Source organism: Chanos chanos, chromosome 1 (genome assembly GCF_902362185.1).
Source record: "Chanos chanos chromosome 1, fChaCha1.1, whole genome shotgun sequence".
NCBI lineage: Eukaryota > Metazoa > Chordata > Actinopteri > Gonorynchiformes > Chanidae > Chanos > Chanos chanos.
The window spans coordinates 18,852,675-18,996,853 of NC_044495.1; the positions used below are offsets into that span (position 1 = coordinate 18,852,675).

The 144,179-nt window shown below is 39.9% G+C and overlaps 5 protein-coding genes across 8 annotated transcripts; 2 read left to right on the top strand and 3 right to left on the bottom strand.

Moving 5' to 3' along the window:
* Positions 1–2,340: 2,340 nt before the first annotated feature.
* Positions 2,341–6,414, bottom strand: slc35e3 (solute carrier family 35 member E3). Of its 2 annotated transcripts, XM_030776818.1 has the most exons (5): positions 5,513–6,414; positions 5,173–5,283; positions 4,469–4,627; positions 3,873–3,955; positions 2,341–2,980 (listed from the first exon to the last, which is right to left on the bottom strand). In XM_030776818.1, the coding sequence occupies exons 1-5, from the start codon at positions 5,912–5,914 to the stop codon at positions 2,794–2,796; spliced, it is 942 nt and encodes a 313-aa protein (XP_030632678.1). In that variant the 5' UTR covers positions 5,915–6,414; the 3' UTR covers positions 2,341–2,793. The 2 variants fall into 2 exon arrangements, with proteins under 2 accessions (XP_030632678.1, XP_030632686.1); XM_030776826.1 differs by lacking the exon at positions 5,173–5,283.
* Positions 6,415–6,733: 319 nt separating this feature from the next.
* On the bottom strand, positions 6,734–16,464 carry nup107 (nucleoporin 107). Of its 2 annotated transcripts, none has more exons than XM_030773695.1 (26): positions 16,390–16,464; positions 16,035–16,105; positions 15,791–15,874; positions 15,302–15,414; positions 15,058–15,187; positions 14,767–14,870; positions 14,381–14,508; positions 13,984–14,032; positions 13,815–13,886; positions 13,510–13,598; positions 13,185–13,377; positions 11,544–11,631; positions 11,288–11,367; positions 10,764–10,823; positions 10,495–10,640; positions 10,173–10,221; positions 10,010–10,079; positions 9,801–9,916; positions 9,458–9,647; positions 8,940–9,052; positions 8,644–8,746; positions 8,274–8,434; positions 8,008–8,133; positions 7,625–7,738; positions 7,264–7,431; positions 6,734–6,913 (listed from the first exon to the last, which is right to left on the bottom strand). In XM_030773695.1, the coding sequence occupies exons 1-26, from the start codon at positions 16,395–16,397 to the stop codon at positions 6,806–6,808; spliced, it is 2,733 nt and encodes a 910-aa protein (XP_030629555.1). In that variant the 5' UTR covers positions 16,398–16,464; the 3' UTR covers positions 6,734–6,805. The 2 variants fall into 2 exon arrangements, with proteins under 2 accessions (XP_030629555.1, XP_030629547.1); XM_030773687.1 differs by having other exon boundaries at positions 11,541–11,631.
* A 2,950-nt stretch (positions 16,465–19,414) lies between these two features.
* rap1b (RAP1B, member of RAS oncogene family) lies at positions 19,415–57,184 on the bottom strand. Of its 2 annotated transcripts, none has more exons than XM_030790628.1 (8): positions 57,136–57,184; positions 34,080–34,159; positions 26,921–26,989; positions 25,870–25,926; positions 24,291–24,431; positions 22,609–22,752; positions 19,931–20,046; positions 19,415–19,593 (listed from the first exon to the last, which is right to left on the bottom strand). In XM_030790628.1, exons 2-7 carry the CDS (start codon positions 34,137–34,139, stop codon positions 19,960–19,962), a joined length of 558 nt encoding a protein of 185 aa, XP_030646488.1. In that variant the 5' UTR covers positions 34,140–34,159; positions 57,136–57,184; the 3' UTR covers positions 19,415–19,593; positions 19,931–19,959. The 2 variants fall into 2 exon arrangements, with proteins under 2 accessions (XP_030646488.1, XP_030646496.1); XM_030790636.1 differs by having other exon boundaries at positions 57,143–57,165.
* Positions 57,185–63,888: 6,704 nt separating this feature from the next.
* mdm1 (Mdm1 nuclear protein) lies at positions 63,889–75,191 on the top strand. The gene is made up of 15 exons (XM_030778626.1): positions 63,889–63,906; positions 64,615–64,720; positions 64,955–65,265; positions 66,097–66,231; positions 66,867–67,043; positions 67,338–67,483; positions 67,860–67,956; positions 69,409–69,447; positions 70,667–70,866; positions 71,224–71,511; positions 72,118–72,260; positions 72,493–72,626; positions 72,733–72,964; positions 74,507–74,575; positions 74,944–75,191. Exons 1-15 carry the CDS (start codon positions 63,889–63,891, stop codon positions 75,051–75,053), a joined length of 2,205 nt encoding a protein of 734 aa, XP_030634486.1. The 3' UTR covers positions 75,054–75,191.
* A 22,160-nt stretch (positions 75,192–97,351) lies between these two features.
* Positions 97,352–99,096, top strand: ifng1 (interferon gamma 1). Its single transcript, XM_030768339.1, has 3 exons — positions 97,352–97,471; positions 98,575–98,772; positions 98,950–99,096. Exons 1-3 carry the CDS (start codon positions 97,352–97,354, stop codon positions 99,094–99,096), a joined length of 465 nt encoding a protein of 154 aa, XP_030624199.1.
* Positions 99,097–144,179: the final 45,083 nt, after the last annotated feature.

Sequence of the window (144,179 nt, forward strand, 5' to 3'; positions counted from 1 at the left end):
TTGTTTACTTACCCTCCTGTTTGCAAAAAAAACACAAAATACATATACCCTAAATATGGAGATACACTATATTTTAAGCATATCCCAAAATCATGAGTTGAAAATACATGGTAGCTTAACTGTTGACAGTTTGGGTTTGGCCCTAAACTGGATTGAAAGAGGGGACAAAGAGTGGCCTGTGTGGATGGAACATGAGAGTGTGCGTAACACTAGACTTCTTGTACACACAGGCACAACAGGTACCTGTTAGTGTCCCACGCTTACCCCCATCTCAGTACCCAAAAACTGCTCTCAAAGTAGACAGCCAAAGTAGGCAGCCTGTGGCCTAATGGTTGGAGAAGCAGACTTATGGCAGAAAGGTCACTGGTTTGATTCCCAGGAGCAGCAGGAAAGTATCCTTTGGACCAGGCACTTAACTCCCCACTGTTTCTGTGCCTAGTGGTTGTGTGTGCTCACTACTGGTGTGTATGGATGGGTTAAATGCAGAGGTCAAATTCACTGTTCACAGTGTGTGTGTGCAATGACGGAGATTTAATTTTAATCTTAATCTTTAGATGTCTGAACAGTGAAGGAGAGAATGAACTGTAGAGCTGACTGAGCAGAATTTTGTGTCATTTCTCTGTCTGCACTTAATTAACAGACAGATGGACCACTGAAGACTCGCGTGTACATTGTAACAAGGAATGCTCAATCATTGCGTTTTTATGTTGTCTGTGTTTAGAGCTCTGTCTATCTATGTGTTAGTGTGAGTGAGTACTGAATAGGAAGAACTTTCTGGAACTACAGAAGACCATCCCCCCCTGCTGAGCCAAACAAATACATGGCTGACAACCTGAATGTCTTCTACTGTAGGTTTGAGAGGGACAACATTCAAAGCACTCACCCACTCCAGCCCAGTGACCACCCACCCCCCCCCCCACCTTGCAGTGAAGATATGTGAAAAGGATGAGAGACGGCTCTTCCACAGACAGGAAACCAGGAAAGCACCGAGTCCAGAAGGTGTCTCCCCTCCCTGTCTTAAAGCCTGAGCTGACCAACTGGCTCCAATCTTCATGCAGATCTTAAACAGATCCCTGGAGCTGTGTGAAGTCCCCTCTTGCTTCAAATGCTCCACCAGCATCACAGGCTCCAATAAACCCTCCATCACAGGACTGAATGACTACAGTCCTGTCGCTCTGATGTCTGTGGTCATAAAGTCCTTTGAACGACTGGTGTAAGCCCACCTGAAGAACGTCACAGGACACCTGCTGAACCCCTTACAGTTTGCCTACCAGGCAAACAGGTCAGCGGATGACACACTCAACATGGGATTGCACTACATCCTGCAACACCTTGACTGCCCAGGGACATATGCAAGGATCCTGTTTGTGGATTTCAGCTCAGCGTCCAACACCATTATTCCAGAAATCCTCTCCTCCTAACTCTCCTGGCTCACTGTATCCCACTCACTGATGCCATCTGTCAGTGGATCATCAGCTTCCTGACGGGCAGGAAACAGGTGAGGCTGGGGGAGGTCACTTCTGGTATGCGGACAGTCAGGACTGGTGCTCCCCAGGGATGTGTCCTCTCCCCACTGTTCTTCTCCCTCTCCCCCTCACAATATCCAACAGCCCTGTGTCAACTTTGTACACCAAAACTACCAGACACAGGAGCAGTTTCTTTCCTCATGCCGTCACCCTCATAAACAGCTGACCAGTATCATCTGCTATGCCATAGCTACTCTTTTTCTTCAGATAGTTATTACACCCTGCCTCACATCTACAAATACTGTGTTTTACAAATACTCAAACATCAGTTTCATTCCCATATGTGATGCAAACTATGGTTATTTGCACTACAACACACACTTGCACTTTATGTATATTGCTTGTACACTCGGTACTGTCTGTAAATAATATGTACATTGTCTGTATTGCTTGAGAGACACTTACAGCCAGAAACAAATTCCTTGTGTGTGTTAACATACTTGGCCAATAAATCTCATTCTGATTCTGAATGCTAAGGGTAAACTGAAACTGTCAAAATAGAGACAAAAATACATTGAGTAATTGTTACTCAACAAATCACTGATCAATTTCTTCAGACAACATAGGATAGAAGGTGACCTTTCACACACTTACATGTGATAATGAGACACCTGATAATATTCAGTAGAAAACATCCCCTTACTCCTGGACACAGCTCTCCCACAGAATTGATTTGCATTATTTTTCCCATAAACAAAAGAGCTGCAATCTATTTGGTATCTAATCTAGGAACATTCCATTCCTTTCCACTGTGGCAAGAACTTCATTCTCTCAGTAAAATACAATTTATTGTTGAGCACAGCATATGAAAAAGTACAACACTGCATAATGAATTCAAAGTAGTTAAAAAAAAAAAAAGAAAGAAACTACATGGACATTTGTACAGCATCAAAAGCGAAAGTTCACAACTTACAGTATATTTCGTTGATCATTTTGGCCCAAATACTGACAGTAATTCATCGGTATCTCCTGTTGATTTCAATCATATAAAAAAATAAAATACTTGGTGTAGGAATCCTTTAATATACATACAACCTAAACATTCAACTGAAATGTATATAGAAGTCCTCTTCCTCCAAAATCTAAACTAACTGTTTTAGGCCACAGAACCTTCTCTATCCCAGTGTTTGGTCAGTTTATTGGATTCCTTCCAGGAACCATCAAATGGTTGTCTTAAATGGCATTTCCACTGTCAGTATTAAGAAATGACAGATTTAGTGACTGACCACTGAGAGTGGCTGGCTCAGTGATTGGCACATCAAGGAGCTCATGGTCTTTGAGCAAGCCGGCTCTTGCCCTCCTCCTGTTCAGCCAGCTTAAAGTGAGTGTATGCCAAAATGCCTGAGAGGGTGCAGAGGATACCAAGGCCCTGGTTCAGTGACAGAGGGTCCTGGAAAAGCACATAACCGCCCAGGAGTGTGACACAGAATTTAAAATGTCCAAACATGTTGTAGCTGAGAGAGGTGGACGGTTAAGGTTCAATAATAGCGCCAAAATTCATTAAGTCAACTGACAACAGTTAATGGTTCCATTAAACTGATTGTTCCAAATGGCTTTGAAATGACTGTGGGATTAGAAGCCTGGATATTAGGAATCTTATCATTCTCCAAATGACCTCCATGAAATTAAGAGATTTGCATCAGTCCTTTTTCCAGGTCTCCCTGAAAACTACAATTATGCAAGACAAATCATTTCAGAAACTGTTCACTATTATTGTTTAAACTAACACATGGTTTCTGTTAAGGTGCCTATTACCTTGTGATAAACACCGCATAACAATAAAATCAAACTGGCAGTTAAGAAGGCATGAGTTGGGATGTAACAACAGCTCCTACTGCTGGTGACACTGTGAATTTTGTTTTCAGTCTGTGGCTATCTCGAACAGCATAAAAAGTTCTTAAGAGTTCTGATGAAGTCTGAGGATGTGTTCGAGAATTACTTTACACAAGTCGACAGGACCCGTATATTAGTTCATGACAAAAAACTGCATCATATGCAGTTCAATTTAAAGGTGATCTTTGACAACCATTATCCAAACATGTGGTTTTCAGCTCCCACTGTGCATAATGTGTACTGTAGTATGTACTGTCAATAAAATGCTGTTTAACACGGTCAGCTGGTATCTCAGACTGATTCCACTGAATAAATGATGAATAAGAAAGAAGCTCCTCCGCTGCACTAAGGTGTGTTCATAAGCCCTGAATGACTCCCCCAACAGTGAGCCCATTCACTTCCTGCTACACGGATCATGAGAGGAAGGTATTAAATTACCTGATACTCAGAAATGTGTGTGTGGGACAAAGGAGCTTTACCTTTGGCTCCAACTTAAAGAAAACTAAAGGATACGTGACTGGGGAAGTGTTTCCAATTATCCAGTATATGGACAAGTTCACCAAGAATGCAATGACCCCGGACAGCAGCACCATGACCTAGAAGGAAAACATCAATTATCAACAGTGGTACCAGTCAACAATGAGCAGTGTGTGTGGTAAATTCACAGCTTTACTTATGTATTGTGCACTGGTGTTACCTTAAACCTAGGCCCCAATGTAGTGTCATGCTATCTGTCCCCAAATAGAATCAGCAGGGCACTGCCCCATATTAAGTGACATTGACAACACTGGTCAATAGGTGTAGGGCTTGTGTCATATGAGGACAGTATAGATTTTTACCCCTTGAAAAAGACATCAAAAATCCTCTCCAAAAATATTAGTTGTTAAAACATGTTAATTTACAGTTGTATAAGAATAAATTTCAGCACATCACAACTCAAAATAGACCATGAAAGTGAAAAGATTATTGCTTCAAGCTAAGGAGCTATTTGAAGTCCACTCTCAAATATGAGTTTCTCTGTGTGAATGTGTGCATGATGTGTGTGTGTCTGTGAGTTTATTTTCCAGGTGGGGAAGGAGGTGTGTGTGATACAGAGGGAAGGCTCTTACCAAAGCCTTGATTGACCAGGGGCCAAAAATTCCCCCCTCCCCAGTAAGGGGCTCAAAGAAGGGCACCAGTGTGAGCAGGAAGGCAGAGGACATGGGGGCCTGGTAATAAAGCAGCTGCATGGAGTTCACTTGTAACTCATGCTGCTTTGCACCCACCCACTGCAACACAAATAATACAACAGCTTAATAATTCATGAAAATAACATTTTTTGATAAACAGGAATAACCCTAATGCTCATTAACTTCACATTATTCAAACTTGCGTAAGAGTGGAGACCAAAGAAACTGCATATTCATCTCTACGAAAGCCATTTAAGAACCTCTGTTAGAGAAACTTTTATGACATAGGCATAACAGTGTGTTCCAGTGTATGACTGAAATGACAAATAAATGAAGTTAAAACACATATAATATTTTGGTCCACTTCATTATAGCAGATGAATATACATATTAAAGATTAATGTTCATTAATCTGGCTTTTGCCATTTTGCTTCAAGTTTGTAATACACTGATGTGCACATTTCAACATTCATGATTTTTGGGAATTCATCCAGCGGGACAGAGGGCATTTAATTCCCTTTCAGTTTATTTCTGAACTCACTTTCTCATAGAATGATAGAATGTCTTGATTTTCAACACATCGATATTTAACAAAGGTAATAAGCATGTCTTTCCACCATCTCAATTCAGTAAAAGTCACCTACCACCTGGTATAGTGATGTGACAAGAACTCCCAGCGTGGCAAAAACCATACCTAGCAGATTAAACCGTACATCATAGTAAGAGTTTAATATGACACCAAGGGTGATGGGTACCTGTCAAAACAAAACACATTGTTTTGAGACCGGAAAAGACATGCGCTGTTTAACCAGTCCCACATTATTAGTTTCACCCGTATCCCCATTTTAGCAACTAAGAGTGACTTGCATTATTCATGTATGTGCAGCAAGAGTTCAACAAGGTGTTCAAGTCTGTCTTTAACCACCTAAGACCTGCAATCATTCTTTCTTAAGTTTCTTTTCTTGGCTTAATGTACGTACTTACCAAAGTCAGTTTAATCTTCGTGGAAAAGGTTTTGTTGTAGTAGAACGTTTGAATAACAATGATAACCGGTGTTGTCATTGCCTTAGCAAGTTGGTAAGTGCCTATAGTATTATTTTGGAGGGAAAGGTTGGTGAAAGCAACAAAACCGCAGAAGCTTAGTGCCAAGAGAATGATTTTGGTGGGTCGAATACTCTTTGGGGAAAAAATATCCATTTTCTGACACACGAAGAGTCCAAGCCCCGTAACCAGAAAATGAATGAGTGTCAAAGTCATGTTTGGAAACCCATAGTGGACATATATCCATTTGTTGATGAAAACGATGCATATTGACGAAAATAAATTGATCAACAATCCAGCCACAATTCGGCTATTATCAAAGAGGCCGCCAAGTCGAGTAGCCATTGCTCACAAACTTGCTATCCAGTGAGGGTGCTAATACTGGCGCTCCTGGCTTCCAGCTAATTCAGTCTGGTGACTGAAATGTTCAGCGTTAGCTACCTTTTACCATTACGTCGGTAGCATCACTGGGCGTTCCACTGACTTCTAAACATTCACCTGACTCACCATGTGTTCCCTAAAAAAGATTACGTTGGAGACTACAAAGTTATTGACTGATACGATGGTGACAAGTTAAGGCTTTTCAACTGGACATAACGGCGTGACATCATAAAAGCGACGCTGAGTCTGCGCCACGTCAGTGATCCTGAGCGCCCTCTTCTGGACAACGACACACTGGGCGTTTCTTGATACGGAGTACGTCAAGCACGGACTCCAATTCTTGGAGGTTCGGACTTGGCAAGTTCAGCTCGGGGTTCCAAACTGCAGGATACAGTACTTGACTACCCAAGTCCGCACAAGTCACCGCCTGTTCCTTCGTTGATAAAACCCACGAATCGATAACACTTCCGGGTATTTCATCTGTACTTGGCCAAAGCGAACTTTGAATTGGAACAATTCTTGGGCTGTGACTGATGACGTTTCACAAGTCCATGGAAACGCAAGTACAGAGAAAAACACATATTGAGAAACGCCCACTACCAGCCTTGTTACCAGCCTCATAAAAATGTTCGAACGTGTCATGTGTTACTATATTACTCCTTTTGGGTGTTGGTTGCAGACAGATTTACAACTTCAGAAATAAGCAGCAGTTTCTCCACCCCCGTAAAAAAAATGTACATAGAAACAATACTTCAAAAAAGTCACAAATCTTTATTTATCACAAAATGATAACAACACAGTTAGATTATTTTCAAACACACAACACAAAAGACAGAGAGAGAGAGAGAGAGATACTCAGGGCTGAATTTCATATCCCAAGGGATCCAGGTCTTTATCAAGTAAGAGCAGGGAGGACTCTCTCATCTTCTGAAGGAATTTCTGTAACTCTTCCTTTGAAAAGACCTGAGATGGATTTAAAAAATAAAAAAAATAAAATGAGACGTGTACAATCTGCATCTGTATTTTGTTAGGTTCAAACATTCTCGAATTTTAACAAATTACTTTAATAAAAAGTGGGGTTTTTTTGTGCAGTTTGAAGAAATCATTATGCTTCAACACCCACACCTTTTGTTTGTATTTCAGAGTCCACATGATTGAGCCAATAAATAAGTTTGTTCAGTAACCATGGAAAACATATTACATAATTATAGCTATAGGATCCTATAATATATAAACTGACTGATGCTTTGCAGTCTAACAGCGATGTGGCCATAAAGGATTTGATGACACAGGGTTGGAACGCAAATACATACATCATAAAGACGATGCTGGTCAGAGGCAATGATGTCGGCTAAGCGCAGACTCTCCTGGTGGCGTTCTGTGCGTTGGAGCACGGTGAGTAGGAGGAAGGCCATCATAGGCAGACACAGACGCCGCAGTAAACTCATCTGATGAGAACGTTCAGGGTTGTCCTCCGCATCCTGTATGGGAGACAGGGTTTTCATGTGTTCCGTCACACTGACACAAGAATAACCTTTGTCATCAAACAAATCAAAATGATTTGAACTACTGGTATAACTGGGTTTTCACTGGCACACTTCTACATTCACACGAAAGTGCATTAGCATCAAGTCAATCGGTGGTGTTCTGTAGAGTGGTAGGGCTTCCTCTCACCTCTCTGACATCGACCATCCAGCCCCCATCCACAAATAACAGGACGTTATAGATCCTCTCCTTCACATCCTCAGTCAGAGCCTCTAAACGCCCTTTCCAGTTATCATGCTCCATCTAAAAGACAGATGGACAGACACAAGTGGCTGAAGATATTGCAAATGTTTCTCTATGTATCGGAAAGTCGTGTCCTTGACCACGGTTTGTGGTCAACCATGCAGGTTGTGCTAAGTTTGTGCTAAGGATATGCTTAAGTCCATTCATAAGTTTTACATTAAGAAAGTTGAACACCCAGTGTTGTAGGCTGAGCACAGCAGACTGGTATTCAGTTATAGCTCTTGAGTGAGTGACAGTAAAAGATGGCAGTGTTGGAGAGTAGCTCGGACCTTGTACTCTTTCTCCTTCATCTCATGGGCAACCTTCTCTGTGAACTTGGCCTGAGCAGGCAAGGTGGGCTTCACTGGAGGAGAGTTCATATGCCTGAACCAATCATTAAAGGCTTCATGTGCCTCCTACAAAACACACACACATGCCGTAAAGATTAAGAGGATGCAACACTGCGTGGGACACAAGAGTTACGAAATCCTATCAAATGCAACTATCCGTCAAACCAGTAAATCAATGTATTCGACACAAGGGTAGAGCTCCTCACCAGGTAAGCTCGGATACACAGGTGCTCACGAATAGCATTCTCATCCTCAGCAGGAAGGGGCAGGTCCATGCCCTGCTCTTCCCATTGGCGGCAGACTTCAGGCATGGAGTCCTCCGGCACCTTGGCAAATACCAGCTTAGCGGCATCGTGTTTTTTGGAAGCTGGGACGGATAAAAACAAACAGATCAATAGCTTCAGTGTGATATTATGGCTGGTTTGGTTTAATAAGAGATTGGCCATTGTCTAATGTCAGACAAGTACCAATCTTTTAGGAAGCAAGCCCACAGTTTATCAGAAGTATTGCAGCTGCTTTCTTATGCCTGATCCCAATATGTATCACGATCATGAAGTGGATTAATCCAGTACCCACCAAGGAACTTTCTCATGATGGCATTGCTCTGTTTCAGTGCCTCAGCTCGCTGGGCGGGGTCAAACAATAACCAATCAATCACATCAATCTTCTGTTGATCCTCCTATCAGAGTAGAGAGGAATGCAGAGGTGTGTGTGAGCACATCGCTAATATGCTTAATATTGTAGCAATAGTAACATATTTCTTCAGTTCTTAGGTTCTTCATCAATTCTGAAAAAATACAATACTTAAGAATAATGTTATAGTATAAACCTAGACTGTGACATGGATCTGTGTGTGTGTTTGTGTGTAGTACCGCTGTGGTCCCTGAATCCAATGCAGGGGTGAGGTCATGGTGGGCAAACTCGTCAGTATCTCTCTCCCTGATGGTCTCCACCACTGTCTTAGTGACAGCAGCCACATCGAGGCCTGAGGAGCAGCAGCACACCATTAAACAACAGCACCATTCACAAGACACCACTCTCCTCTCTTTTATTATCGGAATCCACTGAAGGATGTTTCACTGAAGGATCTCAAAGCAAGACTGAGGCACACATATGCAAAGCAATAACGAAGACAACTTTAAGACACCGTCAATGTTAGGACAGTAGCTATAAGTAAGGAGTTTCTGTTCAAACCTCCATCAAAAATCTAAAAATAATAACCCATCCCTATTTTTTCACTTCATATCTGGTTAGAGTCAAGCCTGGTACGGCAAGCACTCCTGTCCTGTTCAGCACTCTTTATGACAGCGTACTGGGTTTTTACTGAGCGTCCTATTAGAGATGGAGATTGACACCATCCTCTTACAGGCCTCGCTCCACCTGTTCGTACCTGCTTGGCGGGCCAGCTCCAAACAGTGCTTTCGTTGCTCGGTCTCCGTCACCTCCTCCAGGAACTGGGCATACTGGGTAACGGCCGTGTCGGGAGGTAAGTGACTGACATAGAAGGCGATCAGATCAATCTGCTTATCTCTGATCAGCAACCCAATGTAGGCTTTCAACACATCAACCGACACCTCCTCCTGAGAGGTGCAAGCCAGAGAGATAACAGAAGGAGAAAGAGAGAAAGCGTAGAATGGGTATTGAAAACTATTACAGTCTCTACATAGCTGAAAACAACCCACGTAACTGTTTAAGGAATACAACGCGCTGGTGACTCGGAGCTTTCGAAATACCTTGAGCTGCATGCCCAAACTTCTGTAAAACAGCACCAGGTGAGTCATGAAGCGAAGAAGATGGGAAGGTAACGCTGGACTCCTTCTTAGCCAATCACTGAACTCCTCAAGCAGACCTGTGGCACATACATAACATCATACTGAGCTTAAGCCAACTGGCACTACCCATTATACAGATATAAAATGAAATTATGAAAAAACAAGCATACCATCCAGATCTCCAAGAATGACAAATTTCTGAATAATGTGGTAATGTTCTTTGGTTGCCTCCAAAACTCTCTAAAACATATGTGAGAAAGAAAAGTTTAAAAGGCAGATTCATTTACAGACTGAATGCCACTGGTGCCAACACTCCCAGTCACCCATACTCACCTTGGACTCAGTTGCTTGCAGTTCTTCAAACACTTTTTCCAATGTCCAGCTGTAAAAAGGTAGTAAGCTCTGAATTATTTTCTACAGAAACAGAACATTTTACAAAAATGACCTGTAACAAATATTGTAAGAGAACAGCACAAACATCACAGAAAGGGATTTTGTAAGTGATCCTTTAAAAGAGTTTCATGAACTGTTCTTCTACATGAGTGAAGTAACTGCCACTTTGTGTTCTACAACCAAACCTCATTGCAGTCAAAACTATCCACTACCACCTAACATTTCTCTGGATTTGGAGGTTTCTTCAGGCTGTTGGACTCACTTGGCCTCCAGGTACTCTCTGGGCAGTTCCTCTAGTTCCTCACTGGCCATGCCAGAGGACCGAATCTCCTGCTCCACCAGAGAGTCCACCAGCACTCGGAAATACGCCCAGACCGTGTCCTCCCATGACTCACACACTGGCAAAAGCTACAGAAAGAGAGAAAGAGAGACACAGAGAGGGAGAGTGGGTGAATGAGAGTAGGTGAGAGAGCAAGCAAGGGAGAGCTCAGATGACAGTCAGTAATGTGTAAACCATATCCAGCAGCATACCTGCTTGAGGTTTCCACTCAGGACAGCATAGATGGCTCTTTCGTATCTGTTGAACTGCTCCTGAAAGTAGAGAAATAAACACGAAAGAGTCACGCATCACGTTTAGATGACTAGTCGCAGAGTCTGGTCTTGGAAGAATCAGTACAATAACTAAATATATAGGTTGCATTTCTTAGCAAAATTACCATTTTCATCATAAACCACTTTAGGTCCAGAATGAGTCCCTGTTCTCTGTGTTAGAATGAGTCCCTGTTCTCTGTGTTAGAATGACTCCCTATACCCTGTGTTAGAATGACTCCCTGTACCCTGTGTTAGAATGACTCCCTATACCCTGTGTTAGAATGACTCCCTGTACCCTGTGTTAGAATGAGTCCCTGTTCTCCTTGTTAGAATGAGTCCCTGTTCTCCATGTTAGAATGAGTCCCTGTTCTCCATGTTAGAATGAGTCCCTGTTCTCCATGTTAGAATGAGTCCCTGTTCTGTGTTAGACACTGTGAATATATTAAGAGGCTGACTCAGCTGACCTCATCTGCCATCCTCCAGCAGCACACCTTCCACACTGCCCTGTGAGGGTTTCCTTCCACATGCTGTAGTACTGCACCATCTACACAGACATAGGCACAATATCAAACAAGGTCTTTCCACAAAAAATGTTGGATAGCCATTTGGATAAAATCTATTCAGTTTGAACAAAAGGTTTCACGTGATACCATAAGAGAAAACACAGCACTGAGAGAGGGAGACAGAGAGAGAAAAAAAAACAGTAAGAGAACTCACCACCGTTAATGTTAGGGTCATGATAAAGTTTCCAGCCTTCCAGTGTAGCTGCACGCCATGCCTGTCCACAGCGTTTACACAGTCTTTGAGCCTAAACACACACACACACACACACACACACACACAACACGCATCGGGATTTTAATATTTGTTAAAGATGAAAGTGGACACTACTGTGATCATTAAGATACCTTTTCCCTGTTATCAGGTCAAGAAGTGCAAAAGACATTGAAAACACAGAGGCAGTATGCACAGCACTGGAAATGGTTTTCAGTACAGTCAAATTAAGGTTTGGGATTGTCATCACATAACAACATCACAGCCTTTTCTGTTTGGTTAACTTTGCTCTGCCTTCAAGCATACGATGTGGAACTGATTTTGATTTACTTCTTCCAATGCGTTCATAAGTATACATTGTCATATGTATGTGTTGCATCCTAGGGCTGGGCGAGAAAACGATAACAATAATTATCGTGATATAATTTTCCTTGATAGAGATAAAACAAATGTTTGATAAATGTTCGATGTGATTCATTTCCATGCTTAGATAGCGTGCACAGAAATGAATCAGGTCTGCATGTGGTGTTTACCGACAGGCTTGTAGTTGGAGCTGAATAAGCACAATAAGTGAAATGTGCGACACCAAGGAAAAAGCAGTGCCCATCACCCACTCAAAGGAAGAAGATATCGTCAACAAAAAAACGTCACTCAACTTCAGCAGTTTAGAGATATACTGGCTATTGACAATCTGACAAAAAACAGGCCGGCATGCACTGCAAACTGTGCCGAAGACATGTGCCATCAAAGACAGGCAACACCAGAACCTGTTTCATCATTTGAAACAATATCACCCGTTAGAACACGCAAAGAGTAAGAAATTACAGTCCCAAACAAGTGCTTTTAGTGGACCCTCGACAAGCACCAGGCCAGTACCCAGTGCAAGTACCCAGCAGCAAACGATCGTATCAGCATTTTCCAGCACCGTGCCTTACGACAAAAAAACGAGAAGACACGAAGACATCAGACATCCAATTGCATTGCTTCCCATTAGCAGTGTCAAACCACAAAATGTTTTAAACCGTCTGTACGAAGGATTTGGCATGCTGACCAGAATGAAGATTTCTTTGTCTATTTATTGTTTTATTTATTGACATTATCCTTTAAAACACTTTTAAACTTTGCAGTCTGAGCTATCTTACATGTGTGCTGTATCACACTGCAGCACTTAATTTTTCTATTAAGATATTTATTTTGTTGAGAAAAAAGGACTGAAAAAGGATTTTACTTCATTTTACTCATGCATATTTTGATGTTGAAAAAAGATTTTCATCATTATAATTGTTTTGAATATTCTACCTCAGATTTGTGAAATGTTCCGCTATTTGGCAAGTGTTTGTCATGTTCTGACCACAAAGAATAGCTTAAAACCACAATTAACGGTCTGGTTTCTTCAAATGTCACTCAAGAGCAAACATCAGCCTTTAAACTTGAAAGAAATAACGATTTGACATTTATTGTGATGATTATCGGTATCAACTGACAGAAAATTTTTTATCGTGATAACATCTTTGGCCATATTGACCAGCCCTACTGCATCCCTCAAATTTTCACTTTAGACACACACATAAAACGACACATGCCCACCTCATCGGTCATGCCAGCTCTTATAAGAGTGAAGAGGTATTTGAGCAGTCTGGCATCGTCCTCTCTGTCCAGGTCTGCCAGGGGTCTCTTCTGTCTGATTGGTGCATCTGGGTCCAGTTCAGTGACTAGAGGTCTGCTGAAGCCTGAGTTTGTCTGGCCTCTCCTCAGCTTCAGAGTGTGTAAAGTGTTCTCCCTTCAAGAGACAAACACAAATAGGTGCTTCACTGGTATCCAGAAAGAGGCTGCAAGTTCTCCATAAACTTCAAATTTGTAGTAAACAACACATGATTAAGAACTCACTTCGATGTGACACAGACCCACTTACCAGCACACAGATTTGGCATAATACTCAATGTTATCTGAGAAGTCTCCAATTTCGTCTTTTGCGATGCTCTCCAGCCAATCCACAACCAGCTACAGGAAAAAAACCCCAACAGATATCCAATTACACATGTTAGGTGTGGATACTTTAATATACCTTCAACTTAAAATAAAGAGTGGGAAAAGTGTACACATAAAATCATTTCACATCGATAAGAGACCTTATCAGCACAGATGAAGCCTGGGACAGTAGGTCAATAGCAGTATTGTGTCGGTTTGACTGTATCAAGTTAATAAATATGTTTTTACCTGACTCTGTCTCACCACACTGTCTCTCTGAAACAGCTGCTCCATCACAACCTTCTCACTCTCACTGGGAGCCTGACAGAGAGATGCCACATTCAGTTATACACACACACACACACACACATATGTGCACCCCCACCTGCATACATGCATATACATGTTGTATACTTACAGCCACATCCATCATGATATCATCTTCCAGTGCTGACTGTACTCTGTCTCTGAAAGTAGAGAAAGAGGTCTGGTTCAGTCAAATGACTGTACAATCAACCTCAGTGCCTCCAATTTATTTACACACAGACAAATGGAAGAAGATATGGAAAAAGAAACCCACAATGATTGAGAATGTAGCAACAAATTAGCTCTTCAAACTTCTTCAAACCCAGTCTAAGAATCTCAGGTCCTGCTGGTTTTTGGCCTCGCCTCATTAATATAGTCCTCCCCCCCCACAACATGTGTTGACAACAGTTGTGTAGATTCTTCAACCAATGAGATATGACAATGCTTGGCTGACATAAAAAGAAGCAGGGCCAGCTACGAAGAACCTTATGTGAGAAACGCGTACATACTTATACAAAGACGTGATGAGGCGCCAAGTGACCATCTCTTGCTGCAGGAGCCAAGTGATGCTGGCCGTCTTTGAGGACTTCTGCTGTCCTGGAGCAGACCTAAGGACTAGCTTCTGCAGCATACTGACCTATTAATAAAATACACACACACACACATATACATATATACAGACAAACACACACACAAATATAAGGACAAACACACCCCAAATTACATTATATCTACAAAAATCTCAGTTCCTCAGCTTTTATCAATGCATAACTATGTGTTGCTGCTACTCTAGCAGCAGATTAAGGGACGCATGTGTTAACACCTTAAGTGTGACAAATGTAAGAATACTGATCCAGGGCAGCAGAAATGCAGGGAAACACACAGAACTCTCTACCTTGTCCTGGCAGACGGCCTCATACTCCTCCAGCAGGTCAAAGACAGCACTGGATGAGTGGCGCAAGAATGACTGCAGGAACTCTGGGAACAGGCTGAGACAAGCTGCACAACAATAAGAGAAAAAGAGAGTAAGTAAGATCAAAATTAAATATTAGGCTATTCAAAATGCAGAAAAAAACCTTCTCTCCCTGAAGACTCCTTCACATCTTGACATCCTTGAGCCACAATATAAATAATATTAAGTAATGAAAAAAAATAAAAAACGTCATGAGTGTGTAAGTCTGCATACCAGCTTCTCCAGGATCTTCTTCCTTCAACATAACAGCACTCGTGTTGACGTCATTAGTAAAACTAGTATCTCCAAGGCCAGACAGTGGAGATGGGTAAAGGCTGTTAGTCCAGTCACTGTCATCCAAATTCTGTTATTTCAGAGGAGAAAGTGAGAGCTTGTCACATTACAATGACAATACAGCCCTACAGACCATTCAATAGGGAGAAACTTTATCAATAACAGCATCAAAAGGAACACTCACCGTCATGCTCAGGCTGCCCGTAGGCCGAGGTGTGTTGACATATCGAGAAAATCTGCTTCCAGTACCCAAGATAGCAGAAACATCTGGGTTTCTAAGAGCACTCTTAGGGGTGACTGTGTAAACAAAACACACACACAGATATGGATTGTCTGTACGCTTGGGAAAGTGGTTAAGATGCTAGATGATTAACAATATTCTCCATTTAGTCAGTGGAACACAATGTTTGGTTGTGTACTTTTTTTTTTTATTCCCAACGGTAATGGATTCATATGCATAAGTAATGAAAGCAATCATTAGAGTTTTTATTCTTTGGTTATGTCATGCACACAAGCACACATTAAATCAGGTTGTAATAGTATATAATTTGACTGCCGTGGGAAAAAAAAAAAACAATTTTGGGCTTAATTGATGTTCTGCACCATTTTGTTGTCAACAGCCAGAGCAAAGCAAAAAGCAACGAGCCATGACGTTCTGTGGTTGAGAACTTACATGACTGTTTGAAATGGGAGCCAGGTGTCCGGGCTGTTCGTGCAGGTGTTGTGGTACCTGGAGTACCATCTTGGGCCACGGGGACTGATAAGAAAGATTTAAGGAACATACAACCTACCGGCAAACACATCACAAGTACCATACGTGTACTAAAAGAAATTATGGACATGTTTTGGAAGATATGACATTCATTATGAATGACAAAAGTGTAGACCACAAGTCAAGCAAGTGCTGTTTCGGATACATGCCACCCTACGTGCGGCTTGCGTTACTTCGGAGTCCCGAACAACTGGTGATCTCAACCAACTTTGCCCCCTGCAAGAGGAGTATAAGTTTGTTAACAACAACTGAAAAATAGTCAGTACGCACCAAAAGTACATTATGTTGTTCAGCGACAATTACTAAAGACAACAAGTTCCATCAACAACAGTATATCGTATGCTAAGTATTCAGAGGACCTTTCAGTTTGACATGTGAAGTCAACTGAATCGTTAGGTTAAAGCGTAAGCGGACGCCCAAGCCTCTAAACAAATCAGATAGTTAAGTTACGATGTACAACGTTGTGGCTGATTTTTAAACAAATCCAAAGTGAAAATTACCATTCCATGGTGGCCAGGCAAAGTCGGAAAGCTAGTCAATGTTGCTAACTATGAAGCATGTATCCTGTCTCTCTTCCCGCTCGACCAGGAATTTCAATCACACTCAGAATAAGTCGCTCTTACTCGCTTATTGTTGAGGTACGGATATTCTTTCCTTAACCTTTGGTCATGAACACTGCACTTAATGAAAAGCTTGACTAAATTTACTACATCGAGTAAACAGCCAAATGATATCAAGATAAAACTACAGAACCCTCTCCTTATATGTTATTGAAATTTCATCGACTCTATCGATGTGCTACAGTAATGCCTTAAATCTCTGAAAGGACCATACGTCACACCAACATGTTGATGCTACCAATTTCCTCACAGCGCCACCCCCAAGAAGCTAAGAAAGTGAATCCCTCTAAATTTCTGATAACACTTGAACTGTCATTATTTAAGGCCTCAAATGTCATTTGAAACGTATTTCTACTTGTAATGGTAAAATTAGCATGGTCCTGTACACTGCCACTCTACCAAGCCACCTGGGAGGAAAAAAATAGTCCTATATCGTTGTTGTCTGCTTTTCTGGAGGACGGGAAATCCAAGTCCAGCTCAGCATTTCCTGGTGGTCCAAAATAACGTCAGACTGGTGTAATGCAGACTTTTCCAGGATGTTGTAAATGAATGAAAAATTCCACCCTGAGAGAAAGAGGACCTCTGCATCTAAGCAATAATATAAATAAAACACACAGATTTACTTTTCTTTCTGAATACAATGGTATACCAATGAATCTCACATCTGAATGGGCAGTCTGAGGACCTAAATGAAGAGTGCAAATGACTCCCATACACTTTCACTTGTCTTTGGAACTCGTGCTGCAAAAACCTAAATATTGTTCTGCCTGTATCTACGAAAGTTCCACTTCAGTTCATTATCTGAGTGACATCAGTTATTAGTCATGACAGTGAATATTAAGTTTACCAAATATATTTGTTTTGATTTTCTGTCCATGTGCCATGCAACTGCCTGTCTGCCAAGTGATGGAAATTCTATGTTCATCAGTAAACCTTACCTGTGGGCAAAAGCTTTCCTCTTCTCTACATTTATGTAAAGTACATGTGTCATAGTAGACAACATTAAACCAACATTTTTATTGGGCTGGCAAAAACAATAAACAAAACATTCAAGTGGCAAACTGGCTTCACTGCAAGCCTTTGCATGGCAATCCAATTTATTGAACTATAGATGCTCAGTTATACAAAATTGCACCACTTTTAATTAAGGCTTTTTAGTTTACATTTGGCCATCCCTCCCTCCCCCAGCCCTCCATCCAAAGCAGATGATGTTGCATTTCAAATACTGTGGCTCTGGATCAGGACATGGTCTTACACACGAGGAATCAACGTTACGTTGTTTGTTTTGATACACACAAAAGCAACAAGGCATTTTTCTTACAAGATTCAGTCTATGTCAACTTGCAAAGCTGGTCCACACCCAACCAGTGATTATTCTCATATCATGGGTTTCACATTTTACAGTGAATGCAGCTACAAAAGAATTAATAAGGTATGTGTATTTTAAACATTCTGGCTGTAGAAATGTGTCGATCAGAAGGTCTGATGATGCATCATATTATTTTCAATGCTGGAAAAGACACTGTGGAAAAGACATTGTGTTAACAATACATCAAAACACCCCCTGAAGCCATCTTAATGATGAACAAGCTCTTAATTCCCATTTAGTACAATTCTCTTATTAATGCTTTATGTAGTTGCACTGGCTGTAGAACTACCAATTTCTTCATCCTTTACCAACCTGCTTAGAGATACGGGTTCCCCACCCCCACATTCACTACAGATAACCCCAAACTAACAAACAGGAAACAGGTCAAACCAAATATTAAACAGGTGAAACGGTCACAAACAGGCATGGTTGTTTTCTTTACTGACAGGATCCAATATTTGGTTTTCATATCCTCAGTTTACATCAGATGAATGAGCAAGCAAAATGAAGGAAGGGGGGAGGGGCTGCGTACAGTGAGAATCTACAGCAGACAGAAGTGTAGCGAATGACATCACTGATGGCATTTTGTTCAATTCTTTTTTTTTTTTTCTTTCATATTAAAAACCCTCATTTTAAAATATATACTTCCCGGTAGAGTTAGGAGATTTTGTGATAATGGGCTGCATTGTTCAGTGTGAAACAAACCAACAAGAGGCAACAGTGGAAGAATGTGGAGCTACTTTCTTCAGTGCTCTCAATAGTGATGCCTCACACTGAAATGTAGAGTCCATTTCAACAACGTCCCCCCTGGAAAACCCCCACTGTACAAACATCTTTGTAAACAAGAAAAAAGAAACCCAAGTATGGCAGAAGAGATGGATTTTTTTTCTATTTTTCCTTTTTTGATTTTTCTGAAAGAAAAAAAAAATATAATCTAGACACACATTTGAAGGCAACATCTTAGGCTAAAGACATGATAGAGACAGAAAATTCATTATATTTTTTTAAACTTTTTACACGTACATCACTGGTATCCACAGGTTTTTCTAAGATAAAACTTATATCAATAGTTGTCGCAATATAACGTCTCAGCAGAGCAAAATCTAGACACTTTAAAAAAAAAAAAAATAATTTGCAAGAAATAAAGAAAAGAAAGTTTAGGAAAATAAAAAGGAGCCAAAAAGTTACAAAAAAAGAAAAAGAAATCAAAGGATCAAAGTTAGCAGTAGGAAATGGACTATATAGGCGCTCTTTGGACTTCCTCTCATCTCTGGCTAAAATAGTGGTGCTTATAAATATCGCATCATTGTAATTGCCATGGCAACGTGCACAGTCTGGTTAGACATCCATTCCTTACATTTACAACGGTGGGTGTCTCCGTTAACAATAACACTGTGTGTAGGCTCTGGATTTTTTAAATTCTTTTATGTACTTTTCTCATTTATCCATTTACTTCTTTATTTCATTTGCATACAGTTAGAATATATATATTTATATATTTATATATTTATAAGTAAAAATCTCTTTCTTGCGACACTGGAAAGTGATGATGGTTATCTATGTGCAAAAAACTGGCGTGGTACTGTAGTTTTGATTCCGTTGGTTGGTTTGATTTTTGTTAAAGGGGCATCACCACACAGGAAAGTCCATTCGATGTTAGATTTAAGTAACGTCGGAATGCTGGCACTGCTGAGAGACACAGCAGCAAATCAGACCTGTGAGAGCAAAGAGAAAGTGAGAGAGATCAAACGTGTTTCATCTACTGAATTACCTACTCCAAACACCACATACATTTACATCAAGAGTTGATGTCAAATGTATTCTGGGATATTGAGTTTCCTGAGAAAACCCATAAATACCCATTTAGGATTTTAGAAAAAGTATACTGGATTTAACATAAGATTTAAGTGATTTCTCTCTTCTTGTTGCTGTATTCAACTGTATGACCTGTTTTTCTCCCTTTCAGTAACATGCGAGGCATACATGTTTGTTGAGGCAGAGAAGAAATGATGGATTAATGTGGTGCAAACACTCTGGGTCTTATTCTCTCACCTGGCTCAGAGCAACTGAACAGCTGTGTATTAAAGCAGCTGGCAGGTAGACTTTTTGCGCTGCTTCCCTTGTACTGGGGTTTTCCTGTTGATTTGCCGCACCAAGTCATAGAAGATCTGAGGAAACATGGAAACATCATTTTCTCTGAAATGTGTTTTTTCAGTCACTCAGTGGGTGCTTACCAGGTTCTATACAAACAGCCAGCATCAACTGCATTTTACATGACACTATCAGATCAAATCGCTTTAAAAATAAGTCAACATTTCTCCAGACAGTTTGTCACACTTCATCACTCGTGATGACAAAATGATTCTCTGGGCCAGAATGGACATGACACAGACGGATCATCCTGTCACTGCAACGGATGATAAAAATCACAGACATTTCCCTCCTCCAGGAGCTTATTGAATTGTGTCACCACCATCAATCAACATGGTCAAATATTGTCAAATGTTCATAGAACATTTAGCAATGTTTTCAAACTTATAATTTTATAAATCACATCACATAATGGCAGCTAAGATTAGGAGGACATACCACAAATGCGTCTGACAAAGTTTTTTTTTTTTTTTTTCCTATGATAAAAAGCTACAGATGATTAACTGAGGTGAACAGTTTAGGGGAAAAAAAGTAAAATCAAAGCATCAAGATGTGAAGTATCCCACAGAAGAGCGGAAAGTGAAAGGCAGGAAAAACACATTTGAAAAACGATGGGTTCCAAAGCATTTTTTAGCATGCAAATTAAGTGTTGCCTACTTTCTCGCCTAATGAAATTTCCTGGGGTAAAACACAGCTAGGACAGCAGTGATGAATAAACAAGTTGATTTTGACTGAGAGAACTGAGAATCTGTATCTGAAAGATGATCACAGTTCAGCAATGGCTGGCATGCAAATGAAGAAATTCAGAAATAAACAAAAATGATCAAAACAAATCACTAGTATAAAGCATATCATTCACTAAACAAGTCTCCCTACTCCAAAACTTGTCATTTGCTTTTTCAAGCTTGGAAGACCTGTCCTAAGGTACAGTAAATGGTTTCTGTCTTACTATAAGAGGGCCATTACGCTGACTGAATCAGTGTGGGAAGGCTGGAAAGCCACCAAAATGTGCCACCTGTGTCTACTTAGAATGACCTCCCTACTCATCCAAAAGCCCTACTCTCCTGTCGCTTGATGAATGTACCAACCTAGGTATTCTTAAATCGTGTAAAAATCAATAACAGAACAAAAAATGAAAAATTCTCTGATGAAAATGCATTTCATTCACATGCATATGGCCAAGAGTCAGCAGATGAACCTTGGCAATTATTTCCTGTCCACAGAAATTCATTTTCACCAGTTTAAAATGAATACTTTGGTTCCATCTGGCATCATTTGTAATACGTCTAGCAGAACGATGTGTGTGGATCGCAGGAAGCCTAATCTGTGTTTATGGATTCCAATTTGGGGTTGCAATTTACCAAAAGCCACTTTCTCTTATTATAAAAGGTAATTGGTTTGAAAGAATTAATAGAGAGTACACTTGGATGATTGACAGAAGTGTAGCAAGAAGCTTCCTCAAAAAGTAGACGCTTAAGGTACAGACCGAAGTTAAGCCACTTAGCCACAGTCAGCTTTTCATTGCCTGATTGCAAAAGTTGTGCTCCTACAGTGGCTTTATTGAATAGATGTCTAGATTTTGCTTACAGAGAAGAGGAGATTTACTGATGATGCTTTTTTGTTTCCAAAGGCTGCTAGGATGACGAGAGCCACAGCAAGGAGGAGGCCTTTACTGATGATCTAACATCAGCCTCCTCCGCTTCTCTCCTAACCTGAATCATCATAAATTGAATTCCTGGATGGGGAGAAGTCCAAGACTAAACCTCATACTGAATTAAAACTGCAATTTGATTCCTGACTAGGCCTGATTCTTTTCTGAGAAATCAGGCCATTCCATTTAAGAGCACAGATGATCATGGGCCAGCAGTGTAGTCTCCGTTCCAACTGATATCATAAAGCACTGGAGGACACCAAAGCCAGCAAACTGCTCTAACAGAAGAATTCCTGCTAACTGAAATGGCCACTAAATTATTCTCTCAGTCAATCCTGTTAAACACAGCACCTAACTGTATTAGCCTGCAGATGATTTGCTGGTTACTAACATGTGACCCTCATCATATAAAGTCAAGTCACTGATTGACAATGGCCAGCTCCTGTTGCCATGGAACCCTACACACACGGCATTCCACGGGGATGTCAGTCCTATCACGTCTGACATCAGCTTATTGAAGGTTAGCTTGAGACAACTGATGAGCTGAGCCCTTGAGATCATCTCTAAGCTGGTCTAGAACTAGGCAAACAATACTGCTGCATGAATATGGACACTACCGCAACTACTTCAGTTCCTTTTGGTCTGCTATGCTAGACTTAGATGAGATCAGTCTCACGTTAAAAAAAAAAAAAAACGATTTGAAAGAAGAATCCTTTGTGTAAAAAGCACACAAAGGCAACACAATGTAATATCTTGAAGTCTGCAAAGCAAACGCCATCTTAAACTGATAGGCAATGTTCAGGAAAAACTTGTAATTTAATGTACAAAGTTAAACATAACACATTTGGAATAAAAGTCACACAGATTTATTCTAAAAAAAAATGAAAGGAATCCAAAAAACTGACCACTAATGCCTTAATAGGCTCACCTCATTGACGTTAATCTTAGACTTTGCGGAGGACTCCAGGAAGGCGCAGCTGTTCCACTGGCGAGCCAGGTTCTGACCTTGTTCCTTGCCCACCACGCGCTCATCCTCTAGATCACATTTATTCCCCACCAGGATCATGGGCACCTGACACAACATAAGGGAGCACAGGAAGTCTCAAAGGCAGGGACTTTGGTGAGAACAGAAAGGAAAAAATGTGATCCAATCAAATCATGGTGAATCCAAAAAAAAAAGAAAAAGAAAAGAATGCATGTACAGTTACAGAACTACTTTAATCAATAGTGAAAATATGACTTGTCAGTAAAAGAGAGATGAATAAGAGTGACTGAATAGATAATTGAACTAAAGGTTGTGTAGTAACAATCCGAATAAAAGTGATCTTAAAAGCATTGGCAGTTACATCATAACTTCCTGAATATCCTGAAAGTGGCACCTCTACATTTATTAATGGCTCAACTGATAATACTTCTTAGTAAACTGAATTCAAACGTGTGCGGTTTTATGAAAAGGACAAAGAATGAAAAGAAGTAAATGGAGGAAAACAAAAAAGAAGGTGTGAAAAAGGTGTGCTATAAGCATGTTTTGGCCGACTACCTCAAAGAGGTGAAAAGACATGAGGTAGACATACAGCAGACCATTGCACACAAGCTAAGAAAACTTCAGTAGGGACTAACACAAGAATATGACAGTCCGAGCATTGACATTTCAAGCACATCTAACAGACATTACATTTTGGCACACACCACCTTCCACTGAGCTCTCATATTGTTGAGTTACTCACTGCCTTCCTGAGCAAGGAACAATAAAAAAAGATACTCCGCTTTAAGGATTTTTGGGCACTTCAAGAGCCAAACTGTAAAGGAAGTTGTAGAACAAAAAGGAAGCCCTCCCCCTTACAGTGTTCCATTTCCCTCCCTCGCTACGACTGACAGGCTGGAGATCAAATCAAGCACAAAGGTCACTGACAGTTGTTTCTCAGACCACTACACAGAAATGTAACAATGAGACTGGATCTGTGGTAATGACACTGAGCTCTGTTTTACTGCAGACAAAATGAGGAAGATGACAGGTCAGAGAATGCACCACCCTTTTTCTTCTAATCTATTAAAAATTGGTCTATAATGGGCATGACAACAAACAGAAGCACACCCACTAACACTTCCCTTGCACTTGGATTCATTTCCTCGCGAGCCCTTGTGTACACACCACAAATCTGTACTTTGACCTGTTGCGAACTGAATAAAATAGGAATTCAAAGATGATGTTCAGGAACCACACAGAACCATGAATTAAGTTTTATAAAACTTTATCCCTACGAACAACAGCCACACCCAAAACTTCCTCTCTTTTTCACAATCACCTTGGCGACAAAAGAACATACTGAACACAAGCTGAGAGAGGACACAAAGGGAAACCTGTACAGAAAATCCAAAGACAGTACTCTGTGTTTGAGAGCAGTCCACTGTGTCTGCCTGAGAGAGGGGGTCTGCTCTGTTATTGGCCTTTCAGAAAGACAAGGCATTTCAGACATCAAAGCGTTATCCTGGCAGAGGACGACTGGTCAACTGAAGGAAGTGAATAACAGATGGATAGATGAACTGATGAGAGGATGGATGTGGTAGAAATACGTGTAAAAAGGTTTGGGCGCAGGGGGTGCCGCTTACATCATCAGTGTCTTTGACTCGCAGAATCTGTTCTCTCAAGTCCTGCAGGTCATTGAACGTGGACTGTGCCGTTATGGAGTATACAAGTGCAAAGCCCTGGCCATTCTTCATATACAGATCTCTCATGGCTGTGAATTGCTCCTGAATGAGAGGAAGAGAGAAATGCAAAACTTCAGAAAATTAAGACCAATTATTATTCACCCCAGGCAAATTTTGGTCACAACACTCAATACTGTTTTAACACATTTGAACAAGTTTATTTGGAATTAAACATTTACATCATTTATATTCAGAATTTTTAAAAAACCTGGATGTCTCCTGATTACATTCTGACACAGTATTAAACTGTCTCCCGTTTGAACAGTGACTTTGTACTGTGACCGCATACGCATGTGAGATGCCAGTAATGAGGGAACAATGCCACCATTAGTTTACTTGCCCCAAAAGACTGAACCTCTAAACTACTAACAAGCAAAGTCTGGGCTTATATTTCCCAGGCTGAGTAGGAAGCTGCCACACATCAGGTCAACATCATGACAGAAGGAGAGAGATAATTACTTGAATATCCAGATGTCTCCATTCTCATTAGGAGCATTGCTGGACAATGAGAATACAGGGATATATGGTACGTTGTGTAAAAAAAACATATACATGAGCATATAGACTTAGACTCTGATCAAACAGTTTGGTTCATAGGGTCTCTGACTGAAATAGCTATTAAAGATAATGACTGTGCTAACAATCTCAGATATGGATGGTATGGTACTGCTGTTCTCTCTGCATTTCACTTCATTTTGATTGGTTTTGAAAAAAAAAAAAAAAAAGAGGCAGGCAGAACTAGTCAGGGGGGCCTACAGAGATGTTGTAAAAGGGACTGACTGCCATCTTGACTCTTCTATCTGAGCCAATGGTGTCATTCTGGGAATGGGAGCTCAAGGACAGCATTCACCATCTGTCATAACAACTCTGGTGCCGTAAAACAAAAAAAGTGTGAAATTGGAGAAATGCCCCATCTCCTCAGGGAATGGGCTCACTCTCTCCTGCTCCTGGCACCTATGTAAGGAGGGGTGGGGTTTTCCGCTATCCTCTGTCATTCACGGTCATATTCACACACAGACATGCACCAACACCCCTGTACACCTTTGGAAAAGAAGTGCCCTTGTTTGGCTTCAATCAGTAAGGGACTTGCACTCCCCTGCAATATTCAGGAGGACTCACATCAATATGGCTTAAATTTGTGATTATATAATCCTTTAACCACTGCCCCACAAACCTAACTTTCTTTCCTTCTTTCTTTTTTTCTGTCCAGTTGTAATTTAATATCTAAAAACATGAAGCATGCCTGTTTTTAAGGAGACAAAGCTTTTGAAACTCAGCTTAACACCTAACACTTTCAGGAACATACATATGGGGTTATTTAGGCCGGTATAATTGTGTCAAAGACATAAATGTAATTAAGCCTTAATGCGATGCTCCTTATGTTGCTTGGCAACCGTGTGGATTGACACCATGAAGTTACAGCCAAAATTAATCTGAATATTTATGTAAACTCTATGTGCACTTTCATTTTCGTTCTTACCGTCCCTGCAGTGTCCAAGATTTCCAACATGCACTGTTGTCCATCTACCTCCACTTGCTGCAAAAGAGAGAGAAAACCAAAACATAATAATAAAAATCAGTCCTTCCCTTGTGAGATTTTACACACAACAGGCTAGCAGCTATCTTCTTACATCTGTAACCCCTGCTTCTGTTCAATTCCCCCACTCCACACCCCCCCTGGGCTGTCCCTATGGAGTCTTCCAGAACAGCTCCTTTCCTGCTGTCTCCTAATTGGGGTGGCAGTGAGGTTCCTCTGTTAATTGCTTGCATGGAGGATACATGCTGGGGTACCATTAGCACGTGATGGACAGAATCCAACTAGAGAAAGGCTTTCCATGGTTCTAACCTCATCAGGGGTGTGGAGGCCCCATGAGATAGAACTGTAGTCAGAAAACCCCAGGTAACTGTGAACTTCAACCCTTTTTCATTTTGAAGTGAACAGTCACTGGTAGATGATACATCTTTGCTTTACCAGGTCTATTTCTATTCCAGTATGAAGCAATTTACTCACTTCAGTCTTGACACTGGGTGACACAGGACACCTTACATTAGATTAGAAAAATCGAATGGGATGGCAGACCTCAGAGGACTTACTGTTAATGTTTGAGTGAAGGCTCATTTTTCTGCCACTGCCCTCACTTCCTCATCTTATTTACTGGTCATTAATAAAGCAAAATGTCAGTGGACAAACCAAACGGAACAGCAATTTACCCTGCCACCATCTCACTTTCTGCCTCGCCAGCAAAATCATAGGCTAATCTACAAAAAAATGGTGTTCAGAAAAAGTCACAGCCAAACACAAAACTCTACAAAAAAGGACCATCTTAGAGACGCTGAGACAGGCTGAAGGAGTAAGTAAAGGGATGACTCATCGACAAGGTGCTGCAATTTGCTAGCAGTTTGGTATTCAGTCCTGCTAACTGATGGTCTAGGCCTACATCCTCTGTTCTCAGATGACTGTCCAGTTCTGGACTTTATACAGGAGAAAGGATCTCTGTTCATCATCAACTGAAGACAGCAGTTTTACTTGCCTTTCTGTAAGAGTCTTCTATTGTGGGGTCATACTTCTCCACAAATATTCCTTGGACAAACTGAACAGTCTGGGGAGAAGAGGGAGAGAAGAGAGATTAGAGAAAATAATTTTTAAAAAGTACAATTACACATCACAGTTAAACGTTCTATCAGACTGTACAACCATCGAACCACAAGTGTGACAGAAACGTGAAATTGAAACTTCCACAAATGAAATATTAGAATTCTCAAAAAGGGTACTTAAACCGTGTTGGCCTTTGATTTTATTATTTCACGGGGTGAGAAAACCAGTTAGGGAAACACTCATCTGAAGAAAACGTCATTTAGAAGAGAGACTGACTGTTAAAACAGTATGCCTATGGCAGAGAGAGTGGTTCTAGACTATGTAAGTACGAGCAAAAATCTGGAGCTATAATGCAAAGACAGTTCCAAAGTGATAAACACTGATGTTGTCCCTGGTCCTGTTTCTGCTCAATGACAACTCTCTATTTAATTTGACAGTTCCAAATTTCAGCTTGTTGCTCTCACTTCAGCAAAAAAAAGAAGAAAAAAAAAATCTTCCCATTAGGTCGTCCATGCCTCTGACCACCTCGTGCTAATGTTACTCAAGACAGAACCACTGTTACGTTCCATGGCGTCAAAAACAGGATCTCTGACAGTGGAGTAGTTAAAGGAAACACTACGAACAGTTTAAATACCTGTGTTATTTGGGCTTCATTATAAAGAGAAAATATTGTAAATGATGCTGCCATCATGGTAAACAGAGGTGGTACATTCCATTCATATTTTGCCTGACACTGTCCTGAGTATTATACATTACTGTATCATACCACTATACTTAAAGCAACACAAATGCGTTTTCAACCTTGCTCTGATGGGGGTCTATTAATGAAAACAGCTCATTATTTATGGTCTTTTGCAATTTGTTAACTGCTAAGGTCAAGCTGTGTTAATTAAGCTGTGTACCAGTTTTGCACCAAAAGAAAAAAACACAGTTTCATAGCCCTTGGTTTGGTTCACAGTATGTGTGTAGTGAACTAGGAATTCCTTTTTTTCCCCCCTCACTTTAGCTCTTCTAAGTGAATTGACTTATTTTTAACATGATACATACTGTCAGTATTCAAGAACATTCCACACAGTTTGTGTTTCTGATGTTGGATAATAAAGTTCATCATAATTTGAAGCCGCTCTGCCTCTTTTTCTATTCAGTTATCACTGTGAGAAAGTATATGGACTGCGCTTATGTGGTGCACATATCCTTTCACTGAGCGGATGATTAGCACAGCTTTACTGAAAATGTTGACCGAGCAACCATTTTAAATAACAAAACATATGGTGTCTTTACACGGACCATTAATAATGTGTTATATTGGAATTAATGAATTCACATAAATGAACAAAGTACATCTAACTTCTAGACTTCTAGAAGCAAGAACCTGTTTTTCTTTTAACAAAGTAGCTGCATAATGATCTGAAAAGCGTGAGCAGCCAGTCATCCTTCTGCAGTCGGCATGCTTCTTGTGTGAAATTTGTATTTGTTTACATTTAAAAAAAAAAGTCAGTTCTGAGTTGGTCCAGTTTTCTCTTATGCCAAACCATAACACAAACCAAACCGTGACCCAAATACCCTGGAACACCCTAAACTGTAAATGACAAACAGTTACACTTCTATATAAAATGTGAACCAAACTGATGCTTTTTAGGTGAGGAAAGCAAACATGGGTTCTAAGGTGAACCCTAAAATATAAAAGAAGGACTGATCCACTTTAGAGAGGTGCAGAGAAGTTTTGCTGAGATTTCAAGCTTTATCCTTGGATAAAAGAAGATTAAGTTCTCTCCCAATTTAATGGGGGTTGTGACTGGCAAGTGTATTTTTGTAAACAGACCATGTCTGATGCCTGGATGGGCTTAGTCAGCCCTACTTCATAAAAAAAAAGGCAAACCTGTGTCAAATACGACAGTCAAACTCATAATGGCAGTTGTTTGAATCACTCACACATCATAAACACCAAATACAAGGTAATTACTCTTTAAGGAATGTGAGCACATATCAAAATGCAATCATTACAGAATGTTCAACTTCAGTGAACTCAGTCAAATAAACAACTGATTCCCAAGGCAACACAGACCGGATCTGGCTTGACTAAATAAGAGTGGGTGGACAGAACAGGCATAAGCCCAAAAGAAAAAAAAAAAGAAACTTTTGATAATTAACAGATACTGATGTTGTAACACACTGTCAGGGGGCTTTAGGCGTTTCCATAGTAACTCAAAGGTTGGAGGAGCAGAAGCTCAGTATTGATGGGACCCTTTTGATCATCCTCCTTATTCCTCATGTCAGCCCAAAAGACCTCAGCAGAACTTAACAAATGCACAGTGCTGACATAGCAACAGAGCACATGCACACAGACACAGATACAAACACAGAAACAGACAGACAGATTGACAGACAGACAGAGACAGAGGGATAGAGACATAAGTTATTAAGATTCTGATTATTATTATAGAATTATTATTGCTATCATTCAGAGCACTTGAGATGGGGGGGCATCATGACAGCAGAGTGATGACCAGGGACACAGAGAGCATCACTATACTAAAAACACATAGTTGACTGGCACAAAAAAGACGCAAAAAAAAAAAAAAGTTTTTTTTGTTTTTTTTTTTTACATTGGATGACGAGAGTAAGAATAAGTCAAAACTGTAATGTAGCAAAATGGGAACAAAACTATTCCAGACAAAGCTTTATTTGCATATAGTGCTAGTAGCAGATTTGAATTGACTAAAGCATCACAGTAGTCATTGAATAGCCTAAGTGACTTCTCTCTCATTCTCTGAGTGTCGTTCTTTTTACAACGCAGTGTCACACAGGCTGAGAGCCAAGGCTGAACAGGGCTCATTACCCTACTGAAGTCTGTCTGAAGTGACGGCCTGTCGGCGTGAGGCATGGGCTCTGTAGGCTCTTCCCATTCAACTTCATCCATTCTCACAATACAGCAGCCAGAGCTACTATTTCTCAATCTACTCCTCAGTCTTTATCACGCCACCTCTGCCTGTAACATGAGACTATTTCTCTCTCACACGCCCTTCCTCTCTCTCTCTCTCTCTCCCTCTCTCTCTCTCTCTCAACCCCTTCCCTCTCCTTCCATCTCAGCTTGAATGACGACATATGGCAAAATTCCAGCAATCCGAATCCAAATTCATCCTTTTACTGTGATATCCATCTCGCATGATCATATTTTCATGTCAGTGTCATTTTGGTTTGATTTGCTATGCAACAGGAAGTCCTGTTTGGCTACCCAGTGTGCTCCACTCTGTAAATAACATCTCATCTAGACACAGGGTTCCAACCAGCTCTGACAAAAGCCCAGTCTGAGACTGACCGGAGATGGCAGAGTATCTGTGAATCTTCTGCCCATCTAAACAAGAGAATTGGTCTCTCTCTCTCTCTCTCTCTCTCATTTCCTTCCTACCTTAATCACAAACACAAACAGTACAAAGTGGGGTGGAGAGGGTAGAGGCTAACAAAACAGTCCCTGCAGTGTCATCTAACAGGGTGATGTGTTTATTATTTTCCTGTCTGGCACTTTCAGCTAGAAGAGCTGGTCCGGCGTACACCTGGAGGTAAGAGTGCAGGCAGCACACAGAGGTGGCTGACTGGCAGGTCGATGGTAGTGTGCTGCCGCAGGGAGGCAATGTCTGCTGATGCAGCACAGTCTAGCTGACGGTTGCCTCAGAGGGGTGAGAAAGAAAAAAGACCACAGTAGGTCTGCGAGTGTGTGTGTGTGTGTGTGTGTGCTGCTCTTAACACAGTTACCCACCTGCCAACAATCCAGAAAAGGGAAGACCAGCTAGAAGATGGGGGAAAAACTTAGGTGCTATACCTGTGTGAAAATGTTCTGCACCACAACCCTGCCCACAAAAAAAAACAAGCCCCGTTTTATCACCCACACACATATGTGGGCATGTCTGTGTGTGTGAATGTGAATGTGTGTGAGAGCAAGAGAAACAGAGATCAAGAGATCTCGATGATTAGATTAACATCCACTCAGCAAAGAGGCAAGCAATGTTCTACTCCAAGCAAGTCCTAACAGTACAAACAACAAACCAACATTCAATGATTTGCACTGGAATTTATGATGCAATTAAGGTCCTGATATTCTAAAACAATGGGTATCATATACACATATTTCATTAGAATGTAAGACTGATTTTTAAATAAAAGCTTGGGGAGGCAAAATGCCCAAAAGGAGCAAATTTAAATTAGATTCTAACACAGAGTTTTTATGCAATGTCAACAGAGTTCTCCTATTCTCACTCTTGTACACACCACACAATCAGGAAGAGGAAGAGAGAGAGAGAGAGAGAGAGAGAACAGGAATTAAAACCAGCAGTTCAATCTTAAAGAGTGCATTGTGCTATTGAGACAATCTGTACCTGCAGTAAATAGCTTCTTTGGACAGCTCCTTTTTAATTTCTGCCTACTGTACTTAAAATGGTCAATTGGCAACAAGAACATTTTAAAAAAAAGAAAAGGCAGTTTCTCAAATGAGTAGAGAGGGTTGAGAAAGAAAAAAGGGAGTATTTAATGACTGGCAGAGTGGGCGTTGAAAAGTGTGAGCAGAACACTGCAGCATATTGTGAGTAATTCAACAGCAAATATCTGATAGCACTTCAATCACAAACTAACAAGTGGTGCCACAAAGCCTCCACACTTCAATAGAAATGAGCTTATCAGGCAACTTTCTCTGTTACAGAAAGGATAAGGGTGAGAAGACAAGGGGTAAACAGTTATGGACAAGTATGTAAGAGGCTTGCAGCTGTATCCTAATTGAAAAAAAAAAACAAAAAAAAACATACAGGTCTACTCAACCATGCTGACCCTAATGTTAATCAGGGGATAATGGATTCTCATGATCCAGACACATATCGTCCAGACTATACAGAAATGTGTCAATGCAGCAGAAGAGTAAAGCAAACATAGTGAGAGGACAATGCTGTGTTGAGGAAATGCTCCAACAATACGCTCTCAGTTATACCAGCTAACCTTCTGCTGGCCCTACGTAATGGTTGGAAGAGAGTGTTACCTAGCAAGAAAAAAACTCTCAATGCATGGATGCATGCAAATTTCAGTGTTTGCTTAGCTGTGTAGTGTAGTGCTGTCATTTAAGGGTATGTGATACACAGCTGTCAGTGGACTCCACTAACTGTCACTGGCCTCGATGTAGAACCCTAGCCTTCACTGACTGGGACTACAGCATTGCTCTGACTAGGTTTCAGATGTGTTTGAGCTAGACAGTGGAGTGCAAAGACCACAAAAATCAAACCTGTTAAACACTCTTCAGCCACAAATGTCCGCTGGAGAACTAGGGAACCTCACTCGCTGATCAAAGTCTTTCTCCAGCTCATCCAGAGACTGTACAGACATTCCAATGTATTATAGTACAGGTACTGTTCTTTAGACAGGGTTAAATGTTAGACTACCACAGAAGACAAATATGAACAAATGGTGCAGTGATCTGATTTTGCACTGTTCACTCACTCATCCTAACTCTCCCCATCAGTAACTTCTTAATGCAGTTGCATTTAGACCTTCACTAACTCAGCATGGCCTTTCACACTGACCTATCCATAGCGCTCCAATTACACCTAATGGACAATAAATGTCTATGCACTGAACTGGATGGGTGGGTGAGGGGTTCTCAAATGCATAGTTGATGCAGGCTGTGCCACATATCAAACCAAGGGGCTCTTTGTTAGACTCCTCAGTGGACTAGGTCAGTCCTCTGTGGCTCCACTCCAACAGACAGGCCATTTGAGTTCAGTGTGATGGAACTAACTAGAAAAGGGGTCATGCAATAAACAGTGACCAGCAGTGCCAACATACTAATTCCAGAAAAGGTAAAGAGTGTTTATAGAAAAACACTGCCATAACCATCACGCATACAAGTTCCTGGAAACGTTATATGTCCTATATCACCTAAACAATAGAAAGCCGAAAGCAAAATACATTTTGATAAGTACAATTCTTAAAATATAACCCTTCTACAGTCAACAACATTACAATGTTTTTACTTTAAACAGAGATAAGACAAAGTTTAGGTCTACACTGGAGTCCTCTGTGGACCTTAAAAGGAAAACGTCAAAGAAGAGCGAGGTTCCTCCTTCTCAAGGCTTTTTCAGTTTGCCGTTTTAACAGGACAATCTAATCCCTTAGGAGTGCCTCAGTACTCTATCAAAATGAATCCAGAGAGCCTCTGGCTCACCATGCTGGGGACAGAGGGAAGTAAGAGACATCAGAGAAGCTCTTTCCTGTCTCCCTAATGTTAATGCTGTTCTTGCTGCTGTTAAGCTGGATCATAATGTTCTACAGGTCTCTTCTCTGTAGGCCTCTGCTGTCTCTTCAGCAAGCTGGCTTTGCAATAGAATGCTGCCATGTAGGCTATGCATTCAGAGAGACGTTGATTGATTTCTGAGAAAAGATGCAATCATGACATTTCAGTTGGCCAGACAGAAGATGTCTGTTGGAGCTGTTTCAGCGGGTGAGATAACTAAACTGAGCTGCACTTCAGGAATGATCAGTAGATTGTTGGTCAAACTATGTTCCCTGTGATACAAGCAGATTAGAACAGACAGTAAAGCAATCTAGACTGTGGGCCTGTCCTCACAACCCCATCGTGATCCATGTGAGGACACATATCCACTAGGGACAAGCAGACTCCCAGATGAAGGGGGGGGGCGAGGGCTAGAAAATGGAGCAGACCATGCTGAATTCTTTGGAAAGAAAGGAAGTTACACACTGCTGATTGTGTCCCCACAGGTTTAACACCAGATTTGCAGTATATGCCTCTTGAAGCACAGGGCAAACTGCAGTGCAGAGCAGTGGGAGTACATTCCAAATCAAATGCAACATTCATAAGACAACAGTTCTACAGATTCTTTCAGTCTGAGAGTATGTCAGATTGGGGGAATATCTTCATCAGATCTGGATACTGAAATACACAACGCAGAGCTTCTAAACTCTGCAATCTAAAAAACGATTAAACGTCTGCATCCATATGGTCAGTGGAAAAGAGCTTTGATAAGTTTTTCGTGTTGTTACTGTTAACTTTAAACAGTCTGTAGTGATACAATGAGAGTGGATGTGAAGTCCCTTACCAAAGCAGACTTGCCGACACCTCCAGAGCCGAGGACTACTAACTTGTATTCACGCATCATGCAGTGTGTCTGTAAGCCACCTGGAGACAAACAGGAGAGGGTCAGTCTGAGAGGGAAGAGTTGACACAATCATCAAACACATTTGCAAGTGCAGTAGAGGAGATTTCCACACTTGACATATGGGGTAATTTCTGAACAGCCTACTACCAGAATCCTGAAGCTCTAACCCTTCTGATACCAGCACCACCCTCAGTCAAGCCCTTAGTTATGATTAGTCATGCGAAAAACTAACTATCTGTTTAGTCTAATTTAGTTTGGTTTTAGAATTATGACTAGTAATGCTAAAAAGCTAATTATTTACAACTAGTAAGGCCTTCACTGTTACTTCACGATAGTTAACAATCTGTAACCCAACTGTATGCAACTCTCATTTCTCGACTGTTGTGTGAAGCTTCCTGTGACACTCAGCAAGGTGTCGATTTCCTTCCTAAGACTAGCTACAAAGTAGTGGATGACCCTATTAGCAAAGGTTACAAAAGTCTTTCACAGCATCTCCAAAAGGTCACTAAGGGGCTGAAACACAGCAGAGTACTGTTCATGAGAATATTCTCTGTGATAAAGGGACAGAGTTAGAAATCTGGACATCTGCATTACACTTATACTCCTCCTCAAAAGACGAAGAAAAAAAAACAAGTCCTGATGTTGACATTGTCAAGGATCATATTTAGAGCAATACAAACAAACACAATTTTAACTGCTCCCCACCCAAACTCTCCTGCCACTCCAAGCCTTGTTTCAGTTCTCTTGTATTTAGCATACTCAGGCTGTACTCTGACTAATTCAATAACATTCAGCGAAAACTGTCACGTATATAGTGGTTTAGAAGGTCATAAATATGTTAAATAACGCAGCGTCTTTTCCTCTTTCTCCACATACTCCTACCAGCCCACAGTTCTGACAGTCCCAGCAGAAGAAAATATTAAGTGCAGGAGAATAAAGTTGGAGCGGTGGTGACAGGAGCTGTACTTTGGAGACAGCAGTAAATGGGTATAAGCACAAAATCTGGAGCCAGTTATATGGACACAGAAAACTCTAAAAGGGGGGAATAATGTGTAGTTACTCAAACCTAATGCAATAGAATACAAGGCCATTTGAGTCATAAAAGCCATAGGCCTCTCCCTCGCTCAATGAGAATAACTTCCCACCAGAGAGCAAATCTTCAGCCGTCAGCTAATGCTTAGCTTTCCGTTTATGTTGGCAAAGGAATGGAGCAATGTCGAAAAGCAAGAGGGAAAAGGAAACAGGGCTCCGAGAACAAAAATGGCAGATAAATGGGAAAGACAATGAGAAAGAGGTTTGACTTACAAAATCTCCCAAGGAAGCAAGCTCATGACGACAGTTTGAAATGGTTCCATTTCCGAAAAGGCACATTGAAATGATTATCAGATTGATTAGCTGAGATTAACCAAACACACTTGCGAGTATTTTGGAGAGCTGTGCGCTACATTCATTTCATGCCTCAACACCAACAATAAGACTGAGGTAAACAGCCATAGATGGCCCACATCTGCTCAATCTGACATCAGCTTGGAAGAATCTTAAAAACGAAAGTGCTCAGAATGGTTCGGCTTTTTTTCAACAAGCAGGAAGAAGACTGCAGTTTTATCAAAGCAGAACAGTGTGTGTTGTCTGCTGGGGTAACAATACCACACAAAACTACAAGGTTTTTAAAAGGTGAGAAAAACTGAGGGGGCGCAGAACATTCACTGAACTGCCTAAAATTGATCCGACTTAATGCAGCAGACTTCCATGTGCTGCAATGCTTTATTAACTTTCTAATGAAATAAATACTTCTTAATGAATACTTTGAGGAGGAGTTACAAGTGTAAGTGAACTTTGTTTTCTTTTACTATTTGAAACATGACCACATGTACTGTGTGCAACTGCTGTTTGTACAATATACCAGCTGATTGGGTGTAAGCTTGTGTATGTGGGGGGAAACTTTACAGTTACTGAAATAATACTTGCATGGTGTGACAGGGCGGATTTTAACAGGAAGTAATACTTCATCATCGCCACTTCCCTCCCCCTCATACACAAACACCACACCCCTTGAGGGGTATAAAGTGAAGCAACATACAGCTCGGCTTAAAATAATCACTCGCTCTAGCATGAATCCAAAACAAAACACAATGTCTTCCTATGAACAGCGCGGCTGAAGTATTGCCATTTTGTCTCAGGGCAAGGCAGCACATATGGGAGGATTTACACTTTCACACTGACAATCTAACCCAGTCTAAACAAAAGAGCTGGTGTATCTAGAACTGCCATTTTACTTCTGTCCAAAAAAACCACCATGGAAACAGACAGTCAAGACAGACTTGAATAGGTTTGATTCAAACTAATCTACCATCGCAAATGTGTGAACAACTTGCTGAAAAATGCATGATTATAATCCATTCAGTATATGGTAAGAGAGATCTGTGAAATGGTATTCCATTGTATTTATGGTGTGTGTGTGTGTTAGTTTATGACTAAGAAAACAGGGGACAGTTTGGCCCTTTATTGGACATAGGTTTGTATGTAAGGGAAAGTCTGTAATATATGTGGTTGGTGAAAATCTCAGATATGTACAGTTATAAACAGGGCTCTGTCTGCTCCCTCAACAGCTGGTTCTCCTAAATAAAACTCTGCTTCGACTTAAACTCACTGAATAAAAACAACAAGAGCATAGAGCATGGTTTCATCATTCTGTCTGGTGTTCTTACCAATATGTCAGGGGTGCCTTTGTCAAACAAAACAAGATTCTGCTAGCACAAATTTGAGAAGTTCAAAGTGATATAAAATGAGAAGTAACACAGCCTGTCAAAAAGCGCACACACGCGCGCGCGCACACACACACACACGCTCTGAGGTCTTAGAATATGATTTCTGGGCTGTCTAACTATGCTAGGAGCAGAGAGGAACAGGACTCAAAAAGCCAAGGTCAAAAGTTGAGCTGTCAAAAAGGCAAGCAGAGGAGGGACCAAAAAGATGATGTCCTTGCCAAAGGAGCCAAACTCCTTTGGGTGGCGCAGTTCCTTAACCGGGTATGCTAGGAAGGACTAGATGCAGTATTAAGAAAGAATGATTTGCAGAACTTAAAGGATAAAGTTATCTGTAAAGTTTTATATTACAGCCAGTCTGTATACCCAGTCATATTTTGCCTTCGGGTGCCCTCACATACGGTCGAGAAGTCTCCATGAAGCAGAAGGAAATTCATTTCACCACTGACAAAAAGATCTGACCCAATGATCTGGCAGTTATCTAACTTACTGCCTCACTATCCAATCTTTTAAAATGAGGATAAGGAAGAAGTGGCTTAAAGGGAAGTACTGGATTAATAGAAGCCTGGGAGGTAAAATGTGACCTAGACAGGCTGCTTGTTGTCTTCTCAAACAGGCACCCACCAGTATAAGAACAAAAGGCCCAAGAGTGAAGACATCCTACATGTTTCAAAGCACCATTTCAATGGAAGATATAGGTCAGTTAACATACGGGTCAATGGAAACATCTGAAGATATAGTGGAACCACTGGGCCCAGTTGACATGTTCGGAAATCCGTTAAGAGAATTCTGTCAATTCTGTTCTCCTTCGTATGTTACACAGGTGTTTCCTCACTGACAGACAGCACAACCTTACAAATAGAATGGTGTTGATACAAAACAGCACCACCTGTAAATGTCCTACAAGGGAGTATGACAACACAGCAACAGGAAAATAATAACTCTAAATATGGAAAGGATTAATGTGTGACATATTAACCACCGAGTATAAAGTAAACAACCAATGTAAGCAAAGTTTCCATTTGCACACATGGTAAAAGCATGAGTGTGTTGATTTTTCTCCACATTCCTGTCAAAGGGGGGGACATTGTCACAATTTTATCTGAGTGCTGAAGGACACAGCCGCACTCACACATTACACAAACCAAAGTGTGTGATAAAATAACCTCATGAGCTACACTGCAGTTTGGCAATGTACCACAAGGCCAACCATACTGCAGAATTCAGTACAGTGCTACCTTCAGACTGCTCTTTGCATCCCCAGAATGGTTGGGATACACTGGGCATATCTCTGAAGGGAGGGGGACAGTGATGCTTTGGCCTTGGGGTGGGCTCTATCTGCTGGACAGCATGCTGTTTGGGCCACTTAAAGGCACTGAACTGATAAACGGCTCAGCGGCAATACAGGCAGCAACTATCTAACACAGAGCTAACAAGTGCAGAATAAAATTAAGCCTCGTCAAAGCACAAAGCAAGCACCAGCACCAAAGTCGAGAGAGGGAGAGAGAGACAGAAAGGAGAACAGGAGCTGAAGGAGTGTCAGTTACAGGACAATAAAAAGTTGCAGATAACTCGCTCAGAACCAGTGCTCTTGACTCATGATTCACACTAGGTACTTTGGAAATGAAATCTTTCCTTGCAAAACTGCATCACTGTCAGATGACAGTGTCTCAGGAAAGAAGTTCTTCTTAAGTCACAAGATGTATATTACGCAACGTAAAGCAGATGCCCGTTCGTGCACATGGCACTAACAAAGCACAATATACAGGTCAGATCACAACGTTACATTCACAGATAGAATCAGTAGGAATGAGAACGAGGTCATCTCCCTGCACGAAAAGAATGTGTAAATGTACTAATTCTGCCTTTAGGCCCATTTTCTATACAAGCTCAATTTAATATGACAGAGTATAGACTGAAGTACTCCACACAAACAAGAGGGAGTATTCCATCTAAGCAGTAAAGCTCTGATGAACAGGCAGCATGAATCATCTCAGATGCAGCTGAAGTGAGAGGATGTGATACAGAGGGGAGAAAAATTCTGCTGTGACAGTAAAGGGTGTGGGCTCATACTTCAGTACAGAGATATTTAACCTCAAAAGCATACTCCCTCTCAGTCCAACCCATTTGAGCAGATAGGTAGAACACTATAAAAATTTAGCACTTGCCAGTTACTGTATGTTTGGTGCTTACTAGGTCAGGGGGGCATTTCTCCCTAAAAGCTAAATTACTACGGATGAGAGTATTCCTATAGCACTTACCATCTTGACACGATTAAGGTTAAAGACCACGCCAAAGACACAGAGGGCATTCTGTTGTTATTATAAGAGAAACTGATTTAAAGCAGGAAAAGCAACCAATGTCTAACAACAACATGGAAATGATGTGCAAACGTAATGGGTAAAGAACTAAGTTTCTCAAGATGCCAAAAAAGATAAAAATAAAAAAAAGAGAACTGAACACTGAGTTGTCTAGTCATGGCACAATGAACACCACACACACACACACACACACACACACACACACCCCTGCACTTGTATACACACAAATAAAAACCGACTCTGTCTCTTGGCTCACTGTCAGCCTAAAGCCCCTGAGAGAACTGTGGTCACAGGTGCAACTGGACGTACTGGTAGACTTTTCCCCGTATTACAATGGGAAACACAAAATGAAAAGGGAACAGCAACAAGCAATGGCAACACTGCCTCACTCACAGCCTGAGTACACTCTAGACACGCCATCACCTCTGATCTCTGATCAATGACGTCCTGGCACTCTCCCTGGCCATACCCACTCAGGTCTTTCCATTTATATCATTCCTGATGCAGCAGTACTTCATTTAAACATGCAGCATGGCTCCCAGATGCTTCTCTTCATCTGAGGTAGCAATTAGGCTAGTGCTTACCCAGGGGGAGTACAGCTTTATGCAAATGGTGATGAGAGCCATCCTACTGCTAGGAAGTCAGTGATGGCACACGCGTATTTGGCATAATAGACCCCCCCCCCCCCCTCCCTTGTATGTGTTCCGGAGTCATTAACCCTCTCTCTCACTCCAATTTCCAGTGAAGGGTTACAGAACAACCCCTTTAATGATAGCTGGGTGTATCCATCTGTTGAGTTGCTACACAGCTGCCTAAGTCCAGGTGTAACTGTGATGAAAGCATCCATAGTGGATACTGTCACCAGGCAAGATTATATGTGCTGTTTAGAACAATGCGGGGAGGGGCGGGCTATGCCACTAGGCAGGCCTACTAAAGAAGAGTGGGCTTGGAGTGTGGGAGTGTGGGAGTGTAGTCTTCTCTAACCCAGCAGCCCACTTCCTCTGACAATACAACCACTTCCTGGCTGAAGTCTGGGACAGTAAAATGACAGCAAGAGAAAAAGAGCGCAGCGTCATTTTAGGTATATATCTAAGGCATGCAGCTCTCCTAATCAGTCCAAACAAACAGCTGCTGGCAGATCCTATTTGTCACTGCCATCCGTTACTATTTCTTATTCCTCAACTTCAGTTCTAGTCAGACCCCCCTGCTCTCATTTCAGTCATGTTGGGTTTTGGACTTTTTTTTGACGAAAGCTACTTCTGCTAATTAGTGACTGGCTGTTTATCTGATCGTCACTAAATTAGCAGGACAGAATCTCCAGAGTCACAACTTCAATGATAAATCCATTAAAAACATGTCTTCTTTGGCTACTGACCACTGACCATTATGAGAGACCAATGACTACGCATGCATAAATCTTGTTTTTCAGCTGAAAGGACATCCAGAGTTCAGCCATTTTTACTGACACCTATGACAACATATACCATGTATGTAAAGGTAACACAACAAAGGTTAATCTAGATTTAGATCTGTGTCATCTGACATTTTAATTGGCAGACTGATTATGCATGTGCATATGCATACGTATATGCACGTGTATGCGTGCACGTTATTGTGTATTTATATGTGAATTTCACAATTTTTATAGTGTCCATACATTTATGGACAATAGGCAGCCCTGATGGTCTTTCAAAAGGGAATTTGTTAAAAAATGTCATTAACGTATGGGTTAATCATCTGATAATTATAATACTTGGCACACTTTACCTTTTATGGATGGTTCCACCCATTCATTCAATAAGTGGCCCTATAAGCAAAAAAAAGAAAAAAAAAAAAAAACTATAATTGTCACATTCTGCTGGGACCAGTTAATCACTAGTTGCAGCTGTAGTTAACAGCTTATCTCTGCTTCACAATGCAAAAAGACAAAAAAAAAAAAAAAAAAGCTCACCAGTTAAAATGCTCACAGCATGCCCTATCTCCTGTGCACATGCAGCTGTGCATACTAACAGGATGTTTAAAGTATGATTTCTATGACGAGCCCTAGGAAAGGCCACCTCCCAGGGCAGTTTCGGCCCAAGATCATATGGGTCTAACTGAAGCATGGCAACACAATCATCCATCACACTGCTGACCTCTTCCCCCCAGCATTACTTCTTCTCCTCAGTCATGTTTTATCTCCCATCCCGTCACAATTGCTCAGTTTTTTAATCTGACTTCTTCCATATACAGCCTTGTCGCAGCTCATCATCTCTCACACAGACAGCAAAAATGGCCAGCTGTAAATGTCATGCCCACAAATTCTGTCTCTGTTTTGGACATGTGGTGGACAAACATTCAGTAGTGTGTGCATCCATCGACTCACACACTTCTGTTTGTGACTCTACAAAAGGGGTCAAAACGTAGCCTAGCAAAGATAATATCTCCTGCTCACACGCTACGAGTAATAAATGTGTGAAAACAAATCACTTATGCACTGTGTTATATGATCACAGCTTCACACTTCTTTTCAGCACATACCTAGCAATATGAATTCAATGGAAATGGTACGGTGAAAAAGTGGCAGCAAGAATTTTTACATTTCTCAGTCTGCTGGATGATCTTTTTTTTCCATTTACCACAGAGACAAAACATCATTTCAGAGTGATCTGGATTTTCCATGTACTAGACCATTCCATCACGACGAGCACCATAAAAGGGTGACAATTCAAACATTGTGATTTTGACCACTTTCAGCCTTGCCAGATGATTTGAGAGGCTGGTTCAGGTTGATCACAAACAACTATAGTTTAGCAATAGACCAACACAGCAGAGTGGCAAGCCACAAAGAGCCTTGCACAGCATGGCTGAGGAAGATGGTAATCTGACGTCACAGTTCATCACACCTCCATTAGTCTCACTGTGAATGCCAACAGTGGAAAATGTCAACAGATACAGCTCTAATGGGGCATTATCTATTAGAATGAATAACATGACACAGTTCACCCTGATGTCTATGCACCACTACAATGAATCTCATCCAGCAAGATGTGCTGGGATACTGGGACATCACACAGTGACTGTGTCTGAACCACATAAAGAATGTACCTCTGCTGGTAGAACTGCCTCTGACATATGAGCTAATGATGTCAGTATTAAAGTGGTACATCTCTTTTCAGGTTACATTTCAGAATTCTAACTGAATAAAACAGTAGTAGTTTCTGTCGTCTGTCCCTTTATTGCTTCTAAACTAGTCTTTCCTTTTCGGAGTTCATCACATTTGACCCTGAGGAGAGCGGTTCTCTAGCCCCATCCAACTGGTCCCTCAAACATTCTGCAGCCTGACTAAAGTCACCTCCACAAACCAGGCTGACCTCTTGACTCAATGCTGCAGTCAAATGTCCAGACAGGTACAGTGCATGATGACATGGCAAATCAGTGTCAGTCGCGAAGGACAGTGAGCTGTTTATGGCTATGACTGCACATAGACCTAAAAGTCCAATTCTACAAGGCCATTCTGTCAATCTGAATCTCACTCCCCATTTACTTCAATACACAAATATGTTTGCCAATCATGACTGAAATAATTTGAAATTTTGATCACTACTACAACAGTTCCAATCAAAACAGCAAAAGGTGTTCTAATTAGTTTTACAGTTATAAAGATATAATTTCAACAGAAATGACTGAAATGGGCACAAGGGCTATTTTAAGTCTTTAGTAGAGCGCGCCACACTTTCTACAGTACCTTTAGACAGACCTGTTCCCTTCCTCTACAACTCTCTTCTATGCACTTAATCGCCCACACAAAGAATAGTGCCATGCCATTTAGAAATTACAGTTTAACAAGATAATGATGCACGCAGAAACCCACACATAACTCTAACTTCATTTATAAACTATGCAACTAAACAACATTGGTCAGTAATATTCTAACTCTTCATTCAGCCCTTCCAGCATGATGCAACGGGAGAGTTTTCTCTACATCACTGAATGGTGATGTGCATTCAGATCAAAAAAGGTGAGAGGAACAATAACTGCATTTTTCCTTCTTCTCCACTGTATTGAGAAACTGCTTACAGATGTAAACTGTTTGCCGTCTTCCACTGAATGGGCCCTCAGGCCTAGGAGGGGAATGGAATTCTGATCCATAGGAATTCCACTCTGGAATGTAGAGCAGTGGCCTGCCTCTTTTGTTCTTAACTGAACACATCATGGTGGAATGAACAGAGGGATCCCGGGATATCCCAAGGGGTCTCCAAAAGTGAACTGGGCGTTGGTTGCTTTGGCTGAAGGAGGCACTGATGACATACTCCACAGATTTTCAGGGCGTTTCCTTATTGAATAGTGCAGGAGTGGAACAATACACATTTCTTGCCATTGCCTTTTCCATTAAAAGAACTGAGAACAGTTTCAAAACCCTGTTTAAGAATGTCTCATGTATTCTAAACAGAGGGGCACGCACTGTATCAGGCTATAATTTCTCCTTTTGGCTCAGGGCACAAAGATATATCTTTATTTGAAGGAACGCAAGTAAACTAGATAAACACAAATTGCCTTCTCAGTGTTTTTGTTCATAGATTTCAAGCTACAGTCGCCGTTAATAATCCATCACTGGGTTATGTTGTGTGTTTATGCACGAATGTGCACTCGGTAGGACTGACAGTGATTGGACCAGCGAACGGATAAGTCAAGTCTGTTTAATGAGGTCACTCCCTGGGTTGGATGAACTCTTTGCCTCTGTAAAGCAGACTCAAAAGACCACCAGTAGGCTTGTCTCTGAGGACCAAACTGGCTCTGCCCTGATTATCTGATAAAAACCCACACAACTGTGCAAATCTGTTACAAGCTACACAGCTCAGTGGAAGTCTTGTACTTCTATGTGATGGAAATGAAGTTATCTAATGCATTTGGAAATAACGTAAATCCTTCTGAGATACTTAGAGGTTTCGTGATGGACAAAATGCAAGAGTCACTGCATCTTTAAAGATAAGGAAACCTTTCAGTGTGGCTCCTCACTGGCATACAATATGAAGAGAAACAGTAATGACAAACAAAGTTTACAGATACGATCGATTCCACTTCCACATGCATCTCAGGAGCCATTTCCTTTCAAGAGACTAATCCTTGCCAAGGGATCCTTTCCCCTGGTGTCAAACTCAGGTGACAGCATTGATCTGGTGAGGTGCAGAGAAAAGCTAGGCAGCCCCACCCTCTATCCTTCCTCTTTGCTGTGCAGCTGTAGAAATCAGACCTTCAGGGTGATAAGATCAGTACACGTTCACAGGCTTTGGCACAGTTCCACTCTGACTCTGACAAACTCATCTTAGCAGACACAAAAAAGACACAAAGAACTATTCAAGCAATCAGTGCAAGGTCTGGAAGAGCTAAGGCCATACATACATTGTTCAAGTTGTGAGACATTTTGCTATGGAGCTGAGGGACTGGGGCTAAGAATGAACAGATCTACCAAATTTGAGATGAGTGGACTGAATCTCATGACAAAGCATCATGACCTTCCATAGTTTGTAGGGAGCTCTGGGTAAATATTAGAATTTGTCATAGTGGAGGAGGAAGCTGGGGGGTGTGACATAAGGTAGCAATGACTGTACCATGAGATTAGTATATCACGTAAAAGAATACAAACTGTAGGCAATTGCTTTAGTAAACACCAAAAACCTTAACTAACAAGATTAACTGAAAAAAAACATCTCCTCACAAACCCTCACAATCATATGAGGCCATCACCTTTGTGTGAGAGGCAAAGGCAGCACAGACTTGGTAAAGTGAAAGTATTTTGATGAAGAAATGCTCTGATGCATCTCAGTATCTCTCTCTCTCTCAACATGCACCGTGCCTGTGATTCTACACTGGGTTGACCGTCACTGGGGGGCTGACAAGAGATTGATGTGACAGCTGCCCTGGCTTTCAATCCATTCCCTGGGGACCCATGTGGTAAGGAAGTCTCCAGCGCATGTAGAGAAGGCCATACTCCAGTATTTACTAGCACACATAGCCAGCACATTTTACCAGCTCTCAGCAGTTCAGCATTTAGCAACTGAAGCATCAGGTTTCAGGCAGTCACTAGCCATTTGAGTACACTGTAAAATTACAGTGAGGAGAGTTTTGCTGAAAAGTTATTGAGCTGCATTTTGAAAGCAGCTCAAAAGATGTGAGCCACATGTCTAAACAAGATCGTGGGTTATAGTCCAGAGCATATGTTCACTCTCCTGTTCACACGTATCCCAGCCTCTGGGTCCTAAACCACGCCTAACTCAGATGGAGAGGGTTGTTAAAAGCATCCACTCATTGACAAGTCTGGGCAGTAGACAACAAGTGAAGAGCTCCGAGAATAAGCTTGGGAAGCACTCCTCACAACTTTTTTTTTTTTTTCCCCCCAGGTAAAATGTTGCTTCTTCACTTTACCAAGCAAGTCTATCAAGGAGGAAAAAAAAGAATAATATTCCTTTTTTGATTTTTAATGTCAGTTTGTTTGGTTTTGTTTTATTCTTTTTACACAGTTGCATTTAATAACTAAAAAGCAATAAAGCAGCAGGCTTGATTTTTTTTTTTCTTAAAGATTCCCTTGCTACTTAATCACTTGTTCACGCTGACCTCACCTACCTGATTCAGTTCCAAACCTCTGGAAAAGAAATATATGACCTCAAGCATAGAAAGGCCAGATGTAAGCATCCAGTCCTGTCACAGACCTATTCATATATACACACCTCTACACAGTACACTCTGAAACATTCCCTCCTAACAGCCACTGGAGGACTGCAGCTGCTGGCAAATTTAAAACACATGTTAACTAAATAAGCGTGGCTTAGGGTCAGCTGTAGGGCGTTATCAATCCCTGACACGAAGAGGGGACGTCTGTAGGTTTCTGACATGGGAGGGTATGGCGGCAGGAAGCTCTCACTGGTTGCGATTAGGATGCAAGCCCCCCCATCTCCCAAGCTCCCCTGCAGTGGCGGAAACCAGAGACTGGTGTCCAATAAACCACAGGCTGCATGCTCTGAGGATGAAGGGGTGATGAGCTGCGAACCCGTACGCAGCCTCACGAAGCGATGGGGGGGTGGGGGGGGTTGTTAAAAGGTTTTTGTGTACGTCTTCCTAAGACAACATGAAAAGGCACAGGAGGACAGAGAGGGAATAAGGTGTACATTTGTGTAGTCAGCATCCAGTATTCTAACACCCACTGGCAGTTTTCTTGGCACATCTCTTTTTCTGGGACATATAAATAATAGCAAACACACAAAGAGAGGGAGATTTAGCACTTTATCAGTCAGCCTTACGTAACAATAAAAATTAAAGACTTCCTATTACAGAGCTGCAATTTCCTAAAGCAGTAAATAATACTGAGAAAACTGAAAGTTACCCTGAGTAGCTGGTCTCTATGTTGGCCCCTCCCCCATCCTTGGAGTCACACAGGAGCAAATTGAATAGAGAAGAACTGAGCTCTGGCTCAATATTTATTTTTCCCATTTCAGTCTGCTAGGGAAATGTCTGAGTGCTTACCTTACCATGAGCCTCTGGCTGAGAGCCAGGCCGTCTACAACACTGACCTGAACTTAGTGTGTGTGTGTGTGTGTGTGTGTGTGTGTGTGTGTGTGTGTGTGTGTGTGTGTGTGTGTGAGTGTGAGTGTGTGTGAGTGTGTGTGTGTGTGTGTGTGAGTGTGTTCAGAGGGAGGGTGAGGGGGACTGATAAAAGGGTTAAAATTAAAGAAAGAGGGAGGAAAAAAAACAGAGGAAGAAAAACAGAGAAAAATGAAATGTTGGGGCCAGCCACAAACAAGAATTTAATGGTAGCTAACATTCATGCGGCTCTCCTGCATTGCTCTGCCATGGCACAAACCAGCATTATCCTACAGACATCTGTGTGTGCGTGTGTGAGAGAAAGTGAGTTAGGGTAGGAGTCGCAGGGAGCAACATGCCAAACATAGCACAGCATGTGCCTGCAAGACTGCCGCAGGTGATGTCATCAGAGGCAACGTGACCATACATGACTGTGACAGGGCTAATTTTCTGCCAGCCTGCTCAGGTCTGTGCTGAAACCAAAGCCCTCACTGACATACTGTTTCACTCACAAGTGTGAAACCTGATTCCTATCAAAAATGAGATGAGCCCTGTAATCAATACCTCAGTGTTGCACTGTCACAGTCTGCAAACCAAGCCATCTTAGACAGCTGCAGCAGGAACACCAATGACACTGAGAAATGAGAAAACGATTGAGAAGCGTAGGCGTTGTATGTGCATGTGTGCATGAGTGAGCGTGTGTTAATGAGTTTTTAATGTCAGCCCATAAACTGTTTTCTTTTTTTTCTTTTTTTTTTTTCAAATAAAGGTGCCTTGGGTTATGGAGGCTTTAAAATTATCAGCATAAATGTAACTAATAGCATCAAAAAGGCATGCTAGAACTCATTGGTCATTCTCACATGGGAACCATATATACTTGACTTGGCATTACCCCTTTCTGATGTCAATTTGTCCAAGTTTGTTGTTCATAAAGAGAGAAACAAGAGTTGAAAAGTGTTTCCCCAATCTAAATAACTAAAACTCAAAATAAACTTGGTTCTTGCACATCTCCAACAAACAAATCAAGCAACAGCACCACAGCACGTGCAAGCTCTCTACTGCTATGACTCTCCATACAGGATTCACAGAGCGCACTCCTGCATTCTAAGCTTTGACATTCTGGGTGGCATTTCGAAACAGCATGTCTGAAGTGTCCCCTGCTATGTAAGATGATGAAAAGATTTGGTGTCAGTTGAGGAGCAAGGAAGCTTAATTGCAGACCAACCTCTGTGTTAGACCAAGTCCTGAGTGTGGTCCTGGTGTATAACTCATGCCATCTCTAAGGCATTTTAAATGATTAATGTCACTTTCGGTACGATCGATCAGAAGAACGAAGAATTGCTGCAGAAAAGCAAAGCCTTTTGAGTATTAACAGAGCCCCTGACTGAGCTGGGGTAGTTCACTAGACGGACAAGCCATTGGACTGTACCCGCTCTTCAAATGCCATGTAGTTCCATTAAGTCTGGATGCTATCTAAAGGGAAAACCAAGACCCCCCCCCCCCCCACCCATTCACTGTTTAAAAAAAAAAAAGTATTCCAGCAGAATAATCATATGACCTGCATCAGGACCACAGATTGTACATTATGTAGACCTTGCACACCACCTGACTGAGATAGGGATAACAATTTAGAAAGTTGTTAAGGCCAAAGCAAAGTCCATTCAAAACATAAATATCACTAATAGTAGTCCACTGTTACCGTTACAGCTATCAAGTCTGCATCCAGTCGGCTTGTGGAGATCAGAAGTCACTCAGACAGAGTTTTACAGGCACACACTTGCATCTGTGAGTGGATTACACTAGTCAACTTCCACTGTTAATGGTGCATGCAGACGGAAGCTTATGCTCCTACGCAGTGAGCCCGCAGTTTGACCAAATCATACTAGAAGAAGAAATAAAAGAGTAAAATAAACAGGGCAAGCTTTTTAGCTGAAATCCAAAAGCTACTTTAAATGCAAATGCAGCACAACTAATGGATTCAATCAGACACACAAAAGGGCTGAGTTGCAAAGTTTGAACACACGTTGAGCACATTGAACAAAAACATAAAAAAAAAAGCAGCATGACAGCATTTGTTCACTTCAGCAAATACTTTAACAACCCCGGTATTAATCATCATTCATTAAGCTAATTACTGTCAGAAAATAAATCGTATGTACGGTTCAAGAGCAGTAGATAATTCAACAATAACTGCCTTCCCTTCAAACAAATCAAGCCCCCACCCCCCCCCACCCCCCCAAGAAAAAAAAAAACAATAACTTGAAATAAATATTACTTAGTTATTTTGTGAAAGCAAAGTAGACAGTAAGTCATTCATAAAGGATGATTTGTACCAGCTCTCTTACTCTGTGAGCTCCCCAATGAACAAGGTTCAGATACAAAGACAACTAACAAGTATTCTAAGGACCTCAGTGAGAAACTCCACTCCAAAGTCAACTAAATATTTTGCAGTGGGAGATAGAGTAAAGCACAGTAACACTCACTTGCCTGCACATGCACAAGTACAAACACACGATCTAAACAAATAAGTCTACTGGAAGCTTGTCTAAAATGTCTCACAAGAGGATTCCCTAAAAAGACATCTATGACTACGAGCACATGCATTGAAAAGGACACACTCTCAAACACATTCTTCACACACACACACACACACACACAAACACACACAGCACCGACAAGTGAGACCTGACGTTCTCTAAGCTGCACCCACACTCAGATCCTGAGTCTCTCTGAAGGCTTTGGCACTAATTTTATATCAGCTGAGCTATGCCCAAAGCAACTCCTGTGAGGGAGGAACACAAAATACTATGACTGGCCTAAGGTCTGATCTAGAATTCAGAGCTGCCCACTGAACACCAAGAGCAGCACATGTGTGGAGGACTCTACAAGTCTGTGGATTCAAAGGAATCCTTAATCAAGCACACATGTTTCAACGAGGCCCTGATTCCACTGCACACCAAACTACCAGAGAAAACAAAATATTATGGTAACTTTTACACAGAGCCCTGAACAAGACGGGCCTGTAAAAGCAAATGCTCCAAAACAGCTAATCAGAGGGGCATTTGGCTTGTCCGCATAATAACACAATAAGGCGCTTCTTTACTGATGTGACAAAAACAGTTTCTCTTGTTTCTCTCACAAAATCCAAAGTAATAACCTCAAAAACGATATCGTCTTGGTAGCCGAACTGTCACAGATTACAGAGGCCTGGGATATCTTAAGCTCCATTGTAGCCAATGCTGCTAAGGTTTCTCTCAGAACTTTTTTCTCGAGAGATTTTGATATAAACGATACGAATTCACCGTGGGAACATAACGGGGGGAAAAAAACCTCACTAGTTCTATCCTCGCACTACTTTTCCCACAGAGTAATCTGGTAATTTTATGGTGCTCTTTGTAAAAGTCACCTCAGCCTTCCATCTTCACCCATGACCCCATAAACATGAGAGGCCTCTGGCCTGTCCCCTGACCTCCCATAAGCTCCTCCTAGTTCTCCCGACATGAATGAGACATAAACAGCTTGCAGAAGACCCAAAAACAACAGAGGCCCAAAGGGGGGGAAAGGACAGGGCTGTAAATCAATATCTGAAAGGTATGGTAGCCCTGCTGAAGCTGTCTGAATCCTTTAAGCCTAATCTTACAGACTTTACGTTTCATCATAGCCTTTCCCACGTCCATGCCCACATCCTCCCAGGTGAGAAACATCAGCCAGATATAATATCTGTGAGATCTACCTATGACCACAGTGCTCTTCAGCCTGGATCCTCACCACAGAGCCATCAAGGCAAGCATGTGACTGCAATCATGTGGCTCACGTTTTTTCATGGAGTCTTTGCACAAAAAGATTCTCTGAATTATGATATCAATAATTAACATGCAGTAAAATGAAAAATGCTATTCAAAGACCCTACCTTATGGAAATAATACCATTCCTATCCACATGCAAAGGAGACTAGGGGTAAGGCATGTGCCAATTTTCCACTGAGGCCCAGGAACTTTTTGAGGAACTATAGCGTTCAGAACTATACCAAAAATATTCATAATAGGGACTACACTGTTCTTGGATGCACTTGTTTTTTTGCTTTCCCACTGCAAACAAGATCCCTGAAGATTATGTAAATCAGGAGTAAGTGACTAAATGGTCCTTAATAGCTTTTGTAATCCTGTGTCATTTTTAAATGTTTTTCCAATGCTGTTTTGCAGCATAACCAGTACGTATGACTAGTTCAGTGAAATGTCCCGATATGCTTTTTTGTTCTGAGTTGACTACTCAAACTCTCTCTGAATCTCATCCTCCTAATACTAAATTAGGCCTGCATTCCATGTCAATCCATTTTTCCACCACTTTTGGTGTTTTCTGGTTTTCCATTTTAGCTACTTTGTTACATGCAGAGGACCAAAAATGGCGGTTGGCCTGCTTGGTCATTCTGTGAAGCTCGTATTTCACCAATCAGCAGCATTAAGTATTGGAAGCTCCACCCCAGTGATTCCCAAAACATCGCAAAGTACCTACTCTGGCAATATGTACTAAAAATGTTGGCAGGAGCTAGGCTTGAGGAACCAAAATCACCCCAGTTCCTCCAGTGGAAAAGAGGGCAACGTTCCTGAATTCCTGAAAATGTTCCTGCAGTGATAAAGGCCCCATGTTCAAACAAACCTTAGACAGATGCATGCTTTTGGGTGATCTAGACTACAGTAAGCTACAGCAAACATGTGGCACTGACTCTAAATAGATGGGGAAGAGGCAAAGTTTTTCACAAAAGTGCTAACATAATCAACATTAGTTCTGAAGAAATTAAGAAACAAGTTCACTACTGAACAAATAACCTAGGCTACATGTAGCTGCATTCAAGTTAAAAGCATCGTCTAAATGGCTGCATGCTATCTTCATAATGAAGATGCTCACTGTCATGTGTCATATTATTTTATGGCGCTTTCAGGTGTGGTTGTGTGGATACTGGCAACTTAAATCAAGAAGCCAGAGACAAAACAATACAGACCTGACGTGTTCATGAATTACAGCCACAGACACCGCTCGGGTTCATGAACTGGACTTCATCCCATAGACTATATGTTCAATTCAACAACAAAAAGACAAAAGGTTTCTCAGGTTCATTCCCTGACTACTCAGTGTTTAAAATACATCTTTTTTCTCTAGTCCATTTCCAAGAAATGAAACGTGAGAGCAAGAGATGGCTGATGTAAGCAGTGGAATGAGAGGAACTGATTTAGCTGTGTTAGTGATCCTAATGGACTGCTACACAGATGAAACCAAGAGCGTTTCTCTTTACGATTACTCATTAAGAAAAAGCAGTAAGCTCAAACGAGGCTCAACACTCAAACTTTCAAAAAGACTATGAAACAGTTCAAAACAACTGACGGCTAACAACTAGCCAGATGTTAAAAAATAATAATAATCATAGTTGGAAAAACACCCAAAAGATACCACTTAAAGCACAAAAGTTCCATTACAATACTGTACCCACGCCAAATGATTACTCCACAGTAGACTAAAACCTTCATGGAGCTTGCTGTCATATTGACCCGCAGGTACAAGTGTTTCAAAGGAACACAGACTGGTTGTAATGAGTACACAAAGTGAAGCACTTCCCTGTTATTAACACAAACCTCAGCAGGGAAGGAGACAAATGCACTCGTTCTGTAGTTTGTCAGGACTTTTCTGGATCTCGTTTTGGACAGATTTACAGAGGAAACCATGCAATCATTACAAGACTAAAGTGCCAAGACCATTACACCAGAACCAGACTCCTCACAAAAGATAAAGTGACTCGCTGGCCATCAGACCTTGTAATTTACCCCATCTCTAGACCACTGACTGTTTATTCAGTGTGAATCACCGCTTAAGGAAAATTCAGATATGACAGGATTACGAACACTGTGCTGCTTGTCAAAGATTTTTCACAACCTAAGCTCATACAAACTATAAGGGATGTGATGCGTATGATATTTTAGTGTGACATACCAAACAAAAAAATATAAATTTGATCAATTACTAAGCACCCACACTGATGATGTTTCTTTGTATGCCAAACAACCAAACTGGCTGTGCTATCAGTCTTGCTGGAGAGCATAAATCAAATGTTCATGTAACATTAGCACTGCTCCAGGATGACCATGATGATAAATGTGTCAAACACTAGGACATGTTAAACAGGGATGGCTCTTAAAATTCATAGTCTTATTTATCTCAAATTAAAATATTTTTTTACAAAATTTAGTCAATCACTAGTTTTAAGATGGCAAGACACACCTTGGTGATCTGGTCATTTTAACTTCCCTCTTCTGTGAGGGTCCTCAGACAATATAACCAAAACCAATGAGCATAATAACTGCAGGAGACGGAATTCAAAGATTCTCAATGAAGCAGATCATTAAAATCTGAAAATGTGAGAAATCTCTACAGGACTCACAGAATGTGAGAGTACGTTAAGGCATCACGGTCTGCTTCACTTTAGTCCACTAGACTCTCTGCACTTTCTGAACCTGATCCATCTTAAAACACAGTCAAAGCACTAGTGGAGAGAGCTGACTCTTTACGATGCTAAACACTCTGCTTTTGAATACGTGCCTGATCCAGCTCTCTGATCTGAGGTACTAAGAGCAGGCCCCTGCAGCATTAAAGGAGGTTTAAAATGTGAGGAACTCTGAAACAAATGCTATGGCCTGTGAACAGTACAGGTTTTAACTAACATGCTCAATCAGTCAAAGATAAATACACCTTGCAAGAGATTTGCAAATCAATAAATTCGCCTATGTTGTAGGTTGTTAAGGACAACTGATACAGACTCCTAAGCAAACAATTTTTGCTCAAAGAAAAAGTAAACGGCTGAGAGAAAAAGGAAACAGAAACACGTAGTAGTTTATGAGGCCTTATGTATCTACCCACAAACGGTTACTTTTTGCTTGCTCGGCAAAGTAAAAAAAAAAAACTCTTAGATGGGAAAAAGATGTCAAGCTATGAAGCTTTGAGCTCTTTGAGATGCAGACACTGTTTTGCCCACTCACCACCCACTCCAGGCCCTGATCAACATGCCCAGAGAGTGAGATGTCCAGGGCTATTTCATAAACCTTCTGAACTGACCTACATGACTGCCACACATTCCCACTTAAAACAATGTCACTTTAACCACCAAAACGACATGACACCCCACCGCTGGGACCTTTAAGCAGCTTAGCGTGTAACAAACAGCTGGTGGAGACAAAAATTATGAGAGTAAAGAAGCAATATGATGATCAGTTGTAACTTGGTCCTACCTCTATGTCAAATGTCAGGGAACTATAGGGGTCCTAAGCTCTAAGCTCTCTCTCTGCACTAAACCATATATTATATATTAAATTTTATATTTAACAGCTAAACCTCCATGAGCCCTGTCCAACTGAAACACCCCAAGTAAACTACAGTCCACTCCCTAATCCCACAAGTGCCATTTTGTCTTCAGATTTTACATTAAGAATTCAAGCCCCTAAGATGAGGTAATTCAACTGGTGCATGGCTATAAAAAAGAATGTCCTAAACTTCCACATTTTAGCTAGCAATAAATAGCTGCTGCAGAAATCAGTCAAGACTTTCACACATGAATGAGAACAATGATGTATGGGAACAGCTTGGAGAATTGCTCTGGGACCAAAGTGGTAGCATTGCTAAGCACCCAAACCAGGCTGCATTCAATTAATCCAATTGGTCTTAATGCAATCTTGACAGCATTTCCACACAGAGAGAATGACATGAGTACCCAGCCTATGGTAGTGTCAAAGACAACTGAACCACACTATATAATGAGTTAAGAAAAAAAAATAGTAGTTGACAGTGTATGGCTGACCTGTCAATACCCTTGAAAGCTGCTCTGGTTCCCTTAACAGCTACCACATGACAGAAGAAGGAAGGAAAGCATCACAGGGCCACCAGGTTTCACAAGGCCCTTTGGCCTAAAAGGGAAGTGAACCAGCACGCTGTGGGACAGCCACCTCCTTCTTTTCCACTCCACTCTGCTCTTCCTCCATCAAACGTCTTCTTTCCTCACAGCCCTTTCAGTTTCCTATAAGTTTAAGGGACTTACCAACAGCTCCCATTAACTGCTTTGGTACCAACAGCAACATCAGTAGCCTAATAGCTAGGTTCAGTTTCCAGCTCCTTGGTCAAATGCCATACCACTGGAACATGACTGTGATTCAGGCTTGGTGGAAGGCCAGTTTGATACAGTCTTCTCCTCAGGGGCTACTTCAGATATGTGCCCTGGGGGTTCTGTTTATCTCCAACATTTAGAACAACATTTGTTTCAGTAACAGGAAGACCAGTCCTCTGTTCTTTTACATGAAACCAGTGAATTTCCATGAGATTCATACCTTGGGCCTTCCAAACAGCCTTCCGCAAGATTTCCACTGCATTCATTTACACTAGGACAAAATCCCATGTCTTTATGTTGGATATCAAATCCCTGCAGGAAAACTTCATAAACACTAGAATCTAAACGACCTTGTTTTGTTTCTACTTGAAGTGAAATATGATATATTTTAGAGAAGACATTTCAGGTCTTCAAAAGGTTGAAATAAGTCTGTCTATCTAAAGGAAGTCAGAAACCCTTCATTTTGTTTTTCCAAAGGAGTCTTTGAACCGGCATTCCTTTGTGCCCAAGAGGACACACTATCACAGGGATTTCCTTCCTTCTGCTACAAGAGGGAGAAGACTGGGGTCACACCTTAGTGCAGTGAGGTTGTCATGTCCCACTGTTAGTAAAGAACAGCATTATCCATGCTAAATTATAGATTAGATACAGTTATAACTGTAATGGAAGCAAAGGATGGAATCCCCTAACACAGACCGCTTTTACTGGGAATGCTCAGGTGATAAAAATTTGTTCTAAATGAATGATCTTTATTTGAGACCATAATATCAGCCTCTGCTTTAGATTAAGACTAAGACAGTGTTAGTGAGTGTTAGTGCAAACATATCTTTATGAAAGTACAGGAGTTAAGGAATTTCTTCTGTTATAAAAAATCAGCATCCACAGTTCTTAAGAAAATGGATGAGTCTGACAATTGATGCAATTGTCATAGCAAGTGAGTGATACCTTACACGGGATGATCTTTCCTGGAGCACGTTTAATGAAACTATGGCAACATTTCTTCAACTAGGAACAGAAATTTTATAAGTGTTTGCTCAAGACATTTAAAAAAGAGAAAACGAGACGTTAGAAGTACAATTTAGGACATCACTGAAAGTAAGTTTTCCAATTTAAATGTTATATATTCGGTTAACAGATCCCACGGTAAATATTTAAAGTCAGAGTGGTTATTTGACAATAATGCGCAGACAGCTGTCATAAAAGATTAACCTATTAAAAATAAATGAAGAAGCAACAGGACCCTAGCTCCTAGCCAGACTCACTCTTTTTAACCATGCAACAGTTTCACATCCTCTTATTAAGCATCTTAACAAAGGCAAATCGATTAGAAAACTTTGTGGTTTTACTGGAAACAGTTTTGTATACACGATAATTAACGGAACCTTACCATCAAAAATGGAATAGGAACCCAGAGGGACGTAGGCTATCGGTGTCTACAGATATTTTCCGTGTCTAAGCGAGCCTTTCCTCTAACTCGAGGGGGAAAACGACATTCTAATTAATGAATCCTCCTTGATTCTATCTAAACAATAAATACAAATTCTTATTATCGAGTTGAAACTCTCCGCTGAACATACTACTCACAACTCGAGTCCAACTAGGCGGGGTCCGTAATCAGTCACATAAAGAACCAAGTGACTGCATTATAGGCGCTTTATGAGCATGTTTTTGATACATTATGATACAATGATTTACACAATCCACAACGGTCATGAAAGATGGCTCAATGAAAACAGACGTGGCGTTTTAAAAACACCTGTATATTCTGTAACAAAAATATTTTCCTTTAAACTATTCATTCGTACAACTTTTCCATTTCCGCTATAACTTCCACAGCATCAGGAACATGATACAACAAAATCCAGTTCTTAGCACAACGCATGGGACTGAATCATCTACAATGGTCCTTCCAAAAATTACCAAAGTTTTTCATTTCATTTCACGTTAGACTGACATAAAACAGTGTATGATTAAAAAATGGAGTTGAATTATTTCACTCAAGCTCCGCCATATTCTAGACATTTGACCTGCTCTTCCGCAAACCGTGTGTTGTGCATTCTAACCGGTCCCTCTGTTCATTAGCAACACTGAAACGCGCTGCCGTAGAGCAGACGAAAACGTTTTGATATCGTGCGTTACGAGATCTCCCACACGACATTTTATGTGAAACAATTACAACACAATCGAATCTCCTCAGATTTAGTACTTACTGATTACCTCCGAAGCTCCAATCTGTTTGCGCCTCTCCCTGTGATCGTTCGCTCTCGCCTCTATGGGTGAGGTTTTGAGTTTTGCATGACGTTGCAGCCTCGGTTTCAGCACCACTTTTTCAGTGCACTGCCCACAATTGAACGGGTAGCGGCAAACTGCACTTTCATTATAACAGCAGTTTTGTCGTAATACATCAAGAGGCCTCGGCAATTATCAGCCTCCCAATAACTGTAGCTACAATTCCATGAAACAATATTTCGCTTGACCTGAAATAGTTTTATTTCAGTGGATTTGATGTTGGGTATCATTTGTGGGTGACTTTAATGGACCAATATAGTACTGTCGTTGGGGTTTTTTTTTCACTACATGGTAATTTTTTTAAAAAAAATAAGCTTAACGTATAATTCAAAATGATGCGAAATAAATGTACAGGGCTGTCATTATTGTATTCAGTAGTGTGATTTGGGAATGTTGGCCACACACTGGGTCCAAACAATTTATACCCTCTTAGAAAAACCACCTGGCCTACTAGCCCTGTTCAGTGGTTGCAACTTAATTGAATGTGCTAAACAGTAATTCTGTATGCTGATGCACAGATTCTAGTCTGGTGAATGGCTCCCTGCTTCCCAAAACACCTCTGATCACTTTGTGGAGTCTTGGTCTGCCACCCAGCAGAAAGACTCGGAGGAAATCAAATGACTCTTTGAGTACTACTGCAAGAAAAGAGGAATGCCAAATATGTTCTCTGGCATCAGGAATGTAAGCCCACTCCCTGCTGGACCCTTCCCTCTACACTATGAACAAGAAATCATGTGGCCCTCAGCTGTGTGTACCATGACACATGATAGTGTTGGTGAAATTTGCTCCCTATTTCTGGTATGAGATCAGTAATGCTTGTTTTTGTTTTTTTTTTAATATGAAAACACTATGACATTTTGAAAAGGGATTGTGGTTGCTGTTACCTGAACTTGCAATAAATATTTACTGCTAGTGCAATTCATCATCTACAGTCAGAGGTCTGTTTTATTTTTAATTACAATAAATAGCAATCAAAATGACAGAAACAGGAACTTGTCTTCTAAATATCCATGTATAAGCAGTTTAGGGTAGGCTTCTAAAAAGTTTTAGTTTGTGTAATATTGCTGCTTTATGGGTTTTATGCTACATGTAAGAGAACATTTTCTTTCACAGACTTCTTTGAGATGCAACTATAGGATATCATCAAATGGTCCTCCACAAAATGATACTGACAAAAAAACTCTCCACCAATACACATAGCACTACACATGTTGACACAGACGAATAACTACGTACTATATAAGGAGGGTGATCTTGCGAGGGCAAGATACAAACAGGAAGAATGACACATTTTCCCGAAAGGTATGCTAGATGCACCTTAGAACATGTTGGTACACGGCACTCAATGCATGTCACAAAAAGAGGTTTACATCTAAAAACATTCCAGTGACTCTGGTCCATGTTGTACACACAGGACTACTGCTTTATTAAGATAAGGCGTGCAAATCCTAAATTCAGTCCTTTTATCACAAACTTAATTGGGGCTATGTAAGGATTCACTGAAAAAAAAAAAAAAAAAAAAAAAAACAGATCAGTGAAATTGATTATCAGCAGAATTTGAATGTTCGCGTTGAATGACACTCCCCACCAGAAACGCTCTCAAATTATGCAATAATAGGAAGCTTGCACAGACACAGGAGGGTTGAGACACCTCCTCAGATAAGAAACCTCTGTTTGCGAGAGAGGGTGGAACTACAGTTGCTGCTATTCTTAGAGATGTCTTCCTGCCTGGGTGGAGTTTCACAGTTCTTGACGAAGACTGCACACCACCAACCCTTTCCCTGACATCGAGACCTTGTCCAGGGTCAGTCAAGCCAAAAAAGGAATAAGAGTGCTCTGGGAGCCATGAGAGTGCCGATGCGGATGGGCGTGTATCTCATTCGTAATGTTTGTTTAGGAACTTACTAATTTCACCCTGGTCCAATAATGTAACGTTTCATAGACACCAGCCTGGACAAATCCTACCCTATATTTTGAGGAAAAAACACATATATGATGGCATACATGCCCTCTCAGTTTCCCCTAGACACGGATTATTCTTCTTGATAAAATTGCTGGGGCAAGCATTCCCATCATGCCTGAACACGGGAGGTAATGGGTTAATTGGCATATTTTGAACAATAATGAGTGACTCCACTGTGGGAATGCTCTCTCTTTCTCCTTTTCCTCTCTTTGTCACACATTACTGGACCACTTACAGAGCAATGATCGCTTAATTTAATTGGCTCCTGTAACTGACTCAGTTGCATAACTCAGGAATGAATATTGCACAGTGTCACAGTCATCTAGATTAGAGAATCATGGCTGCAACTGAAACTGGACTAAAAGCTAAACTATGCAATGGGCAGATCTGATCATAAAAGAAATGGGCAGTAAATCAATGAGATATTACTACAAAGTCATAAATCCATCACTAGATGAGATGTATCATTTGAATATTTGCCAAGTAACAAGGAAAAACTTGGGATTACGCACAAGCAGTTTCCTCTAAGGCTGCTGTAGGAAATTTTGTGAACTCTCATTTCAACATGGGCAGACAGAATCGAGGCCCCAAACGAAAAATAAAGCCACACAGTGGTTATGAACAATACAAACTAAACCCAACCAGGGGCAAATGAAGGATAGATTCCTTTGTCTTTTAGTGTTTAAGTATAACATAGCTAAGGTAAAAATGAAGAAAAACAAACAAACAAACAAATTAAAAAACACACAGAGCAAGATCAAAAAGAAAAAAGAGGACTGGAAGGGAAAGTGTGACATATTTTTTCTCTACTTCTAATGGTAGGACTGAACAGAGTGAAACAGTAATTACACCCGTTGCAATGAAAGAAAAGGAGTAATGTTTGTTTCAATTTTTCAGGATACCAGCAATAGCGCTCTCACTGCAATATATCATCGCTTGTGGATTAGCATTAAAGCCAGATTCCAACCGCCAGACGTAGTGTCTTTTTCAATTAAATCCATTGTATAAGTGGATGATAACCGCAAGAAATGCAAGTCAAATTAAGCATGGTTACGTCGATATGTGCTATGTGAAAAATTAGGTGCCTCCACTATGTATATTTCACATAATGGCCAAGTAATATCCCTTACAATTCAAATAATAGTTGAAAGGATTTTTCATGCAGTATTGCTTTCGCAAAAAGGAGCATTAGTGCTCATACAGAGGAAGTGCACACTGAGCAGTGCTGTAGATATAGGCGGGCTGTTGGAAGCGATAAGAGTGCACTGTTCTAGCCGTGAAAGGCATGAACATATGCAGATGTGGCTTATCAGAGTGTTTTGAACAGAAGTAGAAGTGTTAGTAAACCTAATTTTACTTTGATTGGTCGCACTGAGATACAAGCATGACTTTAGCTGGCAGCTAGGACCAACCGCCTCAAAGAGTATGTGTAAGCCGCAGAAAGTATTAGTCTTTAGACATAAAACGTTTATTAGCTTCCATACAAGGCTTCCAAAGAAGTCTTGTCATTCCTCCAGGGTTAGCGAAACTGCATAGTAATATGGTCAGACGGAATTTTAAAAACTGACAACAGCCCTAGAAGATCATCGTCATGATGACCCCCCCCCCACCCCCCCACCGCTCCCCAAATCTTTGATGTTGCCTTAATTTTTCCCGAAGATACACATAGGGATTTGCCCCATGCTTTTAACACTGCAAATCCCCACACCTGCACTCACCATTTTTACCATGCTTTTATTCATCGACACTCACACCATTCTCTTCTTCTGTAATATCTAGCCTGCTAACCACAGCCAAAAGCATGATGCTACATCATACACAGAAAACTAACACAAACCCTCACAAAAGCCCCCTGAGGCTCCCTTTCCCTTTCAATGGAGAGAAAGAGAGCGTATCCTAAATGGGGGCAGATCACTGATGCATTTCACATACGCACACTGTAAGTTTGGCACTGAGGACCTCTGAAAGCCCCTACAGTGACTGCAATGCACCCTGGAGTGGAGTAGGTCCTCTTCTACTCTATGTAGAAAGGTCAGTGGAGATCTGCAGGCTTTGTTAACCCTGCCTTTGGCAAGCAGACCATCATTACACAAACCTCATCCTACACTCCTTTACCTCCTACATGTGTGTGTGTTAATACCACTGTGTTGATGAGACTGTTCCATGCTCTTCTGAGGCTGTTTGTGAATACAAACCTTATCCATTGTCCTGTTCATATTAACATTTTGTCCACGGCAAATTACCATATCAATGACACTTGCACTGGCGAATCTACACAAAATAGAGAGGGAACAGAAACGAAGGTGGTTTTGGTTCAGTGAATGAAATATCATGATGCAGATCAGTGTGGATGTAAGGACTAATATGCAGTGCTAACATTAGTAGAGAGTTAGGATCTGACACTATCCTCAGGCTTTACTGAACACATTTTCCTCCTTAAGCACAATGATCAGCAATCACCTGCATGGACACAACAGAAATATGTAACAAATGCTGGTGGCATCAAACCTCTTCACAAAGATGTCTACTGCTAAATGTATATGGTAGTTATTTTTTCCCAAACTCAGCAAAGCTGAACCACAAAGATTATATTACACTCATGCAGTGTCTTAAAATAAGAACAGGTTTGTTAACAGGTTTATTAGGACTGAAAGGTTACTATTGACAGTGAGAGTGCTAGCAGCTGGTCTTGTTGAGGAACTGAGGACTCAAAGCCTTTGGTCTCTCTGTGCTTCAGCAACATATCAAAGCTTTTGTTGCCTGGAGACAGCCTGTGCACATCAATAGTGTTTTCACTCTCATTACCCACTGCTAATTAGCAAAGTAAACATTCACCATGAAATAGGTGATGTCTTCTTTGCTAGCTAGGTCAGCTTGAGTGTGGACCTATACTGTTATGGCTAGGGACAGCAGGTGACCTTTGATACTGTGATAGTGAGAGTGTGCTCTGCAGGAGGGGGTCTCATCTCCACAAATATAATATTGATTAGAATGGAGCTCAGACCTTTTCAGCACTGATGCAGCAACAAATGCACACTAGCACACCCACATTCAAACACAGTGATAAGCGCGCACACGCACACACACACACACACACACACACACGTGCACTGCATGTAGGTACGTACACATTCAGATAAACACATTTATCATGACTCTGACATTGATACATTGATTTTCTAAGTAATTTTATGTTGTTGTGGTGCCGTCTACATTACACGACAAGGATCCATGACACAAATAAGAATAAATAAAATTAACAGTACAAAAATGTGGCTTCATACCATGAAGCACTGAAAACCAATGTGTATTTCAAAGAGAATATTGGGGTAGCCGATACTAAGCCCTGTCCTCAACCTAACTGTGTTTTCATATATTTATTTGTTTATTTATTTTGCAATACAAATTTAAGGTCAAAATGGCCTGAGAAACAAAATCTTTAATCCACATTTTAGAATTTTTTTTTTGTTTCAGAGGATCCATGATTTTGTTATGCTAATGTTAGCCAAAACAGATGTTGGGAGCAAAAAGTGAAAAAAGCCAAGCTAAGTTCAAACCTAATCCATTCAACTATAGCTTAGCAGACTGGTGATCAATTCAAGTCATTGACTGAGCTTTAGGCCAGGTCAAGAGCTATAGGCCACTAATTTAAATCAGATTAGGAAAACGTTCAGGTTGCCCATTGCTTGTGTAGGTGGTTTAGAAATAGTGACTCAGTAATGTGTAAGTCTGCAGATTACTTGAACACTTAAACAGTAAAAAATGGGAACAGCCTGAGTAGCACATATTTCAGCTTTCCAAATTTCATCATGCAGTGTCACATGGTATTGTCAGGTAAAAAGTGAAATAATAGTGTTAAAATAAAAAGTAATGATAAATATTAGAGGAATACGCCGTGAATTATTCATCCTAAATAAGATGATACAAGGAATTTCAAAGATCGATTTCTGTGATTTACTGACCTCGGTGACCACACAATTTAACCTAACCCTAACCCTGATCCTAACCCTAATTCAATTATATGCTATTTCCTGGGTTTCAGCTCCCCCTAATGGCCATCAAAATTTGTCTTGACCTGATCTCTCATTGCCATTCTTCTCGACCCCTGAAAAAGCACACTGGACATTAAAATTAAATTTGATAATGAAGGCATGTCTTTAACCAATTTCACAGGATACTACTATGAATTGCTAGAAATTTATTACATGTTGATACAGTTATATCGCTGCAAATCCACAAGAGGGCCACCGTGTTTCTACTTTTGTGGTCCATGGGTACAGCTGTGAACAAGGTGCGAGACTGTAGTAGCTCTGTCGTGGAGGATTTTCTGGAGAAAATCACCTAATTACACACGCTGTGCTTTGCTTTTTTCTATAGCTTTTCATTAAAACATGTATTGCGTTTATTCCACTTTTGTACATACGCAACCAGTATCGTCACTGTTAGTACTCCGTGGCATACATGAGCCAATGCCATAAGAATAACTGAGGCAATACTCGACTGCAGATACGAATACAAGGCAAACCCAACTGCGAAATTTCCGGGCAACAAGAAGCTTAGAAACGTTATTGATGCGCCTGCGCGTATCGAAGGACGCTACTACCTTTACCGAGGCAACGCAGGTGGCAACTAAAACTGATCTCAGCTTCAGTTCGTTAGATTTTTTTTACACATATCCACACGCTTGCAAATTCTTCCTCGTCGGAGCGAAATGACCGTTCAATTTAAGGTATGTTGTCCAGATCTTAGCTACGAAGGAGGTAGGCATTCCAACTGATGGCAGTCAACACTAAAGTATTGCATACGTCACGGGTTTTGAATCAACACGCCAGCAATACAGTTTCAATTTGCAGACACTGAAGTACAGGAAACGGATAGATGGCTAGATATCTCAGAAAGGTTAGTTTAAAGTTAGACAGTTTGCTCACACTGCATATAGCGGTAGCATATTCGGGATGCAGGATATTCAGTATTGGCAAGTATTCACTTTTTTGAGAGCGACCCGGAAAACAGCGAGCTAACTGAGCCAGTATGGTCTTATTTGTAGGCCATTTGAGGTTAAAGAAAGGTGCATTCGCTGAGAGCTCGAGAACTTCCTGGTATGTATTGTGAACACAACAGGGCTGTGATTTGCTCGTTAATGTGCTCCAATGGACACCGAAAGTCCCGTGGCAAAATTAGCAACACTGGCATGAGGATGATAAGGGATTTAGTTAATCTAATAGTTCGCATGATCGTTTTTACATGGCTAGACCTACATGCATTTCTTATACGATTATCTATCTCTCTGTCGTGTGGCAGCCACGATAAGCACACCGAATAACTCCCTCACCTGACATCATCAGCATGAATAAATGCATTAAAATGCATATGCATTACTAAATAGGAAGATTAGTCAGAACGTTGTGCATAAGGTTGTCCCTCTCCATATATGCAGGGAATCAGCGAGTATAAGAAAAAATACAAGATACGGCGTGCACGTCCTGCAAGCGAGTCTTCACATCGTAAAATGCGATTGGCTGGACTACGCTCCGACCAGTTAGGTAAACCGTGTCCTGTATGATTCTTGCACAGTTTTGTCACTATTAATTTCAGAAGTTTGTAATCACCCTAATTTGTGCAGGAATGGAACAGTATGCCAAAAAATTAGTAGAACTTAAAACGAAATAAGTGGTTGCCTTAAAATATTTACCTCAGGTTTTTTTACCGTTCAGCACAGAAATATGTATTGTTATTTCTTTGAAGAATGGTAACCCGCAGTTGCCCCATGTTGATAGGCATAAGTCGGGAACCTCAGTTCCTGTCCAGGAGAAAGGTTCCTTTTTACAAGCCGCAGACATCAAGCTCTTTCCAGTGGGCTGTGTCTGATGAGCTGCTGCAAGGACAGGGCACTGTCAGACCTGGCAGTCCCCTGGCTGTAACCCCTGTGGCAGTAACCAACAGTCCAGAGGAAGCAGAGGTCCCCCTTGCCCCAAGGAACCCTAAACCTATTGGAACCTCCTCAGCATCACCCCAGTCAAGGGAAGAGGTTCCAGCTACCCAGCCCTCCTCAGGTGACACGCAGAGGCAGGACCCTAGATTAACTGGAGTAAGTGTGTTATGCACACACGTACACACAGTAACACACCATGACGGTTCTTTTGAGGCAGGAGACCCAGTCCCCAAATACTTGATGGCAATACCATATGTTAATCAGATAGTCAGTTGATGCAGCAGCAAGTGGATGAGTGTTTTTCCTATAGAGCAGGGGTGGGCAAATCCGGTCCTGGAGGGCCAGTGACCTGTCGGGTTTTTGTTTTCACCTCTTAGTTACCTGTTGATTTTCACCTTGCAGACAGGTGTGCACTCTCTTTAGCCAATCACAGATTGTATTTAGTTAGCTGACAAGAAAAACAGCAGGACCATGGCCCTCCAGGACCGGATTTGCCCACCCCTGCTATTGAGCATATGGGACTGTGTCTCTTGCTATCAATGTTTGTTGTTTGGCAGAACTCTCTTCTCTTGGTCTGTGTTGTATCAATTGCTCTGCAGATCCTTCCTGCACTATTAGTAAAAAATATATTTGTAACTAATACTGCATGTAGCTATACTGCATTTTCTTGAGGTTGTCAATGCTCTTATATAGAGAGACCTCATCTTAATTTATGCCTGTTTTCTAGCATAAGGCATAATTAGGGAGGAATGTGTGTGAATCACTACCTTCATAAGTGACACTGAGCTGTATGCTAATTCAGCTTTTTGATCTAACAGTAATGACACCTTCACTCCCTCAGCACACAGATGTGGGAATCCTACGGAAACAAATGAAACATTTCTATGGTTTGAAATCAGGTTTCAGTCCAAATGGACTTTGTATTGGTTGTTTTAAAATTTAAACAAAGAACTAATGAACTCAGTATTTATTTACTCTTTCTGTTAGGTAGACCATGCTCTGAGAAGGAAAGCAGGACTTCGGTCAAATCGACAGAAAAATGGGTATGAGAGCTCCGAATACCAGAGACAGTTCAAATGGAAATCCCCTGTGGCTGCATCACCCCTTTTAGCAGCGCACCAGGTATTTCAATATATTAGAAGAATGTTTCTCAACATTTCTGCAATAATTCATGTCAAACGAGATTGTATTCCATGAGTGGAAGCCTAACTCATTGCACATTTATGTTATAGTTCAGATGATTTTAAAACTAAAAGCCAGTGGCTTTGACTCATTAGCTCTAAGTTTGTTGGGTATGAAACATCATAGCTGTGTTATTGGGAGGACTATAAAGAACCACTTTTGACTGCTGAACTTTCATTTCATTAACTTTTTCTCCAGTAGATGGTAGCAGAGTTATATAGTCTGAGCTTCTTCAGTTACTGTGAGTCAGGATGACTGAATTATGATGGTGTCTGTTTTTGGAAAATGTGGTGTGAGTGCAAAGATTCAGACAAACCCTCGTAGTGTCTCCTATTCAGACAAATAATAATTGTAAAAAATAATTGTAAACAACTACTCCCCAACTGAATGATTATTTAAAAAAAAAAGATTACTTTGGTCTAATTCAAGAATAAAGTTCTATCTTATCTTATCTTATCTTATCTTATCTTATCTTATCTTATCTCAATGATTTTGGTCTTATCTCTGAGACAAGAATGGTTAGAGTTATGCTTATTTAGTTACTGTCATGTGGAACTGTTGTCTGTATGCCCTAGATGCTGAACACTAGCAGCCGATCTATCCCACCTTTCAAGTCTAACCCAGTCGTAGCAGAGAGCGAATACACAAGAAACTTTAAGGGCTCACCCCCTCCTCGTCCACCTCGGCTACGTCGGGATGTAGAACAAATGGAAGTTCCACTCTTCCACAAGGAGAATGTTTCCCCTCTTAGTGCCTCACAGGTAACACTGAAATATGGAACTTATTTACATATAGGAATTAACAAGCTACACAGACCTGCACGTATTAATGTTAAGGAAGTATAGGATGTACATTTCATAACCTTGGTCATACACCCTGTGAAAGACTGGTTAAACATGTCTTATGGACAACATGTCAAAAAAATTCCCTCAACATTTGAACGTGTAGAAGAAGTTCATATATAGTATAAAGACTTACATTTGTATGTGGGGAAACCTTGGGTTTTTTCAGCTAATTACTTTTTCTTTAAATCTTTTGCTTGGGAGAATAAAAGGAAGAAGAGGAAGGAACAACACCTCAGCAGAAAGTCAGGCTCTAAAGAGGAACTGCCAGGGTTTCAGCAGGAGAAACTACAGACAGAAGTAAGGTCACAGAGTGCCCAGCGAAACAGTGCACCTACAGTAGGCCACAGGTGAATACTGCCACTGTATGCATTTGCATCTCTGATGTTCTGTATTTGTAACTCCAGCTCTGTAGCCACACATATATCAACACTTGTATTTGACAGTTTCTGCTTATGACGCTACACATATGCATGCCCATATTACAGTAAAACAAATATGTGGAACTCAGCCCACATATTGCTGCTTCATATAGCATTTTCAACATGAACCAAGACGCTTAAAAGACAAGAAAAGAGAAGTTTACATTTTCTGTTGTCTTTGCAACTTCTCCATACTTCATACGTGTTTTATGTAAACATTCCCACTGTACTGTTTGCTCTTTTCCCTTCGCTTAAGGGCGTTTTCCAATGTTTTTGTTCTTTTGTCTCTTGTCTCACATCTCAGGGGAGCGAAGACTGAGTATAACTCAAACTTCCAGTCCCCACTTACGTACCACTACAGAGACGGTGTATGGGTCAAGACCAGGACTGTAGGGGAGGAGGTAGGGAACAAATCAACTGCTTTAGTACCATGGTGAATGACATGCTAATGGTGAAGATGAAATAAACCTGGTGATAGCTGTATTGTATTATGTTGGTCAGGAGTTATGGTGAAATCTCTTCACAGAAATTTCTGCATAATTTCAACATGATGAATACCATTTGCCTTCGACGTAATTTTTAAGCTTAAATTCTGTTGGTGTGGTAGTAGCTAATGCCTCTTCATTAATTAACAACTCATGGATAATAGCTCCTCATAATGTCTGAATATAATCAGTGGGAAACTCCGGTGAGAACAGAGTCCTAAGACATTTCTTAGGGTTTAAGGCCCAACAAACACACTGACACATCAACATTTATGTTAGTATGCTACAATCATTCATGTGTATATTTCACACAACACATTTTGTGTTATTATGACTGTGGCCTGCACAGAGAAATCAGCATAACCAACACCAACCAAATTGTGTCTCCTAAGTGAGATGAGACTTCTCAACAAAATCTTGTATCTGCAACTAGTCAAGTCTCACGCAAAAGTTGTAGTAATGGCATAACCTATCAAAAACTGTCAATGTGTTAAATCACAGCCACTGCACATAAGTGCACTGGATATGCTCTGGCTTACTTACTGCACTCACACTGTCTAGACACATGTAGACATCCTATCCAACTGTTTTTCTGGGCAAGTAGGTCACAGTTACGAACTTAATGTGAGCTGTAACTATGCATAAGACATTAAAATGCTCCCAGAGTCATTACCAGTGCTATGATGTCATGAAGTGACCATTCAGTATCCTTTGTGTCTAAAGCAGATGAGAGGAAACACACTGACTGTACGCAAGCTGGTATTTGATAAAATATGAGAAATCAATGATAATCCATGGTGTATGGTCAGTCATACTATTTAGTGAACAATTGTTCATATAGAAATATTTGCATGTATCAATAAATAATTGAAATGCTTAAAACTTAATTGTTATTTGTTTTGATATTTATTTCCAAAAATAAGTTGTGTTCATGTTTAATGATGTATGTTCATGTTTAAAGATATATAAATTTATACTAATGATATTTCATTTTCAACAAAATGTCAGTTACATGCCTAATTAACAAGCTTAAAGACAACATTAGAGATGTTAGTCCCGAAAATCTTGTAAACATATTAGGTTAGGCTGTAGGCTGCTTTAGTTGTCTATGAATAAACTCTCCCTCACAACTAGATTTTCTGTATATTGACAAGGGAAGAAATGATCGTGCAATGCATTGAATTCATGACACTTAGTAGCACTGTTTGAGAATGCAAGCTATTCATTTATGAGTGCTGTTCAGTGTTAAATGACTATAGTAAAAGATCTTTAGAGAGGTTTGAATGCTAATGGTAAATTAATTCACATTTAAGAGGGTAATGGACATGGTGTTCTGACACATCTTCAATCTGTGATATGTTCTTGCAGGCTTGTGACAGTGACCATGGTCACGAGTGGTATTATGAGGTAACTGGCCTATCTGGTATACCTTTTTTTCACATTTTGTTAGTGTCAGCTAAGATCATTTTCTTGATTATATAAAAGACATACAAAGCAGTGTGTGTGTGTGTGTGTGTGTGCGTGTGTGCGCGTGTGTCTGAGCAAGTACACGTGTGTGTGTGTATGTGTGCTCATGGGGACATCAAGACTTATCTTGATAAGCATTTTACTCTGAATTTGGTGCACACGTGTGGAAATCATCCTGAATAGCTGTGGTTAAAATAGCAGTGAAAGCTTTAGCACCACTTGAGTCAGCAGTTACATGCTTAATGTGAGCAGCAATCTTGACATGGAGCTCCAGCTTTGATTATAGTGATCATATAGTTGTTGGTTGATTTTTGCATCCTCATCTGTCTTATCTATGGAAATAAAAAGGAAACATGTACATTCTAGGTCTTTGTTTAGCAGTGTGTGAATTATCAAAGATGGACAATAATTTGAGAGATGTCAGTTTTGTAGTGATCCAGGACAATAACTAAAATTGTTGAATGGAGATTTATTTTAGTGTAGAAAGTTTACTAAGCAGTTGGCTCCTGTTCAGAATGGAATTAGATTTCACACTGAACTTGTGGAGGATTTAAATTGTAGTTTTTGCTGGTTATTAACCATACATAAAATAGAGAAGCACCTGATTTGTTATCTGATGCTTTGTGCTAAAGTAAACGGCTCACATTTGTGGGCTAAAGAATCTGAGTATGGCTTTCCATTTCAGAAGCCCCATGCTGTTTGGTTTTCATGGCTTACAGGGGTAAAGGAGAGAGTTTGTCAATTGATACTCACTATTCTGTTTCTTAGAGAATAATCCTCTGCGTCAGTGATAGACTAAAAGCCAATATTGGCCCAATAGGAATCTACAGCATTTTATTTTAATACATGCTTAGATACTAAGAATGACCTCTATGCTTTGCTTCATCCCTACCGAGAGCTGCAGTAAAGACTCTCTGAGGAGCGGAGGCTTTGTTTCTGAGTTAGCACTTACAAACATAACCTACACTGTCCTCCACAATCTCAACTTCAGCAGTTCTGCGTGGCCAGCAGCTTGTCTTGGGGGTTTCGTCTGAATCTGCTACTGCTAGGAACTCAATACTGCTGTACATTTTTATGAATTGTTACAGTGAAATTTTATAACGTTAGAATATGCACAGCAGTGAAGGTTTATAAGTGTACCTATTTCTTTTGTCATTAGGTGAAGGAGTTGCGAGAGAAGGCAGAAGCCTACAAGAAAAGGGCGTGGGGAACACATTTCTCCCGCCTGCACCTTAACCAGATCCTGTCCGAGCAGAATTGTCTTTGGGAACCGTCCAGTGCCTCCTCTACCTCAACACTGACAGAGGGCAACAGGAGTTCGGCCAGCAGCCCAGTGATTGAGGCCCTGGATCTGGCCAGGTGAACAGATAGACAGCTGCCTGGAATTGTGGTCTGTGCACAGACCTACCCTCACAAGGCTTTCACTGAAAGGCACCACCTGTTGATGTTTAACACATTAGCACTTAGGGTTAAAATTTACTACAAGATCTAAGGTCAAAATCTGCTGTACATAGCAAGCATACATGTTTTTCTTTCAAACCTCTTATCAACCATTGTTTCCTTTTTATTTGTCATGGTCTTAAAGAGAACTTTTTCTTTTTGAGACCTAGGTCTATGCAATTTTTTTGCATTTATTGAATTTACCATAGTGAAATTTTACAGATCAGGTTGTGGTCCTTTAAGTTGCATGCTCTTTGCATTCTGTGCATCTCATAGGGTGGAGAGTGTGAGGGGGAGCTCCAGTCCTGGAGCCTTTGCTTCCCAAGGAACGAGTAGGAGGAGTTCTATTGAAGAGGCAAGTCTTCCTGAAGGCCCCACCATTCCTGTGCAGAGAAAGTTGGCATGGGGGGAGGAGGTAGGGCCCAGAGAGGCCAGCGAGACTGAAGCAGAGCAGCCACTGGAGGAGCCACAGGTTGAGGAGAGAAAGGAGACAACAGAAAAAAGAGTCAAGGAGGAAGAGGAACATGGAGGCAAAAAAGGAAATTTCAGACACAAAAGGGAGGAGTAAGTACTGGATCATTTCCCCTCATTCTCCCTAGAGATGGCACGTTCCCTAGAACTAACCCTCTTATCAGAATCAGAATGAGATTTATTGGCCAGGTATGTTAACACACACAAGGAATTTGTTTCCCGGGTATTGGAGTCTGTTTAGCAATACAGACAATATACAGACAATGTACATATTATTTACAGACAATACACAGTATACAAGCAATACACAGATTATATACAAGACAAACAATATAGATAAATTGTGTGTGGTAGTGCATACAACAGCAATGTGCATCACTTATGGGAATGAAATTGTGACGTATGAGTATTTATACAACACAGTATTTATAGATGTGAAGCAGGGTGTAATAGCTGTCTGCAGAACCAGTAGTAGCTATGGCATAGCAGATGATACTGGTCAGCTATTTCTGAGGATGATGGCAGGAGGAAAGACCTGGATGTTTTTAGTGTTCAGTGCTTCAGTCGTAATCTCTCCAAACAATTTCATCATGTTCACATCCGTGTGGACAAAGAACAAATATTGCAGAAGTCTGGCTTTTCCGTGTAAGACAACATGCTTTATCCTTCCTGAAACAGATAAATACTGCTTTGTTTCAGGGTCAGGGTCACAGTGGGCCAGCCCATGTCACCTGTAATGAGGTTAGAGAGTTATAAGGAAGGGGGAAGACTACCCACCCCTGAACTGAAAACATTGGCAGCCATGCAGAGGACCCATCATGACCGTACCACCCCAGCCACTGGTAACCAAATAATGCATACTGGCACTGAACTTGCAGAACTTTCCACTACAAATGCTTTTAGTTTCACTATGAAACAAAGGTTTACAAGTGGGAAGGAGAGACAAGTCAACCCGTTTTCCAGATCATTTTTGTGCCAAGACACCGAGTTCATATCATGGTAGTTGTTTCCATTTCGGCATGTATTTTATTAAGTCTCTACAGAAGGTTTTTTATTCGTCTTCCTCTGTACTAGGGGGTGCTCTCTTGGTTTCTCCTCCAAGACCGAAGAACTCCAACAAGGTAGTAAGAAGGAGTGAGCCACCGCTGGGCAAGCCCCATTCACCCTATAAGCATCTGCATAGCTCCTCCGTGTTGGCTGCCAGCAAGGTATTTCCCATCACTTCAACAAAATATTAATCAGTTACTTCAACAGATATGCTGTTTTATATCTACACTTTACAATTGTCTCCACTCCCTCTGTTGTGTTTGATAGACTGATACAGGGAGTTTACCCAGCTCTTCCCCTGCTGCAGGCGTGGCAACAGTTGACCCACTGCCCTTGCGAGAGGATTCTTGGCATGGGGAACACATTAACTGCTCTACTGGTGAACAGCCAGTTAAGTTATCTAACAAACGTAATACTGGTGTTCAGTCACTGACTACCATCCTCCCCCCTGCCAACAGAATCCAAGGCACAATGAGGAATCCTGAATTCCAGCACAATGGTATGCACTGTCACAAAATAAATATTCTCCTCTCAGACTTAAGAACTAAAATAACTTCAGGAAAGTTGTTCATACTTAAATATGGCAGTAAGTTGGGTGGAATTAATTTGTTAAAAAGTCTTAAAAAGTTCAGTTAAATATTGTATTGACTTTTTTTTCACCTTCAGCTAAATCTGAAATATTATTTCAAAGTTGTTGTTTTTTTTATTTAACATGTATCTGCCATTTGCAAAAAGTGGCTGTACAAACAGTTTATTTTTGATGCTCAAAAAGAGTTCCCCATTTTGTGAGGAAGAACAGAGGAATTGCCACTATGGGTAAATTCTATATTACCAAACCTGATGTTTTTTTTTAGAAAACATTCCATGTAAGAGTACATTTGATTAAGGCAGGGTTCTGCTGTACAGATGTGCTCTCTATGTTGTGGGTGCTCTCTATGTTGTGGGTGTCAAATGCCAATTACGCTTCATTTTCTGAACACACTGTCAGCCAGACACTGATATACTTGCAGGCAAAAGTGGACGGTGCTCTTGACTGGGCAAGTTGCTTTGCAGTACTGCCATACGCACAGTAAATGAACAATTCAAGTGGATTCACACATCAGTCAACTTAGGATGTTAAGCTTCGGCAACCTTTGTGTCCACAGAGTTCAAAAGTTTCAATAACTTTAAATGAAGTTCATGTTCAGTTTCTACCCACTCAGAAACACAAATGCAGTAGGCTGCATTTTGATCTTTTGAAGAAAATGATACCTTTTTCTTTTTTCTTTTTTTTTTTTTTTTACATTGCGTGGCGTTCTTTTGATTTCTTCATCAAACTCATAAACGTGTCATTAGGCATTTACCTTACCTAAGCACTACTGGGAGCAGTCTCATCAATGTGACTATCACTGGGTCTTGCTCTAAATTTTTTATACGTACGACATGGGGAGAGGGCAGAAGAAAAATTGCAGATTTTGTCTGTTCAGATGCCAGACAAGCAGAACTGCCTTGGAAACGTGATCGCAAGAGTCATTTACTGTCACTGTGAGGTGAGGAGAGGGAGGTAAAATTACCGCAGATGGGGGAGAACAGATCATAGTATCTAGGTCAGTCTTCCAACCTCTTTATGGTTTTTATTTCCACTAACGTCAAGTGTTGACTCTGCTCTACCTGGTTGAGTTCATCAGGCAGGTTTGACATCTAGTCACATGGAAATTCCCTATCCGGCTTTTCCCATTCATATTTTCCTGGTTGTGTCCAAGTCTTCAAGAGGGAGCTGTTTGCCTCTGCTGTGTCATACCTACTGAAAATAAATACTCTGCACAGAGCTATCTAGTGGTCACCTTGGCCTACGCCATTGTCTCAGATTTTTTAATGTCATTTAATATCCTAATAAACTGGCATCACAAAATAACACCTTCCCATGACTGACAGATGGTTGACAATGTTTCTTTTGATGACCGAACGTTTTGGAACATGTTGGACCATTTATGTGAGCAGCCCCACAGAAATTGATTATTGTATGATTTCAGTTCTAACATGCTTTTTATCTGTTTTGAAGGGAACTTAGGACATCATCGGCCTGAGCTTTTTTTGTTTCCCTCCAGTGATTCAGCGGTGTCTGATGATGGTAAACAAACACACTTACTAGGTTAACTGGATGTTAAAGGTAGCCAAGTGTAGAAAGTGTCATATAACAATCTACTCTTTGTGATGACTCATGTACTATAGAAACAGCAGACTCACTGACACATTATACTTTGGTCACCAGGAAATATTTGTAAAAGTATCTATATTAACAATTAGCTAAGTCCCACTGAAGTCAGTATTAAGCTGTTCTCCTTTTCTAATCGGAGTCTTCAGGAAGATGGTGTGAATATTTGCAAACCAAACTGGTAAACACAACATTTACTTCAATTTTCATTAATGTAATACCCAGTCATAAACCAGTTTGAACTCAGTTCCTTCAACAGCAATTTCTTTTACCTCTGACCTCAGATGACAGGATGTCTCAGATCTCCTCCAGATCAGCAGCCTCCTGCTCCTTGGCCTCAGAAGTTTTGAACCGTGCTCAGAGGCGGAAAGAAGACTTCTGGGGAAAGAGTTAATGTTTTAATTGGCGCACACATTTCTTCTGAAAGACAAAACTTACATCATTGTTTATCAGTTTAATGACTAGAGAACTCGATAAAGCAAACTAGGAAACATATTCAACTCCTTTTTCAGGAATCATAAACCCAGTAATAAAACAATATTAACTGTTTGTCAAGAACTATTATTCCTTTTTGTTGTGACTGGCGATGGTCAGATGATTGAGGATGTTTTGCTTCCGAAATGTCTTCCTGTGTAATTTTGTGTTTTCACATGATTAGTTTGAGTCAGTGTAAATTCCAAGCAGTTTTAATTGAACAATAGAATATAGTGTGTCTAATTTACTTTTAATCACTTAGGATTCGATATGACTAAATCCTAGTTTAGACAGTTGCAGATATAAATACAGGAATGATTTTGCATATTTTGTCTCAAGATAGTTGATGGTAGCAACATGTAAAGAAAAAAATACATGCAATTCTTTTACAATAAAATGTGAAGGTTGGTGAGGGGTTTTTTTGTTTGTTTGTTTTTATGTATTCACACCAACTGTGGCTAGAATAAAAGAAGCACAATTGCCCAACTTGATTTCAGAGAAGTTGCACAGTGACAGGTTTATTACAGCTTGAAGCCTGTCTGGATAATAGTATACTAAGGCTAGATACATTCATCTAATTCTATTGTCAAGACAAGCCCAAGTGATTGTTCAGAAATAGAATTACCACTCCTCTGTATTATAAATGCCCAAATAGGATTTTTGGTTAATCAGAATCTGAAACTTTAACTCCAAAGCATTAGCTTCATCTCTATCGTCTCAGGCTTTCGTCTAAATCATTCAGAAGTTTGAGATTGCAAAAAGCACTGACCTGGAAAAGTTTGAAGTGAAAATTAATTTAAAACATATGTTCTACATTTAAAGGAAAGTGTTAGGTTGTTAGCATTGATCTGACAGTTGGGCAGCCGTGGTCTCGAGATTGGAGAACCGGGCTCGTGACTGAAGGGTTGCTGGTTCAACTACCAGGACCAACATCCACAGCTGTGTGACCTTGGGCAAGACACTTAACCCCAAGGCCCCCCGGGTGCAAGCAATGCTACCCACTGGTCCTTGGTCTGGTGTGTGTGTTCACTACCGGTGTGTTGGATGGGTTAATTGCAGAAGACAAATTCACTGCTCGCTGTGTGTGTGCGATTGTAGAGTTTTACATTTACTTATTCGCAGCTTCTATTTTTATAACTTTAAACTACCATCAGTTGTCAATTACATTTTTGGAACTAAGAGCTAGAGCTGTGAATATTAGAATAGACTTTTATATGAAATGTTGAACAGTGGTTCGTGCTAAGTCTAGAGCTATGGTCATTTAGCCTGTAAATTATCACTATTAATTGTACATTTTATTAAATTGTTGCAATGGCAGAAACATGGCCACTGCAAGGTGATGCAATGCTGCATTGTTTGGAGGCGTTAAAGGTAACTTCTGCAGACTGGCAGCACTCAGTGATTAGTTTTCATACACACCGGATGCCAATGAGACTACCATTTATTGACAATGCACTTATCAGTGACCTCACATTGAGTGACAGGATCATATAGGTGTCTACTGGCAACAATATGTGCTGACGGTGCTGCCTGTCGTTCCTTTCGCTGGTAATTGTAAACACATTAATGTGCGTTGATAACAGCAATATAATCATAACCCAAGGATCCTCCACCTCTTATTTTAAATATCGTCATGCTGAATTCACAGAGGTATCAGAAGGGTGAGCCAAAGTAGAAAAATCAAATAATCACAAAAGTGGGGGAAAATAAGACAAAAGAAGAAAGAAAGAAAAGCAAAGGATCGCCAAATAACGCACCCTTAGAGCCCACTACTATTTTTTTTGGATGCATGACGTCACATTTCGCAGGCTAAACAATTAAAATTTCCCTAACATCAGTTGATTCCATCTGAAGCAATAAATTTATGACAGTTAACCTGTTCAAGTAACAGGGTTGGGGGATTACGCCCATATTGACTTCAAAGACAAGGATACCACAAATGACGCAGAAATAAGATCTGGGCCACCTGCAGAATATAAATACTTTCTCTGTTGCATGATCAACATGCAATCCACAGGTAAGAACAACTGTGCTTGTCTTTTTTGACAAAACGTGCTTAGCTCGAATTGGGGATAATAAAAGTAATTCTGCCGCTTATTTCAGGGAATCTAAACAGACAGACCTTACTGAGGATATACACGCGTTTGCACCATGAAGTCCATTGTTGTATTAGCGGTGATGTGCTACATTTTGGGAGGACATGCTGCACCTGCTGCATCGGAACTTTCTGGCCGTGTTCGTCCGCGTCCTCTAGACAACGCCGATACTTGGAATAACCTCATGGTGATGGCTGAAAATGTAAGTTAATTTAAAATGATATTTGATGCCATTTCTTTATCAGTTCATGCAATATACTGACTGGTGGTAATACATTTATTAATTCATCTGAAAAGGCACAGAGCCGAGACAAGGACCACGAGACGCGTCTGATTCCAGTTATTCCAAATGATGAACTCAAAGTGAGTAATGACAGTGTTATGTCATATACACACCACATAGGAAAATATACAGGAACTACACAAAGAAAAACCTATTCGTTCGTACTATAATAACTTTGTATCTCCCTTTCAGGAATGGAACGTCTGCTGCATCAACGCCAAAATCCTTGATTATTATCTTGATCACATATTGCATACCACTCAAGTGTACCCACGGATCGATCGAGTAAAGCCAGACTTGAAGAGGGTTGCAAGAGATTTAGAGCCACATTGTGTATGTATTTACTTTTATGAATATACCTTACTTTGTCGTAAAATGTTGCTTTTTAATCTATCTATCTATCTATCTATCTATCTATCTATCTATCTATCTATCTATCTATCTATATATATATATGTGCGTGTGTGTGTGTGTGTGTATATATATATATATATGTGTGTGTGTGTGTGTGTGTGTGTATATATATATATATATATATGTGTGTGTGTGTGTGTGTGTTATACGTCCATCACGGACTCCTTCTCACTGTGCCCGTCTCTCTCGAAGTTAATGTAAAATTTTGATTTTTGCAGAATAAGCCAACCTTTCATGATCACGAGATCACAAAAAAATTCAAGAGGAACTACACGATGATCAAAGAGATTTATTCGGTAGCCCATCAACTATATTTTTCATTAATGAAATGAGTAGTAATTGTCATTATCGTTTTATTGCAGCTATCCTTTATGTATGGTCAAAGTGTGGCAAAATTAAAAAAAAATGTACTGTCTATTTCTCTCAGAGTGTGCAGACGGCTGAGAACAAGGCTATAGGGGAAATTGACATTCTCTTCCACTACCTCTACGAGTCTTGCAACTCCTCCTAGATGACAGCGGTCCAGATCTGCAGGAGTAGATCGAGCATTTTTTTTAAAAAAAATGTACACCTGTCATTTTTCCCATTTGTTATGCAACTGATTATTTATTACCTTATTATTATTTATTTATTTTTCAATTAGTTATTTATTGGCCTGATTATATTTATTATGCCTATTTATTTTCTGGGATTATGTGGTGATACATGGCAGCTATACTTGTTGGGTGTGTGTGTCTGAAGATGAGCCATTCTAAGCCAAATCATAGGAAAGTAAATGCTAAAGGTTTTTATGTAAGGGTTCCAACTGATGTTGCATGCAAAGTGTGGCATAATGAAGTAATAATTATGAGATGTAAAGTTAGACTGTCAAGCGAGGCATTGTTTGCATGATGATGTCTTGTTAATGAACTGAATGGCGTCATTGTGGGAAAAATGCACATGCATGTTCAGTAAATGTTTTGCAATGAATTTCCTTCATTTAAAGTTTTGTTTTTGCTTAACCAATACTGTGGCTGGCAGTGATGTTAAAATGAGGTTTACCTAAATTAAATAAACACTGAATAACATATAAAGCTATGAGACAGTGAGTCTTCTAAACTCATGACTGAATGACTTAAATTTCTTGTGGTGTTAGTAACTGCAGTTAAGTGTCAAAATATAGGAAACACTTAAGTAAATGATACACCAAGTGCAGAGAACTTCCACAAAGGTACTGTCTCTGCGTTAATTAAGCAGGACCACCCCATTATTGGTAGAGTCGTGTATAGAAACGCTGGGCAGTCCCAGTTGTCCATCATTTTGGCTGTCATGGAAGGATTTTTCTGTGACACTATAAGGCTTGTGATTATTGGGTACATTTAACAGGAGCGTCAGAGATGAAGACCACTGCTGTTGCACCAAAAAAGAAAAAAAACTGGCTAAGGTGATGTGGGGAATGCAGGCAAGCACACTGAATCCATTGCCTAGAATGATCAATAATGAATGTGAGCAGTCAGTTTAAAAAAAGAGTAGTCTATTGATAACTTCACAGAAAGAGATGACATGGCTGGATTGCCATGTATTAACCTATATAACACACAAAATGCATCTTTGCCAGTAAAGTGGTTCAAAGACCACAGGCAGTGGAAAAAGTCATATAGTCAGATGAGTCATCCTTCATCCTGTTCATAACCAGCAGACAACTGCTTGTATGGCACATGGCAAAAGAAACCAACAGGCCCAAGTGCTTGTTTCCAACTGTGAGAGATCTTGGAACTTCTGTTCTGGTGTTGGTTGTTCGTTCTGATATTATGAAGGACCATAAAACTCCTTTTGTGAGGGACAAGGTAAATATTTACAAATGCTAAGTTATTTTGAGTTAACCATCATTCTACAATGAATGTGATCACTCAGATGACCTCAGATAACCCGAAAGCATGAGTGGTCCCTGAATGCTTTGATGAACAAAAATATTATTTAAACCATATGCCACGGGCATAGTAGTCACCTTATCTCAACCCGGTTGAATGCTTATGGCAGATATTAGTGTGATGAGTGAAATTTTTTTTTCCCACCACCATCAACATAACAGCAAGTGATGGATTTCTGAAGGAAGAATTTTGCTGTATTTGTCTGACACTTATTTCAGTGTCTCAGACACCTATAGCATCTATGCCAAAGTGTATTAAGGCTGCCCTGTTGGCTAATAGTGGCACAACACACACTTAAGGAATTTTCTGTTTTGTTTTCTTTATTTTGGCAGTTACTTAACCCAAACAGCAGACATTTATGTATGACAATAACAGGTCTATTTTATTTATATCATGCAATTCAAAAACCTGCAGCATCATGGAGGATGGCATCATGGAGGAAGTGATGTAGAACGCCTGACAATAGACCTGTGACAAAAGGCAGTTCTCAACCATGTGCGCCACCCAGTCTGTGACAGGGAAAATGACACCAGATATCTCAAGCAAATAAACACTTCCTGGTGTGTCTGAGAAAGTGATGTGACAAAAATGTACCCCAACCTGGAGTGTCCAAGGTGACGAAAGGGAATTTCTTTCATTCATTCTCTCTGAGCCTTTTGTGGCTGGTGGGTGTAGCCAACATTCACAGTTTGAGAAATATCTGGACAATTTCCAAAAATAACCATGAGATAACCTGCAGTTTTATCTCCCTTTAGAAGAGGCCTGACACATTATTGACTTGGACTGGAAATGGATAGTCTTGAATCCTGGATTATTGTTTTTTGTGCTTGTCCGTAAATTACAAATGTCCAGAAGTCCACCATTAAATGCAGTTTAATACAAAACAGTGTCTATAAATGAACTGTTAACAGTTATGCATAAAGTGACATACAGTCAGGGTGTAGACTGGCTTTGGCTTCTGTTATATGATATTCTTTCCTCGGGAGCACACAATGTACTGGAAAACTCCCATTTCGTTCTATGTTAATGACGAATGAAGCTTTCTTCTGCTTTAATGCTTTAATGGTCTGACATGACATTCTCTTTCTCTTACTTACTATGAGGGGTTTTGTTAATTAAAAGTAAAACATTAAGCAATTCCACTCCACTGAACATTTCAGGGTTACTGAAATATAATTAAACAGCAATACACGTTGTTGTTTGTTCAGGATATTCCAAAGATCAAATGCTCTTTTTATGAGGCATCTTTTGGATGTATTCACACTTCTGGGAGTCCCAGCGAGCTTAGAGGCAAACTCTCTCAGTAACTGTACTGCACATCATGTACACTACAAATGACTCTCGAAACGACTCATTGAACAACCTTTAGGTCCGTGAGGTACGTTGTACTAGCATCTAAACTGATTGAAGTGAGAGTTGGGGCTGCTCGATGTATCGCTTTTTAAAAAAAAAAAAAAATCGCCATTGCTACACGAAATTTCACGATACATACATCACAAAGGTATCAGAACGGTCGAGACTCCGGAGCCGGAAAGTTGACGGAAGCACATGGGGCAGAGGATTACCTTCACTCTAGCATTAACCGCAAGACTTCTGTACGCGGTGACGTAATCTGATGGGACAAGCAGAGAGGCCAAGAGCTGCAATGAGAGAAAGGACTCACTTCAAACAGCCGAGCAACAACCTACTCAAATGAGCATTAGTTACGAACAAACAAACGAGTACACGAATGCAAGTGTAGCAGCAGCACAGGACGAGTGTTAAATAAATATGATTGTTAATTGGAAATTATTGTGATGTCATTATACAGCAAATACAATCTATTCATTTTCAAGGTATGTGTTTGCAGCCAGAACCACACAGAAGTTCCGCCCCGTCTTCGTTTTATCGCATCTCATATCGCCATCACAATATCCAACAATTTACCGCACGTCGCAGATTTTCCCCATATCCTGCATCTCCAGAAAATTTTACAGAAATTCCCAAAAACCGAACCCAGAAAATTTCAGCTGAACACCACTCAGCTGTTTTCAGTCGTTACATCTTATATACATCTATAATACAACAGCAGTCTTTATGATTAATTCTGTATCTTTTTGTTGTGGTTAGTGGCACTATTGTAACCAAGGGGTCAAACTAGTCTGTAAACTGATGGGCATTTGTACTTTAAAATCAATTCTTTAAGATGACCCTCTGTTACATTTTCATGACTCATAATTTCACAAGTGGGGTCGGGGGAAGGGAGCGCGTGCTGGAACTCGGCGTAATGGCATTGAGAAAAGAAAGTAGCATAGTTGTCTATCTGGGTCACATCAATCCTGACATTGGGTCTTGTGGGTGGTGACCTGCTTTGAGCAGGTGGTGAGAGCATGGAGAAAGAAAGCTTACATAATCTTGTCACCCATAACGTTACCGTAAATGTCAACAAAAACATATCAGTCTTCTGCACAGTACCCAGGTTTTTACTGTATTGACTGGGCCTCCTTTATGTCGGTTTTGCAGGATGGAAAGTATGGAGTCATCACTACGTGCCAGCATCCCTTATTGTTGCTGCCGTTTATATGAACACGTGCTATTATGCAGTAAAAATGTCTGATACTGTCTGAAACTTTTCTAAAGTTAATTCTGTGATAGCATAGTGCATGGCAGTGGGTAACAATATCATAGCGAATAATAAAGCGTAATAATGAACATTACTGAATAATACTTCGTACTTACGGCAGGTAACTTGGTATCCCACCAGTCAAATAACAGAGTTTAGTATTGAGAATAAATGATCTAAAATAAATTAATTGAAATATAGTATGCAAAAATTCACTTGTTTATGCCATGAGGGTCAATTTTAAACTTATCAGCAGTATCTGAGTAATTGGAATACGAATCTATCTATCTATCTATCTATCTATCTATCTATCTATCTATCTATCTATCTATCTATCTATCTATCTATCTACCTATCGATCTATCGATCTAGTATTCAGTATAAGACAAGAACATAATAAGAGTGCAGTTCTTTTTTATAGATGAAAAACCTGTAACGTCAGATGTAGTTTTAGGATGACTTGCTCCAATTTTTGCCGCTGTATGACGGAAACGTAGAGTGCACGTTGCAACAAATCTGCGCTTTTGAGATGTAACCCATATTTCATCCATCCAGTGATCGAAACGCAGCACCACTGTCTCTAGAAATCAAAACCACAACAGTCAGGCGATAGGTGTTTCTAACCGCGAGAAGATCAAAGAGAACAGACCAACATCCTCAGCATTCGTGTGGCATCTCCAAAAGGCTCTGCTGACCTGTATAGCGTCACGCGTGTGGGAATTTTCAAAAGTTGGGTAGGTTGGGTCTATAAAAGGTAAGAGTCGCATCGCTTGTTTATAGCTCATGCAAACATCACCGTGACACTGTAGTTACGATTACTGGACAACTAAAATGCGCCTAGACATTTTGACAAGTTTTGGGCTGCTTGCTCTCATCAGCTTTTGCCCAGACTGTCAAGGGGAGCAGAACAAGCAAGTGGAATGCCTTAGGAGCATACCTTTATCTATGTTAAGTGAAATGGTCGAATCTATTCAGAGCATTCATCAGTCCTTACCTGTAAGTATTAAATTGTTTTTTGCATCAGACATTGCTATTCTATACATTGTTGTTCTGAACGCCCATGGCTCAAACTCTTTTCATTCATTTTCAGAGAGACGTGAAACGCCATAGAAGACTTTTACCAAATTTCTGTGGAAAGGTGTGAGCAGATCTTATGCTGAAACAGATTATTTAAACTGTATAACATAAAATATCAAAGGAATTAAGCAAATTACATTAATCAAATGTTTTAAAAGAGTAAAAGTTAAACTTTTAAGTTATTGAGCAATGTCACAATGATTAAGCCATCTAGGTCCATAATGAAAGCAGTGATGCAGTTGAATTATTAAAGCTAGAGGGTGTTGAAATATGATGCCTAAATCAATGTCTTTACAGAAGCTGGATATTGCTGTAGTGAATAAGATACTGGACATTTACAATGACCAAGTGTTCGCAAAACTGTGGAGGGACGGCAGTGAAAGGCCACGAAAATTTACAGACAACTTTTTACGGCTGCAAATGAGTGTGGCACACTGTGTAAGTACTCATCAATTACTTTATTTTTACAAAACAGTGTAACAGTTTGTGTGATCTCTCAAAATTATATGAGAAGGGAAGTCCATAAGGAGATTAGTTATTACACACTCTGGATGCTCGTAAGTGAGCAACACACACACACACACACACACGCACACACACACACACACACACTCACACGTACACATACAAAAAAAAAGACCCTTGACAATGTTATCTGACAATAATTGAAACTGTGAGGGTTATTCACACTCTTTCAGATGGAGAGAAGCCAAACAACTCTGTCTGTAGGAGCAAGGAAGAAGATCAAACTAATGGAGCAGACATTTATAAAAGTAAGTAAAACGTGCAGTAACGTGATACACAAAAGCCACAGTTTGTATCTATATTGCATCCTCCAATGTTTTATGTCTCAGCATTTTTAAAAAGATGTAGCCGATTCATAGATCAAAAAAAAAAAAAAAGGAAAGAAAGAGACATTGCCAGCTGGTGCTCCCCCATATGCAAATGCTGGCTTGTATGGTCAAATATGTTTGGATGTGTGTTTAATCATACGCTAATAACATGTGTAGAATTAGAGAATGCCAGAAAACTTGTCTTACTGATGTCTCACTGGAGGAGAAGCCAGGGCATATGTAGTGATTTGGACTTATGCACAGAGATTTACTACAATATGTAACAAAAACCTGATTATGTACACTATTCAAAAATCATCTGAGCAAGGTACTTTTCTATGTAAAATGAAGCAAACAATATTTGACTCATTTTTTTTAAACTTCATTGTCATTTAGTGTTGTAGCATTACATTTGTGTGCTTGCTCACAGGCTACTGGACACCAGCAAGGTGTTCATGTGTTTGATCATAAAGTGTATGAATGTTATTTGTTATCCAAATGCAAAAGAGTATTCATCAGTATTGCCATTAATCTCTTTTTGGCAGCTGCAACCAGAAGATCGCTCTAAAGCTGTTGGGGAGTTTGCAACAGTACTGCGTTGGATCAGCTTTTATATGGACAAAAAGAAATCACTGAAAAAGTGCCACTAGTTTTCACTCACGCACAGCATCCTTGCATACAAACAGCTGAACCTGCATCCACTCAAATACACATGCGTCTGTACTCTCGTACACAAACAGACACATGCAAACACATGCAGACACATGTGCACACACACACACACGCACACATGCACACGCGTACACACACATCCATACACAAAATGCAAGTCAGTATTGGAATACACTGACAGCTCTGATTTCACACAGACCAACAAAGTTGCAAGTTCATTAACATTCTGAATAATGCATATACGATGCCTTGCTATGCTTCCCATTACTAAGGCATGGCATGAGTCATCAGGCATATAGAGTTCAAGTCACAGTGCAGCTTGATTTGATCTTGGTAATGAACTGGTGAGTCTTTCAGTGATGACTCAAACTTTTTATTGCCTTGGCTGAATCTGATACACTTGGCAAGCCACGATACCTTTTCACTTTGTAACACTTCGTAACTGAATGCTTGCCTTTGCGTTGGTTTTGTGCGTGGGTTAGACAGGATGCAAACATTGATACTTTGCTTATCAACAAGCTTCACCATCATGCCTTTATCAGTGTTTTCTTAAGCAGAGAAGTTCTCTGTATTGTCATATTAGAATGAAATTTACAGATATTTATGCACATGTAAGTATCATCTCCATATTTATTAAGTTCCTTATTTATGTTTTTTGGCATAATTAATTTATTGCTGACATTGTCTTCTTTCCTGAGGACATGTTGTATTCACATTGAAAATGTTACTGTCGAGAAACATCAGATATGACTGGAGGGTCAACCCACCAATGATGTTACATGCAATATCCAGTACACTGTAATGAATCTCTTCTGCTGTGTTTTCTTTTTAATTTTTCATTTTTTTCTGAATTATTTTAATAAAACTGATCCATTTTTACAATAACAGTATTAGTGATGACAGAGTGTTTATTTCCCAAAGGCTTGGAAACAGTGCTTATATTTCAGTCCAGTGCAGTGTCAGTTGTAAATGTAAATACATGTTAAATAGACACAAACCAAGTTGCTTTGCCTTATATATACACTCATACAAACACACTAGCACAGACACACACATCACTGACAATTTGAGTCACACCAGAATATCTCTGGAACGGTTTCTGTGATGGTGGCTCTGGCACTCACACTTACTTTCATCTCTGTGTATGTGAGAGATATAGAAAGAGGTTCTGCAGATATAACCTATCTTCTAGAAGAGACCAAAGCCCAACCATAACCTTTTATATTCATGACTAATTAGACACCAGTGAGTAACTGTTCTTTCTCTAAAAAGCAGCAGCCAGCGCCGCTTAAATGAAGCGTTATTAAGCCTGAAGTTGGTTATTGCTGATTGCTGTGTTTTATGTTACATGGACTCCCTCTAGTGGATATATGTCACACCTACATCTTAGTTACTTTGCATAGTAAAGAAAATGGTTTGACTCATTCAGTAGTTGGTGAGCATTAGACAATGGTGTAAAAGTGAAACAGCTTAGAGGTCCAATTTGCATCAGTAAAGTCCAAATACTTCATATTAGGGGTGGAGATATCAATTGATGTACCACCCAGAATTTACATAAATATTTTAACAAACATAATGTGTTATATGACAAAAACTCTTTTTTGTTGGGCCCAGGGTCAGGGAATTTATCAGAAACCAGTTTTGTACAGTTTCTACAAATTTTAGATATGTTCAAAATGTACCAGTTGCAATGGGACTGTAGGCACTGCATAGCACTGCTGCTATGACATTGTGCAAAATATTTAACCCAATAAGTTGCTTCAGATGTCATGCAACATGGTAACATCCTGAAACTGCAAAACCTCCTCACTCCCACAAAACTATTTTCACACAAGAGACATTTGTTGTCAATAGATTCACACTGTCTAAACAAAAACAAAGCACATAACTCACCTCTGGTACACTATTTTTTTCTTAAAAATGATTATGTTAACATTTCATGTAATGCAAAACCATGTATCATAAACACACAAATGAATGTGGATGGCTTTTGTCATGACAGTTGAAAATTTGCTCTTAATTCTAATTAAATATTTGTTCATTACTATGTTTTGACACTCTGTATGATTGTAAATCTGTATATATGTTTATTACTTTTTAAAATGTAATGACAGTTAAAATGAAATGAGCCTTAAAGGGACTTTTGGGCCTTTGTCTTGCATTTAGCTTCTGTAAACCCTCACAGTATGAAGCTACAGTTCCTGGAAGTCATTGCTCTTTGAAATGACTCGTACACCACAAGCGCTTTTCTAACCAGCTGCCACAGAGCAACGCTGCTGCAACAGTTTGCGCATTCACCCCCTCCCCCCAACACACGCAGCCCCCCCCCCCCCCCCCCCCCCCCCGACCGAAAGAGACGTGAGACGTCAGCCTTTGTGCACTGACGGTGATGGGAGTGCACTGTGTGATAGGGCTGAGAGCTCTGACAAGTAGAGTTAGAACATTCATTAGGATTCACAAATCATTCTAAAATGAGCTGCCCTGTGTGAATATCGTATACATTCACATCAAGTAGGGTTTAATATTTAGGTGTTCACTTACATATGTACAGTATTTAAGAAAGATGAATGCTTCTTTTCCATCGGAGAAGATATCAGACTTATGGTTCATATCTTTACTCTCACTTTGTATTTGTAAATTTTCTTGTAGCAATAAGTAATTACACAAAACAACTCATTTCATCTTTATCTACATAGGATTTCTCTTGAAGGCAGCTTGGACAAGTAGTCTGAGAGTTTTTTTCCATATAAAAAATTAGTGTGAAGTTTGAACCAAGTTGGTTGTTATTAAGTGATGTCAGGGAAAATCCTTCCATTGACCATAGCATACACAGGTTTCCAATATACCAAAATGCAAAAGTTGAATCATCTTGCTGTGAATAGAAATGACACACCCATGAATGAGAAAGATTTGACACATCAAATCTGACCAACACTCATGAGCCCAAGCCAAACTTCCACATCACTAACTACACCACAGTAGTGGTTATATGGAAACTCTCTGCTGGTACCACTACTACGCAGGTGAAGCAGCACCACAGGAAACAGCACTGTATCACTCAGCACTGACTCAACCCGTAGGGCAAGTACACAGTTGTCCTGGTTTACATGGCAAATGGAGATCACTATAGTATTGGTCATTAAAAAGTAGTATACTATACTTTAATACCCATGTGTCATAGAAATGTAAAAAAAGCTTGTTTTTAATTGTGCAAACAAAAAGAAAAGTAATCTAAACTGAATCATACGTAACACATTGACTCTACGATACAAAACCTTCACTGTAATCATAAAACCATACAAATAGTGTCACAAAACAGCAAGAGAGCATTTGCCGGAATGTAATGGATTTAATGTATGATCTACCTCAACTTGTTGGATCATCCTTACACTATATAATGTGATGGAATATGTCTAAAATATCGGTGTCTGTATAACTGTCCCATTTATAACCCCAAAGTGGATTTTCTCAAACATAAAGTGCTATTCATTAAAGGATAATGAAGCCATGATTTCAATCATTAAACCACTATTTTGAGGATGTTTGGTATATGTATGCTGAAAGAGTGCAGCATCCAGTTGCCTCCCTCTCTGTCTGACTTATCCTGCATCGGTCATATACACATACGTATATCCATCTGTTTATTGTCCACTGTTCTACAAATCCACCCGTCCATCCATCCATCCATCCATCCACCCGTCCATCCATCCATCCATCCATCCATCCATCCATCCATCCATCCATCTGTCTATCCGTCAAACCATCTATCTGTGTGTGACTGAGTAATCACCGGCGTTAAAAAAAAAGGACTGGCTTAAAAAAAATGACAACAGCAACAGAAAAAAACTTCTCGGCACACATGCATTTTCAGGGAATTTAGAATGCAGACATATCAGCATTTTTTTGACTGTGCGTGGTTACGTTTCTTCACGTATGTGTGTGTATGTGTGTGTGTGTGTGTGTGTGTGTATGTGTGTGTGTGTGTGTGTGTGTGTGTGTGTGTGTGTATGTAGTTGTAACTGCACACACACACACACACACACACACACACACACATACCCACACACACACACACACACACACACACACACACACACACACACACACACACAAAGATCCAATGGTTTAATATAACTGCGGATTCCATTCTATTCTGTTTCTCTGCACTCAGGATGACGATTTTTAATGCACAGTTTCTTTGTACTACAGCTAATTTAGCAATGCACGATGACTTTATAGTGCATGCACCAAGACATTTCCATAGTGCATTTCTGTAAACACCAGTTAAAGAAATAAATGTATTGTGGGTTTGATGCAGCATCAGGGCAAATTACTGAGAATAAAGGCAGTTGATCTGAAGTGAGAGGAGCTCTAGGAATAAAGGGAGCCACATAAATTTGTCATATCCTGTCCTGTGCAGCAACTTCAGACTGGTATCAGAGCTAAAAACTGTCACAAACCACTGGCCTCAAAAAATCCCTCTACTGAGTGACTCTCCTGATCAGTGCTGTTAACCAAGTCTATTTTATAGAACAGATGACCAAATCTTTGTGGTAACGGAAAAATAAGAGTGAAAAAAATGGGAAAAATGAGATCTTTTTTGGCTAAAGAGATGGAAACGGTGTAACTGTTATGTATTATGTATGTGATGTGTATGTTTTTGTTTTTGCTCAGTGGAATGTAACCTGTGTAAGTGCCTATATCTAACCAGTGACCCTGCCCTGGACCTTCAGTTGACCGTTTATAAAATTTAAAACATTATGAAAATGAGCGTTTAAAAAAATATCAGACTTATAGTCTTTGAGGGCATATAACAGCTATTTCACCATGCAAAAAAATCATGTCCTTCCTGCCGGCACCAAATTTCATCTTGAATCTGTTAATTCATCTTCTTTCAAAAAAATCTCCTCATGGACATACTTCTCTTTCCGCTAAGAGGCATTTTTGTGAAGGCCAGACTCCTAGAAGAGCAGAGTGCTGGAGACCACACAAAACACTGAGGGGAATTCAGAATTCATCTGAAATTTTTTTCAACCACAGTGCATAGAAAATCACACAGAAAATCATGATTACAAAGCAGAAATGAAAACCTGAATACAAAGGGGGAAAGTGCAGATGGACAGGTAGAACTCATTGACTCTAAATAATTGCATATAAGGCCTTTCAGATACACTCTATGTATAAATTAAATAATAGGAAACTAATAATAGTAAAGGAATACATAATTTTGTGTATACAATGTGTCATCTTCTTTGCCATTACAATAACAATTAGAAGAAACGCTTGTATGCAGTAAGGATAAACGACAAATTCTACTGAGAAGAGCAATTCAATGAGAGCATACACATGAAGGAAATATCTTCACATGAATCTAATCATCATACATTAGTTTTGAACCATGTCATCCTCCCATAATACCATCACACTGTGCATAGACTATAGCGCAGACTTGTAAGGGCTTTCCTAGTACATATTTATTGTCCCGTTCTCTTTTCATGAGCTCTGATGGGACAAAGCATAGACATGCATTTCCTTTACCTTTATTTAGCCACAGTAGGGCCAGTGAGCATCCCTTCAGGTTAAGTGCACATTGACAGCAAGTCAAGGAGATGTAAGAGACACTTGAACCACAGACCCCCTACACCAGGTTAGCACCCCTTCACATCCTGCCTGGTATTCAAACCAGCCACAATACTGTTTGTGGAGCTTTAAGCCAATGCCCTAAAATGATATGTCATCTGAAGCATGTCTGTTTGTCACCAACACAATGCATCTTACCTTGAGTTATTATCTCATCTGCACAAATATCATCATAACGACATTGCAGATGGACAATTTTATACACAAGGGAAAAATATTTTTACATCGTAGCACGTAGCATCGTACATCACTACAGGACAGAGTGCAGACTTCATAATACAGGCAGACTTCTGACTGTAAGGGTTTGCAGGGGCAGATCTCGACTCTGACATATTCATTGCCTCTTGCTATTTGTTGTTTCCTTTGCAGAGTTGGCTGGCCGGATCACAAGCATTACGAGCCAAACTCACAAAAATAAATGACTGGCAATTTCAAATTCGGAGAAAGTGCGCAGAGGGAAAATACGAAAGATTACTTCAGTTATGTATGTATGTTTCTGCAATCATTACATATCAAAGTTTCAGTTTGCCTCCCTCAATAATATCAAAACCCTTGGCTGTGTGTCTGCAGGTGGTTCGCTGTCTTCAACTGATGAGAAATAAATATCATTGAATTAGATTTTTAGTGATAATGCTTCGTCATCAGCTCTCCATAAAATCCTTAGAATCTGAGTGTTCCAAAGGTTCACGTCAGTCAAACTAGTAAACAAGCCTTATACATCTTTTTCATTAGATGGTCACTATGGCCTTCAGACAGATCTGATAGGCCCTTCTACGAATGTGAAAAATAAACTTTGTGGGTTGGGGGGGGTAGCTGCATTTGTTTGTTTAAGAGCAGTGCACCTCTGATTTAAAGGAAACCTGCAAAGACGAGAAGCCCACAGAAACCCCAAACCCCAAGTGCATCCCCAACCGCCCTCTATCAGTTGATTTTTTTTGTGTGTGTGTGTGCTCTTACCCCTATAAATAAGCGTAGCGTCTAAGCCCTCATCATTACATACAACTCACTGGTGCTAGTCAAGGCCAGAGGCGGATAGAAATCTTCTGATTTCAGGCATTTTCCACAAATCAACAAACCTGATTAAGAGTTCGGCGCTGTACGGAAAATGATGAGAACAGATTGTTATCTTGGCTTTGTGCTGGCATTGGGACTTATCTTTTTGATGCACATGGATGCAACAGAAAGTTCACCCGTCCCGGAAATTCTAAATGCTGCAATAGACAAACTAGTGATAGATTACGTAAGTATGATACAGGCCTCTTTGTTCCAATTACTTAAGTGTTTGGAGATATTTGATTTTGACATGTACTCTTTGTTTCACCTCAAGTCATTGTGCATTGTTTCAGCTGCTTTAAAGCCTGTATGACTCACATTGTGTGTACAGCTGGAAAGAGTGTGCTCATGCAGGCACCAAAGGTCGCACAGTAAAAAGGAACTTTTAAGGGTTATAATAGAGTGAAAACTAATAGTGTATTTAATATTTAGTAAAGATGTTTTTCGTAGCTGTTCTCTGATCTGGCATTGCTGCAGCTTATGCTGAAATATGCACATCTTGCTGCTTATATAGAGTTGTATCACTAAAGATACTGACTTCAAATATAAACTTCCAAACTCTTAAGCAGTTCAGTTAGCTTTATTGGGAGAAGCTATGTCACTGCATGCCTCAAAGTTTCACGGTATCAACAAGACCAAGGAGATGTGATAAATCTTGTATGACGTAGATATGTCATAGTTGTGAGAAAGTGGGCAATCAAGATACTTATGCTGGGTACTGGGAAGCTGAACATGTCTGTATCCACCCACAAAACAGTCATGTGGCCTACTTGAGAGTTGACCTTTGACCTCTCCAATACTTTATGATCAAGGGAAATAAGGGCATTAAGGAATGAGACAGGGAACACTTTACAGCAAAACAGTGATACTTTATGAATTTTTCATTGTGACATATTTTTTCTTCCTGCAGCATGCTGGTGGAAAAGAGGGGGTGGGAAAGTCGAGTGAACTTCTTTCAGTCCTGTATAACATGACAAAGGTACGCATGGCCCTCTCAGTCTTCACTTTGACACCACGTCATCAAAAGATGCCAAGCAGCTGTAAATGCACTCTCATCCTAATGTTCTCCTGTTCCTGCAGGGCAACTGCTCCTGCGAAAAGCTTATCATGCTGAGAATCCTGGATTTGTTCGATGACATCTTCTCCGACATGCAGACCAAGACAAATCTGCCTAACCATGCCAGATTGATAAAGAAAGTCTTGAAGAGTGTGGAGGACCTGAAGAAGAACTACTATACTGGCACAGAGGGTTCTGTGTTGAAAACTCTGCAATCCATCAAGGTAAGAGACAAAAAACACTGTTGCAGGCTTGTAATAATCTTGCAGAACAGGAATTTTGTAATTGTGTAGACGTGAAACAGCGCAAAACAAAACAACAAAAAAAGAAGATTGAAAACTGATTGTATAAGACATTAAATTGCATTAATTCTGGGACAATAAATTAAATTGACCCTGTTTAAGAAAGAGAAACAGAAAATCTGATGCAGTCTTACCAGAAGCTAATGAGGTATATAATATCAAGTACATTTACAAGGTTAAAGTAACAGTATGAGAGTGAAGTTACAAACACATATAGGAATCACTATTAGACAGGCACTGGAAATTGAATAGTAAATAACTGATTTTATTGTTGCCGGTATATTTTGGTGTTTTATCACTAATTAATTAAAACTGTCTCTTTGCTCCTATTCAGACAAATGTCACCGTGGTTCCGAAATGGGCATTAACTCACTTTAAGGAGGTATATGGAAAGGCCTCAGAAATAGGACAGAGACAAAACTCATGGAAAAAATGACCCATTTCATTGTTTGTTGGTGCTTGTAGTAGGGCAGTGCCTGTTTAATGTGCTATTTATCTAAATTAACATAATTTAAAATATTTATTTCGACTACATTATTTACATTATTGCTTAATTTATCAGAGGATTTTATTTTTTAATTTCATTGCACTTCAGCGTTGTATGCATTATATTTGCAATTAAGGTGATAATTAAAAACTTGATTTCATGCTTGTAACTCGGGGTAATGTCAGTCATTTCTATTGTTTACAATAAACAATAATGTTAAATATGATCTTGTTATGTCTGATTAATGACATAATGCTGTAATTTGAAGAATGACACTTCCATGGTGAAACTTACATTAAATGATGATTAAATGTCTGAGAAACAGATGCCAGTACTTTCTGTTATCAGAAATCATTCCCCATTATCTGATGAAGATGAACTTGTTTGTGTGACAGTTTTATCTGTGGTATCAGTGTGGGTCTTTAACTGCACAGAAGGTGCCAGGAAGAGATGTTTTTATTCTGGGTATTTTGACTCAAATAAAAAAGGAGACATGAAGTGCTGCTTTGCACTGGTCAAAAAAATCTGTGAAATAATCAAAATGATACCTGACTGAAATGACTGGTTTAGCAAAAATTCAAACTTTAAAATGTAGCATGTTATGATGGTGCTTCCTTATGGCAGTGTTCTTCTGAACACTGAACAATGAAACCCAAACTTAAACCCGTGTCAGACTCACTGCTGTTGTACATTGCTAGACAGCTCAAATTTGGTCTCATCTGACCATAGAACAAAATTTGGTTGACTCCACTGATGGTTAGGAAAAAACAGATCCTTTTTTTGCTGATGGCTCTCAGCAGGGTTTCCTCTTTCCAATCATACTTCCAAAAAGCCTCTTGATACCTGACTGGTCTCGAATGAGATAGACGATATGTATCATAAAAATGCAGCCAAATCTTGTAGAATTCAATCTATGAGCCCTAGAAATTGCCAGCCAAATGATCTTTCCCTGCTTCTATGGAGACAAGATCCACTACTCTAACTGTCTGTTCTAGTGGACTAACTCACTTTGTCTAATGGTGCAGAGTGTTGTTATTATTTTTGTAGCCATATTCCGAGGTGTGTCGGGATGTTAGAATAATTAGGGGTTTGAATAATTTTTGGACAGAAGTACTGTTGAACAAAATCTTTTCCTCTGAATTATTCTGTTAACATAAAAAAATAAACTCTCAACTCTTTGGGCATAAAATTAAATACTAAAACAACGCTGCTGAAATGTATGGTTTATTGTGTGCAGCTTTCCAAGCTCATCTCTGCACAGGCTGTTAAGTATGAGTAATTTTATGAAAACTAAACAATTAAAACGTATTCTCTTTACACAGTCAAGCTTAATTCAAGAAAGTACTGCACTGGAGAACTAGACAAGCCAGACAAACAGGTCTCCTGTTCAAACTGTTTGAAAAAAAAAAAAAGTAAAATAAAACAAGCCAGGTTTATAACTCTTCTTTTTTTTTCAAACTATTTTTTTGGTCACTGAATTTCACTACAATTATGAAGTTTGTCATACAAAGTGATAAGGCATTATTCTCTGAAAACCCTAACAGGCCTGAATATCAGCTTTGCACAGCTTCTGAAAGACTTGCAATTTGTGGCAGCCAGGTGACTAAGAGACAGAGAGGATTGAAGAGAGAGCACTTTTCATTTTCCGCTCTACGCTATGAGACGTGTTGGGAGGTAAGGGTATTACGTCTCTGAATTTACTGAAGTAACTGGGGTTTCAGTGTCAGCCACATCAGCGGAAGATCAGAGGTTATGACGATGACGCTCCGAAGAGAGAAATCCCTCAAACAACGCAATTCCACAGATCTACGGGACATCACCGGATGATATCACCACTCTCCATCCACCCTCCCAGGGCCCCCTCGGAAATAAAGTCACATTTTCTGTATTGATTTGAAAAGGGCCTTTTTGGCATTTTAGAGATTCCTGTTTCAGATTGTGTTATCTGAGTGATGTCATCAACCACTGCCTGTTGGTGGTTATCAGACATAGGTAAATAAGCTAATCAAGGTGCACAGCAAACACGAATTAAAATGAACACACACAACAAAAAAGAGTTGATTTTCCGGTGTTAAGCAAAAGTGTTGAATATAGAGTTGAACTGACACTGTAAAAACATGATTCAACACTGAAGGAGTCAATTACAAAAGGGGGTTGGTGTCACTGAGAAGTGCTGGAGATTCAACTCATACTACAGAGTTATGAAACCAGTGTTGCAAGTAGACAACACTTTTTGGTGTTAAGCAAAGTTTATTTTTAACTATGCATTGACTTATTTTAACACTGTATCTGAGCTGTATTATTAACACTTTAGGGGGTGTTAAATGAACACTGCAAAGATTGGGACAAAATAAACACCAGCATAGTGTTAAAATGAACTCTCTCAGAGTAGATTTAACACTATAGAATTTGCTGTGGAGGACTGACATCTTAAAGCCTTAAAGATTAAGGCATTTAAAAACCCTGCATATTCAAGCTTCCTTTAGGAATGAAGAAATTCAAGTAAAGAGATTTTGACTTTATTATGTCTGCGTGTTTGAAAAGTTAAAACAGCATTTGAGTGCTCTGCTTCAGCATTAGCATTCATTGGGGTTATTTAGTTGCCACTGATCAGCTGTGCTCTTCTTAGAAATGATGTGATGTGTGCAGGACACTGCCTGTTTCCCACCATCTTTCACTCTCTTTTCTCTTTCAGTCTCTCATTGCTTCTGCAGAAACATAGCCAGTGAGGTGAGAAACCTCAGAATTCACAGCCTGATGAGCAAGACCAGTACTCTGCCGTGCTGAATCTTCCATTCTATTAACTTTTCTGACTCTTTCTGTCTAGTTTTGACCCTGCACTGAAGCCCGGGGTGAGCAGAGTGAACGTTATATATGGGCAAACATGAGAGTGACTTATTGATGCTGTAGTATCTAGAGCTGATGCTCTGGAAAATAAAAAATCTAGGTTCACACTAAGTAGAAACAAGAATCATTTAAAGTTATGGCCCCTTCTAGTTCCAAAAATGATCACTTAAAATAATTAATACATCATGAAGAATTATGTGGCTCATTCACAAAACAGAAAGCCTCTGTCACAAGGTATTCTGAACTGCGCTTCTGTCAAGTCATGCCTGTGGAAATGGAAGCTTGGAGACTAACCGCACTAAGGTCTCATGAGGTCTGCATGTAAGTTTCACCACCGTGCATTTCAGTACACATATCTAATATACACAATGCTTAATGTTATTAGAAGGCGTTGGCTATAGCCAAGACCACATTTCCTCCTCCTAATCCCAGTTCCCCTCAGGTCAGTCAAGTCAGTCAAGTGAAGCTAATCAGCCCCATCTGAAAGGCCTTATCCATCCATGATTATGTCTATGGCACAACTCTGATCTGACAACATCTTCCCACTGTTGGCTTCAGGCCTATACGAGAGGTTATGTTAATTACATCATTAAAAAATCCCCTAACTATACTACCGCAAAGTGCACCATCCTGTACCATCCAAGGGATTCCAGCCGCAAAAGATGTGGTGGGCTAGGTGTTGCCTTGCTGCAGCTTGACGCATTGTGATTTAAAGGAAACTTAGACACTCAACAAAAAGCCACAGCTTCACACCTAGCCCTTTACTGTCGCTTTTTTGCTCTGTCACACTATAAATACCCTGCTTACTCGAACCCTGAGCAACACTTAGTCTCTTGCTAAGGCACAGAGCGTACTGGGTTAAAAGAAGCGCTTAAACTGGTATAGAAGTCAGCTTCGATTTTAGGATTTGTCAGACCTTAGCAACCAGTCATAACTTCGACAATTATGGTTCAACAACGGGACTTGGCTCTCTTCTTAGGAGTATGCTTACTAACTTTTGGGTCCGCATTAAGCTTCAGCAGCTCCATACCCAAAAACCTGGAGGAGAAGATTGAAAAGCTGAAAGTAAGTATGATGAATATCGCAAGAGAGAGTGAACAGTGAGTAGAGCTGTAACTGCTAAAATGATGAGGCCTATGTGTTCAGAATGTCTCTGTACTTATCGTAGAACAAAATTTGATTTATCTTTACAGCGGATGTAAAATAACCATAGCTTATGAATCACGAGACTTAGTAGTGGGGATAGGACCACTATGGAAAGATCACAGAGTTATTCTGCCACAACATTTACTGGGAGCAATGTGCTTGAGGTTCACTTATACCGTCTGATCCATATACTGTCTTACTCTCTGTTCGGATCACCGGGATATTTCAATTTGAATGAATATAACAAGTTCTCTTTACATGATAGTCTATTCAACATTACACTTCTTTAATAAGAGGAACCTACCACTCACCTCTTGGTGTGCTTTCGCAATGGTGTCTGGTGTGGTGTGTGGGTGGTCATTTGCATGGTGATAGTTTATTTCCAGTAGCCTCACCACCCTACAGCTAAAGCTGTGCTCTGTTGCTGTGAATCAAGCATAGCTCCCATCATGCAGCAGTAAAAAGTTATGGGTGCAAAAAGGGATCAGAGTTGAAACCAATGTCCATTACAGTATGATAGGCTGCCCAAGCTAAAAAAAAAAAGGCCCATTTATGGGGCCAATCCATACATGAGTTTTTACATGCCATGAGCATATGCATTGTGAGTCTGGAAATTGTATAGTCATTCAACAAAACACTGTAATGTCTCTCCAACCACAGAAAAGCCTACCACAGAATGATGAGACTGGAAGATTACACAATGGCCATCCGTTATTCTTGGGAATTAAAAACTTTGAGGTAAGTTTGTGGTAAACCTTGTCCCTTAGACAGTCTATAATCCTCATGGGCCTTGTGTCCTCATCAAGTTTGAAATCATAATCTGTGATAACTAGTACTCTGCTGAAAAGGTCTGACATGACATCATTGCAAACCAACCAGTGCCAGTTTTGTGTTTATGATTTAGTAAAGTGTCAGCATCTAAAAAAGGAGAGATGTTCTATGGCTCGTAGAGCCAGCAAGGCTCATTCGCATGCCTTTTTCATCACTGAAAAACCACCTGTATTTGTCTTTTTCACATGTAGGAAAATGACCAGAAATTCCTGATGAACATCATTTTGGATGTCTATGAGAGGATTTTTGGTAACATGCAGAGCCAAAGCCTGAATGAGAATGGTGACCTGGAATATGTTAAAAGAAAAGTAACTGAACTCCAAAAGGCCTACTTTAAAGACAAGGTGGAAGACCTAAGGACATATGTTGAAGAGCTGCTGGCAATCAAGGTGAGCTGCACTATTGGCACACTCTTTTATTAAAAAATACTATAGGAAGCTATGTGGTTTGTGAGATGGACACACTGGACAACTGGGTGCTGACATGATGAGTTCAGAGAAAACAATGACCATCAGGCTATTAAGTGTTTCTACAATTAGCTTGCTAAACCTGACATGTCTTTTCAGGTGGATGACATTGCGGTCCAACGCAAGGCTCTGTTTGAGCTGAAATCAATCTACAGGAATGCCTCAGAGCTGGGAAAAAATCATCCAACGAGGCCCAACCAAGGAAAGTCACGTCGGAGAAGAGGGACCAAAAGACAGCGTCTTTAGTAGAAGACAAGTTAACAAGTTAACAAGCTAACGTACAAACAATGTTTACTAATCGTCGGGTGCCAAAGCTATCTATTTATTCTATTTATGTATTTTGTTGAACACAGCACACAATATGTAATGTTAAATCTTGACTGACATAATTTATTTATTGTTCTATTTATTTTCAACATTATGTCTCCATCAGATTGTTGAGACATCATTTGCTAAGGCAAGTTTTGTAAGGTCTATGACTAAATAAATTTAGAGCATCAAACACATTTTGTAGTATCATTGAGTAGGTTGATCGATTAGATCAAGTTTGTTGAATTAAGGCTAACACTGCTTACATCTATCAAGAAATAGCCACATTTCGATTTATGTTCTGTGTGCTGAAACATGAAGAAGGCCACCAAACAGGAGCAAGCCCATTTACACGCCAACGGTGTGGGAGAGAGTTATCTGCTCAGTGGAAACACCACTCCTCTGTATCAACCACCTTATACCCATGTTGCATTTAAGCTCCCACAAACGTCAGAATACTTCCTCCCAGCAAACCACACGTGCTTCACTAGCATCTTTAGTCCTACTTTTAACTGGCTCAAGAAGTTCTGTCAAATAGAACAATTTTGGCTTCAAGACTCACTTATCTCATTTAATGAATTCATCCATAGTAAATCTAAACAGTATTTAACATTTAGCCCACAATGAGTAACTTGGACTCCCACCAATTTTGTAAGGTTGTGGTGACACTTCTTTTTCTGATGGTTGTGAAGTCATCATAATCATGAGATGATTATCATAATCGTGATCATCTGAATTCATTTTAAACAATTTCAAAGAGTGGAGAGCATTCTGCTTTAACAAAAGATGACAAAATTACACAGATTATGTAACCAGAGCCCGATGGGAAAGTCAAACACTTTCTGAGCAGGTAAAGCACATAAAGGAGTCCTTTCCCCAAGGTCTCTGGTTCCTAAACCCTGCCTATTCAAACACACCTTTCCTTGGTGAACACAGGACATTGTTTCTGGTTGTATTGGTATTATTTGAGTTTGTAGAGATTTGCTAGATACTCCAAGTCCACATTCTGATCTGGATGTAAGTCTTATAATCTTGTCTCGAGCCTCAGTACCTCCTCTTCCTACTCTATATTTGATCTGTAGTATGTACTGTCGCAGTATGGATACTTGCTGGTTTTAATCAATACAACATAATACATAAACTTTTGCTAAACTGGGCCTCATCCAAGATCACATCAGAACAATTTTTACTCACACATACGCATAAACACACACACTTGCTCATACATATAAACAGTTTCAAGTCAGTGAAATTTCGACAACGCATTGATCATTTTCAGACAACTGCACAAGAATAAAATAGATAACAAAAGAATATCTAAAGCTCATCAGTGTTAAATAATGAATGGTCATGTTGGTGAGTGTTCATGTTCTGAGTGATCCATAACTTAACAATAAAATTGTATTTTTCAAATGGGCATTGTAGGGGCCTGGAGGGACTCTAACTTTCCTGTTAGACTTAAATATGCCAGGACAAAGTCATCAGTAGACCATAACATCATCCTAGCACTACTATGAGGTTCCAGACACTGAACGTCTGCCATGTGTCAGTCAAGGGTATGTGATTATATGTCCGGGTATTAACATGGGGAAGTTAGCAAAGGAGGGCTATTAGTGTTTCTCTGCCCAGCCCTCAAGTACAGCTGGTTCCATTGATCAGCTAATTACCAAGCAGTGGGTAATCTTAAAATGGCTATGCTGGTGCAGGCCATGTACATAAATGTGAATGGCAGCGGGGTCCTGATGACTGAGGTGCCAAAATATTGATATTAAACCTTCAACCTGTTAAACCGTTATGCATTTAAACATGACCCAGCAGGGTAATTTCCTGTTTACAGAGACTTTGTTTCAGGAAATAGGGGAAGGGTAGAAGAAAAAGAAAAGGCTGAGGAGAGTCAGATGTGTGAATGATAGGGGGAAAAAAGAAACTTCAGCATGTGTGAAACCCCCACGTCCATATTTCTTTTTTCTTTTTTTTTTCTTTTAAAATGTATTCATCTGAAAAGAGGCTGCTAGGTGTGGACAGCTGTTAAAAAAATCTTTTTGTAGGATTGTGCCACCAGGTCTGTGCCTCACTAAACATTTCAGTGAGTAACAGGTGGGCTCCTTTCTTTAGGTGTCAGTATATAAAGCGTAACTTAAAAATTCCAGGACATTTGTAACTTCCCCTTTGTACCAGTAAATGTCTTTTTTACGGTACAGAAAAATATTAGGGCTTCCTAAAGGGGGGAAAGAATAAGCGATTGTATTTCGATATTTCGCTGAGCTTCGAGAAAAGAATTGACATTTTGAGATTAGAGTTGAAATTCCGAAAGAAAGTGCAGTCAAAATTTCAAGACTGAAGTCGAAATTTCATGGATAAACCTGAAATGTTGAGAGTTATGTTCAAATTTTGAGTTAAATCTCGAAATGCAATCAGATCATTTCTCTCTCAGTGCCGCTGACACTCTTCAGTAGTGAATGTGAGGAATGTGAGGCCTACTGAATGTGAGGAGAAACATTACTACTCGCAGTCTATTTTAAGCATCGCTGTGGCAAGATGAAATGGATGTTTGGTACATAATCAGGTAAAATCATGTGTTTCATGTGCGTTAACTCTTAGGCCTCGCTACACTACTTGTCATGCGTGTACGCATCACTGCCTGTGTATGGGCATTGGCAGTGGTGTAGTGAAAGTAATTTAGCCGAAAAACGGCGTGGCTGGAAAATGTTAATGAATGGAGATTTGCTTGGTATCTCCCAATACATTAGGGTAATTAGAAGTGAGTGGTACTCTTTGATGTACCGTACAATCATTGGTCAGGACAAAATCATTTCTCCTTGCCATTTGTCCATTGCTCACCACTAAAATGTCAAAAGGTAAAATAAACAACTGTTTGGTTACTTTTAAAGTGCAAATGGTCATGATTAATTTATTACACTAGTCCTATGTCTTTATCATTTTGTACTTTTGAAAACTTGGATATATTGAAAGCCTGATACTTTATTAATTTAAGAAGTTGTTTTTTTGAAGGGTGACTTGAATTTTTACAACAGTCATTCTTTATGGTTGTAACTTTAACTGTGCTTTAACTCAAGTATAATTTTGAAACTTGATTATGCTGTGTAGAAATACATAACTGAGAGTTTGTTACACACAGAAACATAATAGTTAACCAACCCACTGACTATCATCATTTTGAGCTCATAGGAGAGATTCTTTTTGCTGTGCAGGAACATCTAGAATCTTGAGAACATAAAGTACATAAACAGTCAAGGAAACCAAATTCAACATCTCTAAAGGAATAAAGTACTCTTTACTCCAAAGCCCAACTGGACCCCTTTCTCTTCCGACCGGACCCTTGTTTACTTAACAGTTCTTATTATATGGAATAAATGGAAAATGTCACCAGGCTGCAAAATGAGGCCACATTGCCACACAAAAACCCCCATTGCACTGGAAAGGAGACCATAAGTTAAATCCCACGTCTCTTTTAACCAAGGACCAGTTTATGGCCCAGTTACACATCCGTGACAGAAGAGATACTATCATACTCAGTGTATTCACACACTTCTAAACTAATTTTTGTCTAAAACATATCGGTGCACACTTGATCAGCCTATCCCTAATTGCTTCAGTAAGATCTTGTAGTAAGATGAAACATTATATTATGTACACTGAGATGTTCATGGTGTCATACCTGCTTCCAAGGAGCTCTTCAAGAAGACAAAAATGTGGTTTTCATCTATATTTAGAATCTAGGACATTTTCACCAGGCCCCTAAAATGTCATGACCTCAATATACACAATCACAGCTAAAGCTGCTTTACTCATTCAATATTTAAAAACAATTAGACTGTATATAATCTTTATGTACATCAAACATAGATCTTGAGATTTTCAATGGAAAACATGATCTAGGGTCTGTCTGATGTTTCTTTCATTTCCAGACCTGGAAAGTGAAGTGATGGATAGACAAGGGAAGATGAAAGGGGGGGGGAGGGGTTATGTCACCATGAGGAAATAGGGAGGCATAAATAGATAAACGAGAGAGAAAGAAAGGCAGGGACAGGAATGCCTCACGCTTATCCACAAGTACTTGTAGTGTTATAGACAGAAACCAAACAGGTTGACCAATCAGGGTGCCAATATGGCTACTTTAAAACATGTGCGACAGATTGCCCTTCTTGTCGTTGCCTGGTATACGTGTGTGATGGCCCACCAGAGAGACAACTGTGAGCCAGGAACACCATGTGTGGATCTGGACGTTCTACAGGAGCTGACAGAGAAAGTTGGGAAGGACATAGTGAGTATTTCTGGACTTGTTGAGAAGCTACTGACTCATTGTATACTGTAGTCTACTCCCCATCTGGAATACGAATGCTCTGTCTTAATCAAAAGTTCCAAAGTTTTGTCATTTTTCTACAATTGACTACAATGTACTTACTGTTAAAATAACAGCTTCTGAAGACAAATTTGTATTTTCACTCATGACTTTGTAGAGATTGGAGACAGTTATGTAATCAGCATGGTACGTGGATGAACCTGTGCATCCGAGAGCAGATATAATCAGCTTTATAGTCTTAATGCACTCCCACAAAAGTAAACGCCACTCCATTTCATGCAAAATAATAGAAGAAAGTATAGTGAGAAAGGAAGTAATGTAGTAAAATCTGACATAACAGAACATATAATGACATAAGAGACACCACCAATAACAGAATCCTCAAAATGACTTTCAGATTGCCCCAGATGGTGACAACATCCTTTTGAAGAAGGCAACATTTGACAAAATCCGTAAAAAAGTAAAATTATTTTTCTTTTAACTACATCCTATATTACTACAAAGCAGATTCTTTACTGAAAATAAAACGCCTTTTAATGAATAAGATATTTTTTCCTCCACTATGCAGAAGTTTCTCCATGGTTGTGTGTTGTACAAAATCTTCGACTTCTATCAACAAATTCTAAGAGAGAACCTTAATATCACGGACAACATACACATAAACGATGACACGCGACACCATGTTAACCTCTTCTTTATGATGTTACAACTGAAGGACTGCACTTTTTGGGTGAGGCTAATATTTATTGTGTTTATCATTAGTTGTCCAGGCAACTGTGTTATAGATAAAGTGATGACACTTAGACAGCACTGAGTCTATGGTTTACTGAGTCATATTGTGGGGCCATATTGCATGCCTGATCCCAGAATGCAATGCTCCTATATAAACAAACACCCTAATGTCTTACAAAATTGGATGAAACTGACATCAAGCCCCATACCACCTGCCTATAATGCGAATAAATGATATGCCACAATGTCAGTTTTTATGGCTTCTGAGTTAAAGAGGTTATATACGGTTTTAACTCACTGAATGATTTCCAGTCTTCAGAGTACAGCTCCTGATATTGTGTAGAAGTTCACGATTGACTGAATCTTTCACCACTTTCATTGTTTTAGGATCAAGAGAAATGTATGAAGTTGTATCAAGAGGCTGAGCAGAAATCAATGAAAAAGGTAAGTGTAACTGAAGTCGAACTTCACAGAATTTGTGATTGTCTTTTTTTTTAACTATTCACTTGAGCAGTTCTATCAAGACCTGATAGAAAATTTGTAAATTTTCAGTGGTAAATTTGTTAAAATTACAAAAGGTTTTGTTTACGTGCCTTGGTAATTCAGGGCCCTGAAGCAAAAATGAAACCCAAGGAGGCAGCTATCCATCAGATTCAGAAGCTCAACTCTGCAAAGGAAAGAGTAAGTATGGTATTTCAAGGCATCCGTTCACTAAGAGCCACAAGAGTATTTATGAATGAGGTTTTAAAGGTCCAGGTCTCTTCTGGAAGAATTGTCCATGCCAACAAAAACACTCACTCACTCACTCACTCACTCACTATCTAAGCCGCTTATCCTGATTAGGGTCGCGGGGGGTGCCAGAGCCTATCCCAGCGCTCATAGGGCGAAAGGCGGGGAAACACCCCGGACAGGTCGCCAATCCATTGCAGGGCAGACACACAGACAAATACACTCACACACACATTCATACCTAAGGGCAATACCTAAGGGGATGTCTTTGGACTGTGGGAGGAAATCCATGCAGACACGGGGAGAACATGCAAACTCCACACAGAAAGGACCCTGGCCACCCGGCCGGGAACCGAAACTTTCTTGCTGTGAGGCAACAGCGCTACCCACTGTGCCACCATGCCCCCCCCAACAAAAACACCTTATTTTAAATGAATTATATCTGTTCAGAAATTCAACTGTTTGGCTCAAGTCTAATTGTTATCACTTGTTCCCAGGAGATTAAACAGTAATATTTACATTAGCTGCCAATAGCTAATAAAAACAGGCCAATAGCTAATCAAAACAGGCCAGACCGTAGCTTATGAATGTTTGAACAAACTGAATCCTAGCAGTTGCTCTTGATAAGGAGGTGCACTCATTGATACATGGACCTGTTTGGACATGGAACTAAACTGTGTTTGATATTAAGTGTGTCTTGATTTGTGGTTTATCAAGTCGAAAATAACCTGGCCCTGATTTTGCAGTCTTTTTTTGGGTCTTTTTTTTTACTTTAATCATTTGAGTAAATTCACTGTCAACATAGCCACAACCACTGAATATATGGTGTTAAACAGAGGTGCCCAAATCCTGTCTTGGAGGGCCAATGCTTTTCTTTGCAACCAACTACACCTGGTCTGTCTTTGGCTAAAGAGCACACCCACCTGTTTTTCAGCTGAAAATCAGCCTCTAATTAAGAGGCGAGAACAAAAAGCAGCAGGCTTTTGGCCCTCCAGGACTGGATTTGGGCACCTCTTGTGTAAAATATGAAAAATAAAAATCAAAGTGTTAAATCAGAAAGTGATCTAAGGCACTAACAAGAAGATAAGGCTATAACCAGCCCATGTGTCAAAAAGGCTGAACTTCTGTTTTAATATTTGTAAACTAAATGAAAGTGAATGCTGTTCCTCAGAGTTTACACTAAACTTAATTATTTTCTTTTCTCTGCCCTGGTTTAGATTGACGATGAGAGCATCCGAGTAAGAGCCATTGATGAACTGAAAACGCTCAATACCTACATTCGTGGGAGAGGCTTCCGCAGACGAATTAAGATTGAATGAGGAACCAAAGGCACACTGTGGACGCAGGCATTGCAGCGCTTAGCTTATCAGTCAAGTGCAGCTAGCTGTTGTTGGAGGGTACAGTAAAGTGTGGCAAAATGGTTGGTATCTTTTGAGTCAGGATTCTTTCATTTCAAATTGAAGACATACTGAGGCAGGAACATTCCACTATTGCCAAATTGTGATGAAGAAGCGTTTTGGTTTCAGAATACAGGGACTGGGTAGCTACTGTTTGATTTCAAAGTAAAAGCTTTAAATCACTACTTAAGAATTTTTCAATGAACATTTTTTAAACTTCTCAGGAACATTTCATTTCTTTAATGGATTTTAGCTAACTGGAATGAAAGTAACTATGATTCTTAAATGAGCACAATGTTATCATAGATTATGAACTTACTGTTATGGCTTCCATGCAAAGGAACAGAACATTATGGGAAAACTTTCAGCATCATGTATAGTGTGGTATCATGAACTCTGTTTGTAAACACCATGTGCACAATGAATGTATTCTTTGATATTCCATTGTATTTATTTGCCAACCATTTGTCTGCATATCAATAAAAGCTTGTTGAATTTGCCTTTTTCCTGTATTTAAGGCCAGAAATAAACCAAGATGGGGCTCAGGAGTACACAGAGGCTCTACGGGGTCATTTAACTTAACTTTTTTTTTTCAGTTCAGTATTAATAATATCCTTGAAATAGGTCCAGAGTCATTCCTTTTTGTTCAGCCCAATTTTGTACAAGTACAACAACTTCTATACACTAATAAATGTTAACTAATGTTTTGGGGCAGCACAAGCAGTTCTACTAGTAGACGAACTTTGCCTCTGGATACGCCTGATATATAACCTGATACTTATGTCATAATTAACCAGAGGGTTGGCGTTTAATTATGACCTAAGCACAAGGTCAGCGTTACTCTATGTAAAATAAGTTTGTCTTTTTACAAAGCTTATGGGTGTTGCCCTCACAACGAACTGGCTCAGTTGTGTGGTGTTTGACCTAGTTCAGTGTTGACTGGGTAGTGGTGGGTACTTGCTATCTACAGAACTGTGAGCAGACAGAGAGATAGTGCATAACATTGAGGTCAGGCAGACAGTGACCTGGATTTGCAGTTTTGCATTTTGTGTGGCAGACAGATGCTGTGCTTTGTGTCTCTGCATAGAATGATCAACCTAAAGAGGGAGCTGCAAGCATTCATTCAGCTCGCAACCCAAGTCTGAGGTCAATGGGGCAGAGCAAAGTGCACATACCTGGTCAATAATCAGAAATGATCAACTAACTGTGGTAATTCAATGTTCAGCAATGTCACATTTAGCCCGATTCACCACCAAACAGAACAGATACAAGATCGGTATCAGTTCATATTCCTTTAGCTTAAACTTGGCATTGCTGTATTTTGGGATTGTTTCTGTATTGCGTTTACACACAAATACATTGTACTGGATAACACATATTCATGTAAGTACAATACTTCCTCTTTTCAGAGGAGTATTAACAGGTCAACAGCATAACAAAATGTCAAACTTGGGCTTTAGAATTGGAAACCGTCAAAGCAATCAAGGTATTCTCAAAGAGCTGGCAGTGAAACATAAAGTTTCACTGCCAGCAGAACTGTGCAGAAAACCCCTAAAATACGACATCTCTACAGAAAGACGGGACCAGTCAAATGTATACTATGGAAATGATGTCTGAGACACTTCACACATTGGTTCATGTGTGTAAGACAACGTTATGAATGTCAGGACCAAACCACAAGAGGAAGGGGGAGAAGAAAGTTTTGTGCCTCGGACTGGCTTGACCATTTTACAGTGCCGGGTGTTAGAGTGACAGTAGCTATCATTGATTCTGTTTTACTACTTATATTTTTATTTATTTGATAATCCAAGAAATGTTGCCTGTCAGGACAAAACGTAAGGAGGAGCCTCGATAAATGTTTAAAGTTTGAATAAGCTTAGATTTTTGTAAATCTAAAACAATCAATGAATGTGTACTTAGCCACATGCTAACGTTAGTGACAACTTTTATGACACAAGTAATCACAAACTGCATTACACTCCACACACTGTGCAGTGTCAGTTGAGAAAAGGGTGTTTGCTTCTGTTTTTGTGTGATGTCACGTAGAAACCCCCTGCCTCCTGTCACTTCTGGTAATCAGTTGTTGTCTCTTACGATAAGCATCGTGCTAGACCACAGACTCAGCGTCTGTGGAGCAGCTGCCGTACAATGCTAGTGCGGATGTAAATCAACCGTCAAGGCATCCTAATGATGTGACAGGGGGCTTGGGGAATATACGAGGGTCTGCAAGAATCACAGAGTTTGCAAAAAAGTGGCGAAGGTACTTTTTGGGGTGTGATCTTTTTCTGCACTTCTAATGAACGCCAAACAGCACCAGTGAAACTGAAAGAAAATGGAGCACAACTAAATTATGGAGTATGGACAATGCACTTTAATGTCTTCTGAGTGGCAATAAAATTTATCGTGCATTTAATATTTCCAATCCGTGAATTATCCATCATTTGGCGCATTCATCTTTACATCTATGCATCCAGCCGAAACCTTTTTGTGAATGCAAAGAATTCTATATTCTGTGTGCTGTATGAGCCTATGACATGAAAGTTTCACTGGTTAAAGACCACCCACAGTGGAGCTCTTTTTCACAACTTACCCTAAGTCCTACAAATGTGTTTGCGAATATGTGTGTGTACGTGTGTGTGTGCGTGTGTGTGTGTGGGTGTGCGTGCGTGTGGGTGTGTGTGCGTGTGTGTGTGTTCATGTGCATGTGTGTGTGTGCGTGCGTGTGTGTGTGTGTGTCTGTGTGTCTGTCTGTCTGTCTGCGTGCCTGTCTGTCTGTGTGTCTTTGTGCCTGTCTGTCTGTGGGGACATGAACTCAGCAGTTTCAGTCTCTCTCAGGCCCTCTTCTGCGACTGAAACACATCTGTAAAGCACAATTCTGCACACAGTTTTCCATTACTGGAGTGTAAGGATCAAAGTGCTTGGGTTAGCCAATGTAGCCAAGAGTAGCTTATGATGTATATAAGTTAAGCTACACATGTGTATTGGATTTGCACCACAAGCTAAAACAGAAGAATACCTGCTAGAATAAGTTAATAATATTAGCTGGAGTTCAGTGCGGCATGTACAAAAGAACTACAAGTTGGAGTAGAAATATACTGGTTTGCCGCTTTGCATTTCTCGTAGCTGTTTACCACTAACTGAAATGCAACAACGCCCTTACTTGCTATATTCCAATTGTCATATCAGAAGACATGATATTTATGATGATAGCAGAAATATGCCAATGAGCCAGACAGCTTTACACAATTACTGTTATTTATAGCTCATAAGATAATGATTCCTGCAGCTCACATCCATAGAAACTACTGTCTGTAAAGAGCAAACACCATATCATGCATATGATAAAAATAGAGAAATGTTACACCCACTACAGAAATACTGTCTTATTTGTCAAGTCTACCAGAATCTCCAGGGAAGTGACACCTTGCTATGACTTGTCACCCACAAGCATTCAAATCAGGAAGTCTGCTTAGGTGAAACGTGGAGTTTCCAATGGAGGAACTACTTCAGCTCTGCAATACTAAAGTTGTGCCTTACAAACATGTGGACAACGCACATGTTCCTAAATCTAAATGTACTGACGCAGAAACCGAATGCTAACAATTCAGAATTGAATAGGGACTGATTTTATATTCGTTGTATAATGTTTCATGTGACATCTTAACATGTGTAAAATTAAGACTAAAACAAAATTAATTACGAATGGGTTTCATGTGTGTAAGGAAATATAAAAGCACGGACCATTTGGAATGAAGGAATCCAGGGAGAAAGGACATTGCACTGCAGTCATCTGGATCAAGTTAAAAAGGCCTTATTCTCAGATTTACAGCGACCAAGTGTTATGACTCAGAGGGGAAAAAATGGCAAAAGATCTTGAAAAATAACCTTGGTTAATACGCAATTTTCAAAAACGTGTTAATAAGCTGTAACTTTAACACTACAACAATAAGGCAGAATCACTCTAGTCAGCTTAAAACTTGGAACAAACCTGCAATGAAATTATGTATCAAGAAATGACTAAAGTCTGGCGTACAAAACTTGATCATTTATGATACACTTAGACTTGTGCCAGCAGTGAGTCACATTTGTATATGAGGGGGCATACAGACCAGACTCTTCCTGTTAACACTAAAATATGCAATCTAATACAACACCACCCCCTGATGTACAGAGTGCACTATGTACAATAACATACTAACATAATATTTATCATAACACAAGACAAAAAATTCATAATTCAGTGTATACTCATAGCGTACAGCCAGTAGGTCATGCTGATCTATAGCTTCTCATTTAAGGTATTCATAGATAAAATATGACATTTTATGAAACTCAAATGTGTATATGATAAGCAAAGCTAAGCATGGGAACTCAACAGATGATCACCATCCATTAGGATGTAAGTGTTCCTCTATGATTTTCTATTCAGAATTTTCCCCTTTACAACAATGGTGTCAACCTAAATTATTGTATATATCTGTAACATTCTTCTCTGCAACTTTTCAGACGGCTATTAATACCTAAAAGATGCCAAAAATAAAACATGATGGTTCAAATGCCTGTGGCCGGAAAGAGCAGGCACTGGGTTTATTTATGTATTTCATATGATGCAAAGGTCATATGTTCTACAAAAATGAAACTATGTGTCCTGTAGGTAGAAAAATCCAGTTTACAGTATGTGTGCTTGGCTTTTATCTGACAAATACTGTAACCACTGAACATAAGTTGTAAGAAAGATAAGGATCACACATGAAAGAGGAACTACAGATATAGATCTAGACACCAAACCAGAATGTGTTACAGTAAAAAAAAGAAAAGTACGCGTGGCATCCTTTTGCAGCATGGAATACTAATTAGAAAAGTCAAATTTCATATCAAGAAGAGGAACACATTACAGCCAGTCCTACTGATTGAAATGAGAACAATGCATGGACTGTCTTACTCTTACTGTAATCAAGGGGATCTGCCTATAAATTTACATGTGTTAAGCAAAATAAAACAAGGTATGCCAATACACTATAGTACACAATATTGTTGCTCATGTAGACAGGTCATAAGTGTGTCTGTGTCCTTATAACTACTTTCTCCTGATGGTTAGTACCTATTAGCAGGGATGTAAGCCAGACACAGACAAAAAAGACACGACTACTTCAATTCTCAAATCTATTTTCCAGATCCGCTCATCTAAAACAAATGCTTTCTTGAAGCTATCTTTCATAGACTTTGCCATGTACACTTGTGTAGCCTCAGGTACTATATAATTCATCATGGTTTAGCAGAAGATCTTTTCCTTTTGGTTAAACTGTGAGTATTCGTAACAGCACAGCGTGGAATGAAAGTGCTGTATACGTCATTTTTACATTTGCATGTCATCAGCTTTTCAATTTCAGACATGAGCTATGGCTTACCCCCACACTTGTTCATTTGCATGTAAGAAAGGCCAGAGGCCATTTTGCTTCCATCAGCGCATAATGTGTCACTTCCTCTGCATTCTCAGCAAATGCACAGCAATGCGTGGTTGTATACTGAGTAAAACCAGCTTACAGACTTCAAATTCTGACTGACAAGCTTAAGTAAAATAGTATGTATCTATATATTATATTGTATTATATTATATTGTTACTTTAATAATAATTGCTGTTACATATGTGTGTGTGTGTGTGTGTGTGTGTGTGTACTATATATAGTAATTAATAATATATATAATAATTATAACAACAACAACAATAACAGTAATGATAAAAAGAGCCTCAGAGCGGCAACGGTTTAAGTTTTAAAGTGAATAATCCCTAATTTATTAAAATCACCATAAAACCAAAAATGAAAAATGAATAAATTGCAAACTGGCGTTCAGTAGAAAGTAATTCCACAATCCACAAAACATAAGACAATACAGTCTGACAAAGAAAATACTATTCACTGGTAGATTCAAGCCCCTGAATGGAAGGAACCACTGTTGCCTTAATTATCCAAGGGATTATGATACTGATCGCTTCAAATTTTAGCTTCTAAATAAACGTACATTCCAAATGTCCTCACATTCACACATGTGTAGGCGCGTAAATATGCTGAACCCCAAAGACAGTCCCTGTGGCTGTTTGTAGTTTTTCTGTTTCAGTCTCAAAAGGTTAAGGTGAGAGAGACTGCAGTTGGGAAATACTGATGATTCAGGTATTCCAAAACAACCTACCTACTGCTGAGTAAAGTCTCTCTCTCTCTCACTCTCTCTCTCTCTCTCTCTCTCTCTCTCTCTCTAACTGTTTTTTTTACAACATTACAAAAAGACACTTATCATACAACTACATATCTAGTGCACCTCTCAACTATCTGTTAAGACATCATTCTGAGTGATGGATACTCTGCATTTGAAGTGATACAAAACTTTTCGATTAACGGATGATGATCTTGAATTGTCTCTGAAATGTAATGAAGACAATACACGTGGCACTTCACACTAAAAATGCTTTGTGACCAGTATACAGTACAGTAGTTTTAAATGTAAAATTTAACGTGTTTTACAAATATTTTGTTCTTTGTTTTTCACTCATTTTCAGTTGTACCTTGTATGCAGGACATGACAAGATGAAAGGCACCACAAAATCATAATCCACAATCTGTTTTCATCATTTTCTTTCCTAATAAAAATGCATAGATTAGAACTGTTAATGAAGCCATTTTATCCACAGCGCTTTTGATGTTTTCTGGCCACAAAATAAAACCTTCCCAACACAGACAGCACTTGAGTGCTTTTGACTTTCAAATGTTTTTCCTTTCTGATTCATTCCTCTCTGTCTGGAGAGCTTCAGAAGCTCAGAACAGCACTGCACTGTTTCATACAAACAGTATAACACGGCACACGTCAGTCTCGGGTTCAGCCAGGGTTGGGTAGTAACGGATTGCATGTACTCGGGATTACGTAATCAGGTTCCAAAAAATAAGTAACTATAATCAGCCCAGATTACATTTGAAAAAAAAAAAGTGCAATCAGATTACAGTTACATTGTACAGAATTACTTGATTACACTTTTACGTCTTTAAAATATGGCAATTTTAAAATCATGAAACTTTTTTTCTTGCTAACCAATGCTATTAACAAATCACGTCTGACATACAATTTGACCAACTGTAAATGGCATGGAATGAGACAGGCCGGTGGTGCGCCCACACCGCGGTGCGGAGATCCCACGTCAGCTGACCAATGCCGGCCCTCACTTTCATTGCGCCATAGGGTTTTGGCTCACCCTTTGACTTGTGTGCGGGTTAGACTCCTTGGTCCGTGTTTAAAGATGGGTCGGGTGGGGATGCGAAGTCGCTTGTGACCCCAAGCGCCTGATTACATGGGCCAGTCCCCACCCAGGCAGTGCGCCGTGGTAAATACTGAATATGCAAAAATGCATTTTTAAAGACAGAAAGGAATATTTGTGGAACTCAAATATTTTTTCGTATGAAGTGCAATATTTTCAATGTTTAATTTTGAAGCAATCTAAAAGTAATCTAAAAGTATTCAGATTAGATTACATTTTGTTTCTAAATTCTACGTTACTAATTACAAAAATTGTCATGTAATTTGTATTTGCTAACTGACTACATTTAAAAGTAATCTGACTCAACCCCGGGTTCAGCTAATATGGTAGTGCAGCCCATAGTGCTGTGGTGCTCATCTTGATGGGACAGACAGACAGATAGATAGACAGGCAGACAGATAGAGAGACAGACAGACAGATGGATAGGTAGATAGATAGACAAATGGATGTATACATACATACACACATACATACATACACCTACCTTGGATCTACACTAACTGCACCTTTATGAAGTATGCCTACCTTTAAGGTGCACTATACAGGTGTACAATTTCAGACTGAGGGCCACCTGACAGCCACCCTCTATGTCATTTATCAACGCTCAGTTTCTGACCACAGGACAGCTTTTGACCAGATATTATTTGAGTGGTAGATCTTTCTTAATACAGCCGTGACACTGACATGGTCATGGTACATTAGTGGGTGTCATGCTGGTATGAGTGCATCAGACACAAAAACATTCTCAGGGGCTTTTACACACGTCAGTGTCACTTCTGGATTCAAAGTGGTCCGCCCACATTAAAATAACCAGCCAACAGCCATCCTGTTGGCAGAAACTGACCACTGATGAAAGGCTAGATGATGATTGACACAAACAGTGCATGGCAGCAGATGGGCCACAGTCTCTAACTGTACACCTACAGGGCTACATCTACAGGGTAGGTGTTCCTGATATAGTGACCGCTGAGTGGACTTACAGTACATACATACACACGTACTTACATACATACATACACATATCCATCCATCCATACATACATAAATACATATATACAGGGTTGGGTAGTAACGGATTACATGTAATCTGGATTACGTAATCAAATTACAAACAAATCAGTAACTATAATCAGCCCAGATTACATTTGAAAAAAAAAGTGCAATCAGATTATAGTTACATTATCAAGAACTACTTGATTACATTTTTGATTACATCTTTAAAATATGGCAGTTTTAAACGTGTGAAACTGTTTTCATGATAACCAATGCTATTAACTCAAAGGAAGCGTGTCTGACATACGATTTGACCAACTGTAAATACCACAGGATGAGACAGGCCAGTGGATGATGACTGACACAAACAGTGTATGGCAACAGATGGGCCACAGTCTCTAACTGTACACCTACAGGGCTACATCTATAGGATATTTGTTCCTAGTATAGTGACTGATGAGTGTACATACAATACATCCATACAATACATACACACATACACACCTACATACATACACACATACACACCTACATACATACATGCCTACATACCTACATACACACATACACACCTACATACATACATACATACATACATACAGGGGCCCAGATTACATTTGAAAAAAAGTGCAATCAGATTATAGTTAAACTGTCAAGAATTACTTGATTACATTTTTTATTACATCTTTAAAATATGGCAATTTTAAATGTGTGAAACTTTTTTCATGATAACCAATGCTATTAACTCATGGGAAGCGCATCTGACATACATCCATTTTTTTAGTATAAGGTGCGATATTTTCAATGTTTGATTTTGAAGTAATCCAAACGTAATCCAGAAGTATTAAAATTAGACTACATTTTTTTCTAATCCAATGGATTACATGACTAATTACAAAATTGTCGTGTAATTTGTATTCACTAACTGACTACATTTCAAAGTAATCTGACCCAACCTTGGATACACACACATACATACATACATACATATAAACATCAGTGACTTAGTAGATGATTGTTATAATTCTCAGAAGTCAGATATAAGAGCTTTCTTGCTTTTGTGGTTAAGCCATGCAGTGAGGTTGAGTTTAGTGGCATCTGTGGCTCTGAAAACAGTTTTGCAGTCAGTGTATGTTTGTTATCTCATGATCACTAGGCACCAGCCCAGAAAGCATTTGACCAATACAATTCACCAAGGGTATTTCCACAATGAAGAGCTTTTGACAATAAGACAGGAAGACTATTTGAAGTGCTTGAAATAAAATGTGAATTATATCTTACATCCCATGTGCTCTTATAAAATTGTGTCTTTGCTCAGTATGTTTTTATAAGGTGACGGCAGAGGCACAATAATAAAACATACAAAGGCAAAGCCGTGCAACTGTAGTGTAAGTGCTGTAAACTGAATAAGTTCAGATGGACCATTTGCACAACAGAATAGAAAATATATCTAAAAAATATAACAAAGTCTAATTAAGTGTAATCACTCTGAACGCATGTTTTATGTGGTTGACCGCATCAAGAATATCTTACAGTCAAATGTCAGACAGAGGAAATCAGTTGCAACTATAAAAAAACACATCATTATTGTGCACTTTTTCTGTTTTTTAGTCAGCACAGGTTAACCACAAAGTACTGTAGCATTTATGCACTTTTCATGCATTAAAAGTTTGAACCATAATCACAGATGTAGCTGATAAACATTGTTTTTGTGGTTTATGTAAACCATGCAAGAGCATTTTTTTTTTTATCACTATAAGTACTTTAACAGAAATATAACACTCTAAATTGTATGAAACTATGATCATGAGGACTTAACAGAGTGTAATGCTTGAAGAACATGTAGATCCACACTGCCCTCTAGTGCTCTTATAAATCTGTATTCCAGATACTGTACATCTAGAATTTGGAACCAGATAGAGTGAGTCACTTACATCTTAATCTGACCGATAAACAAAACGAGGCACCGCTGTAGAACCACTGCATACAGTCCAAGTGCTATTGGAGTTGTATATTCTGTATTTAGATTTGTCCTATCCCTTGGCTGTTATTCAAATATCCCTTGCATGGTATTCAAATATAACAGTTTTTCTTATTTGCTTGACTGATACAGACTTGAAACTATTAAGGCAGGAAAATATGACACACTCTTTACGTCTTCACGCTCATCTACGAGTTATGTTGAGGACAAAAGGAGACTGGAACAATACGCTATTGCATAGGTGGTCCTAAGCATAATAAAAACGTCAAAAAGTGTTGATTTTCAAATCAAAGTCTCTGACTACAGTGTACTGTAAATATATTTAGTTTTCATTCCTGGTAATTCACATAAACTGTGTAAATGCTCCCCCTAGTGGAAAAGTTAAGCACATACGTTAAGCCCATACATTGTCGACCTTGTTGATAGGATGTGATGGAATCTTGGTTCACAGCCAGCTGCCTCTCTAAATGAGACGGTGTCTGATATAAAGTTAGAAGGTGAGGAAAACTAAGACACAAACACATCGACACACCCACCCACACACATGGAATGCCACACATTGGGGCATTCCACACAAACAGCAACACCAAACACACAGGTACTAATATGGATCTAGATTTCAAATATAAATACTCACTATTACATCACTTCAACTTACTTTTTAAAGATTATTAATGTATCTTAGACACAGTGGGAGCCTCAATAGTATTCATTAACCTTTATTATGTCTCAGAGTTCTCAAACGCTTAAATTGAAGGGGCTTTTTTTTTATTTTTTAATGTAGGATTTAGAAGCCTTGCCTTTTAACTTCTGTCACTAGAAAGGATATTCATACTTTAATTAATGGTTCTCACCCATGACCAAAGAAACTGTTAATCCCAGGAAAGAAAATAACATGATGGCGAAACATTAGAATTACAGTTCAACATAAACTGCAACTGTATATTCTTCATGAACATTACATGACACACAAATACTGGATCAGCTGCTCAATAAAGCAACAATACATTTACTAATCATTAGTTCAACAAATCAAGAATGTGAGAATGTGATAACCACACACATGCACAGACACTACTGTCTAGAAATATACAAACCAGCTTACAGAAATAACCACAGATCAACATGGACTGCAGACCATATAAGGAGCACTGGTCTGGTCTGGAAATCTTTGCACCTGCAAATGATACTATTTAGATTACAGATGTAGATACCAGAGATACAAAGCTCCTAAATGCATAGCACACTGGGCCATATGATACATGCCAAACACATGGGGAATGGGCAGACAACTGGTGAAAAGACAACTTTGCTGACAACAGGTCAGCAAAAGAATTTCGTTCAAAAGACTTGATTCAGTTTCATTGGATTGGATTTCTCAACGGTCTTCCTTTGTCTGCCCTCACCACACATCAGAGACAAAAAGGAAACTATAAAAAAAAACCCCAAAAAAACCCAGTTCATTCATTCAGCATTCCTTGCCCCCATCCCCCCAAACCAGGGCCCAATCATGTGGAATGTGTCACCATTTGAGGTAAAACAGTATGTATAAACTGGTCATATGTTCTTAGCGAACGAGTGAGTGATTGAGAGTGACTGATTTTCTATGTAGGGTAGGCTAGTCCTTTGACACACATGACTGCTCTGTGTTAAAGCATGCTCCTGCTCTGTGTTCTAGGCCTGGTGAGCCAACACATGAAGGGAATAACTGACAGGCACCAATGTAATGCTATTCATAGCTGCAGGCAACTCACTGTCATTACCATCAATTTATAACCTACTCCTCACAGCGTCTACTTCAACCCCATGATGTCTACAGTGTATTGGATAGAGTGCCAATACACTGTGTATTGGCACTGATTAGTGGTATATGTGCACGTGTACAGATACAAAAGGATGACTGTGGTGGACCAGGGAAATGCTGAGTTTGGTGAAAGGCTAAAACATGCCCAGGCTCAGCAGTCCAGCTGTTATGAGGCGAGCACAGATTATGGTGATCCCCTGAACCAAAACATATTGATTCATAGTTGTTTCTGAGTCTTTTTAAAAGTTGGTTAAACCCAGATAATTTAAGGACTTCAAAAAAGTCATGAAAGAAAGAAAGAAAGAAAGAAAGAAAGAAAGAAAGAAAGAAAGAATTTTAAACCTTTTTAAGCTATTGTCTATTATTTGGTCTAGCACTGTTTGGGGTTTCTCTGGTAAATATTGCTGTACATGGTGACTTCATGGTGTAAACAGCCTCTGCATTACAAAAGCATACTGTCACCAAAAAAGCTCTGCTGTTTTTATTAGACAAGCCATGCACAATTTGGGGAATATAATGACATGAATCACACAATAGCAGTGCATGAGACAGATGTCAATAATAACGGTGACTCTCACGCACTGAAATGTCCTGCATTCTAAACAAGTCATTACTTGAATACGTGAAACCACAAAGTAAGCTTGGTGCTATGAAAAGCATGTCTGCACAAGCTCAGATGTACAAATGACAAACAAATGACACACAGACAAAACATAAATAAAAGCACACACCTTTGTACAAAAGCACACACAGACATACATATGCCCCACCAAATAAATACTCAAAGGTCTTGGTATGCAACCACTTTCTCTCTCTCTCTCTCTCTCTCTCTCTCTCTCTCTCTCTCTCTGTGTGAGTGTGTGTGTGTGTGTGTGTGTGCCGGTGCATGCGTGCATATTTATGTGTATGTGCGTGTCTGTGTGTGTGTGTGTGTGTGAGCGTGCCTGCATGTGTGTGTGTGTGTGTGTGTGTGTGTGTGTGTGTGTGCCAGTGCATGCGTACATATGTATGTGTATGTGTGTTTCTGTGTGTGTGTGTGTGTGTGTGTGTGTGTGCGTGCCTGCGTGTGTGTGTGTATGTGTATGTGTGTGTGTGTGTGTGTGTGTGTGCATGCGCGTGTTTGTGCGTGTGTGTGTGTGTGTGTGTGCGCGTGTGTTTGTGTGTGTGACTGTGCTTGATTAACATGATTAACCGCGTACCCGTTTTGTGTCTTGAAAGAGTTTTATTAAGATCACAGAATATGAAACTGAGAGAGAGAAAAGCAGACCGACAGACCAGGCTACCTATTACAAAAATCATCTCTCCTGCATAGATAGATAGCATGGACTGCACTGACCTCCAAAGTCTGGCTCCTTAGACTGTGAACCAGAGGGAAAATAAGGCCCACGATACAGCAGAGCGTTTTATACATACATATAGGCTCTCATGACAGCAAAGCAGTGGATGGGTAAGAATAGTTGACCTCTGCAGCCTGCCCTGTTGTCATCCATAGCTGTCAACTCCTGTTAGGCGGGAGTCATCCAGACAAAGAAACTGTTTGTAAAAAAATACTGTCAGTTGTGCTCTGGGAGTAGATCAACACTGATCCCGAACACAGACAATAACTACATATAGATAGGTGAACCAATGCTGTGAAGCACTGTTTATATGTCAGTGCTTTTGAAAGGCTCTAATACAGACTGCCATTTGATCCAAGACCATCACATGGGGGCACAATATTCCATATGCAGGCCCTGCCACTACGGCAATAGACAGACAGGGGTCACAATGGAGACTTCAGACAATGTGTCCTTGTCAGTTCAACCTTATATAACCTTATGTAAGTCAGGGGCAGAAAGACTGTTGTAGTCATACAAATTTTAAGGTCCCCACTTCAGATAAATGAAACTATGTTATCTCTGGCACAGTTAGTCTAAGAATATGGACTTGTCTAAATTGTTATTGCAAATCATTTATGTTATTTGTCAGAAACATGTATATAGTGGTATTTTTAGATTATAATGAAACAAAGTGACAAAGTCTATGGTCACGCTGCATGTCTTCAGGTCAACTGCAACTTTCTAATGTTTGTCTACATGGGCCTATATCTCACTGAGACTGTAGCACTTAAGCCTCTTAACACATGTTTTTCATCTGCCTGTTCTGTAAACATAAGTCACAGATAAGGAATAAACATACAAGAGAAAGTAGAACAGTTTGTCTAAACCCCAGGCTTCTAGACAAGTCAGGGACCCAATCTAAAATGTGTGACTGTCAATGTATCTCAACAGGTGTCTTAACATGTTGCTGGGTTTTGATTCAGGCCAGTAAGTGTGCACACTGCAGGCCTGAATTTTGCAATAGGGGACCTGAGGCACTGAGTGGGTTGAATCTTGCTCGTATGTTAGATGCCTGAGTTTACTGTCTTTTGTCTCTCAGACTAGTAACAGGGTCCCAAGCACATACACATTCTTCACTGCACAACTAACGCCCCATCCCCCCCCCCCCCCCCCCCCCCCACGCTTCCCGCTCTTACCCATCGGCACCATGTGAAACCAGAGAGCATTCTCAGAGTGCAACAAGCCCAGTGTGCCCTGAGGCTCTCCCACCAGACACACGTAAGCATATACACACACACACACACACACACACATCCATTTATCTGACACATGAGCTTGAGACATTTATTTGAGTTATACTACTGTCATGTGTGAGATGTATGGCATTATTACACATGTACTCCATGTGCTCTTATGATACTCATCCAATTCAGATTCAGTGTGCTACTACTGCACATACGACTCATACAAAAGTCAGATTCTTTCTCTATCTTCTATGCTACCTGACACGTATCCTCCTCCTGTCTGTTTCAACACTTGCCACTGGTTTGGCTCATACACCAGTGCAAATTTAAAACATAACTCAGACAAATATAGACAAATAACTACAAAGCATATTACATATCTGATGACTAACCTTTAGGACTAAAGGTGTGTTACCATTATCAATAACTCATATGGAGTTTGTTAACAACTGATAACCAAAACCTGAAAAATGTTCCAAAATTTCAGGTCTCCTTTGGTCCACAGATGGGGAATATTGTACTTTTAGAAATTTTACATGTGAAAAAGAAAATTGATATGTGAAACTATGATTCTTTAATGATTCTTTAATGTTTCAATTGATACTTAGCAAAAATATGTGACATTTCACTTCTTCAGGGAGTGACAGATTCCACAAGTTATGGTCCAAATGCTGCATTCATGAAAGCATTTCAGAGAACATAAACATTTTTGGTCATGTGTGTTTCACTTTTTACCACAAACATACACAAGAAATTATTCCTTATCTTGTGGACCTTTGACACAGAGAGGGTCTATAAATCAAAACCAAAATAAAAATGTATTGAGGACATATTTATTTACCAGACAAAACAAGGATATATACATACATTTCAGAAGCACTGACGTTATGTAACCCAAAGTAAGAGGAGAATGGACTATGAAAGTAAGCATGATTAGCAATATCATGTTGTCCCAGATCACATGTGTAGAACATACTGTCCATACTGCACAGTACATGTTGTACATCAAAGGTTACATAACACAAGTGAAATTGGGAGCAGAACAGACCAGAAAATCTTGAGACGCCTGTTTTAAAGAAACGTATTCTCAGGAAACTATAGAAAACACAACATCTGTTTAAAGTAAAGATCCTGAAGGCATAGGCAGAGAACAATCCTGAAGTCATCCCTGCACAAAAAAAATGACAGGGGACCCTGACTCAAAGTGTGTCCTCTGCATGTCCAGATAGCTGCCTTTACACGAGTGAATGGACCACACACTTTGCATTGTACAGCATAGTGGAATGGTTTCTGTTCTTGAGTGTCCTCTCACTCACCATCACAACAGTACACAAAGCAAAGAGGAAAGCTGAAACCTGTCACTTTAGCCCCACATCCCGTAATCCCCACAGCTACTGTGGGTTTAAGACATTTAGGTCTGGTGGTGATAGTGTACCAACTCCACACATAACGTTTGACCCTTTGTCTACTATCAAATCAGTTACCATGGTCTAGAAAACAGTCCCTTTGCTCTACCCTCCCTCAGAACCACATCATGATTAAAACGGCAGAGAAAGAGAGTTGGCTGGTAAGAGTGCTGTAAATTGAGACTGTGAACAATAAACAATAGAGAGTCTCCTTCATAGGCTCATGTGTGTCTTCACCATGGTTGTCAGGTGTCAGATGGACTGTTGCCATGAGATACTTGTGAATGTAAATAAGCCCTGTTTATCACCGTGTACTTGTTGTTGATTCAATAAACACCCTGAATAATTGAGGACTTTCTCTGAGTCTGTGCACCTTTTTTGGAGAAAAGCTGTTCTTCTGTTTCTAAACTGTCCCTGAATGGAGGTTTGAAAGGTAAAACAATCCTCTGGTCTCACTGGTGGACTTCCCTTGTCTATTTCTCTTTAACTCTTTCTTATTTAAATGTCAGTGTCATTGAAAGGCATAAAAGCGGGGTCCCAGCTGGTACACGGGTATGAAATAAATGGGTTTGTTGGCTGACAGAGGTGTCCCGTCTTCTGTTCCCTTATAATCGCAGCCCAATACACTGTGGCCACTGGTACACCTGCACAAGCTATATGCTGAAAGAAAATATCTTGCCTCACTGAGAACAAAGACACTGGCATACATCCATAATCACACTCCCAAAAACAAAATATCTCAGCAGACCTGTTAAGGCACAGGCAACGTTTCATGGAACTGCGTGTTTCTCTATATTTGATCCGGTTGAATCTATGGTTTTCTTTTTGTGAAAGTAAAAGCATGTTTACTCTTTTCAAATGAAAAGAGCTATGGAACAACATTCAACAGAGAAAGATTAGTAACTTAATTATTGATCACACCCTCTCAGAATTTCTCAAGCTTCACTATTATCACAGTGGTATGAAGGTTCACTTCATTACTGATGCTGAAGATGACTGCTCCATTATATCAAAGCATACCACATATATCCCACAAAGCATGGGTTCATCGCAAACTATAGATTTTTAGATTCATGGCTTTTTCCAAACATTCCCTTTAAAACTCAGGCATGAAGAAATGAGGTGTTATTAAAATCCCTGAGGATGAGCCAAGCTATATTTCATGTAAACCAAAGAAGCTAGACACAAGAATTCCACTACCAGTAAGGATAAAAAGGCATGCAGGAATATAAACAGGCCACTGTAAAATGGGCTCCATTATGTAATTATTAGAGATGTCTGTGTGTGCTTCAAACAAGGAGAGTGATAAACTTGGACAATTTTCATGTATGTATGTCAACTGCGTATATGTAGATCACTCATAATGGATACTACTGAAAAAAAGGCTCCTTATCATCACGACTCTGCAGACATTCTGAGAATAAAACGGATAATTGATCAGTTCTGTGTGAGGGCATTTCTCCTAATAAGCTCTGCTCCATCTGCTGTAGTTTTCTGCTTAGAGCACATTAATCTGCTGCAGGCAAAGTACATAAGCCATGAATAATTCAGCTGCAGCTTCTGTTCCTCCTTACGTGCCGGTCATTAGATGACCATCAAGCAGTGACTCACAGTGTGGGCAAAACACTCCCTTTATGTACCTGTACATGTGTCTGTATACTCGCAGACAAGAATGAAAGAGTCTACATACCAGACATTTCTTCTTTCTTTGTTATGGAAGTCCACAAGGCATGCCACAATATCAAACATGTGTTTTCATTTGACTGGAAAGTTCTATTTTTTTTTTCATTCCTGGCACAACTTGTTTTGAATGAATGGAATTCCGTCCCAGAACATGAAGAAGTTGCTGCAACCATTTATCAAGGAACTTCCTCAACAGTTATCAAATTGCATCTTCCCAGTATTTTAGTTTGAGTAGTTGAGTGGTACTAAGTCAGCTGATCGTGACTATTCAATTCAGTTTAACTATTTGGAACCACAGACAATGTGGACAAACATAAAACATATTGGGGTCAGGCCATTTTCTTTATTGTCTGAAGCACACTGGGAAATGTAGCAACCAGCTGTATAATTAAATGAGGAGGCAGTGGCTATTTTTATATAACTGATAACTGAGGGGCTACAGCAGCACACAGTGGATAACAACTGAAATGCAGATAATAATCTGTGCAACTCATGTGGTAGGGAAAACTATTTATGATTAGGTGTGTTTTGCCATGTCATAGATCTGCATCGCATGCAGGAACACAGTGAAAAATCATTTGGTATAGACTTTACCCTGAAAACAGGTTTACTGGAACCTCAGCATACACGAGAGAACCTAGAGCTTGTGGGTGGTGCACAGCACTATCGTACAGGGCAGTAGAAATCCCAGCTGTGATGTGGTGGGCACTAAACAGGATCACTATCTCTCTCTGTCCAATGGTCAGATGTTTATGTAGAGGGAGAATGATCCCCTCCTCCAAACCTGAGGTGATTGCTGGACAAGAGAGAGACTTGCATGAGTATGGTCAACTATTTAGGAAAATGGGAGAAATAAATATAATTTATAAATATATATATATATATATATATATATATATATATATATATATATATATATATGTGTGTGTGTGTGTGTGTGTGTGTGTGTGTGTGTGTGTGTGTGTATATATTTATATATATATATATATACATATGTGTATGTGTGTGTGTGAAAAGAACTTTATACTTGCACTATTACACTCCTTACACTTACATGTGGCAGTATAAAACACTAGCATGAAAAGAAGGTGGGGAAAAATAATACATCCAATGAAACATAATGCTGTTTCATTTAAAAGTAACTTAGCTTTATGTGGATGTGAGGGTGGCTTAGATTCATAGGATATCTATATTTTTTGTTCTATTTACAAAGTTATAAACCCTGTTACACTCTAAAACTGAAAGCAAAACACAGTCGCTTTTCATGGGAACCAGGTATGGTAAAAAATTTGCTGTAGATTGTCTTAATGCTGGTAAGAAATATAATAAAAAGAGTGTTTTGACAAATTTTGGCTAAAAGAGTACATAAAGTAAAATGTATGTGAAAAAATTTCTTTTGAGAAACCCATAGTTCTTCACCAGATGTCTGTACATACTTTCTCAGACACCACCTCAGTTAATTGTTCAAAATGCTGAGGCCACAGGTCTGAAACTGCCAGGTAAAACAAATGCTGCTGATTTGGAAAACAATGTTCGTTTGTCAGTCACGTAGTACAGTGCAGAACAGTGAGCCGTAATCTTGATCAGCCTTGGCAAAACTTATTTGTGTTTACTGAGTGACAGCTCCTGTCCAGCAGCCTGGCAGCTCTCAGACCTCAGTTTATGTATGAATTGGCCTAGCCAGAGCCAAACGCTGAGCCAGTGCAACCACAACTATGAGAAGATTGCAGCTGATCTCACCTTGCAAAACAGCATACTGAAATAACATCCTCTGAAAGTTGTGTTGCACTCAGCCTGTGTTTACAGGCTGTTAGTCATGGGGCCTGGAGGTTCTTATGGCTAACACTCACAACAGATGGGTTATAGCACTATCTGTCTCCAGAGAACCATTCATGCTAAAAGGCACGCACCAGTGCTGGAACTATTTGTCTCATCTGGTTGTTGGCTACTGTGTAGAGTCTTATCCTACAAGAGAGCAGCCAAGGTGAGACATGATGAAACAAGGAAGTGCCACGTCCTATGAGCTGACTCAACATCTTTTCAGGGGTGCTAGCAGTTTTGTAATCACTGCCTAGACACAGCTCTATTCTAAGGGTGATTATCTATTTCAAAAGCATACCACAGGTCACCATATCCATCCCGCAGCTGGTGCTAGAGTAAAATAACCTACATTCTGCAATTTGGGCAACTTTTAGGCATCACATTCCTTTCAAAACTCCTTGCAAATTCTTCTGCACTACGCAAAGCTTTTATAATGTAATTCAGGAAGTCCTGCTTCAATTGTTTATGTTCTGGCATATTGTCACACCTGGGCAGTTAAAAAATTATTGTCACAGTATGTTGGGGTAATGGACCGAGGGGTTAGAGGGAGTCCAATACTCTGTCTGAATATGACCAGGGAATGTATGGAGTCTTGAGACAGCGAGTCTGAGTTCTCCAAGGAAAGTGGGAAGTATTTGGAGCAGATCACCAGTGGAACAGGAATGCAGGTGGAATCCAGCAAGGTGAGAGTAATCACTGACATGAACAAGCCAACCAACAGAGATGGAGTAAGATTTATGACAATGGTTAACCACCTCAGAAAGTTTCTGCCACAGTTCACCAAAACACAGCTACCGAGAGACTCTTTCAAAAAAATAAATGTGAGAATGTAGGGGAGATGTTGCCCTGTGAGGTCTCATTAACTTTTTAAACTTCCCTGTGGGTACTCCTTTCCACATTAAGACAGACCTAAGACAGACCTTTATAATCAACAGATTGTAGCAATTATACTTATACATTAAGCTGTGTTTGGGGTAGAGAGGTTACCCTGTCAAGTAGTGTCCTGTGTCCTAAACTCCTGCCCCTTACATCAGTGCAGTGCAAGTCTATAAGACACTAAACTAACTAACTAAATTAACTTTGAACTAAAACAAACAAACAACCAAACAAAATAAAACCAGTATCAATGATAAAAGTAGTAGCAGGCCATTTCAGCATGACCTGATCCTGTATGCCAACTTTTATCCTGAGGTTTGCAGGAGGAGATCAGCTAAGAAAATTGAGGTGAGAATATTAAAGAATTAGAGGAATAAGAGGAATAACAGAGGAATAAGAAATAACTGAAAGAGTTGCAAACTGGCACTTCAGGTCAACTTAAGACAGAATATATTGCATTGCTGCAATGTTGCAACACATCTGTAACGCAATGTCATAATCACCTACCATTTCAAGTCTAGCTGACATGTCATAATTTACTGCTAAACTAACAGCTGTCTAACTGCGGTCATATGACTGATTTCTTCTGTGTGCATTGAAATGATATCATTTTGAAGCACATGGTAATATAAGATAAGAAAAAAAAGTTAAAGGTTCCAGGGGAGACAGCAGATATTAGCAGTGATACCGAAAGACAACCAGTTTGTCTTGAAATATTTTGACTCCTAGTGTCCAGTGTGCCTTTCCATATTGTCTAAATTAAGCCACCACATGCTTCTCACATGAACATAGAGTCCAGGTCAAGCAGGATATATTCACTCTCATATGTTTCTCTACTTCAGTGAACAGGTTGTATGGCAGTGCAGTGGAACTGCTCTAAAAGTTTGCTTTGCAACCTGCTCCTAGTCTCTCCTCAAATGATGATACACATTCTGCTATTCCACCACTCTGCACAATCTCACTTTGGATTTTGCACCTAACACAGACCTCTGAGAACAGTAATCGTCTGTAATCAGTCTGAAAAATTCTGATATTGATTGATATCATCTCTCTAAAAACACTTGACAACAGCCGGCGTGTTGAGACTGTACATTTTAACCTGGTTTGGAGATACAACAAAAAATATGTGGTGTGGTCTCTGAGTTGTCAGTGACTACTCTAAAACAAGAAGAAGAAGAAGAAGAAGAAGAAGAAGAATTTATCATTATTATCATTAGTAGTAGAAGTCGGAGTAGTACTAGCAGCAGTGTTTCAGTAGCAAAATGACTTCTGTAGGGTGTGTCATATTATTACTTGGAAAGCACTGGAAAGTGAACTGCTACCCAAAAGCATTGATTTTTTTCCCCAAAATAAAATAAAGCTAAAACTAAAACATGGTTTGCCCTTTGAGCATATAACACAACTGTCTGTGCCTAAGAAACTATTGGCTGAGGTCTCTTCAGAGCTATGTTGTAGACACAAGATATTTTTGTTTTTGATGTCACTCATTGGGAGCAATCAGAGTCCTGTATTACTACATGTAGTTGGTAGAGATGAAAAAAGCCAGGGCTGTGCACTGGAACAGAGCAGGTTGAACTGAGACTAACGGCTGCTGGAAATGGCTCTATACTGCCTTTGTCAGAAGTCACAAAGCATCATTGTCACTGGCAACCAGATGACTCATGGTTTCTCTTTAATGAATAATGTCACAATAAACTGCAAAAGGGATTCCTCTGACTCACCTTGTAACAGGAGAAGAGTCATCGTTAGATCTAGAATGAGATGTTGTTGACATGCTCCCTTCTCAGATGGCAACCATTTACAACAGGGGTAAACTGACACAAGATGGCTGGAAGTTGCAGGCTCTCTTTACTGATAAATTACAGTCCAACTGCTGCTTATTTACTGATGCTTCATAAAGTGGAGCCAATCAGTGAATGGAAAAATGATGAGATCTCAGTGGTACGTTAATTGTATGTAGGCTCAGAGCAGAGTTGTGTTTGGTCAAAACGGACGTGGGCATCTTGGTCAGACCAGAAACTGAATGAGTTTAAATTGAGAAGCTCTCAAAACCTCCAAATGACTCATGACCATCACATCGCCAACTATCATCCAAGAAGCCACCTGTTGGCATAATGGTTTTTATGACATTATAAACAAACTATTAAAAGTTATTAAGAGTTTAATGCCCGCTACTTACTTCAGTCATCATGGCCATAAAGCAGCACTCCAAAGTTAATATATTGTAATCTACCCACTTGAGCACAAACAAATGCTAGACTGGTCCTTTGAGTTTGAAAAGAATTTAACCCTTACACATCTTATAACTACAACATTTGAAAAAATAAATTAAAAAAACCCCAAACATATTTCATATGTGAACAGTACAAATCATTTTCGGTGGACAATAAAAGAGTCATCTTTTATGGATTTTCAAATCAATATGAAGAGGTTGTTAAGTTTCTGTTGTAACAGTGAAGCTGGATTCATAGCTGAATTCTGCACTGACTTTTGACCATGGATAGAGTCCCACTACATCAGGCAAGGATACTCCTCTCCTTCAAGTAAACAGAGATGCATCCAAAGTGGACATGTGAATATTTTTGACATCATGTGTTTTAGGTAAAAGACCAACACTTGTTTGTCATGTAAATGTATCACACTGAAACACATCCTGTGGAACACCACAGGGGTAGAGTTTTTGTGAGTGCCTCTCACAGCCTACTGATACATGATTGTAACTTAAACCACTAAGGCCACAAGTACTGTTGCCCTCAAAAAAAGCCTGCAAGCCACTCGGCTAGCAGAGTGAGCATCTGCTCCACTCGTGCACGTTTTACAGACCACCAGTGGAAACAAGGCTATTCCTGAGCAGGAGATGGGAACTGCTCTATATATATAGGACAACTGTTATGGAATCTTCCTCCTGACAGATGTGTGAAAAAATGTTAAAAGGGGGTTAAATGCTTCACACGGCTGCTAACAATAGCAAATGTCAAAGAAAAACTCAAAATCCCATTAATTTTACCATAGAGGCTACTAGCAATAAAACCATAATGGATTTTGAAGGTGCAAACCATTCATTTGTAAACAAAACAAACAAAAAAGACAGGAGCATAGAAATCAGAAAATAAACACAGTATTGACCAGTTGTGTCCATGGAACTATACTTCACTTCAGGTTGACCTATTACAACTTTCTTTGAGGAGCCAGTGTTCAAAGATCCAAATCAGGAGACACTAGAATTTTTCATCCACCTAATGACAGACCAGAAGAGTAGATGATAAAAACAGGCATAATATACAGGCATGCAGGGCACAATCTGGTCTGGCCATTAGAGCAGGTGACAATCTTTTATGAAGCCAACTGGGTCACTGGAAAAACAGGACCTCATATTTGACAAGCTTGAATTGGGTCATTGGATCTCAGGTATCAGAACTAAACTGGACCCACCACATCTAACTGTCAGACCATGTCCATGGATGTCAAACAATGCACAAGACTAAGAATAAATTAAATATCTGCAACAGATTAATTATATGTCTTTGTGCAATCATAAGGTCAGAGGCAAAAGACAGACTTTCCCCAAGAACATCAAGCTTCAGGTTTTGTTAAATGAGCTGAGTACATGAAAACAACAACAACAGAGGGACAGTAAGAAAAGCACATCTGAATACACTTTCAGTTATTTTTTTCTAAACATCTTGAGTAATCTGGTGAGTAATTAATAGATATGTGTACATGTTTATCAGTGTTCGGGATACTTGGTTACTTGTGCCTTTGGTCTACGTTTTTAAATTGCTTAAGTTTCATTCTCATTTACAATCAAAATTTGTTATTGTAGGTTTCTGTGTATTACACAGATGAATTGGAGCTCATTGTTCACCATGTGGCACAGTCAGAAATAATCCTGTCCTAAAATGCACTATTGAACTATACAGGTCAAAAGCCTGATGCATGCACATGAGTATTTCTGAGCAAGCTTGCACATTCTCCATAAACACCCACACGAAACCAAAGACATCTCTTCATCCAAGTGAAACAAGGATTAGTTTTGTTGGGATTTTGAATTACTGTCAGATCCCTCACACAGCAATGTAATATCAAATTACTGTTCCAATGAATGGGTTACAGAACGTCCCCGGTCAGTTGGCTGCCTCTAACGAACCATCAAACATGGGTAGGTGCCAGCTTCGCTCCAAATTAAGCTGGTGAATAGAATGACCCCTGTGCAGCAGAAGCGAGTCTTTGAAATTCTGTTTTAATTGGGGGTAAACATTGTTCTGCTGTCTAGCTTATTCCAAAAGATAAAGCTCTAGTGCTACATGGATCTGTGCTCTGTTTAAACATGCTTATGAGTATGGTTGGCATGTATACGGGATGGGATGAGCCGTGAAGAACTGGTTTTATGAGAGAGTAAACTTGAAGCTGTTTATGTTCTTCAGTGTCTATGACATGCAGTGAGACATATAGTACCTATGGGAAAAATGAAGGGTGAACTTAGGGTCGAGAGAGGTCCTAAACATGTAAAGAGGGGGTTGGATCAACTCTAGCTGGCAATAGGTTTCATATACGGAAGTCAAAAGGGCACAGCAGAGAAAGAGTTGCATAACTGGAGTTCTTCCACTGGCCACCACTGTGTTTGAAAAATGAGTGTTCTTTAGCATTGTTCTTTAGCAACCATCCACTTAATTGCTGTAAGTGTATGGTTGTTTCAAGCAGATCTGAAACTTGTTACATCATAAAATGAATGCTAAGTTTTTTTTTTTTCTGATGGCCAGGCTGAACAACAATGTGAAATTCTCCTAATTTCGCTGTATTGGTTAATCTTATTTGCACAAGTACAGAGCCTTACAACCCCACTTGGCCGTTAGTCCTTCATTTACTGAAGTGACAAAAAATTAAACAAATAATAGATTGGATGGAGTGAGTGGAGTACTCAATATCTGAAGTAAAGAGTTTCAGACACTCAGCAGTTAAAGCCTTAAGTAAAGAACTAAATTCCCTGTCTAAAAATGGTTGAGTGTCCCGCAATGGAAATCATGACCCAACAGGGTATTGCCAATAAGTCAGTGTCAGCCAATGAGCTCGGACTGCACGGAATAACTCATTATATAAAAGCCAGTACACCAACATTCCTTTCTTATATCCTTTTCTGGACCACTACTGAAAAAGAATGCTCTTGAGAAATGTTCAGTCCACTGTACAACTTGCTCCCCAAATCTTAAGTTTCTCCCGCTGCCTCAGGGCTGTGTGGTCACAGGGTCCACTGTGGGAGCATGACTGAGGGCAAAGGGTTGGCCGTATGTTGGCAGACAAGGCATTATTCTGGCTATGCGTCAAGCCATGCTAAATATACCCTGGCCGTGCTATCCACAGAGAACAGATCTTTGTGGAGTAATCCCTGTGTTGTAACCTGATGCCATGTCAGGGATTGACAGTAAAGGTCTTAGTGTGCTAGATGGGACGAGGTCATTCAAGAGATTGCCTTCAATGGCTATTTGCCTGTGCTGTGCTATGTTGCTTGACTCTTGATGGGTCTGCACTGTACTGAAATGAATGGTAAAACAGAAAGAAAGCAGAGGTAAGAGTGCAATGTTAAGTGATGAGAATAATTTGTCATCAAGAGGAGCAGATACAAAAGTTTTGCAAAACACAACTGTTTATTTGTAATCAAGCAAAAAAAAAAGAAAAAAAAAAGATCAACAACTGTGTTTGGTAGTAAATATCTTCTGTAGTCTTGTAGGATTCTTTCATTTACTGTGAGATATAGTAACAACTGAGGAATAGCACAAAAGTAATAATTACATCTGCATTAGAACTATGCAATTATGCAAGTTATGATTCTATGATCTCTGTAGAAAACAAATGAAAGTACAGTCACAAAAAAAGGAAACAGCCTGATAAGGTGACTTAATATGGCATAGCGCTACCAAAGATCACCAGACTATTCCCAATGCATCTTGGCATAGACTGCACAAGTGTCAGGAGCTCTACTAGAGCTACAGTACTGATATTGTTGGAAAATGTTGTGTCAGGCACCACTCCAGAGCCTGTGTTCAGATGGGTTTAGATCTGGTGACTGCAATGGTCAAAACATATGATTTGAGTCATTTTTGGGCTCATCAGACACTTCAAAGATAGATCTCATCACAACCGAAACATTTCACCTTGGAATGACAACAGCTGCGTATTTACATTTCCTGCCTAAGGGATTAAGGAAAACCTAAACCGTGAGTGGAAATTACACACCACACCATGACCGAGTTGTCAGAACCTTTCACCACAGGAAGCAAGGCACCTGGGGCACTAGGTTTCATCTGGTGCACACTCATGCACTTCTAAGACTCAAGAACAGGGTGGAGGATGACTCATCTGTCCATATGATGTTTCAATCTGTGGTCAGTAGGCCACTGTAAGGGTTTTTATGCTTTACAAGCTGTTAAACTGCCAGCTCAAACACTAGAGTGATATTTGCAGAACGACTAATTCAGTGCTACTCCTCTGTTTTGTCTTGGATCTTGAACAAATGTACAGACATCATGGTTGAGGTACATTCACTAACAACATTAACAGCAGTTGACATGGCTTATATCTACTACTCAAACTTGTATGCAAACATCACCTTAGCCACTGTGTCTTGTGAAACATAAGAAGGTCTTTGCCACCCCTCTCCGCAAGTCAGTGAGATTAATTCCTCTCCTCATGGTAGCCAAAATAGAGGATGACTGGCCCTGCCCATCGTTTTTCTACATGGGCCTAAGCACAATGGGATGCTATTTGCTTAATTAACTTTGTGTGTGGAAGTACCTGCCATACTTTTTTACTTTTCAGATTGGCACGTGTACTTGCACCCTTAATGCCTCATGACAAGTTGACTGAGACATAAGGTCAGCACAGCACAACAGAGACCAACAAGTCCAAAAATAGGCTGTCATTTATTTGTCAGGACTGAGTAGTATTTGACATACCATTTGCAGTGATACATGGGATACATTTAGCTACATGAATCAGTCTTAGGCAAAAGAAACTTCTTACATAGATATGACTGATTTGGATTACATTCAAAGCACTTATCTGACAGGCTGAACATGCTACCCTCAGCCTACAAGACCACAGAACAATAGTTCAATGCTCATCCTAAAAACTTTCCATACATCAACTTCATGTTACTACCTTTGTTTATCCCTTTTAGTCAGCATGTTAGATCTGGTTCCAGTGATGTTCATAAATGAGTGGACCACCAGGCTGAGGCCACTGCCTCAACATGGGACGTCATAGCAAAAACTCTCATCTCACAAACGGACCACACAACTGGCATTTCTACTGGAATGGGGCTGGTCTAGGCTCTGAGATAAAGATGCTCACAGTAATCAGAGTTCTTAAGCCTGTCTAGTCTGGTTTATATTACTTCACTAGGCTGAGTCTGTGATGTGTTGGACCTGTCTCATCCCTTTGAAGCATCCCTCCAATGCTGCTAAGTGATTAGGATACTGGACAAAAGCCGGTTTAATCGCCTCTCGTCCCGCTCTTCTGTCATTTGCCGTGTCGGAGACTTCTGCAGATCTTTTCTTTAGATTGCGTTTGACAAGCATAACCTAAAAAAAGGCACATCTACTTAGGTTAAAAAAACTGGTCTATGAAATGAAACAACTATAATAATAATAACACAAATAATGTAGGAGAATTAATTGACATAGAGCAAGCTGACTTCTTGAGTGCTTACCATTACAGTTTACTCTGCTTGCCACTGGTGTGCATGGACATGTCACCAAATATATTTTCACGTTCCTCATACACCATCTGTAAAGCCCCCCCCCCCATGGGATGTGAAAGTATCATAGATAGTAGTCTGAGCTACTTCCATCAATATCTTTGACAAACCGTGCTCCAAGACCCAGATCAGTTTTCAGCTGAACACACACCCATCCACCAACACACCCTCGCACCCACCCACCCACACATACATATGCGTACGCACAACACACACACACACACACACACACACACACTCTTTCTTACTGAAGCTTATTAAACCAAGCATAATGAAGCCCCATTTTGTATTTTTTGCTTGTTTTTAACCTAAGCTAAGAAATGTGGCTGGAAATGTTATTATGAGAAGCTAGAGACTTTACAGGAGAACCTGGAGTTTCTGGTCGTATGGATTTTCAGTAATATTGATCAGCTGTACAAGATTCAAGATCTTGTCTATGAGATCTGAGAGTTCTCATCTCGTAGTAATAAGTACCCACTTCAGGTGTAGAATTATTACCTTTTATATCCAAATAACCTCTCAAGCCACTGAGCAACGTGACAAATGACAAGTCAGCCAGAAACAGCTTCCGCATAGCGATTAGAAAAGTGATCTCCCACCACCCGCAACCTAACAAATCACTTGCCTAGACAGAACGGGTAAGGTGATCTGAGACAGACACTGCAAGAGCCACGTGCGCACCCTAAAGCAGCCAAGCAAAGAAGCAACACTCTCCAGAACATAACCATGGATTTGTGGGAAAGACGGAAAACACATCTGATAATGGTTGTGTTGTGGTAATTAAGAGGAACATGTGTGGTGGTCCAGCTCAGTTCCAAGAAGACTGAAGACCTTTAAAATACTGGGCTTCCATAAGCCAGCCTGGAACATGTTAACATGTTTACTGCTGAGGAGTGTCAAAGTATTACGTAAAACAAGGCATGGTCTTCGGATGCCAAATGTATGTGCTGCCCAAAATAGTGATGCTAATATGCAATTGCATGCAAAGAGCAAGAGGGGGAGAATCCCACAAATAAAAATATGATTTGGGGATATACTATGTAAGATCATATGATTAATACTAATAAATAGGGTTGATGTACCTTGTAAGTCTTTGAGCATATGTGTGTAACAAAACTTATTTTTCCCAGATGTCTTTCTCTTAAAAAAAAACAAAAAAACAAAAACAGATGTGTGTAAAAATATCTACCGGTTTATAGCCACATGTTAGTAGGCACTAAGAAAATCAAAAGCACATGTACTTGGGTGGCAGAGCAGTAGATTAGAGTGTGTTACCATCATTGGGATCGTAGGCATATCATAAACACAAAACAAATGCCTGCGTAATGAATGGTAACAAGACACTCAAGTCTGAGCTGCGACAACAGTCACAATATAACAAGCCCTCTCATGCCTTATTAGAACATGTATTTACCACATACCTCTACTTACCTGCAGATACACCGTATATTGTTGATATACTCCATTTTCACTGATATGCTAACATCTAGCTCCACTCAGAGTGCCTTGATTTCAAAATTTCATAAATGTTCTTATTTTGCAAATTCACTCTGTATCTGACGTTTGTTCCCATAACAACACTAAAGAGACATTATGAGAGTGTCAAATGCTACCAGTGAGCAAAAGTCTAAATCTAAAATCTCTCCCTCTTCTACCCAGTCTGACATAATTACTAGTCAAGCTCGTTTACATTACTTGTGCATTGCTTCAATGTGGATATAAAAGATGGAATAATAAAATCAGATATGTATATATGATATGTATCACAAAATAAGCCAGTCCTAATTAGAATATGAGAGTGATTTTAGAACTCTCCCACCCTGCTCAAGTTGCACAGAAAGCACATTAGCGACTGTGTGCAAAATAGACCCTAAAATGCAAAGCTACATGCTATCTTTCTGTTGCTGACACAATACTCTGGAAACAGGGGTTTTTATTTTAGGTATCACACATTTTCATGACACATCACTTCCACTATCTTCAATGTCCATAAGCTTGGCAGAATATGTGAAGCGTGTCGTGGTGTACTTGCTTAGCAGCAGACTAATCAGATTAGTACTGTATATCCCTGCTCTCATCCAGCAATGACACAGCTAAAACAGTCTAAGAGAGGGACATTCATGACGTGAACAAGTCTTCCCTTCTAAGAGTGGACAGAGAAGTCATTTTGTCAGTGTTCATACTGTCACAGATATCTTAATCGTGATTATTAGATTAGCCCACTTAAACACCTTTAGAAAAATGCACACACGCAAGTCAAGGCTTGTCTTTCGTCTATTTTTCTGTTGAAGAGAGTCCAAACATAGCAACAGGCCAGTGCTGATGAAGCATAATAGCACTTTAAAGGTGAGGTCACAAGATAGTTGGACAGCCTCTTAATTCATTAGAGGCTGTGTCGTTCAGTGATATCATTACACAAAAGACTTCTCACCTTACACATCATATGCTTTTAAGGGGAATCCTTACAGTTATGCGGGAGGATTCAAATTTACCAGTTCAGCTAACCTGAGATATTTTAAATTTCAAATCGTATCAAACAATATTATCAGCATTTCATGAAACTACCCCAAAAACAAATTTATTTGACCAAGGCTCTGTCAAAACACTTCATGATGTGGCCAGTAATAATGTTGATTTACTGCAAACTATTCATTTTCGTCTATTTTTTTCTCTGTCTTGCTTGTATCTTTCCTCTGTTGATAATCTCAACTTTTGCAGTAGGATGCAAATTTACCAGATATATCTGATGTACTTTAAATTTGCTCCCAGATTACGAATAACTACCAAACATTATCCACATTTTCATAAATCTTTGCTAATAACGAACTTACTTGACTGAGAGTGTATAAAGCCAAGACATTTGATGAATTGACCAGTTGACTAGAGTCCTGGGGATTTACTGTGGGTTTTTTTTTTTTGTTTTCTATTTCACTCTCTGCTATCTTTCCTCTGCTGATACTATCAACATTCTGTATACAACAGCAAAATCTAACATTGTGAGAACCTTTAATTAACTTTGACCTTTCCACACGTAGGCTATACCTACCACCCATCTGTATGACCTTTCTCCGGTACCAATGCTGTCTCAATTCTGCCCTGTTATCAGGATCTGTTCATTTTGTCACAAACTCAAAATTTACTGCTCTGATTCTAATTGTGTAACAGAGTCACATTTCTCCCTTGAACGATGAGGTAGTAAAACCACACCATTAATATCCACACTTGCTGAAAGACAAGGAGCAATAAGCGACACATATTGTGAGACTGAAAGCGTGTTGTGGCTCTTAGGGTATGTTTGACCCATGTCTGCTCAAGGGGCTTAAGTGTACTGGTGTCTATTGGCAGCCACAGAAATAATTTCACAAATGAAATTGCAGGTGTTTTCATGCTACTTTCAAGTTTCCATAGGAATAGAATGTGCTTTCATAAGCATTTTGGAATGTAGTTTCAAGACAGCCTCATGTAGTATATCCAGTGTCACAAGGAATGCTCATAACTCATGTCGATAACACTCACTGGAACTAAACAAACCCAAAAACCATTTCCTCTTTAGCACCCAAATTTTAGTTTAGTTTTTTTGTTTTGTTTTGTTCTGTTTTATTTTTACACTTAGAAATATGAGAATTTCTGGTGTGGAGTGGTGGTATATACACTAAATGATCTGCCAATGACACAATAGCTCAATAACAACACAAGGATTCTTTGATCGGTAATTAGGATTCTTTGATTGATATGAGATCGATAATTTCTAAATAAAGTAAGATTAAAAAAGAGACACTGGCAGACAAGAGGGTATTCATTCAAGGTAAGATTCTAATATTGCTCATGAGATGATTACATTTTTATTTCATTGGAAAAATATGCAAAATAAGAAATGGCAGGACCTCCCTGTAAACAAATGAATGCTCACTATAACACATGTTACCAAAGCAAAAAGAGCAATGCTAAAGTTGAGGTTGTTTTTTCAGATCCAATCGGAGAGGGACTTGTTGCACCTCTGGGCCTTTGCAGGTCTGGGATGTCTGGGCTTCCACGTGTTTGTCACCGCCATTCGCAAGGGAGAACTTTTTCTTGGCAAGCCCAGGGTTTGACAGGAAGGGCTTTCATCTCCGTCTGACAGCTGCCTGTTATGAGCCACGGCCTGACTTGCTGTATTCCCTGAGGGAACAGGGCAAAGACAAACAGCGATAAGGGAGTCAGCTGCACCAATAACCTGCCCCTGCTACGGCCAGGACAAAGATTTATGGAGGCACGAAATTCAAATTTCAAGCACTGCCAATAGCCTAAATAGGGTCCCAGACTATGGGCAGAGGCAACCTGAAGCCTTGGTTCCATGGTGCGTGCCGTGTGCAAATATATCATAAAGTTCACTGCCCTATATAGACAGCAATAGCTGGTCCCAGGAACGATGGGCTATTTCAAAAGCTGTTAATTAACACTGACACCTGGGCCCTCGTCCATCTCTCAGGAGTGAGGTAAGCAGCAAGATGTTAGGACATCTTTTAAAGACCCTGTCAAAGAACTGGGGCCACTCATTTCCACTACAATAGCATAAGATCAAAATAGCAAAATTTTACAAAGCTTGATAGGAAAACAATGGCCACTAAGAGAAGCAATGGCACTGCATCACTGTGTATATATTAGAAAGGTGAGACTTGAAAACAAAACTGACACCCTTTTCTTACTGATTTCTTACTATGAAGATAGAAGAGTGATTATGTTTGTCATTACAATGATTACAATCAATCAAGATTGAAGCACCATAAAATGTTATGGTGCCATATACACCAACTACAACTTCATCTTGAACCTACACCGCAGTCACTTAAAAGTTCCTCGAGAAGATAAGCCAATTTGTTTTGATCGTGTGAGGGGGAGGGCAAGACTGTGCTTATGTTAGTGTTCACACAGTCATTAACAGAGCCCTGGAAAAGCTAGCATGGGGTTGTGTTGTCCTGAGAAGACCGCACAATGATGTTGGAATCCTGGGGAAAGCAGGCTATTAACAGCTCAGGACACCATAGAGGACTGCCAACAGATGAAAAGTTCTTTGGCTGCTGGCTCCACAGAAACATTAGAGAGAGAAAGAGAGAGAGAGAGAGAGAGAGAGAGAGAGAGAGAGAGACTAATGGAGATGCAAATAGAACTATAGAGTGGTATGAAAAGTAAGAAAGTAATATAGTGAAATACTGGGACACAAAGAAGGCAGAACAGAATGCAGAGACACAGTATAAGAGAGTTAGACAGACAGATGGAATGAGAGACAGGCATAAGGCATGATAGAAAGACAGATGGCTGGAGGGACAGTCCGCCAGAGGGAAAGATGGGGTGAGAATGTATAAACAGTAGGTGCTAGAACCACAGGACAGCTGACCCACAGCTGATGGCTTCTTTTCAAATCTCTCTCCCGACAAACACACATGCACACATATACACAAATACACTCTGGGAGCAAAAGCCCACCTTCTATATTACCAGAGCTGTGGTTATATTGCCTTATATTGATGAGAAAAGGGGGACAAGATTCCCCTGCACTGTGTTTCCATATGCATGTGTGCTGCTTATGCACTCACAGGTCAGCCACCAAGGAGATAAATGGATGCCGGGATGCCCTGAGGCAACTGGCCAGGTATTCAGAACTCAATGCAGCTCTCAGTGTAGCTTAAATGGAATCAAATCAGCCAAGTCATTCTTTCAGTCAAAAAGCACTGACACAAAATATTGTGCTCCTAGTCTTTCTTTGGGATCCTCAAGTCTCTGGGGAACCACATGGCCGAGTGTGTATGACACCTGAGGTCAGAGTAAAAAATGTAAATATAAGTGTGAGTTGGTAAAAATGTGTGTGTGTGTGTGTGTTTGTGTGTGTGTGTGTGTGTGTGTGCGTGTATGTGTGTGTGTGTGTGTGTGCGCGCGCGTGTATGTGTGTGTGCGTGGGTGCACATGCACACGTATATGCATGTGTGTCGGATTAAATGTGTGGACAAGTTTGTTAAGTGCACATCTCATTCAATGGCTAATGTGTCTGCTGGCTATGGGCAATGGTCTGACTCAAAGCAAATGAGGTTATACTGAGGTTACACTGATTCACATGGGCAGAGTCGGCAGATTCATGAGGCCTCTCCAGTTTCAGTGTCCACTTCAAAATCCAATAAACATCCACCAACACACTCACTCACCGATGGTGAGTGCATTACAGTGATCCGGTAAGTGGCTTTGCAGTTTCTCTATTGAGCTATTAATAGCTGTGTACTGGGCAAGATTCCTCAAGATGGAAGGATGTGTTTTCTCTCCGAGAAACCATGAGAGAGAACAAAACGTACATACCCGAGAAATTTTTTTTTTTTTTAGAAATGCACAATTCAGTAAGACCTTGTGGATGTTTGTGTTAAAGTCTGACAATGTAGACAGGGAGGGTAGGACAATGTCTGAAAAACAACAACAACAATAATAATAATAATAATAACAAATAATAATAATCATCACCATCATCATAAAAGGAAGAAGAACAGGAAGAAGAAGAAAAGATAATAAAATAAAAGACAATTAAGTGGAATGTGAGCTGTATGGAGACAGTTGACAATAACTGCAAAAATCAGGATCTGTGACTCAAGGATGTTTGAATCAGTACTATCAAGCTTACGTCTATGGGTTGCAATATTTCATGACCAGTAAAGCTTATTAACATTAACAGCTTGATGTATCTCTTGTTGCACATTGAACCTCACAGTGCCCGGGTGTATTTGAACAGAATGATGGGACATAGCCATCAAGAGCAAAGCTAAAAATACATGCTTATTTTTGCAGGCCATTATAGAAAGTCATTTGCATGCTGTTTGTTCTGCAGGGACAGGTAAACAATAATTTCATTTCAAAACACCAGTGCCAATATGACCATGGCTGGCCAGCTCCTACTGTCACAGTGAAGCAAGAGAAATATTTGTACAACTGGGCCCATGAAGAGAATGTCGACCCTGTAGATTCCTCAAGAGTGAGGCATCTCAGTGGTTGTTAAGTCCCACCACTATGACCCTGTTCAAGTGGTTGCACAACGCAAGTCTGGAAAGCAGATCAAAATGCAAAGTTCAAAGCACAGGGTCACCTCAAAATGCCATGCCTTATAACCTATACTGTTGTCACAAAGTGCCTTATGTAAAGTCATGGAACCACAGGAAACAGAGGGGCAAATGACTGCATATAATTCACATTCCTAAAATCTCTTGAGATTTATCCTCAGCCTTATCAGCACGCACTTTGACAGAGTGCAATAAAGACGACAACCATGGGACAATCATGATGCACTGACATGAAGGAGAGATTCTACAATACAAATACATAACCTTGTTTCACAGTCTCTCTTAAAGCCTAACAACACCTTTGCAATATCTTTGCGATATCATCTTATAGTGGTCTGAAATAAGTCAGTACGTTTTTTCAGGTGTTGAAGACCAATTCTTTTAACTATATGTATTCCAAGCATGTCATGTTCTAATAAACATGTTGACATTAAAAAAATAAAGGTACTTCTTAATTATGAGAAAATGTGTCATTTTCAGGTCTGTATGGTGAAAAGAAATTATTGCCTGCTTAAATACAGATTTTGTCAACACAGCAGTACAATACTAGTAAACAAAGCAATTTAGGATAAGTTTTAGCCTTGAATTTGTGCTTAAAAGCCAAATGTGACAGTTTATGATCGAATTTGACCATTTTACCAGCAAAGAAGCTGAACTCACTTTACTTAGTTCTTTAATGAGAGTTGGTGAAGTCTGACACAAGACTCATCCATTAGGTGGTGAATACATTCGTGACAGAGAGCACTGGTTTAAAATCTTTAACTTTACATACTCACAGTCTGTAGAGTGCTGTAAACATACACAATGCTCTACAAACTCATTTCCACATTATACATTAATGAGTAAAAAAATGATCTTGGCATTAATAGCAACACACATAGGGAAGGGGAGGGGAGGAGTAAAAAAAAAAACCTAGGTTAACAGTCACTGACTTTAATGCATGAAGCACACAGGCAGCAACATATTTAGACCTTGCTCGATACAGTATCCTCTTGAGATAACTGTCAAGTCAGCAGGGACGAGTGCCTGACCACCTCTCCCCTCCCCATTCTGTCCTCCCCACTCTCTCCACGACCATCCAGCTAACCCTGACCCATTAGCTTGAACGTCTCTCTGAATTCCATGGCTAAAATATCAGGACTGTTGTTGCCTTCAAAATGCACTGCAGGACAGTAAGTCAAAATGATCATCTAGTTGATTAAAGATGGTGCTGATCCAGAAATCTGTACCGTGCCAGTGGCACTGACCCTTTCCGTGAACATGGTTTCGCTTACACAGCCTGTCGAACCCGGTCTTTGTTAAGCTTAATTTGGGCTTCTTGTGTGCAGTGCTCAGAGACTGAAATAAGAGACATGAGGGAGTGTTGTAGTGAAAGCCCTGAGTCCTTCTGTGCAACTCTGAGTAGAGATGTAATGGCAAAGCAGTTGTGTACGTTTTCTAAAGCTATGATGTAGAAGAAATATTACTGTTACTACAGGGCTACAAATATGTATCTACTGATAATCTGAAAAAAGGTAATGATTGATATTTAGCTTCACTAGAAATAAATAAATAAATAAAAATAAGACTTAGTGTATTATTTTGTCCTCAACACATTACACTGTAGAAGGATCAAGATATGTTATTTAACACAATCCCCCTGTGAATGCACTATGATTGGATAACAAGATGTTGGTCATTAATGTTATCTAGACGAGTAATAGAATCACACTAAACTATGGCATTTTCAGTAAAGGGTCTATCAAGGGTTTTCACTATCAGGACACAACCTGATTTAGAGAGAAAAGAAGCAATACAACAGCCTACTGACAAAAGATCAATAAGACCAAAAAGATCAATACTTTGATCATCAAATTTCAGAGTGCCCAATAAATCACTGGCTAAGCAAATGGCCTTCCTATACCACCTAAGGTGAGTCCCTGAGGTAAACATGTAACCATGCTCTCTGATGGGTTAGGAGGTCTTCTTTGATAGCTCTCTGATCCCCTGAGTCTGAAGCAAAGCCACTCTTCCCCAACAGTACCACTGGGCTAAAAATAAGCACATTTCCACTTGGCAGACCCTCTTAAGCAAAAAAGAAACAAACAAATAAAAAACCTCTTTCTTAATCTCCACACTGATCCAAAAAAAGCGGAAGATGTGCTTTATTACTACTAACTTGAGACAAGTTAACTGAAATGAAATAGTTTTCATTTTTAATAGTGGTTGGATTGAAAACAAGGTGCATATTGTTATGTGAATTTTATTAAGTTCTTTAATAATAATGGCATTTTGAGGTTGTCTGGTCCACACAGGAAACAGACTGTGTCCAGCCACTGGCCCACCACCCTGTGTGGACTCAGTAACACTCCCTGACCCCTGGTCAGCTGAGTCCTCTGCTGACGACAACATCCAAGCAGTCACCTGCTGCTGCTGACCCCATGCCAGAGGCCGGGCAGGGCAAGTCTGGAAGCCCCTCTCCAGAGTATCTAGGTAACAATATAAAAACAGCACATGAATGTCCTCCTCATTCTGTGAGCTTGAGCCAACACAGCTGTGAGACTCACTCAGTACAAATAGGAATACAAACCCCTGTAATTCT

Excerpts from the sequence above, each read along its gene's own strand:
- nup107 (XM_030773687.1), bottom strand. Across the intron at positions 13,378-13,509 it reads TATGCCAAATCTGTGTGCTG|GGAGAACACTTTACACACTC; the intron begins GTAAGTGGGTCT and ends TGTCTCTTGAAG. Across the intron at positions 10,824-11,287 it reads GCTGGAGGATGGCAGATGAG|GAGCAGTTCAACAGATACGA; the intron begins GTCAGCTGAGTC and ends CTCTACTTTCAG.
- rap1b (XM_030790628.1), bottom strand. The coding sequence starts at position 34,139 with ATGATGCGTGAATACAAGTTAGTAGTCCTCGGCTCTGGAGGTGTCGGC. Across the intron at positions 26,990-34,079 it reads GTGTCGGCAAGTCTGCTTTG|ACTGTTCAGTTTGTCCAAGG; the intron begins GTAAGGGACTTC and ends TCTTCTCCCCAG. Across the intron at positions 25,927-26,920 it reads TAGAAGACTCTTACAGAAAG|CAAGTGGAGGTAGATGGACA; the intron begins GCAAGTAAAACT and ends TCTCTTTTGCAG.
- ifng1 (XM_030768339.1), top strand. The coding sequence starts at position 97,352 with ATGGTTCAACAACGGGACTTGGCTCTCTTCTTAGGAGTATGCTTACTA. Across the intron at positions 97,472-98,574 it reads AGAAGATTGAAAAGCTGAAA|GAAAATGACCAGAAATTCCT; the intron begins GTAAGTATGATG and ends TTTCACATGTAG. Across the intron at positions 98,773-98,949 it reads AAGAGCTGCTGGCAATCAAG|GTGGATGACATTGCGGTCCA; the intron begins GTGAGCTGCACT and ends ATGTCTTTTCAG.
- mdm1 (XM_030778626.1), top strand. Across the intron at positions 67,044-67,337 it reads AGAATGTTTCCCCTCTTAGT|AATAAAAGGAAGAAGAGGAA; the intron begins GCCTCACAGGTA and ends TTTGCTTGGGAG. Across the intron at positions 67,957-69,408 it reads CCAGGACTGTAGGGGAGGAG|GCTTGTGACAGTGACCATGG; the intron begins GTAGGGAACAAA and ends ATGTTCTTGCAG.
- slc35e3 (XM_030776818.1), bottom strand. The coding sequence starts at position 5,914 with ATGGCTACTCGACTTGGCGGCCTCTTTGATAATAGCCGAATTGTGGCT. Across the intron at positions 5,284-5,512 it reads CGAAGATTAAACTGACTTTG|GTACCCATCACCCTTGGTGT; the intron begins GTAAGTACGTAC and ends TTGTTTTGACAG. Across the intron at positions 3,956-4,468 it reads CCTGGTCAATCAAGGCTTTG|GTCATGGTGCTGCTGTCCGG; the intron begins GTAAGAGCCTTC and ends TTTTCCTTCTAG.